Genomic DNA, 120,473 nt, shown 5'->3' with positions numbered 1-120,473 from the left:
GCCTGGCGCCTGAGCCTCTCCGGGACCTGGCCCGCCGCTCACCGGCGCAGGAGCGCGTCTTCCAGATCTTCAGCAGCAGGATGACGATGGCCGCCAGGTGGGACAGGTCCCCCGTCAGCCGGAAGATGTTCATGGCGGCCGGCGGTCGGCGGGGCGGCCCGGGGCTCTGCAGCTCAGGCAGCGGCGGCGGCGGCGGCCCCTGAGAGGAAGCGGCGAAGATGGCGAGAGCGGGCGCGACGTGGCCAGGGACGTGGCCGAACTGCCGGCGCGCGCGGGGCAGTCTGGGAGACTGGGGCCGCGGCCAGGCCCCGCCCCGGCCCCGCCCCTTAAAGGGGCCGCGCCCACAGCAGGCCCGGTCCGAAGCACCGGCTCCGGGACTCCCTCCCCAGAACCCCGATCCCTCGCCAACTTCCTCTTGCCGGTTTCCGTCTTCCCCTCGGGTGCCAGCTATTCCCTCTAATTTTTGAAATGACACTTCCTTGTGAGGGGTTCCCCCCCTCACTGATCTTAAAAGCTATGCAGGTTTACTGGATGAAAAAGTCTAAGAGGAAAGTAAACAATCCGCCACGGGTTCGCTCAAGATAAGGTAGTTATTGGGGGTGCCCGGGAAGATGCGGCTTCTGCTGGGGGTGGTTGAAGCTTTTGCCATTCTGGGGACTCTCTTTGAGAAAGAGACGGCAAAATTAGGTGCAAAAGTGAACATTTCTGTAGGATGAGAAAATAAATTACAAGCAGAACAAGGCTGACAAACTGGATTCGCTGCATGATTTGCGGAACCCAGTGCAAACTGAAAACGTGGGGTCCCGGGTTCAAAAGCGGGACCAAAAAGTGCTGGTTACAAGTGCCAAAATACAGAGTTTTCCCTTTTCTTTTGCAGTCTGTCTCGGGCTGTTTTCTGTTGCTAGTTTATGCTCTGAATAAGAAAAAGTCTTAAATTATGATCTAGAGTTTCACAGATTTTCTTTACATTGGTCCGTGTCAGTTTTGAGTGCAAACACCAGAACACGTAAGTCCAATGCTTAATCACTGAAAGAACCCAATTCCTATTTCAGGGCTTGTCCTAGAGCCGGCCAGGAGAGACGGACACAAGCTCGACACAGGCTTGACCCAGAAGATGGGAAGGATGAAGAAGGGGTTTCCCCAGGCACAGAGCAGGCCAGGGAGCACACCTTTGGGCATGTGGTTACTGGGCGAGCTAGTGCCATCGCGCATGTGAGCCAGGGTCTGCTCTAGATTCCACTGGAGTGTGCACGTGGGCCTGATGGCTGCAGGCTGGTTCCCTCTTCAGTCAGCTGATATTCCTGGAGCAGGGAGGTCAAGTCAGGCAGCTCCCCTTTCCATGCTCAGCCCATTGGTGGAGGGCAACCCTCAAGGGTATTGGAACCTCAATGCCAGGAGACATGAAGTGCCTGGATCAGGGGAGGGTGAAAGACTTGCCCCTGCCGAGTTGGCCCCTAAATGCTGGGATGGCCACAGGGGTGGAGAGTTCAACCAGACCCACTCCAACCCAGCCAGACCTACCCCATATCTGCACCCAGGCCCCTACCAAAATGGAGGATGGCAGCAGTCACTGTCAGGAGAGAGGAGGAGGCTGGGTGCCAGGGCACAGGGGAGCAGACAGCCTAGAACCCATCCTGAGGAGGTAAGGAGGAAGCAAGAGAGGAACCATGCAGGAGCCAAAGCTCCAAGCCCCCGCTGTATGTCCCACTGTCTCATTGGACCTCACCTGCAAAATACAAATTCAAAAACAAAATTATTAAGAATCTGAAGACGGTTAAGCCTTAATTGTAGGTCCCTTCTGTCCCTGTGAAACTTCATTGGTCGCTCACTCATGAACTTAGCCCTGCTGACAGATGCTGCAAACAGCACAAAATCCTGACAATATCACAATATTTTAATTAATGACCTTGTACAATTCTGTAATACCCTTTTACCTCCTTTTTTTAGTGTGTACTCTTTGGACACCTCTTCCTATGACAATGATTTTTATGTGTGTCTGTGTGTTGGGATTAAAACTTTAATAGTGCAGGGGCGCCTGGGTGGCACAGCGGTTAAGCGTCTGCCTTCGGCTCAGGGCATGATCCCGGCGTTATGGGATCGAGCCCCACATCAGGCTCCTCTGCTATGAGCCTGCTTCTTCCTCTCCCACTCCCCCTGCTTGTGTTCCCTCTCTCGCTGGCTGTCTCTATCTCTGTCAAATAAATAAATAAAATCTTAAAAAAAAAAAAACTTTAATAGTGCAGAACATTGTAATTTTTTTCTATTTTTGTATTAAGATATAATTGTCATATAGCATTATATCGGTTTCAGGTATATAACATAATAATATTCGATATTTGTGTATATTATGAAATTATCATTACAATAAGTCTAGTTAACATCCGTCACCATACAGAGTTACAATTTTTTTTCTCATGATGAGAACTTTGAAGATCTACTCGCTTAGCAGCTTTGAAAAATACAATACAGTATTGTCAACGATAATCACTGAGCTTTAAATATCATTCCCAGGACTTATTTATTTTATAATTGGAAATTTGTACCTTTTGACCCCCTTCACCTACTTCTCCCACTCCAGTCCACACAATAATTTTGAAATATTTTCTATAGAGAGAATAGAAAATGATCTTTTCTCCAGCATGATTGATTGAAAAATACTTCAGTCAATCAAAAATAGTTCAAATGATACTTTGGAAATGTTTCTTTCATCTTCCCAAATTGTCATGGGTAATATCATGGAAATTTTTAGGACTGTTGTCACATTTGGGAGAACCTCAAGTTATTTCAGGTAAAAGCTGCAAGATTTCGGGCCATTTCCACTTTTCCTGTTCAGGGACTTATGTGATACTTTTTGAACTAGTGATGCTAATTAACCAGCTTTGTTGGCACTTCTTGTTGTATTTCATGGTTTTGAAATATGTCCACAGATGACTTGATGCTTCACTTCAGAGGGGAGCTTATGAGAGACTATGGACTCTGGGAAACAAACTGAGGGCTTCAGAGGGGAGGGGGGTGGGGGATGGGCTAGCCCAGTGATGGGTATTAAGGAGGGCACATATTGCATTGAGCACTGGGTGTTATATGCCAACAATGAATCATGGAACACTACATCAAAAACTAATGATGTACTCTATGATGACTAACATATAATAAAAGGTTAAAAAAAAAAAAGAGGGGAGCTTAATCCCTCTCCCCTTGAATGTGGGCTTGATTTAGTGACTTGCTTCTAATAAATAGAATATGGCAGGGGGCCTGGGTGGCCCAGTCAGTTAAGCATCCGACTCTTGGTTTCAGCTCCGGTCATGGTCTCAGGATCCTGGGGTTGAGCTCCAGGCTCCGTGCTCAGCAGGTCTGCTTGGGATTCCCTCTCTCCCTGCCCCACCTTGCTCATGTGTGCACATGCTCTCTCTCACTCTCTCTCTCTCAAATAAATAGATGTTAAAAAAAAATAGAATACGGCAGAGGTGATATGACATCCCTTCCAAGACGAGGTCCTAAAAGGTGTTCTTTTGTCCTCCTTGTTCTCGCAGATCATTCACTCTGAGAGAAGCCAGCTGCGGGTCGTGAGGACATTTAAGCTGCTGTATGGGGAGAGTCACGTGGTAAGAAACCAAGTCTTCCTCTGAACAGCCAGCAAGGACATGGGGCCTTCTGCCAACAGCCTTGTGATTGAACCATCTTGGAAGCAGCATTCCAGCCCCAGCCCAGCCTTTGGATGAATGCAACTTCAGCTGACATCTTCACTGCACCGGTTGGGAAAATATAATTAAAAATAACAATCTCCTGGTTGCCTATTTGGCTCAGTCGGTAGAGCATGCAACTCTTGATCTCGGGGTTGTGAGTTCGAGCCCCACACTGGGTGTGGAGATAACTTAAAAAATAAAATCTTAAGATAAATAAATTAAATACATTAATAAAATCTCCTGTCAACCCAGTAAAAACTCTGCTCAAAATGTAGGAAAGAATGAAACAGTTTTATTATTGGATAAGTATCAAACCAAACTGTGGTGTGCATCACAGGTGGTCTGCTAAAGAAATTTCAAAGATGGAGAGAAACCTCACCCTTTGGTATAGCCGAGCAGATACAATCCGTTACACCCATGTAAGTTGTCTTTATCCAGAAGCAAAATGAAAATTTCTCATCTTTTTTTTTTTTTAAGTGGGCTCCACACTGGGCTTGAACTCACAACCCTGAGATCAAGACTTGAGCTGAGATGAAAAGCCAGTTGCTTAACTGGCTGAGCCACCCAGATGCCCCATCTCATATCTTTTCAACAAGCAGAAAGTTATAACTTGGAACTGGGCGCATAAGCTAAACTCCTACAGAGACAGGGAGACAAGATGCCATCCTCCTTGGTGTTCACATTTCAAAGAGGTGGCTCCACAGCCCCCAAGAAAAACTGTCCCAGGATGCACAACTGGCAAGAGATTTATTTAGCTTTTAAAAAGATTTACATACATCTGAAAGAGACAGAAAAGATTGGAGATTACAGGTTTTCTAAAGGAAATGCTGAAAGAAAAGGTATGTGTGTGTGTGTGGGGGGGTATCTTTCCCTTCTGGTACAGGGATTTAATCTTTTTTAGATTTTTATTTACCCAACCTCATGATATTTCCTGAGCCAGAGGCAGCCAGCTAAGTCAATCCCAAATACCTGGCCTTCCAAAACTGTGAGATAATGAATATTTGCTGTTTTAAGATACTAAGGTTTGGGGTGATTTGTTACCCAGCCACAGTTAACCAATATAGGAGTGATGCCTAAAACATGCTGCTTCATCCAAAGACACGAGATGTTTGAGTTCCACCAGGGTTCATGCCTCACACAGAGGTACAGAGGAATTGTGAACATTCTATTTCCCTGGACTTCCATAAAGACAAAAATGAGTCATGTGTCCATAACTGTATAAGCTGGATAATTGCGTCTATTCACACAGGAGGGAATTTCCATTTTGACACAGCGTTGTGGAGAACTCATTCCTCCACTTACCCTTTTACACTTTTGTTGGCTGGAAGGATTTTTTGCAGACGAGCTTCTGGCCCTCTACCCTCACAACTTGTTTCTCCCTCATAGAGATGCCCCCACCCCACCACCCTGCACCCCAGATCCCCTTTCAAGAAAGGGCCTGCTGCCCAGCTGTAGGAAGTGTGGTCAAGATCCAGCTGTTAGCATCTTCGGGGCTGGCCTCACCTGCAGAGAGCCACCTTACCCAAGGCCACCCCTTCCGTGGGGCAGCCCATATTGGCTTCTGTGACTGAGTGGGCTGGATGTAAAGGCTTGGCCAGTTCACCTAGAAGAGGGACATTCTAGCAGACTGCACTTAGTCCAAAACTCCCGTCATGTGGCCGGAACTTTGCTGGGCCTGTGTGACCATTTGCCTTCTCCACGCCCACTCCTGCTGCTTCTTCTTCTTTCCACAGGTATAGATTCCCTGCCATACCTCCCACTGTCTTAGCAGTGGCTGCTTCTGGAGAACCCATCCCATGACAGTTGGAACAGGGAGGGGTCCACGAAAGCAGGTGATTAGCTGTGGTCTTGGAGCTGGCTGGCAGTGGTTACCCCGTTGGTGGGTGGAGCACAGACAGCCCCTGGCAGAAGGTAGACATTCAATTATGAAAACTATACCTGGCAGCGGCTGGGAGGGTGTGTCAGTGGAAGAGAATACACTGGTGGGTACAATGTATCAGTCAGGTGAACTTCATGGAGGAAAGAGTAGGCACAAGGAGGACATGGGCTTGACTGGCGGCCCCTAAGTGCCACTGATACTTAACATTTATAGAAAGACAATGAAGAGGTGAAAACAAATTTAACAGTCCCTTGAAAAGCAGGCTAGAAAGCCAACAATGGCTGTATGCAAGAAAACCCCCCAGGCCCCTGCAGTGGGAGGTGGGAGTCAGGGCTCAAGCCCAAACCGTCACATTCCTGGGGCTGAACTTGAAAGAAACTTAGTGAACTTGCCCAACCAAGATGAGTCTGTCCTGGGGCCTTGCTTGAAAAAACCTGGAATCCAGATACATAGATTGGAGGTATTTGGGTGGAGGCTTCTAGCTGCCTGGGCTTCCCTGAAACTTTCAAGCCCGCAGCCACGCCACACTCCCCACCCTCCCCCAAGAGCTAGCACTCCCGGGAGCTGGAAGGCCACACAAAGGCCTCTCTACACCAGGCAACACGTGCTCCTCTCAGGACCAGTCCTGACATGTATGTGTCATGGCCTTGTCCCTACACCAAGGGAGTTGGTGCAGGTGTTTCTGGAAGCCATTCAGCCACGGGGACAGCTAGCAGTCACATAACTGCACATGGAGAGGATTGCGGGTCCCATACATATGTCACTGAACCTCAAGCAAACATATACCCAATGCAACCTCCCCTTAGCCAAACCCCAAAGGGCCTGTGGCCTCTCCAGGAACACTTAGAATGTGAGGGAAGGAGAGGTAGAGCAGAAACAGCAAGTTCAAATATTTCACTTTTGCAAAATTTGCAAAAGCATATGACCCTGTGAATGCAGTGTTAGAAGTGCCCCTGCCAGGGTCTTGGAAGCAGCCTGGGTAAGTGAGGGCCCCACAGCTTCACCTTCAGTCATTCCACAGTAAACAGACTGCCAGGGGACACTTCGTCCTGTTACTATTATTTTTTTTAAATATGTACCACATATATAACGTCCAAGTTGCATCTTGGTTGTAATAGTTTAAAACAGTTATAATCATTCTTTCTCATCATTAATTCTTTCTGAACACCACTGTTCCGTGGAACTTAAGCTTTTATTATTCCTCTTCTTTAACAGAAAGGAATGCATGCTCATTATGTGAAACTTGAAAATAGAAAAAGGTAAACGTAACGGGGAAAAAATCACCCGGTAAGTCCACAACTTAGAGATAATCGTAGTTAATGGAGACCTTGTCTGCTCCAGGGCAGAAGCTCAGAGAAGATGTGTTATTTGAGTGGTATGACAACACCCCAATTCCAAGGGAACGGCCAGAGTTGCAGAGTCTTGCCAACTGTGGGGTGGGGTGAGGGGTATCTAAACCATGTCTTGAATTGGGTGTTCCGCAAATATGGACTTGTTTGGGAAGCCTGGGGGGAAGCAAAGGGAGCCCGGCTCCAGAGAATCCTATGAGCCCCAAGAGGTTCCCTGTATGAGAAGAACGAGGAGGAAGAGGCTGCTACTAGAACGGCCTGCTTCTAGTCATCCTGGCAGGAAGATCTAGGTGGAAGGCCTGGGACAGCTGTACCACTGCAGCCTGTAATTGGGGTCCTAGCCATTTTGCTTTGTGGCTCTTTGATGTAGCAAAACCTTGTTGGGGGTTGGCAAGGTGAGTTCACCTTTCTCCTTCACCACAGAGTGCCGAGTGGTTGTGAGTCTGGGGGATGTGGTTGGAGACCCCTGCAGGCTCTGTCCCCTACCCCCCAGGTCCCAGGTGGAAGGGAGGGGGGACCGACTGGCAGCTGGGGTGGAGGGATTTCGGCAGATGGAGTCCCGGGCCGGGCAGGGCCTCAGAACTGGCAAGGTACTGGGGAGCGCGACCACCTGTGGTAACCCTCAATAACCACACCACCTGGTAGGCGTGTGCTCGTGCGCCCTCTTCTGCCTGGCTCTGGCATGGGCCTGACACTCACAGTAACCCATGGAATGAAGCAGAAGGGAGGCTGTTCTGGCTCGGGGCCTGGCCTTCAAGGGGACTGGCACTTTCCCTGTCTTCGCTCTTGGGAAATGTGTTTTTGGGAGCCCTGGGCAGCTCTCTGAGGACTCTGGCTACCCTGCTGGGGACGCCAGGCTATGGGGAGAGACCTACACAACATGGCTGAGCTGGAAGAAAGGTAAAATATTGTCAAAAACCAGAACAACAAAAGAGCAAGACTCCAGAGAAGAAAAGAAGACCTGGATCTAGAATCAGATGGGGAGGTTTGTGCGAATGGGTCTTGGCTCAGAAGGACACAGGAGAAAAAGCCTGTACGATATGGGAGAGGCTGAGGGTTGGACGCCTGCCTATAAAGTGGGTCCCACAAGAGATGGCACTCTCAGGAGTTACACCAGGGTGGAAAGCACAGAGGGTGAAGGGTTTCTCTCAGCCTTGGGTCTGGGTGAAGGGAGCAAAAACAAAGTCTCCCTGAGAATTCCTTTTTTTTTTTTTTTTTAAGATCTATTTATTTGAGAGAGAGAGAGAGAGGGAGGGAGGAGGGGCAGAGGGAGAGGGAGAGAGAGAATCTTGAAGCAGATTCCCCACTTATAGACCAATGTAGGCTCAATCCCAGGACCCTGTGACCGTGACCTGAGCTGAAAGCAAGCGTCGAACGCCCAGCTGACTGAGCCACTCAGGTGACCCTCCCTTGAGAATTCTTTTTTTTTTTTTTTAAAGATTTTTATCTACCTATTTGAGAGAGAGCAAACAAGCAAGCACAAGCAGGGGGAGGGGCAGAGGGAGAAGGAGAAGCAGGCTCCCCGCTGAGCAGGGAGCCCGGATGCAGGGCTCTTGATTTTGGCTCAGGTTGTGATCTCATGCGTCATGGCACCTAGCCCCTAGTTGGGCTCTGAGCTCGGTGGGGGGGATCTGCTTGAGATTCTCTTCCTCTGCCCTTTCCCCCACTCTTTCTCTCTCTCAAATGAATACATAAATCTTTTTTTTAAAGACATTTTCAGATACAAAAACCAAAAGAATTTACTACCCCCGACAGGCTCTCACTACAAAAAGTTCTAAAATAGGGGCGCCCGGCTGGATCAGTCAGAAGGGCATGTGACCCTTGAACTCAAGCCCCACATTGGATGTGGAGATAAATTAATGAGGAAAAACTTTTTTTAAAAAAAGGCTTAAGATATGCACTTGAGAAGAGTGAAAATGATCCCAAGAAGGAAGAAAGGATGACAATTGAGAAGAATGTGAAGATAAGAATTCTTCAGTGGTGAAAACTGGGAGACCCAGAATAACACAAGAGCCCAGCAGCCAGCCTTTCATTAGGCAAACTCTCTGCATCCAGGACACAATGGGCCCGATTGTTTCCCAGGATGGAGCTTTCCATTACGCCTGAGAAAAAACTGACAAAATTAAAAATATCTCCTATACCAGCGATCCCTTATGACTCAGTAGTTCCGCTCCCGAATCAGCATTGTATTAATTAGTGTCCACTTACACACCCTCTTCCAGAGACATCAGTTAGTCCTTAGTATTAGGAAAGGCTAAGCAAGGTTTTGGGATGACTTTCTCGAGCACGTGAGGAATGGCTCTTGATGCAGGTATAAATGTTCTCATTTATTTCTGGGAACTTTAGACAGCTTTTGGTAACTAAGTAGTGTGTTTTTTACAAGTAGTATGTATTTCAAATACTTCTACCAACTGGTAAGTGAAAATCTGAGACCAGTCTTAGTATTTTGGGTCACTCATTGGCAAGGATAATTTTTTCACTGATCCCCTATTTTCGGACCTCCTGGTTGCTTCTGATTTGGCCCACTCATTGGAAAGCATTGCAAAACAAATTGATTTGTATTGTAAGATACTGCCAACTGTATAAATATTTACATATAGCATACACCTATATATTTCAGTGATGGGACTAGGGTCCTGTCCAACCTATTCCTTTTTTTTGTTGTTGCTTTTGTTTTTTTGTGGTTGTTGCTGTTGTTGTTGTTGTTTGTAAGTGAAAAAAATTCAGAGCAAGCACACAAGCACTTTTCATCCTTAGCCTCCTGTCAGGCACTACAAAGTTAAACACTGAAAGCATCCAAATACTTTGAAAAAGCTGTCCTCTGTTCATCTCTCCTTCCATTTGGGGTATAGTGTGGGTGCCTTTTTTGGTATAGAGTCAGCTTTGTGAACTTTTTTTTTTTTGTAAAAAATTATAGCACCTTGGCTCATATAGACAGTAACACCTAAGAGAGTTATAATTTCTTTTGACTCTTCTGTAGACCTTATGAGATACAGTTTCAGCCTTAAGCAAGCATCATCCACACCTTATGTGCACATTTCAATTTGCTACATAATGTAATGATGTAAAATTATACTTCCTTTTCTCTTCTCATTTCTCTTTTTGCACGTACGTTTGGTGTGAAAATGCAAATCTCCGAATGAGAGTGAGGTGATGTCTGAGGTTTATTTCTGCATATTATCTATGAGTCCATGATATCCTCAGAAGAATGACGAATTATTTTCCGTGTGTGTATATACACATATATACATATAGGCCTCAACACACGCACACACACGCGTATACTTTTGAATAATATGAAATTATTTGGAGAGAACAACTTTCTGCAGATTCCTTCACCAGTGAGGATTAAATTAATGATTGCTGGGCAGCTGGGTGGCTCAGTCAGTTAAGCGTCTGCCTTCAGCTCAGCTCATGATGCTGGAGTCCTGGGATTGAGTCCTGCATCGGGTTCCCTGCTCAGCAGGGAGTCTGTTTCTCAGCCCTCCCCTGGCTCATGCTCTCTCTCTCTCAAATAAATGAATAAATTTTTTTAAAAAATACATTAATGATTGCTTAAAAACCCTTAACAATCCGAGGATAATTTCTCATGGATTAGAAGTAATGGCTGAGAACACTTAGAAATGGCAAATAGGTTGAGTGACATGTACCTTGTTCTTCTCTCTTTCTCTGCAGACTGGCCTCTGCTTCTCTAGTCCACCTGGCAAGTTACATCTCTTCTGTTCCAGAGAGCACCCATAATGAGCCTGAAATCTCTAGGTATTTTATTTCAGATCTTCTTGGGAGGGGTTCTGGTGGCTCAGCTTAGGCCAGGAGTCCATTCAAAGTCCAACACACTAGCCAAGTGGGCAAAGACATACTTTGGAAAATGGCCGGCAAGGGCCCATTGGGTTTATTGGGAGGAGGGGCATTGGATGGGGTCTGCACAGACAGCCAAGGGAGCCGCCCACCACACTCCATGGGTCAAGGGCAGGCTGTCTGGCTCCTGCGAAAACATTCCAGGCATCTTCTGGCTTCAGAAGTCAAGCCAGAAAGAAGGGTCACCTTCAGCCCAGTCTAAAGCTTGCTCTGATTCATTGCAGGCCCCAAGATCCACCTTCTCGAGAATGATCGATGGTATGATGTATATTTCCATCAGGGGAAAACCCATCTCCCAGAAAGGCAATCACGTGGAAGTTAGCATTAGCGCATCCCCCCAGTGTCCACAGTACTCATCAGTTCTGAGCGGCTGTGCAGTGGACATGGACAGGCCAGTCCAACCGGGTTGCCCCGGCCAGTGCTGCTCCTTCTCCTCCCCTCATCCGGGCTTCAAAAAACTCATTTCAGCCAAGATCATCTTGTTACATACAATTATTTTTTTTTTTACTTATGTCCTAAGCATTCTCCCACGACTTAACACCTCTTCCACATTCTAATCGCTATGTTCCATTCCAACACATGACTGTCGTGTATACTTTATTTCACAAATCCTTTGTTTTTGGACATCCTTGTTGGTTCGGATCAACTCCAGAAACAAACGGACAGCTGCGTGCTTCAACATCTATTTGCACTCCTGACTTTCTGTGGGGTGAATTTCTTAGTGACTGATATCACCCATTTCACCCATTTCACCAGATTGGGGGATACGATGACGCCATGGGGGTTTTTAACTGCTCAAACCACAATGCTTCTAAGATTGCTCTGGCTCAAACTGGTGGGAGTTCTGGTCTTTCTCCTCGGTTTTCCCTCCTCAAAGAGCTGTGCTACACGGCTGAACCTTGGCCTGGCTCCCGTGCTCTGAGCCCCCATTTCTGCCCACTGTTTGCGTCCCTGAACCAATTCCCTCCTGACACATTTAAGTTCTGCCAACACAACTAAGCCCCCCCCCCAGGGGTGTCTGCCCGCACCCAGCGGAGGAGGTAGGACCTCCAGGTTGATGCTCTCATCTCACACCAGGGCCTCTGTCCCTGTAGCCCTCGGGAAGCAGGGCCCAGCTCACCTCTCGCTCCTGGGGGGTCTCCAGCTCCACCCCAGCAGGCTCTCCCCTTCCACACCCTATAGTCCTTCCTGCCCATGAATGCGTGACAATGGGGGGCATCCATTTCCTTCTGTGGAAACCCCCACACTGTCCCCACATGGTCCAAGAACACACAATCGCTGTTATTCAATCTTGGCAACATCGGGAATCCAGTCAAACTCTCTTTAGAGATAATATTTCCCCCTCCCTTTCAAGACACTGTCAAGGTAAAGATGTACAACTAAACAGACCCTTTACCTCTTAGCCTGTGGAACCAGCATTTGGTTTCATGTAGCTCACGGTCTCCCCCCCCAGAACACTGTGCGGGTCCCACCTTCCTGCAAACGAAGGGCCCACCAGGTGAATTTCAGAATAAGGTAATCAGCATCTTTTCATCCAGAAACTGGAACTGCCAACTAGCCTCAAACACAGTTCCCTTGATAAAATTTAAAAACAAATCAAGTCCTTTGTTCTGGGGTACCCCACTGTACCCCAGGGCAGTGTGAATGTGCCAACTGGTGCGGATGCTCTATTTCAGGGGTTCTGCACTCACAGCTGGGCTCCATCTGGCTCACAGACATGTTTTCTTTGGCTGATAATTGATACTCTTCCTTATAGTTTTGCACTGGCTGCCAGCATTTCACCAGGACATTGTAAATTAAAAATCCAGATTTCTAGCTTCCCTTGAGAAAGGCTGAAGATCAGGCATCACAAGGCGTGCCTCCCCACAGGGAAGTCCCCCAGCTGGCTCCCTCTGCAGACAAGGCATCTGCTCCCTGGCGCCCCCATGCTCTCTCCCCCCTCCAGGTCAACTACCCTTCATCCCTGGCCTTGTGTTGTTTCCTTGCACCTGCCCAATCCTTTGTGTTTGCCTTGCTCGCGCGGCCTCTGTGGACTTTTACTTTGCAACACTTGTCTAAGTGCTTCGGATCCACGCGGCCAAACCATCTTACAGGAGGAAGGTAGTCATTTTCCTGAACAGCTTGGGAGCCCCGTATCTGGATGTGATTTCAGTTTGATTTAATGGGCAATGATTGAGCGCTCATTGTGCGCAAAGACTAGCAGCAGCCGGGGCAGAGGGAAATCAAGCTGACGACAGGGTTACTGATGTGCCTCGGCACCTGGTAGCCCGAGCCTGGGTGTGTGAGAATTTGCCAAGGGAGGGCAAACAGTGCCTGGTGTTGCTTCCATAAAGGTCAGTTAAGATAAGAACAACAAGTGTGACCCGTGGCTTCCTGTCAGGGAGATAGCAGGTTGAGGGGGATGATGGGAGAGAAAGGCAGATGGCCGAGCACTGAGAGGTGATGGGATGGTGGGGACGCAGAGGCAGGGAGAGTGGACCACAATTCTGAAAACTTGGCTCTGAAAGCAGGGTAGTGATAAGGCCCTGAGACACATATATATGACATATGTGTATATATATATTTGTAAAATTGTGTTGAGCAACACAAAGAAGATATTTCCACGCAGAAGATGGGCTTTCATGTAGACAGAGCTGAGTTTTTGATCCAGCAAGTCACAATCCTTCCTGAGTTTCATTTTTTATTTTTAAAAATGAGAGGACAAAAACCCATCTCAGAGGGTCACTGTGAACGTGAAATGAGCCGAAATTTGTAAAATGTTGGGCACACTACCTAGGAAACGTGTGATTAGGAAAGACGGCGTGTAATTCAGCTATGTTATTTGGGTAGTATCACTGAGAAATAAGTAAATTTCTGGGGTCTAAATGTTTGCATTCACAGCTTGTCACTTGGTGAGGAGTTGGCAGGTGGACATGGCGCACATATGGGCTCACATATAGGGCTTTATACCGACCCGGGCGTAGTATCACCATGAAATAGAACCCTAGAAAACCAAACCCAGAGAGGCTGATCCATAAGATGTTTGCACTCAGTATGGTGCCTGGCACATAGTAGGCAGTCAGAAAGTATTGGCCAACGCATTTATGAATGAAGAGCGCTCACTGAGAATGTGAAAAGGGTGAATACCCGTAACCATCTGTGGATGGGTGTCCTTAGTCAAATACTCTTAGTGTTGCAAGTGACAGAAACCCATTCAAACCAGCCTAACCCCAAAAAATTAAATTTTAAAAGTTTACAAATGGAGGCGAAATTTGTTGGCTCAGAGACTGACAAACCAGATGTCTGCTTCAGGCATGGTTGGATCCAGGGACAAAGAGATGTATGGAATGGTCTCCTCTCCTCTTCTTCCCTGCATTGGCTTTATACCCAGGCAGGTGTTCTCCACACGGTGGTCCTGGCAGCCCCACCCAGGGTTCCACCCTCTCTACATCCAACAATTCATCCAGAAGAGAGGGAGCCTCCCTTTCCAAATAGTGCCAACTTGAGTCTTAACTGGGCTCTGAGCCACCCAGCCAGAGTCACGAGACCATCCTTGTCTAATCAGCACTGCTCAGGGCCTGTGAGTAGGGGAGGGATAATTTCCCAAATGAAAAACAGGCGCTTTCCCCAGCAGAAGGGAGACTAACCAGCCTAGCCAGGTGCAGAGCACTGCTGTCCACTAGACGGAGTGGAGGCAGGGGACTAGGTAATGGGCGACTAGGTAAGAGAGAGGGGGAGGCATGCCACCAGGAGGACATGCGGAGATGGCAAACCAGAGCTGAGCTGGGTCCAGGCAGGACCGAGGCCACTGAGGATTTAAGGAGACTGGGATCTATACTAGGATGTCTGGCCAAATGGGCAGGTGGTAGACTGATTGTGAAAATGGCCCTGATTTTCCACCCATCCATGAATCCACACCCTCTGCAGTGTGACTTGGCATCATCTCTCACCAAGAGCGGAGCCCATTAGCCCGCCCCTAGAATCTGGGCTGGACTTTCCTATTGACAGGGGACTGTAGTGGAATGGTGCTGCACCAGATCTGAGGTCTGAGCTTAGATCCCAAGGAGTCTTCTCTGACTTTGCTTCTGTGACTTTGGTTCTCTTGGACCCCTGCCTCCACCATGGGAACCATCCTGGCTATCTGGCTGGAGGATGAGAGGCCACATGAAGCCATCCCAGCTGTCCCAGCCAAGGCCCCAGATGTGGGAGAGAGACCTGTATGACTAGCAAAGACACCTAGCAAGGGTGGGGAGGGGCGGAGGGAGAGGGAGAGAGAGAATCTGAAGCAGGCTCCATACCCAGCACGGAGCCCAACACGGGATTCGATCACTTGATCCTGAGATCATGACCTGAGCTGAAATCATGAGTCAGACGCTTAACCAACTGAGCCACCCAGGTGCCCCAAGTTTATAGGGTGGCTGTAAGTGGGGAACAAGGAAAGAACACGGCCTCAAAGAGCAGTCTGTGGGAGACTGCCAAGAACTGAACAGGTCCCATATACTGCCCAAGAGCAACATTAGCCATGTGATTGTAGGGAGAGAAAAAGAAGCCGAGAGACAGGTTTCAAGCCTATTGCAGACTTCTCTGGAAGAAAGTTAAAGAAAGAGACAACGGGAATCTACCTGATGCGGGAAATTGCCAATGGGAGCATGGCAAGGATGGAGGAAATTAACGCATCCTCCCCGCCCCACCACCCCTGCTCCCTGTCTCCTCTACTCCGACCTCACCAGGGCCTTCAGACATGCATGTGGAACAGCCTCTGGGATCCCAACTATGTCCCATTTTGTCATCCAGCCTGACGCCTGCTCTGCTCCTGTGACCGATTCCAGGGAACATCACCACGACCCAGCCAGGCAATCAGCCCCCGAGTCTGCTCACCCAGCACCTGAACATCTTTCCGTTCTCTCTGCCCCTACCTTGACCACACCATCACCATCCCATTCTCAGGTTCCCCAAACTAGACTTAAATTTGTCTGCTGGATAAAAACCTTCAGTTCTCCACTCTGACATAGCATGTCTTCCTAATGCAGTCCTCCCCTGCATCCCTGCCCGGCATCTGTCCTGCCTGCCCTGCTTCTGGGCTGTGGCCAACTGCAGGTTCTTCCAGCGTCCGAGACCCAGGCGAACTGCATGGGCCCCCAGGTCCCTACACCTGGGGATGTCCTTTCTCCCACTTTCTTCCAAGCAGCCCCAGGAGGCTGGGACTGGGTGGGGAACCTCAAGGCCTATTGTGCCCACTGGCATGGCATGTTCAAGGGCATCGGTCACCTTCTCCAGGCTCCAGAGTGCGTGTTCTGCAGGGGTGCCCTCCAGCCCACTGGGAGCAGGCTCCGAAAGGAGATTCTGATGTCCTTGCTTGGGGCAGAGCGTCCTCTGGCCAAGCTCAGAGGGGCAGACAGCAGATGCCGCCCCACGGTGGGGGCTGCTTCATAATCCATTTGCTGGTCTCAGCCCCTCCACCCCTCCCCGGGACCCTACCAGAGTCCTGAGGGGGTGCACAGCCAGCACCTGCTCCAAGGCCCAGAGTGAGATGGAGCAAAGCCAGGCCTCCCGGTGTGAGCACGTCTGTGGGCAGCCGAGGTTCACACTCCCTGGGGAGTTGGTGCCTCCTCTCTGCCCCATGCCCCCGGTGCTCATTTGGAGCCAGAGCCAGGGCCAAGGCCCACAGAGGGGAACACGTGGACCCTGTACCTTCCCGGTGCCCAGAGCCTGACGGCTGAGGTAGCTGGAGACCCGGGGAGGCCGGGCCCCATCTCCCACGCCCAGGCCGCTCTGCACTGCTCCAGGCCACTGGGACGGGCCTCAGGCAGGACGGGCTTTGCAGGTCACCAGGCCAGGGGTGAAACCATCCCTGAGCTGCGCAGGCCATCCCCAGCCTCCAGGTCACTGAGTGCTCGCTGGGAAGGAAGGGGCACATGAGGAGGGTCTGGTCAGCGGTTCCAGGAGCCTCTGACCCCTGCCCTCCCTGATCTTCTCCCCCCGCACCCCAGAGAGCCAGGGAAGAGAGCTGTCGGCCCTGTGGCGGTCACGTCACACTTGCTGGGGGCTCTTTCCCGATCTGGGCTTCATGGAGGCCCCTGCATTTGACCTCTGGAGGGACTTCTAAGAGGCCCCTTAGGCCTCCCATCATGGCTCACCTCGAACTTGCTCATGAACTCTGCGAAGATGCCGAAGAAGGCCTCGGAGGTGGTGGCTTTGGAGTCCTCACCAAAGAAGGCCAGCGCCCTCCCCAGCTCCTCCATGGCTTCGCGCTGCAGCCCGTCCAGGGCCCGCAGCACAGGCTGGGCCGTCTCTAGGAAGGACTGATCGGCCTCCATTAAGGAAACCGCCAGGCACACTCAGGTTCTCTAGCTGCCGGGTTCCCGCCTGCCCTGTGCCCTGTGCTTGGTCGGGAACCAGGCCGTGTCCAGAGGCTCCAATGCCTTGGCACACTGCCCTCTCAGCTACTCCCGAAGCCCACCGCAGCCCCAAGGCCATCCACTTGCCTTCTCTGTAGGACAACCCTCTCCCCACTCTGGGCTCTTCTCAGATGCCACGACCCCCTCCTCCTCCATCACCCACTTACAGTAGACTCCTGGCACTCTCTCAGTTTTGATCTCTCCTTTTTTTTTCCTGTGGCATTCGTCCCTAATTGTACTCAGTGGCAATGTGCCCCTCTCCTGACTGCCTTTGGACGGCCAAGGCCTGACAGGTCTCTCCCTGTATCTTGTGACCTAAGCCTGGGCTCTACTGCCCATGAGGACAGATGGGGCAAGGCTGAGGCTTTTGGACAGTCGGAAAAGCTCCTCTGCAGTTACAGAGACATGGTGTAAGTGCTTGGATTCTAAATCACCAGGATGTACCCTACACCGGGACCCCTGGGCCCGCCCACAGCAGCCTCTGCCCAGAATCTCTGCTGGGACACGGGGTCTGCGGTGGCTGCTGGAGTGATAGCCAGCTCTACCTGGCCACCCCAGGGTCCACCCTGGTGCTGGGACAGGCTGCTCACTGGATACCGTCATGACCACAGCAAACTTGTCCTCACTGGAGGGGGACATGCTCTGGCAAGCAGCCTGTATCTCACTGATGGTGCCATGGAGGTCAGCCAGGTCACTGGTCAGGGCCCGTTGGTTCACTGTAGGGAAGGGAATGGAACCTCATGAGCATGGACCTCCCAGTCCAGGACAGCAATGCCTCTGCTTCCACGCCCACTGCCCATCCACTCAGCCTACCTTTGGCAGCCAGGGGCACAGTGGGCAGGTCCTGAGCAAAACCCAGGAGTTCTGGAAAGTGCTGGCTCAGTGATTTGGCAAGGATGTGCAGGAAGGTGGACTTCCCATCCACAGTCTTAGTGGAGTTCAGCTGCAAGTGATGGCCAACATACATCCTCCTCAAGGAACCCATCAGATTCCTGATCCCACAGGTCTGGGTACTCTTGGTCCCACTTCTCCTGGCCTGTAGTGGCAATTTCTGGCCCTTGACACTCACCAGCTCTGAAGTAGCTAGTATTCCTCACTGTGAAGCTCTGCTGGGATGCCCGCAGGCCTCCCCAAGACATTCGGAGGTTCCCTGGCCCAGATCTTTGAGACAACCCCCCACCCTCTGCCCAGGAACCAGTCCCATATCCACCAGCTAGAGGAGGCCACCCGGTGTTCTGTCCTTGGGAGTGTGTCCTTGTCAGCAGATATAGCCCAAAATTTTCTGACCCCTGGGGGGCACCACTCACGTATCTTCCCTCTTGTGGTTTTCTGGAACTATCTTGGCCCATCTGTGCCTCAGACATCCTAAAACATTCATATCTACAAATGGAATTTTTCTTCTTCTCTTTTAAAACAAAGGTCCCAGAAACAGTGGGAAGCCTGGGTACTCCAGCTGTCCTTTCTCAGATCCTAGATCCTTTCAGGGGTAGAACAGCTTGACAGTGGTGGTGGTATTAAGGGCACAGAACCTACCAGGTGGGATTCCCTTCTTCCTGGAGTCTGCCCTCCCTGCCCCCCACACTCCCTTTTTCCAGATCCTGAGGCTTGGCTTGGAAAAGCCCCCCACCCCCAACCTTTGCTGCAGTTAGATCCTGGCCTGTGGGCAGCCAGTTTTTCTTCCTGGGGGAGGGGCCTTCCATGGTCACGATATTCTCTCCTCTCCTCTCCTCTGCCACAGCTTGGGTTGGGCCTGGCCTTCCCAGCCTTGATGGTAGAACAAGCTCGTCAATTACTGCCACCTGGTCCCCTCACCTCCGTCAGGAAGTTGATCTTGAACCCCGTGGTCTTGTTGGTTTTGGGCTGTCCGTCGTTGAGATAGTTGCCCATGGCCAACACGAACTGTGAAAAGGAAGGTGGGCAGGTCCTGCCCAGGTCCTCACCCCATCCCCCGGACCAGTATCAGGATGTGCCTGCAGACTGGAAGCCCCAGGGGGAAGGCAGGCAGGTGGGATGACCAGGGAGGGGGTGTGCCCTGACCTCCAGGATCTTGGCGAGCTTCCGGCTGTTCCTGAGCTCAAGGGAGGCCTGGCGCAAGCACTCCAGGCTACCCCGGATCTCCTCTGTCTTCTCTTGTAGGGTGGCCTGGAAGTGCAGGCTGCGCAAGCGGGTTTTGTATTCGGGAACCGATAGCATCTGTCACGAAGGCAAGGCCAGGATTCACCCGCCCCACCAGGAGACTCACCGCCCCACCACAGCCTGGGGTGGGGGTCATCTGGCTGCCCGGCATTCCCTCAAGAAAAATAAGCACAACCCCAACATCAGCACAAAAAATAAACACAATCCCATCTACCTTGGGCCCCAGGTGGGAACTGGCCGTGAAAGGTGTAGCACTGGGACTCAGAGGCGCGAGCGCAGTGGTGGTAGGGGAGAGGGACCCACGCAGCCCCGGTCACAACGAGAGCCCTGACGGAGGCGGCCGAGGCCCCTGGGCAGCACCCCCTGACCCCCCGCGCCGTCCCGGCCACAGCACCTGCAGGACGAACTGGTCGGGCTCGCTGAGGCGGCCGGGCGCCTCGCGGAAGGCCTGATAGCGCTGCTCCTCGTCGGCGTCGGGCGCGAAGAGCAGCAGCTGCGCCAGGTGCGCGGGCTCCAGGCGCCGGGGCTCCATACTCATGAGCATCTGCCGCAGCTCGGCCGGGCTCAGCTTCAGGTGAGCCAGCAGGATGGCTGCGGGCGGGGCGGCGAGGGTGAGCCCGGGGGCGGGGCCAGGCGGAGGGTGGGCGAGGCCCAGAAGTTCCCCGGGGCGAATGGGTGGAGCCTGGGAGGGGCAAGGGACTTAGGCGGAGCAGGAGCCGGCCCAGAGATGGAGAGGGTCCTTCCCTCGGCCGAATAAAGGTGAGGACGAGGTTCTCGAAGGGACAGACCTAGATAAGGGTGGGGTCTGGGGGCTGGTGCCAGAAATGAGCGAGGAGACCGCGAGAGGGAGAGTAGGGGATGGCTGGAGGCGTGGCCAGGACCCGGGAGCCTATTACATGTGGGGCGGGGCCAGCGAGGGGGCGGGGCCCATGAGGGTGGAGCCCAGGCCGACACCTGCGCCTGGGTGGGATCTACGACCCAAGAAGAGGCCTTCACCCAGCCAGTGTTCAGCCACCAAGGCCTAATGTGTCATCCACATAAGTGGATCTAAAGCTCTGTGGCCCAGACAGAGGGCCGCCTCCCGTCCCCCACAACCCCTGGGACTCCCCAACCCCTCACAGGTGTTGTAGGCCTTCTTGTGAGACAGGATCTCCACCACCTCTTTCTTCCTGAAGGGCTCAGGCCCAGGCACTGGCTCTGGAAGGGAAAATGCTTTAATGAGAGGAAGTGAGGCTGGTGGGAGGATCCAGGAGGGGTGTGCCACTCCCAACAGCCCAGACACCCCCTGACATAGCCTTAACTGAATCAGCCCCAGGTGTCCCCAGTCCCCCTCCTTCCTCAGTCTCCCACTCAGGGACTCTCCAGGCCGTTGTAACATACACAGCATGCGTGGTGCATGCCTCTCCCCCACCCTCGCTCCACTGGGCCCTTGGGGCTGAGCTGCCCAAGGAAGGGGAACCAACCATCTCTCCACCTTGCAGATGCTTCCTGGATGGACAGAGGCCTTTCTCTTCCACCCTGGAACCACCTTCTACACACAATATCCCTGGCTTCCTGGAGCCCCACCCGATGACTATAGGGAGATACTCAGAGAAGGGCGAGGGGACAGAGATCCTGGAAGGGACATCTACTCGGCTAGATACGGATGCCTCCTGATCCCCTTATTTGGGCTGTGTGACTTTGAGCAAACTACCTAGCTTCTCTGTGCTTTCTCATCAGGAAGTTACGGTGATCACAGTCCCTACCTCGTAGAATTGTCACAGGATAAATTTAGAAATGGGGGTGTCTGGCATTTGGTGAACATGCAATAAATACCAGCTACTATGATTAGCTACACTTTCAGATGGGAAAACTGAAGCTCTGAGAGGTTAAATCACTGGGGGACACAGGAAGTAAGTGGCAGTCAGTGCCTCCCTCTGGGACTTGAAGCCCTGGGATGCCACAGAAAGCAGCAGGTGGGCTTCCACAGACAGCCTGGTAAGGGGGTTCCCCCAGGGCCCTCAGGCCACTCACTAGCAGGTTTCTGGGTGCCAAAGTGGAGTTCCAAATCGAGGTATTTCACCATGTCGCTCAGCTTGTCATAGTCAGAATCTTCCCCCAGCTGCAAGGCAGGGGTGGGGGTGCGGGGGGCGGGGAGTTTCAGGGGGAGGAGGAACACTGGCAGCTGGACTGCCACCCCCCCACACACCCCCATCCGCTAAGAGCTGCCCTGGGAGCTACCGGGGGAGAGCCCTATCAGGGCCTGGGAGAAACTGGGGACCAGGAGAAACTGGGGACCAGGAGAGACTGGGGACCAGAAGAAACTGGGGACCAGGAGAGACTGGGGACCAGGAGAGACTGCAGGAGAAGCTGGATCATCCGAGTTAGGAGGTGGTGAGCTGCCTCTTCATGAGGTCAATAACGCACACACACCTGGAACACTCTCCAGGCAGGAGGCAGAATGTTGCACTGGAGCAGGGGGATAAAGGGACTGCAAAGGGGCTGCAGCCAACCACGGGGGCTTAAAGAGGTGGCTAAGAGGTCTGGCCCTGTCTTGAGGGGTCCTTTGCAGGGGGTGAGCTCACCAGAGCTGCCCTGGGCTTCCAATGCTGGGGGAATGGAAGCAGGGAAATGCCAGAGGCTAGAAACTGGACAGGGTCTTATCTTCATTGCTGCTGCCCAGGCCAGCCTCCCCTGGTGCAGGGCACCCCCAGGCCCCAGGTCACCTACCTGACCCCAGATGGTGCCTTCCGAGTTCTCCACCTGCTCCCACCGCAGGCGCTTGACGCTCATGTGGCTGGTCTCACTTCGGCGGTGACCCAGGCCCCGAGACAGCATGGGGGGTGCACAGGGCACTGGTGGGGGCAGGGGTGGCGGGAGGTGGAGTTTTTTTTTTTTTTTTTTTTTTTTTTTTTTTTTTTTTAGGCGGGGGGCTGAGCGGGGGTGGGGGGATGTGGTCGGAGATGGAGGAGTAGGTCAGGGAGCTGCCTTCCTCACTGCTGCTGATGCACTCACTAGCGCTGCTCCGCTCATTGGTCACAAAGCTTCCCTGGTCATCGTGGAAGCTCATCTGCCCAGGGCAGAGCAAGGTGAGGGAGGGTGGGATAGCCTGGGGCAGGGGGTGGGATAGCCTGGGGACAAGGATAGGATAGTCTGGCGGGTTAGCCCGAGGCTGTGGGTAGGATGGCCTGCCAAGTAGTCTGGGGGAAGGAATGGGGTAACCTGAGACAAGGAATATGGGGGAGCCTTGAGTGAGGGGTGTTATGCTGAGTCAAAGGGTGGGATCGCTTAGCCAGGGAGTGGGGTAGCCTGGGACAGATTCTAGGATGGACTGGGGCAGGAAGAGGAGTAGCCTGGGGCAGATCCCAAAGGCAACAGGGGTCTTGCAGGAGCCCAGGGATACTGTTCCCCTTACTGACCCCCATGTCACACCTGGGCCCCTGGCCTCCACATCTGCTGGCATGTGCTCACCTCCTCGTAATCATTCTCAGGGCTCAGGAAATCATCCACGACAGTGACCCGGGGGCCCAGCTGCTCACTCAGCACATCCAGGAAGCGGTCAGTATCCCGGCTTCGCACAGGACGGGAGAAGGTGAAGAGCTTCCTGTGGCTGGGCGGGCGGGCAGGGTCCGGGCTTGGGGGGCTGTCGGAGCGGATGGGCCCGGGGTCTGGCTGTGGGGAGGGCGCCCTGCTGCTGTCCAGGCTGGCGTAGGGGTGGGACTCAGAGCTGCTGGGGGAGGCCAGGCCCCCTGAACACAGTGGGTAGTAGCAGGGGGAGGGCAGGAGCCGCTCGCTGGGCCACGAGACGCTGGACAGGGTCCTGGGCCCTGGGGTGGGGGATCAAGTGTGAGGACCCTTCCTCAGTCAGTACCTGGGTTCCAGGTGCAGGCTGGAGGGGAGGGGCCTGGGGCAGGTTGGCTCTGTGTCCCTGGGCACCTTCCTTTCCCTCTCTGGACCCAGCACAAGAAGACCCTAGATGATCCTGCCTCCCCAGGCCCTTCTCCAAGGGAAATCAAAGGTCAGAGTAGGTGAGGGGGAATACTACTTTGCCCCAGGACAGGCCAGACCCCAGCACATCTTGGAAGGGACCTCAGGGGTCACACCTGGGACCAACTGAATACAACTGAAAGGGCAGAGGGGCCTTCTCCGGGCCCCAGATCAAGGATCACAAGGCACTTCCCACACCCAAAAGGCCCTTGGCTGACAGGAACGTTGCCCAGGGGTCCTGCCTTCTGAACTGCAGAGAAACCATCTTCCCAGTTGTGCCTTTCACAGAGCAATGCATAGACTTAATAGTTTATCCAACAGCTACATGTTAAGTTGGGGCTCCTTTGGGGGAGGACCTCTGCTTTTCTAAATCTGCAGCAGGGGTAAGGATCAGAGGGGGAACGGGATGCCTGTGATGACCCTGAGCTCGATGGACCTTTGCCATGCAGGCTGTGAGGTTCCCCACAACTCAGTCATGTGGTCATGGAGCAAAGGGGAGGCTCCAACGATGTGACCCAGATGGGGGCAATGCACAGACAGATAACGCAGAGGCCAGAGGCCAGTTCTGCTCTCAGGAACCAGGGCTGGCTGAGCCCCTACCTGCTGGGCCTGCCGGGCTGGGCACTGGTGGGGAGGCACGGGATCTGGACGTGGTCCCCACCTTCCCTTTGAAGCTGCTGTTCAGTCGGGACTCGAGCTCCGCATAGACGGCTGACATCTTCAGGGACAGGAGGCCAGGGTGAGTCCAGCCAACCGTCACCTCCCCCATGAGGCCAGGTCTGGGTGATGTGGGAGGCAGGGATCTGCCCCAGCCCCATGATCCCCCTATTCCCAGGAGCCACATGAACCACCAGGAGAGCAGCCAATGGGGTCTCACCATCTTAGGATTGGGGGTCTCGGGGAGAGATGTGCCATCGCCTGCCTGGCGCTCCCCTGGGATTAGAGGAAGAGGCATCTCGGGGCAGTCGCCAGGACCTGCCAGGGGAATTGGAGAGGGTGAAGTCCACCATGGAGAGGTCTAGTGACCCCTTCGAGCTCTAAGGCTTGGGTTCCAGCCCAGGCCCCATGCGCAGCCATGGAGAAAGAACCAGCAAGCCCTGTAGCTCCAGGCAAGCCATCACTCAGCCCTGCTCAACTGGTTCTCAGGGATCTCTCATCCCACCAACCCCATTCTGCAGGCGGGAAAACTGAGCACTGGTGGCACCCTCACACCCAGTCCCGCCTTTTGGTCCAGAGCCTCACCGCAACTGAGGCTGGCCTCCAGGCCCTGGGACCGGAGGCTGCGGCGGCACATGGATGAGGCCCTCAGGGAGCTCCGCCGTTGCAGCTCGGGCACCGGCTCGGGCTCAGGCTCGGGCTCCGGCTCCAGGTCCAGCTCGGGCTCCGGCTCTGCTGTGCAACATGAACAGGAGATGGGCCCCTTGTCCCCTCAGCCAGACAAAGGGCCTCCAAACACAGGAGGGGTGAAGGCAGCCGCTGTCTACACCAATCTGTGACCCAGGCTGTGCTTGGCATGTGGGCTGAGATGGAAGATTCCAGGTCTAGGCAGACATATGGACCATCTGTGGACCAGCCCATACTCTGATCGTCTTGCTAAAACCCTGGAGCCTCCCCCCAGCAAACTGTGGGTCCCTAGGACGAGAGCTAGTGGGCACCCGAGGGCCAGCACACAGGAGGTCTGTAGGCTGTGACAGCAGGTGCAGAGCACCTAGAACATGTGCACAGTGTTTGGCACACTTTCGATCCCTGTGGCCTAAATGGTGAAGTGCGGGGTTTTATGGGCATGCGGGACCCGCTGTAAGACATGTGCAGCAGGGGGAAGCTGAGGCCGCACATGGCCGGTGGGCCCTAGTGTGCCTCTGTGTGCATCAAGGTCCACCGGCCAGGCGCGACCTGCCTGTGTCCTTGCTCTCCAGCGCTATAAATGGCCACCACATGAATTTCTTGATCTGCGACACATTTCTTGGCGTGCAATGCACAGCCACTGAGGCCACTCCCATTTTGTCCGTGCGAAGGCTGGGATTCCGGGCAGATAGGTGGGGTGTCTAAAATCTAAGGTAATGTGGCAGATGCTACTTAAGCATCAAGCTGGGAAGGCACGTCTGTGGGGCCAAGTGTGCGACCAGCATGTGTCCACAGGCCAGGGGGGCGCATCTGTCTGTGGGAGACACCCAGGTCAGCTGTCATCCGAGAACAGGTGCCTGGCTCTTCACTGGGTGGGCTGGGCAGGGGGAGAGGCTGATTACCTGTCATGGCCGTGTAGCCCAGGAAACATGCAATTTTCTCCTGGCAGAGCTCCTGCTCCTCGTAAGTCAGCAGCTGGTAGATGAACTGCCAAAGAACTTGCTTGACAGGTGTGTCCAGCACAGGGTAGACGTCCACGATGAGGGTGTCAATGTTCCTGGGGGAGGGCGCAGGAGCAAGGGCTTCATGACTCAGGGCTCGCCATGGGGGGAGGGGGAGATGGACAAGGGGGCACTTCCAGGCCATAGAACCCACCCCTGCCAAGACAGAGAAGTGGGGAAGTTGGGAAGGCAGTCTCTGGCGATGGCGCCCCCCCCCATTCAAATCCTGGCTCTGCCACTTACCAGCCAAGTGACCTTTCTCAAATTACTTAATTCCCCTGTACCTCAGTTTCCTCTTCTGTAAAATGTGGATAAAAATAGCATCTACTTCGCTGTACAATGAAAACACAGAGTGTATTGGGTAAACCAACTCACCATAGCAGGGATTGGCAAATGATGGCCCGCAGCCCAAAATCTGGCCCACCTTCTGCTTTTGTAAAAAAAAAGTTTTATTGGAACACAGCCATGACTGTGTGCTTACATATTGTCTATGGCTGTTTTCGAGCTACAACGGCAGGGTTGAATCTTTTCTATGGAGACCATATGGCCCACAAAGCCTAAAATATTTATTGTGTGGTCCTTCGTAGAAATAGTTTGCTGATCCTTGCATTATATGGGAACATAAAACTGGATCCGGACATAACACGCCACATAAGGATGAACTGTAGGTGGATACAAAACAAAGTATGAAAAATACAATGGTAAAATTAATAGAAGACAGTGTGGGAGACTATCTTTTGGCCTAGGGTTAAGGAAAGAGTTCTTAAAATTTCAAACGCCAAAGCCATAAGGCCCAAAACGTACTGAATTTGATTTGACAAAATCAAGGATACCTGTTCAAAGAAGCCCAACTTGGACACGTTGATATTAGATATAAGAGAAGTAATAACAAGTAACAAATGGGAGAAGATGTTTACGATGTCGGAAATCAACAAGGATTCTGTCTCTAAAAAATACAAGAAACTCCTGCAAATCAACAGGAACAAAAAGCCCAGTAAAATGAAAATGGGCAAAGGGTCTCAGCCGGTAATCGATAGATAAAGAAACAGAAAACGCTAACAAGGACATTCAAAGATGTGTAAAACAGTCGTTTCAAAACCCCAGATAAAATAAGAAGATGTCACTTTACGCCTAAAAGACTAGCATGAGCGCAAGGCTGGATGGTGCCAAGTGTTGGTGAGGACGTGGAGATGAGGGAGCCCAGGTGCCCTGTAGGTGAGAGATGGCCGTGCTCTGGGGAGCAACTTGGGGCGACCTAGTGAAATTTAAGGAAACAAATACTTTAACAGCCAGCAACGCTATTCTTAGATATAAATTCCAAGTGAATCGTACACAGCACCACGGGGAAATGGGCACGATGATGTTCATCCCTGCTATTGCGATGGAGGAGAGTGGTGACAAGCGGTGTCTGTCACTGGCAGGTAAATAGATCAGACCCGGACCGTGGATCCACAGGAATCTGGCTGCAGTTGTAAACAACGTATTACGTTTACATAGAGCAACACAGACAGATTTAAACATGTAGCACTTGGTGAAAAACAAAGTCACACACAGACTGCGCACAGGATACCCACAATTGTGATGTGGCCCAAAAATACATCCCATGGGGGGCGCCTGGCTGGCTCCATTGGAAAAGCATGTGACTCTTGAGCTCAGGGTCATGAGTTCGAGTCCCACGTTGGGTGTAGAGATTATTTAGGTAAATAAAACTTTTAAAAAAGAATCCTTTTGAAACAGCAACGCCTACGCTTCAAGAACACGTCAAACAGAAGGACTCCTGTTAAACTCATCGGACTGGTGGCCTTGGGAAGGGGAGGGACACAGAAGAGGGGGTGGAGCTAAAAGGGAATGAACGAAAGATGGAAACAAGCCAAGTGTCCATCACAGACAAATGGACAGACAACATGCGGTCTATCCACACAATGGAATGTTATTTGGCCACGAGAAAGGGAAGAAGTAGATGCTATAACTTGGCCGAACATTGAAAACATGATGTTGTGTGAAAGGAGCCAGACATAACACTGTAGGATCCTGTTCATATGAAAGCCCAGAGTAGAGAAAGCCACGGAGACACTAAAGTAGACTCGTGGTTGTTGGGGGGGCAGGGGGGAAGGGGAGGAAGAGGAGGGGGTCATAGTGAAGAGGTGCGGGGGTTTCTTTTTGAGTGAAAATGTTCTAAAACTGAGTGTGGCGATGGATGCACAGATTTGTTAACTAAAGACCAGTGTGTTGCACACTTACATGAGGGAGTTGTGGGGCGTGTGAATTATACCTCAATAAAGCTGTTTAAACAAAAAAGAAAAGGATGAGGGGTTTGCACGGACAATGACAATGACCCTGTGGACCGAGAAGCATGACAGATGCAGGCTGCTGCCACTCAGGTACAGAAAGGAAGACACCAAACCAGCCCCAACAGGCCCGGCTGGCCGGGGGCAAACGCCCACAGGCTAGTCCTGTGACCCTTCCACAAACAACACCGCAGAGGTCACCGGCTCGCTTGACAGAGGCTGGGTCACGTGGCTAGAAGGGTTCAGAGTCAGGGTTTGTGGTCGGGCACCTTGACTGCCCACCACCCCGGGGCCCCTGGTACCAGCAGGTGCTTTCCGTGAGTATCTCCCAGGAGAAGCAGGCTCAGGAGGCATGGGCAGGGAGACCCGGATGGAGAGTCTGGGCAGGACTTGGGGCCCACCCCGGGCAGCCCCCACCACCACTCTGGGCCAGCCACCTGTGCTGGAAGAAGCTCTCCAGAGCCCGGCAGACCCCGTAGCGCTCAGGAGGCGTGAGTAGGTGCTCCAGCTGCTGGCTGAATGTCCTCCCCTGCACCCGGATGCTGGAGGGCAGGATCTCTGCCACCCATTGCAGGGAGGTGAGCGCCGAGGACGGGTTGGGGGAATCCAAGGAATCGGAGTCTGTTGGGGCCACAGGCAGGAGAGGCACAGGTGACCCAGCATCCCCGGGTCAGATGCGGTTGCTTTGGCAACTGGGAGACACACCTCCTGCCAGGAGCTGGGGACGGGGATGGAGGGACAGCCCCAGGCAGGGCCCTGAGGCCACCCCACTGGAATCTACAGCACCACCTGGGAAGGGGAGCTGCAGGTTTGGGGGGAAAGCAGAGTCCCCTGCAGACCTGTAAGTCCCACACATGGAGGCCCTGGCAGGGTCTCTGTGGGCCACTGCGCCAAGTGGCCGTGGGTGTCTCACCGCTGGCAAACGGGACAAGCCCCTCCTCCACCACCAGTGTGGGCATCGCGCCACTGCCTTGAAGCATGGACACCACCTTGTCATGGGAGCAGTTCCTGCCAAGGAGAGATGGCCCGGGAGGGCCTGACCAGCATGAGCAACGTCCACGACCACCCACCAGCTCTCCTTGTCCTGCCTGTGGAGGCCCCTTGGCAGTCCACAGCTAGGCCAGGACCAAAGCCAGGGCCCTGCCTCTCCTGCTCATTTATCTCCTCTGCAGGAGAAGCTCCAGGCCCAGGACAAGCTGGACACTTCTCAGGCAGAGGGGTTGTGCCCATGTCATCCCTAGACAGGGCTCTCCCTCAAGGGCAAGACACTCTTGGTCCATTTAATTCTGTGTCCCCTGGGCACCGGGCTGGCTCAGCTGGTAGAGCATGTGACTCTTGATCTTGGGGTTGTAAGTTCTAGCCCCACGTCAGGCATGTAGCGATTATTTAAAAATAGAATCTTAAAAACAAAAACAAAACAAGAACAAAAAACCCCTCTGAGTACCTTGCATGGAGCTGGGGTATTTTCTGGTTGGAAGGATGAACTGACATCTTGTCTAGTCTGAGGGAATAGATTCAAGAGTCCCCATAGGAAGAGGGGCAGACCCTGGGGACAAACTAGTCATAGGAGATCAGGACCAGAGCCTAGGTGTCTCAAGAGCCAGGAGTCCTGGAGGATGGTTTGTCACCAAGCTCTGATGTCCCCAATAGCCTCTGACCTCATGTCCAGTCCATTGAGGAAGAGGATCCGGTCGCCTGACTTGAGGGACGCATTGTCAGCCGGGCTCCCTAGAAGCAAGAAGAGAGCATGTGCTGGTCAGCTGGGCAGGGCTGAGCTCTGTGAACCCGTTTTACAGGTGCCAAATGGGATGAGTGGCAAAGGAGAGCCAAATTCAAGTCAGCAGATCCCACATTAGACCCAGCACTCCTTTGCTCTCAGCTGCTCTGAGCAGGAAGTGAGCCCCTGGGGGGGGTGGGAGGGTTTGGGGCTCAGTGTGGTCCGCTAGCAGCCCTGAGCTGTTGGAGAAGGAGGAAAAAATAAAGAAGGTCTTGGGAGCCTTATTTCCGCAGCATCCGTGCACCTGCTGAGAAGCCCGCTCCTACTGTTCTCTGCCCTGCACATAACGGTTCACATCGTAGATTCCTCTGTGCCTCTGTCATCAGGAGAACATGCACTTGCGTACAGGGAGGCAGCTTCCTCCTCCAGGCTGGGAAACATGGTGCATTAATCATGCTTGTTTCTCTCTACTTCCTGAGGCTTTGGCATCTTGGGGCGTTGCTGACCCTGGAAGCACTGCCCTTCTGCGGCTAACCAATGTCCACATGGTAAATAACTGGCTCCAAAGAGTGCCTCTTGTATGCAAACCAACCAATCCAGAGCCCACACCCAACGCCCTTCCCTATGGGGCTCTCATACCCTGGGCTTCGACTGTGCCCTGCCCTAATCTCCCAGGGCCAGGTACCTGCCGACTGACTGGGGACAGCTCCTGGGCCTCAGAGTGTGCTCCAGCCAATCCTATACCTGCTTAGCCTACCTTGCCCGATCCTTCCCTTACCCCGTGTGGTCCTGTGTGGTGTGGCCATGCCCCCTCCTTTTGGGAGCTGTGAGGGACAAACTCTTTTTCCAATGGCCATCGTCTGGGGACGAGGCTGGTAGTTTGCTCCTGTGGATGTAAGGTTTCTTTCCTTTTTGCCTCTTTTATCAGCTGTTCCTCTAAATTTGATTTGGAAGCAAGAGCGGGAAGTGACAAATGCCTAAAGAAAATGTACTCTCAGACTATGAGGCATTCTCTTGTGAGGCTGTAGGGACTGTCAGGGGAGGAAGAGGGATGCTCAGGAAAGACTTGCTGCGAAAGGGGAGTCCTTCCCCCAGGACTGAAGAGGGGGGCAGGGGAGAGGCGATGGTGGTGATGAATCCAACCTGGCCTGTCTGGAAGCTTGGGCCAGTCTGGGGTGGGAGGGCCAGAGGGGTTGTAGTCGGGGATTCAAAATCACTGGATCAGGAGTCAGGAGATCCCAGGTTCTGGTCCTTGCTTTGCCAGAGCCTCTAAAGGCCTCAGTTTCCCCACTTGTAAAAGCTCTCACTGAAGCATCCGTTTGGCTTCCTATGACAAGGAAGGCGTGGGGTTACCCGCCTGGAGTCTGGGTTGGGGAACGTAGAACATCTGGATCTTAAACATGGCCCCACGCAAAGTATCCCTGGCTGCACCCCACATGGGGGTGGTGGGAGGTGGCAGTCCTGGTGGTGGCAGAGTTGGGCGAGACAAAGAGGAGAAAGGACTCATTTCTAGAGGACCAGCCCTGGGCCTTTCCCCTACAACACTGTGTCAACAACTGATGCACAAATCCGAGAACTGCAACATGTCAGTCATCAGACTCGGTCTCAAAGGGATCCAGGGGCCAGAGTGATGAAGCAAAGGCGCTAAGGCACTTTCCTGGGGATCAGAAGATCCCACCCACAAATCCCTGCACTGGAGGTGTGAGATGAGGAAGGGCAGGAAGGACTCGGCATCAGCAGGGCCATCAATGGGGATGTGTCACCAGGAGCATCATCCGCAGGCGCTGGGAGGGTATCGGTGCAGGACAGAGAGAGCGGGTGACCCAGCCCTGGGGGTGATTACAGGGAGGGAGAGTTCAGTTAAGCACCAGGAGACATTTCTGCCCCCCAGAGAACTTCCACAATGGAATGGGCTGCCCCGGGAAGAAATGAGTTTCTCTCCACACTCCCCCCACCTGCCCTGGAGAGGCAGGAAGGATTTCTGCATGGAGAAGGCTCTGCTTTCTTCAAGATGTCACCGTTCCAGGAGCAAAAAGATGCAGGCTGGGTAGGGGTAGGACGAGACTCCAGATTGGGGGTAAGGGCCGGGATAGTGGGCAGAGGCCCTGAGGGCCTGGTGCCTCTCTGAGTCTAGCCTGCCCAGCAAATGCCAAGTTCACAGTGGGTACCCCATACAGGGCAGGTTGACTGGGTACAGCCTGGGCAGGCGTCAGGTGTTCTGGCTACCCCAGTGCCTGGGGCAGCACCCTCAGCCCTCCCTGTGGACGTAGGAAAGGTTTGGATGGAGAACTTGGCTCTCTTGGCTCAAAGGTGACCCTGAACTTGGCGGGGTTTGCCCCAACTCGGAAGGTCCCTCTGGGATACTTAGAGGACACGGGCTACATGAGGTTAGATCCTGGGGGCAGAAGCGGGGGTGGGGAAGATGGGCTACTTAGTATGGGCGTAAGAGAGTTCTTCACCCCATCCTGGACAACCCGCCCACCCCTCACCAGGCAGGACAGACTCGATCCAGACAGGCCCGTGACCACGCAGCGTGAAGCCGAAGCTCTTGTTGCCCTTGTAGACTCTGACTGTCCTGGGGAGAAAGAAGGGGCGGGGTGGGGGGCTGGCAGCGTGCCCTGCCCTGGGGAGAAGGAGGTTGGGGGGGCGTAGGCAGCCTTGCGCGGTGGCGGCTCGTCGGGGCGGCGCGGGGCGGCGCTGGCGCGAGTGGACACCAGGAGGCGCTCGGGCCGCTCCTCGCTGCGGCTCCGGCGCAGCCGCTGCGCACCCTGCGCCCGTCCGGCGCGGCACAGCTTGCCCAGCAGACCCTGCGACACCACCTCGTCGAAGCGCGCCCGGTGCTTCTTGGGGATGAAGATCCTGCCGGCGAGGACAGCAGAGTCGGGACGCGCCCCCAGACCGCGCCCCGGTCGTGCCAAACCGCGGCCTAAAAGCTCCTTCTCGCGGGCGCCGCCCTAGGCTCTCCCGCCCCAACACAGGGGTAATGGGAATCAGCAGCAGGCACCCCACTCTCCCGCTTGGTGCTGGGACTTGCGCCCCAACCGGCCTGGGCCACACCAGGACCACGGGGCCTGGCTCTCCACCTCGGGAAAGTCACAGACTGTCCGCATTACTCTGGCCTCGGGGGACCTCAGTGCCCCCAAAGCCCGTCCGTGAACCTGTGCCTCCTCCTGCCTCCGTCTTCCCATTTCTGGCCTCTCCCCTACGCCCTCATTTCATGCCCTTGCACCTGCCGGCCAAACCCCAGCCAGGCGTCCTCACCACCCATCTTCTTACCTGATTCCAGGTAGCTCTGCTGGAGGAAACTGGAGCCACAGACTGGCGGAGGTCAGACCTCCCCCAGACCCTCTTCACACTCCTGGCCTGCCTGCCTGCCTCTCTGGCCAGCCCTTTCTACAGCTGCGGCCTCAGAATTTGCCGGGACCGCCACATCCAGTCCTACCTCTTACACTCTTGCCCTGGCTGTTGTCCTTGCCTGGTATACTCTCTCTGCCTCCTAGGTACACGGGGTTCGACCTTCAACACCCAGGCTAGCCTTCCTTCAGTTCAGTCCTACATGCTTCAATAAGACCCTGCTGTCCATGACAGCCAGGCACTTGGGTTCAAAGCTGAAGGCACTGTGGTTCCTGCTCTCAGAGAAGCCACTTGGAAGTGGTGAGAGGCAGTGGGGAGGCTTGGGTGGACCCTGTGTGGGGTCTACACCCTGGGATGATTCCCTGGTACCTGGGGGTGTCTCCTTCAAGGCTGGAAGCTCTCTGAGGGCTAGGTTTGTAGCTTGGCTGGGAGCCACAGTGACCAGTCAGGGTTTGGCACAGGGGAGGGACTCAGTGACTCCGTAAACAAGGGGTCCACCAGCAGCACAGCCATCCCACCCAGTAATGGCAGCAGTTAACATCCTGCTGGACTCCCCTGTCCATTGCAGAGGATCCGGGGACTCAAAGAAGATCTGTAACTTTCCAGGGTGACACAGCTGGCCCTTGACACAGCTTGGACAGAAGGCTAGTCTCTGAGCCTCGGCCGAGGGCCTCTGACGTTCTGGTGGCTAATGCGGCCTCCCTGGCCACATCCCAACGTTCCCTTCCATGTTCTTTGTACCAGGAGCCACTGCCAAGGGCATGGTGGGGGAGGAGGGAGGAAGACGGGAATGGTGGCTCTGCAGCTGGAACACAACCCCTCTGAGGTCATCAGTGGCCCCCACTCTGTTCCCCGACCTCTATGGGTGGGATTAATCAGCCCAGGAAGGCAGAATAAGCTGCCTGGTGGGAAGGAAGGGATGTGGCTCTTCCAGGAGGAGGGTGCACCAGGGCTGCCCCCAGTGAGCTCTGCTCCAGGTCTAATGTTCCAGGTGACCAGGAGGCCAAGATGAAAGGCCTGCTCAACTCTTCCAGGAGCATTCTGGCCTGATGCTCATCCTTGCCCACCCACAGCGATTCCTGAAATTCTAGAGCCTCACCCTCATTCCCCAGATGGTCGCTCACGGTCTCCAGAGCCTGACACCTTCATATGCCTGGACTGCACATTCCCCATACCCTCCCAGACCCGCCACATGCCTCCGCCCAGGCAAAGGAGAGATGACAAGCCAGAAATTGTCCCCCTCACACTTTGAGCTCCAGCCCCAGGCTCCAGAAGGCCCTAGGTCCAGCCTGGGCGGGGGCCAGCTGTCCATCCCAGCTCCACCCTCCAGCAGCAATTAGAAAAGGCCTCCCCCACCCTCACTCCCCCTGCCCCCGGCCCCAAGGTGGTAACCATGGTGAGTCACCAACTGCACAGGTGGGAGAAGACTGGTGGCTTTTTCCCTGCTTGGTGTCCTTGGGGCTAAGCCAGAGGCCAAGGCCGTCTTGTGAGCCAGATGCCCTTCCTGGCTTGTGTTGGCCCTCCATGCAGCTCCGTCTGGCCAGGCACCCCAGCCCTGGGTCTGCTCTGAATCCGCTAACCCAGGAGAGCCAGGCGCAGTGGGGCTCTTGGACCACTGTGGCAGATCGCTGCTCCTCTGACCCTGACAGCATGCTGCCCCAGGACTTTCAGGTCCCTGCTACACCAGCAGGCTTCTCTGAGACCACAGGACTCTTCCCTGGCCACACAGTGACGTTTCAGTCAGTCAGTTCTGTTCCCTCTGCCTGGGGGATCAGGTGTAAATCCGTGTCCAGGTTCCTCCTAGGGGCTGTCCTAGGGTCCTTTCTCTCCACCACATTCCCTGCCTCTGCTCTCTGGCCAGTTCCCTCGACCTGCTCAATTGCAGGAAGGAAAGAGGGCCTTTCAGTCCCAACCCTTGGTCCCCCCTCAGACCCTCATCCCAGGGGCGCGTGCAGGTTTCAGGCATCCAACGCGGGGAACTTGCCCCCTTGTGCCGGGTGGGTGTCCACCTCAGTGCCCCAGCCCCACCCCTTCTCAGGCCGCCTGAGGCGGGTCCGCCGCGCTTAGGGCGCACAGTTCCCGGGGGCGCGGGGCGCGGTGGGGAAACTACCGAAAGTGACGAGAGAAGCCCTGGTCCTTCCCCATCTGGAGCCGGCGATGGCGGCTTGGCAGGTGCCGACAGGAAGGGGTGGCCGAGCCCGCGAGCAGAGCTAGGGCGCCGCGACTCCACGAGCCTCTGCCGGGCAAGCGCACTCGGCCCCTCCCGAGCCGGCCCAGCCCGCGGCCCCGCGCCCGCCCCCTCCGGGTGGCCCCGCCCCGCCCCGCCCCCACGGGGGACCCTTCAGCTAGCTCCGGGGGAACTGGGGCGGTTCGGGGCTGTCAACACTGCTTCCTCTCGGCTCCCTCCATCCATCAGTCTCTCCCCAGGTGTCTGGCCTCCAATCTCTCAGGCTGGGGCGCCCAGGCCCCCTGCACCGTGGCGAGTCCTCGGCCCCTGGCTACAGCGAGACTGAACCTCACTGTTCCGAAGAAGCCCTGACTTTCTTTTGTAGAACACGGGAAGGCTTTCCGGAGGGCGTGGCCTTTGCGCTACGTTTCAGGGAGTGGGTCGGTGAGGGGAAGCCCCTCTCACCTACCTAGGGGGTAGCGCTAATCAAGAAGAGGTTAGAGAAGGAGGCCTTGAATGCCACTGCCAGCCGCTGAGTGTGAACTCGGGGGGGGGGGCGTCTAAGGATTTAAGGAGAGGAGGAGTGACCCCAGAGGTTTTGGTGCACCAGGGGAGTGGGTGAGGCTGGGGGGGGGGAACAGGGAAGGTGTAGGGTGGGACAAGTGGCTAGATTCTAGAAACACAGAGGAAGGAGACGGTATAAGATCTGGTGAGTGAGTGGAAATGAAGAGGGGCAGCCGGGCTGGACAACTCCCAAATGAGGGGGGCCAGAGGGCCTGCTACTGGAAGCCAGAGCAGGAGCAGACCCCAGGGAACCCAGTGCATTGTCATTTCTCAGTGAACCAGTCCCACTTGCCTGTGGGAAAGGGCACATAGTACCAGGGAGACAGCCCAGGGGCTGAGCAGCGGCTCCTTGGGGGACATCAGCACAAGGCTCTCTCCTCACCAGGAGTTGGCCACTACCCAGACAGACAGGAGGCGCAGAGGCAGAAAACCCTGGGACCCTCCCTCTGTCTCAGTCACTGGGACAAAGGGGCATCTTACATGGTTCTGCCCATAGCTTCCAGCAGCTGGTCAGACCGGGTGCTCAGTTGAGACCACGCTGCCCAATGCACCTCAGCCCCAGTTCCTAGCCCCAGCGAGGCCACCGCACTCCCATGATCAACCAGGGCTGCTTTTCTCCCCGGCAGCAGCAGCAAGCCAGAGCGGGCACACAGGCCACATCCTCCCAAGCCTTGTCCTCAGCCCTGCCAGGGAGAGGAATGCCTGAAAACCTCTATAGTGAATATGGCTCCCCGACATCTGCAGAGCCACAGCCGTCCCATCATGACAGAGCCATTTGGGTAGTTTGGTTCTGGGTGCAATGGCCCAGCATCCAGAACCAGGCCAGCCCAAAGCCTCTGAAGACTGTCCACCTCGCTGTTGGCAGAAGAGATGCGAGCGTGGAGCAAATGCTCATGACTGAATCTGGACAGAGGCAGAAATGCACACACAGCTTTGGGGGCCAGTGTCCTTGTCATCCCTTGTCCCTGTCTGTCCACACCGCATGGTACCCCTCTGTCCCAGCGCCCCAGCACACAGGGAAGGCATCAGATGGGGATAGCGGCTGGTGCATCAGACAGCCCCAGACAACAGGGGGCGGGGGTCAAGCAACAGCTGGCCTTTGCTGAAGGGCCCACTCCCGCATGAGGGGAGGCTATGAAAGGCAGATCACTCGGGGGCAGAAGCTCTCAGTTGGGGATTTTGCCCTCCAGGGGACATCTGCACTATCTGGAGACAGTTTGTGGTCACAAAATGACAATTGGGATGGGGAGTGTGCAACCGGCATCTAGCGGGTGGAGGCCAGAGACGCTACAACATACAGGCCAGCCCCCAACCACAGAGGATTATCGGGCCCCAAATGTCAAAGGTGCCGTGGTTGAGAAACCTGCTCTAGGGGGAAAGAGACCTTCCCTAGGGGAAGCCCACATTAACTGAGCACATACTATGTCCCACAGTTTCATAGAGTTCTCCCGATCACTTTGATTACAGTGTCTCCAACATTTGTCATTAAAGCAGAGGAGGACGGAGGGGGCACAGGGGTTCCCTCACACCCTCCCCCAGATTCTCAGCTCATCTCTTTTCTGCTTCCAGTTGGGAGGGTTCATTTCTGTGATTTCCTACCAAGAACCCTGCTGGGAACATGAAAGGATGACCAACCCTGTTTTACAGACAGACTGTACAGGTCAATGAACCTGCTCAAGGTTGCACAGCCTGTGAGTGCAGCTGGGGGGTCCAAGCTGGGTCTGTGGAGATTCCAGACCACAGCTTCCTCCAGCACTGCCCCTGTGCTTCCTTCTCCCACCCGCCGGCCCCTCCCTCTCCTTCCAGATTTCCTGAAACACAGCAGAAAACTGGCTGCCTTTGCTTTCCTGCTCCCTCCTAACTGCGTCACACTTCCCAAGCTGCCTGGCCTGGCCCTGTCCTAATTAGAAAGTCATTTTATCACTTCATCAAACTGGGATCCCTTTGGGGATAGACCCAAATTAGGCTCTGAGCTGCACGGTGAACTGCCGTTGTGGAGGAAGATGGGACCCTTTGCTTCCATTACCACCACTGACCCAAATCCTACACTCACGGCAGCACTGTCCAAGAGAGCTTTCTTCCACGATGGACATGCTCTAAATGTGCATGAGCCTGCACGGCGGCCACGAGTCATATGTGGCTAGTGAGATTGAGAAGGTGAATTTCAAATTTTATTTAATATGCATTAAATTTAATTTTAAAAAGCCACATGTGGCTACTCTGCTTCATGGTCTCACTGCTCCTCCTCCTTTCTCCCCAAGTCTTGATTTGGCCACTGGGACCCCCTCTTGGAGGTCACACAGTGACTTGGGTGGGTTCTAGCCTCTGCCAAGCTCACACACACAGGCACACGCATGCACACACATGCACACACACAGCTTCACCTACCCTTTGCGCTCACTCTCTCACGTAAACCCTGTCTCTCCTCAATGGGGCATCCTAAGGCCACAGGTGTCGCTCTTTGCGGCCACCTATCCTAGGCAAGGTGGTTCACAGCCCGCTACTGTTGGGTACTCAGTGTTGGGTACGGAGTGGCACCACTCTGGCCATGGCAGCGTCCACTTCTGTGGCTAGATGCCTGGCCCTGATGAACTTTTCTTGGGGACTCTTTCCACCCCCATAGGACATCCTGCCAGAATCTGAGGGTCACTGAGCCACAGCAGTGGCACCTGCTGCCTCCTCCAGGGAGCTTACCCTGATTGCCCCCCTGCTGAGTTAGCCCTGGGCTGCTGGCACTCAGCCCTCAGAATCACAGATGACTGTCTCTGTGACTCCTCCATGCCCCCTGAGAGCTCTCCCCTAGAAGTTTCTACATGGGGATCGCTACTGCCACCCTGGAACCCAGCATGTGGGCCACCAGAGCCTGGGGGTGGGGGTGGGGAGATATAGGGTAAGGAGGTGGGGACTGAGGTGGCTGAAGCCAGGCTGCCAAGGTACCCCTCTTCCTGCAGAGCCCAGCTGGGCGCTGCCCCCTCCTCCAGCATCCTCCCCAATTTTCCTGTCGCACTTGACTCACACTGACAATAGAGGCTGCTGTTTCATCGTCCCCAGCAGCGCCCCAGGGATGCTGCGGGGACCGGGCATCCCTAGGTGTCCAGGGTTCCCACTTCCCAGGCTCTAAATCGAGTGCGCCCAAGGGGGCGCCTCCCCCACCCTGGCTCTTCCTGACCCGCTGCCGGCGGTCACTTGGGGACGAACTGCAGACGGGAAAGCAGGCGTGGGGAAGCAGACAGGCTGCTCGGGGAGGCAGAGGCAACACAGACGGAAGCCAGGGCAGCTCCAAAGGGAGATGAGGGGGACCAAGAGGGCCCCCAGCTGAGTCCGGCTGCTAGCAGCCTTGTAACACGCGCGTGCCAACTTCCCAGGGGACAGCCAGCCGCCGACGCCCCTGGCCCAGCCCTGGTAGTGACGGGTGGGGTGGGGGGCTGCCCATCCATCATCTCCCCAGGGAGCCCTCAGCACCAGCGCATCATCTCCACCGCAAATTAGGCTGTAGAAATAACTTTTTTTTTTTCCTCTCTGGATTTTCCTAGCAAGGGGCAGACCCCTAACTCACCCCAGGCAGCTCATGGTGGCCTCTTTCGGTGGCCTTCTGTGCTCCGCTGCAGAACCGAGCCGCTGCGCCCGCCTGGGCTTGGGGGGGTGGTGGCCAGCCCCGTCCCTGACATTGGCCAGGCCCAGAGGGAGGGGCAGGCTGCGGGGTGAATGGCAGCAAGGGGAGGGGGTGGGCTGAGCCCAGGAAGGGGGAGGGGGAAGCAGTCGCAGGCCCTGGAGGCAGGGCGGGGAGAGAAAGGCGCCCCCCCTGCAGGATCCCGACAGGGAAGACATCACTTAACCCCAGCGGGGGCCTGATCAAAGCTGTGCTGTGCAGGGCAGTGATGCCCTGGCAGGAAAGCGGGTATGGGGGGGGCTCGGGAGATTCGGGGGCCACTCCACGTGTAAACCCATTTGGAATTTTTTTCCCTAAAGGATACACTTACAGGGTCCAAAGCTGAGCAGAAGAACAGAAAGTGCACAGCTGATGGATTCACGGTCCTGTGACAGCCATGCATTTGCTGTGTGACTTTGGGACCAGCCTCTTAACCCCTCTGAGCCTCAGTTGCCTCTGAGAAATGGGGATAGTAATAGCGCTGGGATGATTCAGCCATACAGTGTTCCTCTGGGGCTCTGGCGAGGTCCTTACAGCTGGCATCATCAAAGGGCAGAGAGCACACACTGTTTCTAGCATGGGGATGTCCTTTCTGCAGGAGGTGGGTGCTCTCTGAAGCCTGTCCCAGCCCAGCATCTAGCAGCCCTTCCGTTCTCACTCACAGGGATGCCCTGGCATCCAGCTGAGCCAACAGCCACCCTTCCCAGGGTCGGCCTTCGGGGTCGCTGGCCCACCCTGGGAGTGGGTCGATGTTGGGGCCCAGTCCAGTAGCAGGATGCACAGCTGCAGTGCCTGGGGTGGTGGTGGGAGAGTGGGCACCTCTGAGCGAGACACACCCTGCCTGCCCCTTCCTCCCCCAAGCAAGGTACCTGAGGTTGTCCAGGAGTGGCGCGCGGGCCTCGCGGGGCAGCTCCAGGGTGAGCACCCACACCAGGTCATCGACCCGCTGCTCGGCCGCAAACTGCTTCAGTGCAGCGAACACCCGTTCCTTGGCAGTCGGCTGGTCCCCCAAGATCTCATCCACCTGCGAGGAAGGGTCTGGTGAATGACCACAGGGACCAGAGCAGAACACTGCTCACTTCCCTCCCTTCCTCCCTCAGTTTACCTCCATGGGACAGCTGACAGGGGAGCACCGCCTGAGCTCTGCGGTGAGCTCTCTACCCAGATCACGTCATTTCCAGCCTCACAGCAGACAGACAAGAGGACACGGCTAATATCTTCATTTACATCTAAGCACGGAGGCTGGTGTAGGTGGGGTGACCTGTTTAAGGCCACGGGGTCAGGACTCACACTCAGAGACAGCCCTTCTATTGAGTATTATAAGGATCAAAGGAGTCAATACAAGATCTTTACAAAGTTCCAGGCACTCAGTAATTGCTAGTTACTATTATTGTAACACTACACTCCTTTCCACCACACTGTTCACTGAGAGATCCCACAGAGAACATTCTGACTCCAGAGAAAAGCCCTGGAGTGTGTGCCTAGCCCTGAATTTGGACTCCCTCAGTGCTCCCTTGGGACTTATGTTTTCTTCTGCTGGGTGTACAAACCAGCTGATACTAGTCAAGGTACATCTACTCATAGGAGTCCATGCAGCCGCAGGAAAGGGGCGTGCAAATAGGCACCATGTTTCTGGAGGCCGGCTTTGGTAAGTGTGCCCAGAGCCTAAAAATGCACCCGTCGTTTTACCCAATGATCTAGAAATGTATCCTGGATATATCCTGAAAGACAGGATGATACACAATGATATTTGAGTGAAGGGGCTCACCTCTGCATTGTTCATAATACGGAGACATTGAAAGTAATATAGGTATTTGATAATATGGAATAAATCATTTTAGCACATCCATTTGTCGTCCTGGCTATTTGGCTAAAAAAGGAGGAAACCCCAGACTTCAAGGGAGGCGGGACCCTGGCAGTTATGTCGTAGCCTTGGGCAGTTGGAGGCTCTGGTCCACGGTCCACTCTTGAAAAAATGATGCAGAAATGAGGGGACAGCAGAGCTTGTGGTGGCCAAGCCCCACAGTGCACCCTGAGCAGACTCTTCCTGACGGGGTGATGCAGGACAGCTGGGCTCCAGGTTGCCGATCCTGTCCTGGTTCTAAGGCTGGATCTCCAGCACGGATTCTACAAACTGTTCCTCCCACAAATCCCTTTCCTGCCTAAATTAGCAGAGTCAATGTCTGCTGTTTGAGAGCCAAGCTCAGCTTGATACTCTCGTACCGAATATCATTGATTCTGGGGTGAGCATTTTTTCATATTCTAACATCTCCGAAATCAGGATGTATCTTACGGCTAGCTACCATTCCTGTGCCTGTGTATGGATGTGGCCGTAGGTGTTCACATTGTCACTTCCACTGACTTACGTGCATTGCTGGTACCAAATATGTTCAAATAAGTCTAAAAGTCCTCCTCTAATAACTGCTAATTTAAGTGACAAGGAGGTGATAAGGAAGCATGTGTCATGGGTTAATTGCCAGGGGCATTTCTCTTTTTGTGGTAAAAAAAATGGGGTGTCTTGTAATTGACAGTGTTTTCAATCTGATGCAATGTGGTACTTTTTGGCCAGAAAGAATGATGCTGTAGATCTTTATTTAAAACCATGAGGAGCCAGGGTCCCTGGGGGGCTCAGTTGGTGAAGCATCTGCCTTCAGCTCAGGTCATGATCCCAGGGTCCTGGAATGAGCCCCGCATCGGGCTCCCTGCTCAGCAGGGAATCTGCTTCTCCCTCTGCCTCTCGCAGACCCCCCCACCCCGGCTTGTGCTCTCTCTCTCACTCACTCTCTCTTTCTCAAATAAATAAATAAAATCTTAAAAAAAAAAAAACCCATGAGGGGCGCCTGGATGGCTCAGTCGGTTGAGTGTCTGACTCTTGACTTAGCTCAGGCTGTGATTTCAGGGTCCTAGGATCGAGCCCCGCGCTGGGCTCCGTGCTCAGCGAGGAGTCTGCCTGAGGATTCTCTCCCTCTGCCCCTCCCCCTCCTCTCTCTAAAATAAATAAATCTTAAATAAGAAATAAAACCATGAAATGGAGAGTGATGGTTAAGGGTGTGGGGGTTCTTTTTGGGGTTACTTGCATGTTTTGAAATTGATCATGGTGATGGTTGCACAAATCTGTGAATATACCCAAAACCACTGGATTGTAGACTTTAAATGAGTAGGTGGTATGATATGTGAATCTATCTCAATAAAGCTGTTATAAAATACACAGAAAAATGCAATAAACAGGCAAGTGAGAAAAACAGTTTACAAATGGAATACACAGTGTTATATTTTTAGACATATATGATTACACATACATCTCTGAATTGGAAATATGCACTAAGTTTTATATAATTTAGATTTTTTAAAAATAAGTCAACGGTTTCCATTTTTTCTATAGTGTTGATACGATGTATACAGTCAGGAAAAGGAAGGCTCTTTTTTTCCCCTTTATTTTTTACTGTAGTAAAAATGTACGTAACATACAATTTACCATTGTAACCATTTTAACGTGTACAATTCAGTGGCATTAAGTACAGTGTCACAGTGGGGTGTAACCATCACCACTATCCAGTTCCAGAATATTTTCATACCCTGCCCCAAATGAAAACTCTGTACCCACAAAGTACTCACTCCCCACTCCCCTCTTCCCCAGCCCCTGGCAACCCCTAATCTGTTTTCTGTCTCCATGGATTTGCTCATGCTGGCTACTTCTTGTGAAGGGAATCATACAGTATGTGGCTTTTGTGTCTGAAATTGTTACTCTTCGTTCATGCAGCAGTTAAGCGTTGTCTGTGCATGCTCTATGAGAGTCCTCCCTTGGTAGTAAGGAGTCTGCCCTGTGTCTGGACACCGATGCCCTGAGCTGACCCTGAAGCTGAGGTGGGAGGATGGGTGGCGGGGTGTGTAGGTTTGCCGTACCTCTCTCTCAGGGGAGGGTGGGCGCAAACCCAGCCAGAGCTAGGGCTGTTCAGTACCACCTTCCATCCACCCCCCATGTCCGCAGACAGCATCCTTCCCCACCACTCTCCACTGTCAGAGGATGAAGAGCTCCCCCCTTCCCGGCCAAGGCAGCCCTCCAGTCCAAAGACACCCCACTGCCCACCTGTCTCCACCTTCTCTTCCTCTACCTACTTGTCATTCAAAAATCACCTCCTCAGGGATCCCTCCTGACCACCCCAGACAAGTGGCCCCCATCTCTCTCTCTCTCATCTCCCTGTTTATTTCTTCACTTCCTTGACCATGATCCCCAGATAGCTTGTTTATAGACTTGTCCACTTCCTCGCTGGCTTCTTCCCCCACAGACACCTGCTGTATGGGAGCAGCTTCCCTGCCCATCCTCATCACAGGTCCATCATCAATGATGGCGAAACGCATGGACTTCAGTGTCTCTACTGCCTCCTTCCCTTCAGCTTATATAAATGTTTGAGTCTCTCCCAACCTATAAATACATGAGTACATAAAGTCCTTCTTACCCTGCAACCCGAGCATCCTCTTAATTTTCCTGGCCCAGAGTGGTCTACACTTGCTATTTCTATACAACTACCCTGACCCACTGCAGTGCGCCCCTACTGGCAGCGCTCTGTGGCAATTCTCTGGGCAAAGACCCCAAATGGTGACTTCTGGACCTTCATCTTCAGCCCAGAGCTTGCTCCAGAGCTGCACGTCCAACTCCCTCCTAGATAGATAGGGGATTAAGGCCGGCTTTTCAGACGTGGTGACAGAAGCTGGCAGCTCTGGGGGGTCTCATGCCTGAGTCCCAGCACGTGCACCCCGCAAAGTCTGTGTTGCTGTCTGTCTCCTCCACCTGTTATGACCTGACATGACGGCCTGAGACCCAGACCTGAGGTCTTGCTCCTGCTCAGCCCCAAGCACAGGGCTTGACACATAGTAGGCCCTCAGTGGATGTTTATGGAGCTGTACCCTAGAGCCACAGATGGCCAGCTGTCCTCTCTCTGCTTTTCCTGCAGCTCCCCTGCTGACCTCGGTTTCCCTGGCAGTGAGTAGAGCAGGCAGCAGCACCAGCACCCCCTCCTCATGCACCCACTGTGCCGAGGAAGGTTAGTGGTTTTGCAATCAAAGTCAGCGGCAGCCTCAATTCAAAGGAGAACATGGCTAGCTGGAAAGACGTTTTATATAAGAAAGAGGAAAAAATAGTTCCTCCCCCCCGGGGCCTGTGCCACAGTGCGGTTTTGGTGTCAGCTCTTACCCAGATGCTCTCAACCTACATCGAAGCGTGAGGTGCCATCACGGGACACTAATGGATTTTCGATTAAATATCAGAATCTTCAAGGAGGAAAAACTGGAGCAAGGGAGAGTGCCTGTGAGAACCCGGGAGCTAACTGTCTGAAAGCCCTTGATTGTTCTGAGGCAGTCTCTTACGGGGATTTGCTCTCGGTGTTTGGGGGTGCTTGGTGAGCTCGAACCAGAACCCACAGCTCCTACTCCCCAACGCCGGAACACACATCCTGGCTGGCCCGGGCAGCGGGTCACCTCCCTGGCCCTGCCTTGCGGCCAGGTCTGCAATCCACCCTGCCCTTCTGGGGGCTCTGACCGTGCCCCCTTCTATCTCTCCAGGGGTCCGATGGAGTCTGGGACAGGCCTTTGGTTCTGCGCCAGTCTTCTGGAATTACAGCAGACATTACCAGTTGCTGCGGTCTGAATGGTGGTGCCCCCACCATTCATATGTTGCAAACCTACTGTCCAATGTGATGGTATTAGGAGGTGGGGCCTTTGGGAGGGATGAGGTCATGAGGGTGGGGTCCTTGTGAATGGGATCGGTGCCCTTATGAAAGAGAGCCCAGAGAGCTCCCAGCTCCCTCCCTCCCGTGAGGACATGAGAGGTCTGCCACCCAGCAGAGAGCCCTCGCTCCACCATGTTGGCGCCCTGATCTTGGACGTCTGGGCTCCAGAGCTGTGGTTTCCAAGCTGTCAGTGTGGTATTCTGTCACAGCCAGGACGGACTGAGCCGCTTGTGCTCATCAATATCGCTAGTTCCCCTCTTTCTCCCCGGGCGCACAGAAGACGGCATTCCCCGGCGGCCTTTGGGAGCAGAGATGTGACCAGTTCCTGCCAACGAGCACCGGCTGCAGGGGCAGCGCTCTGCTCCCTCTCCGAAGTCCTTAAGAGCCGCGGGGCACATTCCCGCACTCTCCCCCTCCTCTATAGAAACTCCTGAGGCTGCACTTGGAGATGTCGAGGCCTCGTGCAGAGGTCAGCCAGCCTGGAGAGTCACCTGCACTTTCAGAGGACTTTGTGGGGATGGAGAACAAACCTGTGGGGAGTGCCAAGGCCCCAAGATGTTTGATGTTTGTTGTAACAGCAGAGCCGGTTCTGGGGATAGAAAGGAAGCTGAATCTTCTGAGGGGCTGGACGCTGGTGACCTAGGGAGGCCAGAGCCGCGTCGCATGTGCATGTGTGAGCGACTGCATACACTTGGCTACAGAGGCCGACCTGCTTAGGGCCAGGGGCTGAAAGGCTCAAGCTGGGGTCCTGCCCAGACAAGGGTCATGCCAGGGTACATGGCAGAGGTGAGGCTCCTGAGGGGTTCAGTTTAGAAGGAGGGAGGACTGGACCACACTTGGGCCCTGGAGAAGGCCAGGCAAATGGAGATCTGATACCTGGGCAGTGGGCTGGGAGCCGGTTCTCTCATAGCAGGGCTTCCACCTCTCTGCCCCCCAACACCTCATGGCCACGTTCTGCCACGAGGATGAATGAGCAGTGCCCTTTCCATGGAGGACAAGGGAGGGTGTCTGTGAACTCAAGTGTCCCAGTCATCAAACTGAGTTTCCAAGATGTTGGGCTCGGCACCCACATCTGAAGGCCCTGGAGGACAGGTACATGAGGGTGGAGAGAGTATATCCAGTATCACAAAGTTCACAAACAGGCAAAAGCCATCTATAACACGCAAGTCAAAATAGCAGCTACCTCTTATGGGGGCGGACAGAGAAAGGAGCACGTGGGAACTATCCGGTGTGAAGGAATCATTCCGTTTTCGACACTCTCATTATCTATATTCTGTTGATCTGCGTTTTGATCAGGCCGGTGATTACAAGGCTGTGTGCAAATCCAGTGCGCTCTACACTTAATGTACTTTACTGTACACTGTGTGCCTGTGTGCCTCAACAAAGGAGCAAAGCAACCCCCACACAGAATCACAAAATTAGGCACAGGGCCTTGAAGCTCGCATGTCATTATACTTCTGGTAAATATGTCCCTAGACTCCTCAGCTCCAGCCCCACACCAGGCCCCAGAAAGGCCTACGCCACCACCAGGGGACCCTGCCAACCACGCCCCAGCCCTTGCTTGTCCTACCTTGCGGCTGAACTCCTGGGCCTTGCGCCTGCGTTCCCGGTGCACGGCCTCGGGGCGCTTGCGGTGGGCCAGGTGCAGCAGCTCGCGGCCCAGGGAAAGGCCTCGGCCAGGGCGAGGGGGCCGCAGCGCTGGGGTCAGGGATGAGCCACCGGGTCCCGCACCTGGGTGGCCATCTGGGCCCGGGAGCACGCCGAGGCTGGGAGGCACGCGAGGGCAGCGCCGGGCCAGGCGCACGAGGCGCTCACGGCTCAGGCCACCCACGGCCAGCCCCTCCACCTCCAGGATCTGGTCCCCCGGCCGCAGACCCCCGGCGTGTGCGCTGCTCCCTTCTGTCACCTCCAGGACGAAGCAGGGGCCCAAGCCGCCCAGCCGGAAGCCGAAGTCTTCAGGCCAGCCCTGGTTGGTGGCTGGCATGGCAGCCCGGGCGGTGCAGCTGGAGAGGGAGAGAGACCGCACAGTGGATTCATGAATCTGAGGCCCTGTCCGTAGCGCTGCAGGCTACTTAAAGACCCAGGAGATGCGCCAGTCTGGGCCTCCGCTTCTCTCTGCTTCCAGGGGGAGGATTAGTTCTTAAGATAGTATCTCAGCTCCTCGATCCCGCTGTGCCTGAAATTCACCGACTTCCATGTGACAAAAGGACATCGCAGTGACATGCGTTCACAAATTCCTACTGACTTTGGCAGGTATTTGCCCATTGAGTTGTATGACTCTCCCTTTTGACTTCCTTGGGGAAGCATGGTATGACTGATTTGGTCTCTGGGCTCCTGGCTCTAGGACAGGCTCAGGGGGAGAGGGTCCCTCTGTCCTCCAACAGAGGCCAGATTGTGTGGGCTGGTGAGGTGGGCAAGAGACACAAATGTGAACATTAACAAGGGGAGACATCACTAAAACGGAGTCAGGAGGCCAGAAGGGGGAGCCATACCACTCTCCCTCAATTAGAGCAAGGATTATCTATTACAAAGCCCCAGAGAAGAACCATCAAACAGAAAAGATTCATGGATTGCAAGTACAACAGGAAAATATGTGCATTGCCTCTCCTACAAGAAAAGGACCACCCCTGCAATTCAGCCAATGAGCAACCGTGGTCACCCCCATCTCTTGCTTTTCTCCAACGGACTTTTGTTCAAAATCACCCCTCCCAGCTTCCTTGTTCTTCTCTATAAAGTTCCTCTCCTTTGTTTGTTGGACTAGCCTATGATTTTTACCATAGTTTGCTTGTCCTGAATTGCTCTTCTCGACCATTCCTGGGTTAACCCATTTTTCCTTGAAAAATAACTTTTATTTTTAAGGTTAGCAAACACAGCCTGGGGAGGTGAGGGTGACTGTCCTGGATGAAACAATCTATGTGTGTTTCTGTAGGTCTCTTTAGAGCAGGGATTGCTTACAGCCCATGGACAGCCTCCGAAATTGTAAGCAGTGTGTGGTGTGAGGGCTCCGTTTTCCAGGGAAGAGTCCTCAGTTCTGAGGACTTCTTGACTCTGGCTTTGGAGAACATCTGAGGGCAGGATTTGGAGGCCCTCCACAGATGTGTGGAGCTCCCTAGCATGGGGTCATCTGCACGTGGCTCCCTCTCCCAAGACACCCGAACACGTCTTAGCGGCTGGACAGTCGGGACGAGGAGGAGACCCAGGATTGCAGCAGTATCGTGCACTAGGAAGAACCAGGGACACTTAAGGGACAGTGAGAATCAGTATCACCAGGCCACCAGAGGACAGCGTGAGCACTCCTCACCTGGGTGTGGTGGAGGCTGTCACACCCCAGGCTGGCCGGCTGACTCCCGAGCCCATCCCAGGGGACCTGTTCCTCCTCTGCCAGTGGCCATGCTGCCATGGGGCCTCAAAGACACTTACTCTGTGGCTTGGCGGCAGCGCTGGACTCCTGGGTGCACTAGGCCCAGATGGGGTGGGAGCATCACCACATCTTAGAGGAGCCTGAGGTCAGTTCTTGCACCATGAGAGAAGTAGTCAGCTCCTCCATAATCATAGAGGGGCTGGCTGGCAGTCTGAATTTGGGGCTGGGGCCCATGTTACCCCTTCATGGGCACAGCTGTGGCAAGGCTGCCTCTCAGAGACCAGAGCAGGCAATGCCTAGCACTCTACACCCAGCCTGTGGAGCCCACAGAGCTAAAGGGGCTGCTAGCACTCGGACTCCGCTGAGCTTCTGCACCATGTCAAGCCCTCCCATGTGTCCCCAGCCCTGCAGAGTGACTCAAGCCCCCTCCCACCCACCCCAAGCTCCTGGTGTGGGCCCCTCTCTGCTCTCTCACACTCACCTAGAAACAGGAATCCAGGCTCCTGACAGGGCTGATGGACTATCTCAGGGCATGAGAGGGAGGCATCCCAGGGCCTCCTATCCCAGAATATTGGGGGGCGAAAAACCCTGCGCTCCCAGGTTTGCTTACCTTCCTCACTGGCGAGTTCAGTGGTTGCAGGGACAGAGTGCAGGGCTTGTGGAATACCTGGGGACATGAGCTTGTTGCCAGCCCTCTGCTGCTCAGGGCCTTGGCGTCAGTTACTGATGCGCCCGAGGTGACAGCTGGAGTTTCTAAGGCAAAGTGATCCCTCTGAGTAACCTGAGAAGGCCCCAGTTACCAGGCAGACCAGCAGGATGGCTGGACAGCTTGGCCAGGGCCCAGAGTGGCTGGCCCCTGCTGCGTGGTCCTGGGGGGCAAGCAATGATGCTCAGAAGGGAGTGAGGGCTGGCTGGAGCTGAGCCATGGGCTGGGTCCATCCACGAAGTCATGGAGCTTGGCAGGTGGGTCGAGAGGGTTCCTCCAGGCTGTTTTGAGGTGAGGGGGTGTCCCTCAGTCCAGCGATGGCACAGGGGACTGATGAGACTCAGCAGGGCATGGGGACCCGGTCTCCACAGGAAATATCACTTCCAGAGCCCCAACAGTCAGATTGATCATCAGAAGAAGGGGAGATCCAGCCCAGGAGAAAAGGTTTGGATGGGCAAAAAAAATGCTCACCTAAGTAACTTTGGAAGTGAGTGGAGTCTGTAAAACTAAAGGCAAATGGAACCACACAGGCACTGTCCTCTAGCTGGGGCAGCTGTTTCTCACGGGGTGCAGGGTAACAATTCTGAAATCACACACATGTACGCTGGGATTGAATAGTTAAGTAAACGGACTGTGGGGGCCTGGTTTCTCTCTGTGGGAATGGGAGGTTACAGACAAGCAAAGGGAAAGCTAGAATAATCCATGCGGTACTGGATTAGAGTTGGGGACGGCAGTATGAACTCATGCTTAGCTTACTATAGCAGCAGATGGACACATAGAGAAATAGTTACGGATCTGTGTGTATACTACATAGCTTAATACATGAACCTATGTCTGCTTATTCGGTCAGCGAGAGGGCGCGGAAGCAAGGCACCCCAGCAGTGACGAGCACATCTAGTGCCAGATCTTGGCTTCTAATATCATTCCAGTAAAAGGAGCCCGGGATCCTTAGAGAAATCACTGAGTCTGGGCCTGGATCAGGAAGCACACAAGTTGAGCCCAGAGTGTCTTCTAGTGCCAGAGAGAACATGAGGGCTAAACACGCACGCGTGTACACACACACTCGCGTGCGTGCACCCACGTACGACTGGGCTTGTCAAAGGGACACACGAGCAAATTGAGAGATTTCTTTGGCCGAAGATGGAACAATTTGAGCAAGAAAATAAACAACATAGTACTGGATTATAACCCAAAGAATAAAATAAATATCCATGAGTCTATATTGATGTAAACAAATGGTTGAATAAATAGAAGAGACATATCTCCCATGCAGAAGAATTCCAAATAATTTATAACCTTCCCCCCTTTAAGTGTGGGCTGCACATAGTGACTTCCTTCCAACGAGGACAGAACGAAGAGGTGGGGGTCACAGTACTTTACGGGGGAGAAACTGACAAACACAACCTCACACAGGTGATCAAGGCTGACGGCAATGGGGAGAAATCAGGCTGATGGCACGTGCCCCTTAACTGATGTGATGAGAATGGCACTTTGTTTCTGGGAACTTCTTCCCCTAAACCCACAACCAGTCCGACTATGAGGAAGATAGACATCAGGCACTTAAATTGAGAGACATTCTAAAATTATGGGGTTTGTCAAAGGGACACAGGAGCCAACTGAAAGGACTCCCAGGGGCTAGTGCTGGAACAATTTGAGCAACAAAGTCAATAACATAGTGTTGGATTGTAACCCAAATAAAATGAATATCCACTAGTCCGGACTGATACAACAGAACATAACTGACTCTTCAAAACGGCCAAGGTCATCGAAAACAAGAATGTCTGAGAGACTGTCACAAGCTGGAGGGGCCTAAGGAGACCTGATGACTAGATGCAGTGTGGGATCCTAGGGCAGAGAAAGGACATTAGGTAAAACTTGAGGAATCAGAACTAACTAATGATAATGGACCAACATTAGCTCATTAGTTTTGACAAATGTACCATCGTAACGTCAGACGCCAGCAATAGGAGACACTGGGTGTGGGGCAACAGGGAGCTACCAACCCAGCTTTTCTGCACACCCGACACTATTCTAAAATTAAATTTTTATTACTAAGACCCAGGATATGGGAGCTGGAGTCCCCCCAGATGAATGGGACAATATTCATTTTTTTTCTTTTGAGAGAGAGAGAGAGAGAGAGAGAGAGAGAGAGGGAGAGAGGTGGGGAGGGGCAGAGGGAGAGAGAGAGAATCTTAAGCAGGATCCATGCCTCACTCAGAGCCCGACTTGGGGCTCAATCCCATGACTGAGACCATGACCTGAGCCAAAATCAAGAGTTGGATGCTTAATCGACTGAGCCACCAAGGCGTCCCCGGGCAATACTCTTACAGGTCTTACAGGTCATGAGGATTGAGGTGGATGTTTTCTAGAATCTGCTTACCCAAAGGTGCTCCAAGTTACTCTGTGTGTGTGTGTGTGTGTGTGTGTGTGTGTGTGTGTGTGAGAGAGAGAGAGAGAGACAGAGAGACAGAGAGACAGAGAGACAGAGAGATGTCAGTATATGTTCTCTAGTCTCATTTACCTTAAAAACTCTGCTAGGGAGAGTACAGTATATCCTCTTTGGGAGAAAACCTCCAAAACTGTGAGTGACACAGTGTCCCCAGAGTATGGTCAAAGACTGACTGATGCTGGAATAAAATATATCTTTGAGCGCAGCTCCAAATGCTGTAATTGTTGTGCTGCGTGGTAATTATGCATAAACTGTGATAGTCACACAGGTGGCTTTACCTGGCACACTCTTTTGTCTTCTTCTTTTTTTTTTTTTTAAGTAGGCTCCATGCCGAGTGTGGAGCCCAACAAGGGGCTTGAACTCATGACCCTGACACCAAGACCTGAGTTGAGACCAAGTGTTGGACGCTTAACCGACTGAGCCATCCAGGCGCCCCCCTTTTGTCTTCTTGACTAACAAACTGGTGTTTCTCTAGATGGTAAAAAATGGCATCATCTTACCTGCTGATGGGAATGTAATGGTAAAACCATTATGGAATACTGCTTGATGGTGTCTTAAAAAGCCCAAAGTGGGGCGCCTGGCTGGTTGAGTTGGTAGAACACTTGGCTCTTAATCACAGGGTTGTGAGTTCGAACCCCACGTTGGGCATAGAACCTACTTTTTTTTTTTTTTTTAAAGATTTTATTTATTTATTCGACAGACATAGAGACAGCCAGTGAGAGAGGGAACACAAGCAGGGGGAGTGGGAAAGGAAGAAGCAGGCTCATAGTGGAGGAGCCTGATGTGGGGTTCGATCCCATAACGCCGGGATCACTCCCTGAGCCGAAGGCAGACCCTTAACCGCTGTGCCACCCAGGCGCCCCAGAACCTACTTTTTAAAAAGGCACTAAATGTACGCTTACCATGCAACCCAGCCATCCCACTCCTAGGTATTAATTTTCCCAAGAGAAATGACAGTGTATGTCCACGTAAAGACTTGAACGTGAATGTGCATAGCAGCAGTATTCACAATAGCCCCCAACTGGAAACAATTTTTACATCGATCTATTGGCAAATGGATAAACAGACTGTGGTATATCTATGCAATGGAATGCTACTCTATACTAATAAGAGATGAATTACTGATACACATAACATGAGTGAACTTCAAAACCATTATGCTAAATGATAGAAGCTGGTAACAAAAGGCTCTATGAATCCATTTACATTAAATTCTATAACATGGAAACTGATCTATAACATCAGAAAGCAGATCAGTGATTTCTGGGGCCAAGGTAGAGGCAAGGGTAAACTGCAAAGGACCTTGTGAAAACTTGTACACTTTATATGTATACAGTTGGTTGTATATACCTCGATAAGTTTGACTTTTATTTTATTTTATGTTATTTTTAAGATTTATTTATTTATTTGACAGAGATAGAGACAGCCAGTGAGAGAGGGAACACAAGCTGGGAGAGTGGGAGAGGAAGAAGCAGGCTCATAGCAGAGGAGCCTGATGTGGGGCTCGATCCCACAACGCTGGGATCACGCCCTGAGCCAAAGGCAGACGCTTAACCACTGTGCCACCCAGGTGCCCCAACTTTTATTTTATTTTTAAATATTTTATTTATTTATTTGAGAGAGAGAGAGTGAGCATGGGGTGGGAGAGGGGCAGAAGGAGAAGAGAATCTCAAGCAGACTCCATGCAGCGCACAGCCTGACACAGGGCTCAATCCCAGGACCCTGAGATCATGACCTGAGCCGAAACCAAGAATCAGATACTTAAAGGACTGTGCCACCCAGGTGCCCCTAATGTTGACTTTTGAAACCTAAATTACTTGAGGGGTATACTCCTAAATCCTGTAATTTAAAGGGGATGGGGAAAATGACACACTGAGCCAGACCCAATCATAGGCTGGCAATTTTCATATATTTGTTAATCTCATTTGCTTGCCATGCTCTCGTAACAAAGTCAGAATGGTTACCGCCAGTTTAGAGAGGAGAAGATAGAGCTTCAGAGAAATGAAGGTACTTGTCCCGAGTCACACCGGCTTCTCAGCGGCTAAGGCAGGCTTTGACCCTCCCCAGCCTCCACCCTCTGTCAGCCCTTGAGAAGGGCTGGACCTTGCCATTGCCAGCCTGGCAATCCCAGGACCCTGGCATTGACCAGGACAATACAATCCAGCCTGGATCCTTGCTCCATGCTTCACGTTTTGCCTTCTTTAAGGCTTTTCCTAGGATTAACCAAAAGGCTCAAAATGTGCCCTGGTATTTCCCACCCCAGTCTCAGAAGGTCGAGCCAAGCTGTGGGTTTCCTTGGGGGGGCGGGAAGGGGTGTCCACAGGTTTGGGGAAAGGGACCCCTGGAGACGTTTGGGCGGGTGTTGCTGAGAAGGGCTGGTGTCCATTACTCCCCACTTTATTGTACAAGCCAAACTCAAACACCAGCCAATCCTATGGACGCTACCTTCTACTTTCAAATTATAACCAGAACCCACCTGCTTCTCTCCGCTGCCACTGCCATCACCTTGGTCCAAGCCGCCATCATCCCTCTCCTGGACTGGTCTCCCAGCCTCCTCACTGGTCTTCCTTTGTCCCCTGCAGTCAACATAGAATCCAGAATGATCTGGTCAATCCAAAGTCAGATCCTGTTACTCCTCTGCTCAAAACCCTACCCATCACTTAAGTTCTCACCATGGCCCGCAGGACCCCACCCAGTCAGGCCTCTTGCACCTCTCTGATTTCTTGCACAGACCTCAGGGCCTTTGCACTAGCTCTTCCCTCCACCTAGAATCTGTCCCCACCTCCCGAATCTGTTCAGATGTCTCCTTCCACTCTATTTCTCCTCCCTTCCCTGCTCTCTGCTTCTTCCTAGCACTTCTCACCATCCACATGCCATGTGCCTTGCTCATTTATCTTGTTTCATGTCTGCCCCCGCACATTAGAATGCAAGCCTCAGGAGGGAAGAGATTTCTGTTTTGATCATTGCTGTACCTATAGTACCTAGAACAGTAATTGGCGCATAGTGAGTGCTCAATATTTGTAAAAGGAGTGAATACATTAATAAACCTTACCCTGGGGTCCCAGCCCTCTAACAGAAGGAAGTGCATTCTCCTCCCACGGCTGCCCTACATGATCTTTTTTTTTTTTTAAGATTTATTTGTTTATTTGAGGGGGGCAGGGAGGGGCAGAGGGAGAAGGAGAGGGGAAGTGGACTCCCCGCTCAGTGTGGAGCCCAACACGGGGCTCGATCTCACGACCCTGAGATCATGACCTGAGCCAAAACTAAATGCTTAACTGACTGAGTCTCCCAGGTGCCCCCGTCCTAAGTGATCTTATGGGAATCTCAAGAAAGGCCCCCAGTGTGGAGCGTGGTATGAATTATGTGATTATTATTATATTCACTATTATGATGTCCTCCTGGGAATTCGGTTGTGTTCCCAAAAGTACAGACCACCTTTTAAAACATAAGCTTTTATTTTGCAGTAGTTTTAGATTCATGGAAAGATTTCAGAAACAGTACAGAGTTTTCATACACCCCACATCCAATGTCCCTCACTGCTGACATCTTACGTTACTACGGTACCTCTGTCACGATTAATGAACTAACACTGATCCATTATTATTAACTAATTCAGAGTTTCTTACTTTTCCCCTAATGTCCTTTCTCTGTCCCAAGACCCAATCTAGGATGCCATGTAGTTATCATGTTTTCCTACGCTCCTCTAATCTGCGGCAGTTTCCTTGGTTTTGATTACCTGGACAGGTTTTTTTTTTTCTTAATAGGTTTTAACAAATTTATTAAATACGATCTTTAGTACTTTTCTTGTTCTTCTTGTTCTCCTCCTCTTTCTTCTCTCTCTCTCTCTCTTTCAATGGACAGTTTTCGGGAGTATTGGTTAGCTATTTCATAGAATGCTTATGCCTGATATTTTTCTCATAGTTAGACTGGTTATAGTTTGGGGGAGGAAAACCACAGAGGCAAAATGCCATTCTGGGGGCACCTGGCTGGCTCTGTCGGTTAAGTGTCCAACTCTTGATTCGGCTCAGGTCATGATCTCAGGGTTGTGGGATTGAGCCCTGCATCAGGCTTTGCACTCAGTGTGGAGTCTGATTGTGGTTCTCTCTCTGCCCTCTCCCCCCTCCCAACCCCGTGCTCTCTCTCCCTCTCTCTCTAAAATAAATAAATCACAACACATCAGTGGCACAGGCTATCACCATGATTTACGTGCTGTTAACCCTGCCTGAGTTTGGGTTTGTTAGTTTCTCCGTTATCAAGTACTCTGTCCCCCACCCCTTCATACTGTCTTTGTTGGAAGGAAGTCATTGTGTGCTGTCCACACTTAAGAAGGTAGAGCTATGTTCCATAAATGAGTGAAATCATATGATAATTGTCTTTCTCTGCTTGACTTATTTCACTTAGCATAATCTCCTCCAGTCCCGTCCACGTTGCTGCAAATGTTGTGTAATCGTTCTTTCTGATGGTTGAGTAATATTCCATTGTATATATGGACCACATCTTCTTAATCCAGTCATCTGTTGAAGGGCATCTTGGCTCCTTCCATGATTTAGCTATTGTGGACAATGCTGCTATGAACATTGGGGTGCATATGGTTTCACTCATTTATGGAATATAAGAAATAGGAAGATCGGTAGGAGAAGGAAGGGAAGAATGAAGGGGGGGTAAAGAGAAGGGGGAATGAACCATGAGAGACTGTGGACTCTGGGAAACAAACTGAGGGCTTCAGAGGGGAGGGGGTGGGGGAATGGGATAGGTCGGTGATGGGTATTAAGGAGGGCGCATATTGCATGGTGCACTGGGTGTTATATGCAAGTAATGAATCATGGAACATTGCATTAAGAACTGGGGATGTACTGTATGGTGACTAATATAACAAAATAAATATTATTAAAAAATAAATGTATTGTTGGATTCAAAAAAAAAAAAGAAGAAGGTAGAGCTATGTTCTACATAAATTATTTGGAATCCTTCTACATGGGAGATATGTCTCTTCTCCCCTCTGTATTCGATCATTTATTTATGTCGGTATGGACTCATGGATATTTAATTTACACTTAGGTTTATCATCTAGTACTACGTTATTTAGTTTGTTGCTCAAATTGTTCCATCTTTGGCAAGTGGAGTCTTTTTTAGTTCACTCCTATGTCCCTTTCGCAAATCTCCATTGCTCCGTGTGTGGTATGTATACATAGGTGTTTTACAAGAGGCACTACAACTTGGTCCAGACTCATTCCAGCACTATATCAGCCATTTCTCCAAGATGCTTTGATTTATTTTGTGGGGGGAATAATATTCGAAACTAAGATCTGGGCAACGGATGTGTTCATTGTTGCTGCGATGTCCCTGCTTCTTGGCCGGCTGGCTGACGACAAGCAGACACATGCCCGTCTAGCCATGTGGTCTCCATCCACTCCCGAATTAATTCAGGTCAGCGCCCTTTCACCTCGTCCTCCTCACTGAGGCTACCTTAGACCTTTGCAATACGGTTAGATTCTTTTGGTCATGTTCTTTCATCTTAGGATGCCCCAATTTCCTAGGAGATTTTTAATTTGCATCCATTGAGGGTGACTCTAACTGCCCATGGATCCTGACACGTGGGTGATGGCATGTATCCGCCATTACTGTGTCACCGCTCCTGTGGCTCATCCACTCAAGCCCCCTGCTCCCCATCCTCTGGCAACCACCAATCTCTTCGCTATCTCTATAGTTTGGCCTCTTCCGGATTGTCCCACAAATGGAATCATACAATACGTAGCCTACTGGCTTTTTTTCACTTAGCAATATTCATCCATGTTTTTGTGTCTTGATAGCTCGTTCCTTTTTTCCTTTTCCTTTCTTTTTCCTTTCTTTTTTTTCTCTTTCTTTCTTTCTTTCTTTCTTTTGTTCTTTCTTTCTTTCTTTTTTTGGTATCATTCCATTGTATGGATGTACCACAATTTCTTTATCCATTCACCTATTAAAGGACATATTGGTTGCTTCTAGTTTTGGGCAATTACGAATAAATCGCTGACAGTATTTTAGTGCAGACATAACTTTCCAATCAGTTGGGTAAATACATAGTACAACTGTTCTATCATGGTGGTGAGACAAAGTTTAGCTTCCTCAAACTGTCGAACGGGCTCCAAAGTGGCTGCACCATTTTGCATCCTGCCAGCGATGAACGAAGAGTCCCTGCTGCTCCACACCATGGTAGGTAATTGGTGTTGTAAAGGTTATTTGGGATTTTAGTGTGTATGTAGTGGTATCTCGTTGATGTTTGCATTGTTATTTTCCCTAATGTTAAATGACGTTGAGCCTCTTCTCATATGCTTATTTGCCATTTGTACATCTTCTTTGGTGAGGCATCTGTAAAGATATTTCATCTTTTAAAATTTTGTTTGTAATTGTTGAGTTTTCAGAGGTGTTTTTAAGTGTGTATTTTGGATATAAGTCCTTTACCTGATGTGTGATTTACAAATATTTTCTCCCAGGAGATAACTTGTATTTTCATTCTCTTAACAGTGCTATTCACAGAGCAAGGTTTTTCAATTTAATAAAGTCCTGTTTATTAGATTTGGGTGGGGGATATGCTTTTGGTGTTGTATCTAGAATCTCATCACCAAACCCAAGGTGGTATAGATTTTTTTCCCAATTTTTTTTCTTCTAGAAAATTCTGGATGGGGCACCTGGGTGGCTCAGTCGTTGCGTGTCTGCCTTCGGCTCAGGGCATGATCCCAGAGTCCTGGGATCGAGCCCCACATCAGGCTCCTCTGCTATGAGCCTGCTTCTTCCTCTCCCACTCCCCCTGCTGTGTTCCCTCTCTCGCTGGCTGTCTCTATCTCTGTCAAATAAATAAATAAAATCTTAAAAAAGAAAGAAAGAAAGAAAGAAAATTCTGGAAAACATCCAGTCCCACCCTGGTGCCCTGTGAAGACTCTGTTGTAGTTGATCTGACGCCTCCATGAGAACAGGCTTTTTCTCCCCCCTTAAATAATCCACAGAAATATGACTGTGAACACCACAGAATGCATCCTGATTGTTAGGGGCTGACTTTGCCCCCTCGAGTCCATAAGTTGAATTCCTAATCCCCAGAACCTCAAAATGGGACTGTATCCCCTTTCAAGGGGTGATGGAGTAAAAATGAGACTGTTAGGGTGGGGCCTAACCCAACATGGCTGCTTCCCCTATGAGAGGAGGGAATTTGAACATAAGGAAACACCAAGGGCTGTGCATTCACTCAGGAAAGTGAGTGAATGTGAGAACACAGAGAGAAGGTGGCCATCTATAAGCCTCAGGAGAAACCAATCCTGCCAACACCTGATCCCAGACTTCCCACCTCCAGAACGAAGAGAAAATACATTTCTATTGTTTAAGCCACCTGGTCTATCGTGTTTTATTATGCTAGCCCCAGCAAACTAATGCATTGCCACAGTGAAATTTTATCAGAGTATGGCTCAAAGATTCTTTCATTCAGGATGTGTTGAGAGCTGGGTAAGTGGCCTTGGCCAAAGAGAGCCAGGGAGAGTGGAAAGGGATTGATTGAGAAAACCCAGACAGAAGTTTAAAACTGGCTGGTGTCCTTTTTCTGTGCCAAGTCCTCCTGACACATCCAACTACTCTGGACTGAGTAGGCAGAGTCCAAACTGGGCATTAACGTCTTGCAGTCATGTCATGTCCTACTCCCCAAAGCCTCTGAGTATATCTACATGGTGTCCTCAGGTGACAAAGGCAGGGGGGTAGGTGACTGCCTGCTGGAGGGATGGAGGGGTTGGTCCAGATGATTGTCCATACCCATGACAGGAGAACTGAAGTTGACCAATGACATAATGGTATTTTGAGGTCATTTTGATGAGTGCCGTGGGGCCCGGCTATGGCTTTCATCAACAACTTGGGTAGTGTATTAGTTAAGGTAATAAATGCTAGCTGCTTTAACAAACACCCTCCAATCTCAGTGGTTAACATAATAAAATTCCATTTATCACCTACATCACAGTCCAGCACGGGCTGGATGGCTCTCCTGAGTTGGGGGGAGGACTTCCTCCAGGAAGAGACGGGGTTCTTGATCCTTCCATCCTGCACTGACATCTTAAATACGTGGTCGCTTCTCCAGAGGTCACTGCAGAAGGGGAACAGATTGCCAGAGGATTGTGCAAGAATATTTTAAAGGCCTGGTCTCGAAGTGACCTACATTTCTTCTGCCCACTTTTTCAATACCCAGAACGAACTTCAAAGGAGCCTGAGATGTATAGTCTTCCCGTGTGCCCAGGAAAAGAAGGTACTGTGGCAAACACCTGATGTTCTCTCTACCACAGAGTAGGACACGAATTTTCCTACCCGGCCTGCAAATGTTGGGATGCTGGGGAAGATGGTGGGTGGAGACTCAGCCCCCACTGTCAGGGATGATGTTGGTTGTGACAATCATTTCAACTGAACAGGACAGGGGCTTTCCCGACCATGGGTCTGGTGTGAATTAAGGAGGGGGCTTGTTGGGAGCACTCTTTGAGGAGGAGGGTGGCATGACGAGCAGCATTTGGGACAGTAAATCCCACTGCCATGCCATGGGAAGTGTTAGCAGTACAATGGTGACGAACAAAGCATCTGCCATGTCCAGATCTAGGCAGGCCTGACTCTTGCTCAGCCCTCGACACAGGTCTTGGGCCTGAAGCTGCAATGCAGGGCTGGTCTGTGAGCCACCTGCTAGCGGGATCCCCTCCCAGCACCTGCTTCCACAACAGAAGTGAGATCAGCCCATGGAGCACCTCATCTTTCTTATGTTCATTTCCCTTTTGTCCTGTTTCCCCTCTACTCACATTAAGGTTATTTTATCTTGTTTTGTGTGTAAACCATCTCCAGTCCTGCCTGGAAGACAACAGGGACATGTAAATAAATGGGGTGGGGAATAGTCTGTGATATGGAGAAGCTGCTCTTCTCATTCCTTTTATCCACTGCTCTTCCCCCAGTCATCAAGGTATTTGGTGGGGGAAAGGGGTTGTGGAAGGGCAGGTGGGGGGAAGAGATTGAGCCCTAAAAGAGCCACCTTTCTATTTTTCAACCTCTTCAATAGACTTCATTCTGTCTTTTGAAAGACAAATATCTGAAAGTCAAACTAGTTTTTTGGTGTCAAGTTGGGGGTTTGGGGAAGGAAAAAATATTATTGCAATAGCTTATGGTTTACACTATAAACTATAGAGTGGGACTGCTTGCACTGGGACTAAGAGCTTCTTGCATACCCAAAAGAAGAGTCTGAGCTGTGCAAGGAGGGGAGACTTATGAGGGAGGCTTGGAGGAGCACACTTGCTGTCCCACTGGAACCTGGCTCACTGGAGCCAAGCTAGGTCCAGTCATGGGAAAACAAAGAAGGATGCATTCAACACAGTGTGAACTCCTATCAACTCCACAAGCTCCCCTCCTGGGGCCCCATCCCGCTCTTGGGGGCACCATCAGAGTCAGGGGGATTAATGCTAGCTGGTTTAACAACGACCTCACTGTTTGTATGTGCGACAAACTGTGTCTCCCAGACGCCTCTCCCTCTGGTCCCCTTGCTTCAGACTAATGTTCAGAACCACTTCTGACACTGCAGGCTCAGGGGTCCCCCTGCTCCAGGCTGCACTTTGTAAGCTGCTAATCCCGCGAATTCTGGAGCTTCTGGTCGGTGATCCGCCATCTGTAACAGGCTCTGAAGACGAGTTGCCCTGGTGGCTCGCTGACCCAGAGGAGCCATCAGAAGCTGGTGGACTGGTTCACTGTCATTACTGATGGCAGGATGAGGGGTTCTCCAGGGACATTTCATGGAGCCTGTGGCATGCTCGTTCCAGGTCCCTCCTTGGGCCTCCCCTGTTCCAGCCTCCCTCAAGAGATTAACAAACACTTCCTCTATTTGGCTTCCACGGTGGTCTCTTTTTTCCTGGTTTTCCAGCTGGGTTGACCACCCTAACTTGGCCTCCTTTGCCAGCTCCTCCTTTGCTTCTGGACCGTGATATTGGAGCCTCTGCCTCTTCTCTCTTTACACCTTTTTGCTTATCCTAAGGAACTGCATCCGTTCTGGGTGACCTTGCAGCACTAGTGACTGCAGTTTTGTGGCTAAAATTTCCTCCCCCTCCCTTTGAATATACATTTCTTTGAATCTACACCAGGAGATGGCTGCCAGGAAGGAATTTTATTAATAGATTTGCCTTTGCATCTGGGAAACGAAGGACATCCTACCACACACTCCTGCTGTGTCCTAAGCAGCTCGTGTTTTCATGGTGGCACTTTTCATTCATTCTGGGCTTCATCTAGTTTGGGGAGACGCTTTTGATATATTCCTATCATTCCAGATACAACAACTTATTAGATGCCCACTTACGGAGTGCCTACCCAGCAATCATGTCCCTTTCTAGTATTACCAGGTCTGCATCTGGAATCTTCCTCTCCCCTGAGCAGCAGCTCCTGGCTGGGGAGACAATGAGCCCGCTGGAAGGTTTGGTAGGGCATTTATTTTTTTATTTTTATTTTTAAAGATTTTATTTATTTATTTATTTGACAGAGATAGAGACAGCCAGCGAGAGAGGGAACACAAGCAGGGGAAGTGGGAGAGGAAGAAGCAGGCTCCCAGTGGAGCAGGGAGCCCGACGCAGGGCTCGATCCCAGGACCCTGGGATCATGCCCTGAGCCGAAGGCAGACGCTTAATGACTGAGCCACCCAGACGCCCCTTGGCAGGGCATTTAACTCACCAAATGGTGCACTCCATTCTCCTGGCCCCGTCACTGGCTCAGGAGGGAGCCCATGACTCAAGTCAGACAGAGTGAATTTCAGCACTCCTACTGGGAATACCAGGGTAAACCCTCCCATTCTCTTCTCATTGGAAGTGAACGTGGAAGCATGAAGCCCCAGGGGTGCCTGGCAGCCATCCCACCACCAGGAGGAAAGCCGGTCTGGGGAATGAGGCTGATGCTTGGGTGACAGAGCGAGGAACAAACAGAACCTCTGTCTTTGATGATGCCAGTGAGCTTCTGATTCAAACCATTTCTGAAGCCTGCCCCATCTCTGCACATGACAGTGGCAGAGGCCAGGAAGTCTCCTTTGTCATTTGATCCAGTTTGAGGTGGGCTTGCTATTACTTGCAACATAAAGAACTTTGATACCTCAGACCTCTTGTGCCAGAAATACTTCCCATTTTGTTCTTCTGTATAGATCCTGTTTGTTAACTGTGATACTAGTGGCCAAAATTGATCGAATGCGTTTTACATGACTGCATTATTTCATTCAGTCTTCACGACAACCCTTTGAGGTAGATTCTGTTATGTGATGAGGAAACTGAGACTCAGAGAGGTTAAGTAACTGGCCTAAAACCATACAGGTAGAAGAGATGGATCCTGGACTGGAACTCAGGAAGCCTGATTCCTGAGCTCATACTCTTAACCCCTGCACGACTTTCCATCCGATATTCTCGGTCTGAATTTCTTCCTGGAATGACATTCATGTCTGTGCCTCACAGAATCCAGTGTCAGTCCCAATTCACTTGGTGTCCAGAGTGAGTCTGCGACACTAACTGATGTAGGCAGGCTGGATCCGAGGACCCAGGGGAGGTCCTGCAGGACCAGCCAAGAGGGTCCTGGGCTTCATGCAGGATAGAAATCAAATGCAGGCCGGGAGGAAGTGAGAGCAGAGTTTACTGAAGATAGAGAGAGAGCAGATACAGACAGAGCGTCTGGGACACTTGGAATGGAAAAGCAGCATGAGTCTCATCTTTACTTGCAGCCTGGGGTGTTTACTGAGGGTGGTGGTCTGGCACACGTGTCCTCTCAGGCATCCAGGAACAGATCAAAACAAGGATGAGCGCTCAGGTGTCCTCCAAAAGTCACTTCTGCCCTGGAGTTAGGGGTCTTGGGGTCAAGGGTCTGGAGTCAGCAGTCTTGGAAAATGTACAGGATGGCCTCGCCTGGTCACTCCTTAGGTGTTGTCTATTGTGCTGGAAGACTCCAAAGATACAAGGAACTCCTTCACCTTTATAAGAAGGACATACATCGTCGGTACTATAAGCCATGTGTAGGGCAGGAGTGCAGCTCCTAGCAAGCATAGAAGCAGGAAAAGGGACAAAAAAGCACTTTTCTTCAGTTTCTCTGTCTCATTACCATGAAGTGCCATTCATTTCTTCCCCGCAGCTCTGAGACAGCGTTCACAATATTGTCCCTTGTCCTTCTCTACCCTCTTTTTTTCTTTTTTAAGATTTTATTTATTTATTTGACAGAGAGAGCGAGAGAGCACAAGCAGGGGTATCAGGAGAACAGTAGAGGGAGAGGGAGAAGCAGGCTCCCCACTGAGCAGGGAACCTGATGCAGGGCTTGATCCCAGGACCCTGAGATCATGACCTGAGCCGAAGGCAGACACTTAGCCATCTGAGCTACCCAGGTGCCCCTCTCTATCCTCTTTCTGTGTGACTTAGGAATAAAACAAGTGAACACAAACTGTATACTTTATATGGAGGGACCATCCCTCATCAGCCCACCTGTAATTTCTTGCTTGTCTGCCTTTTCTCCAGGTTGTCAGGTGGTTTCTCTTTTCTGAAAATGTCTCAGAGGTTGTCCTGAGACAATTCAGCCCCAACTCAATGTCCAGGGCTGGATACTCCTTTGGCTCAGCACTGCTAGCGGAGGGATGGCCAGATTCTAATCGTGAGACTAATTCTTGGTTTCAACCAAGGCAGAAAACTAGAATCTCCATTGAGAGGCATTAAGACGGTGGCTGGAGAAAAGATGCCCAGATTTAGCAAATGAAAAATACAAGACACCCAGTGAAATTTGAATTTTAGATAAACAAGAGATAATTTTTGAGTAGAAGTATGCTTATCTCCTCTTTCGAGAGACACTACAGCTGACAGTGAACTGCAGTATTGGTGATCAGAGTTACAGAGCATTTGGATGAGGCAAGCTGAGCAGTGTACCAGGTCAAGACCAGTTCAGAAGTGATCGGGAAATGGAGGTTCTGGCCTTGCCCTGCCCAAACCCCTTTGACATGGTAGCTGAATGCAGTTGCTTTAAGGGGCAGCAATCAAGGCAGCAAAGGCCAAGTGGAAATTCCAAAGGATAAGCTACCCTTTGCTCCAAGCTGGCCAGTGGTGCAACACATGGCCCCCGGAACTGGCCGGAGGACTCTGACTTGATGATGTCCAGGATACCAATTGCCTCTGGGTAGATTTCATCCTTTTTCTTACATGCATGCAACACATTTTTATTGAGCATCTATTATAAGCTAGGCACTAAAATAGTTGCTACTGATACAATAGTAAGCAAATACGGGGCGCCTGGGTGGCACGGCAGTTAAGTGTTTGCCTTCAGCTCAGGGCGTGGTCCGTTATGGGATCGAGCCCCACATCAGGCTCCTCTGCTATGAGCCTGCTTCTTCCTCTCCCACTCCCCCTGCTGTGTTCCCTCTCTCGCTGGCTGTCTCTATCTCTATCTAATAAATAAATAAAAATAAAAAAAAACAATAGTAAGCAAATACAGACCCGATTCTTGCCTTCCCACAAAAATGCTTGTGTTATCTCCCTTTTAAAACTGTTCTTTTTTCCTCCATTGTAAAACTCCTCCTGACTAAGAAATCACAGACTACAAACAAGCCTCCTGGGCTATTTGTCTGTTGCAAGGGAAGCTATGAAGTCCTGTATCCCATTTCCAAAGTATAGCTTCAGTCATTCCCTTGGGGACAGGAGATCATGGTATAAAAGGTGGGTGATCCTGTCAACCGATCTTGCAGTAGGTAAAAAGCTGATAGCACAGGTCCAGTTTCAGGGGCTGACAGGAGGGTTTAGGGACGTTCCAAGGAGAAATTCTTTGCCACGTGTTTCACAGGCGATACCATCCTTCCTATTGCATTTGAATTCAATGTTTGATCATAGGTTTAGTAGTGTTTTCTTCTATGCTATTTATAAAATGTAAGTGTCAAGGTTCATGTTTGGAGGCTTTGAAGGACAGAGGGAAAGAGTAAAATGCCGGGAACACATGAGTTTCAGGAACTGACAAACCCCTGAGAGATTTATCCTGAGAGAGTAATGCAACTGCAAAAAAATAAAAGCTTTGAATATGTTACTTGTGAAGCTATCTACAATATTATAAAGTAGGAAATCATACAAATGTCCAACAATAATATTGAGCTCATTATATTGCATTCCTGGATAATGATTAAAATTGTCTAGATAGAGGAAAAGCACTTATGATAAACTGGAGCAAAATTCAAAAATTGTCTAGATTCTATGATGATATCTATGTAAACATTGAAACAAATATATAATTCATGTTTTTATGCTTATAGAAATGCAGAATAATAAAGTAGCACTTAAGATAGTAAAATTTAGCCTTTTCTTTTGCTGTTATTTATATATTTCTATAAAGTGTAAAAGGAGTTTAAAAAGAAAAATATAGGGGCGTCTGGGTGGCACAGCGGTTAAGCGTCTGCCTTCGGCTCAGGGCGTGATCCTGGCGTTATGGGTTCGAGCCCCACATCAGGCTCCTCTGCTATGAGCCTGCTTCTTCCTCTCCCACTCCCCCTGTTTGTGTTCCCTCTCTCGCTGGCTGTCTCTATCTCTGTCAAATAAATAAATAAAATCTTTAAAAAAAAAAAAGAAAAAGAAAAATATAAGGTGGGGGAAGAAGAGCTGAGTGACTACATGTTTTGGTTAGGATTAGGTCTAATACTTGAAGTTGCAAGTTACAGAAGATGTAACTCCACATGGTTTTAAAAAATAAAGAGGACTGGGTCTCTGGGTGTCTCAGTCAGTTAAGCATCTAACTCTTTTTTTTTTTTTAAGATTTTTTATTTTATTTGTTTGACAGAGAGACAGCCAGCCAGAGAGGGAACACAAGCAGGGGGAGAGGAAGAGGAAGGGAGGGGGAGTGGGGCTCGATCCCACAACGCCGGGATCACGCTCTGAACTGAAGGCAGACGCTTAATGACTGCGCTACCCAGGTGCCCCTAAGCATCCCACTCTTGAGTTCAGCTCAGGTCATGATCTCAGGATCCTGGGAACGAGCTCTGTATCAGGCTCTGTGCTTGGTACAGAGTCTGCGTGGGATTCTCTGCCCCCCCCCCGCCGCCACTCCCCCTGCTTGTGCATGCCCTCTCTCTCTCTCCCTCTCAAATAAATAAATAAAATGTTAAAAAAATAAAGGGGACTTTTGGCTCACCTGTGAAGTCCAGAGGTGGTATAAGCTTCAGGTACAGTTTGCTCAGGGCTCTGACTTCATTTCTCTGTGCTTCTCTCAGGTCTGCCCTCTCCTTACGTAGGCTTCATCCTTGGACTGGCTTTCCTCCTAGTGCCAAGCGAAAAGAAGTGAAGTTACAGCCTCCTCTTTAATATCTTTATTCAATCTAGAGGAGAGGAGGCACCATTGAATGGGAATCCTAGCTTCGTTCTCATTGGGTCCCTCACATTCCAGACGCTGGCTTTTGTTTTGAAAAATTATTGTGATTGGGGCCCCTGGGTGGCTCAGTCGTTAAGCAGCTGCCTTCGGCTCAGGGCGTGGTCCTGGAGTTCTGGGATCGAGCCCCACATCAGGCTCCTCTGCTGGGAGCCTGCTTCTTCCTCTCCCACTCCCCCTGCTTGTGTTCCCTCTCACTGGCTGTCTCTCTCTCTGTCAAATAAATAAATAAAATCTTTAAAAAAAAAGAAAAATTATTGTGATAAGGAAGGAGAGGATTATCCTGATTGGCTGATACCACTTAAGTTCTACCCCTAGAGCTCGGGGTAGTTCCAGCCTACCCTAAGAGCAGGTAGGGAGGTGTGTGGCTTTCTTGTTGAGTAGGAAACCTGTGTCCATTGAACCATGTATGTGCACAAGAGTGTCATGAAAAACTGGAATGTGAGTCAGAAGGCAGTTGTGCCTTGGCTACATACTTTAAGTGTCCCCCCCTCCTTCCCTTCTGAAATGGTCTCAGCCATCACAGGGAGAAATTCCAGGTGAATTAAAGATAAAAGTATAAATCAACTAGAAAATTATTTTCTAGAGGATATATTTATGAATTTGTGTGTATCTGTGTTTGTGCAATTTTGGAGTAAAGAATACCTTTTTTTTCTTTTAAAGATTTTATTTATTTATTTGACAGAGAGACAGTCAATGAGAGAGGGAACACAGCAGGGGGAGTGTGAGAGGAAGAAGCAGGCTGCTAGCGGAGGAGCCTGATGTGGGGCTCGATCCCAGAACGCTGGGATCGTGCCCTGAGCTGAAGGCAGACGCCTAACGACTGCGCCCCCCAGGCGCCCCCCAAAAATACCTTTTTAAATAAGATTTTTTTTAAAAGCCACAAAAGAAAAGGCTGATAAATGTATTTCAGAATTTAAAATCTCTGTATGACAAAGACACCATGAGCCAAGTTAACAGATATGTGATATATAGAAGAAAATATCTGGTATTCATGTCAGAGACAAGAGATTAATATTCAGAATGTGACAGAGAATATCTATTTCTTCTTTTAGTAATAACAACCTACCAAGTGTTAGCTGAACACAGGGCAACACAGCCAGAGGCTACATTTCCCGGCTCCCCTTTGGCCATGTGACTAAGTTCCTGTCTGTGGGATCTGAGCAGAAAAAGCTAAGTACAACCTACAAGTTCCATTTTTAAGGGTAAACAGCTTTTCTTTTCTTTCCTTCTCTCCCCTTTCTCAGGGGCTCGAAGGTGGTGACCTTGGGGCAAGGACACCACCCTAGTGCCGTGGCCCCAAACTGTGCACAGAGTGCCCTGGGGCCCCACAGTGAACTGGGAGGGGTGCTGTGGGGTATCATAACAGTTTGAGGAAATGAAACTACATCTGTGTCCTACATGGCATGACAGCTGAACTAGTTCACGTTTTCAGCGTTAGATCACTAAGTTCCTCATAGCACATCTTTGAGAAGATGGATTTAGAAAGCAATTGCCACTGGAATATCTATGGTGAGCAAGAAATGAGAATGGTGGTTTCCAATCTGATTGTAAAGTTTGATAAATCCAGGGGTGCTAAGTTGTTAGGGCATAAATATTTATGAAGTTGTTCAGAGCTCATTATTTAATAGATGGGATTGTTATTCTTTTGGCCAAGGAGCTCTGCGAAAAAATTTCTAGGACACTTAAGGGTGCTGTGTACACAGAAAGTCTGAGAATTTGTGCCTAGTGATGGAGAACAAGATAGGAAGAATCTGGGTCCTCGTGTGATCTTGTGGATCTCCTCGAACAGAACTGCCTACCACAGCTGGACTACCACCTACTCTGGACTATAGACTTCTTTCCTATCAAAGCCATAGTGTTTGGGAGTCTCTCTGTTACAACAGCATACAGACATTGTAGGTGTCCTGCCTATATCCCCATAGCCCACCGAAGAGGTCACCTGTAGATGGTTCCTGTACATGGTGATGGTTTCCTGACTCTCTGAGAGAGTGGGGCTGGGCTGGCCTCTGTGTGGGCAGGCCAGAAAGACGAGGGAGTTACTGCCCCAGGAGTGGTTGGGTGAAGACCCCTGCTGCTTTGTCCCTCAGTGGAACAATTCTGAGGCATAGTCTATGGAGCTTCTCAGAAGATCCCCGGTGAGACTGAGCCCCAGGTGCCCACGTCTACTCATCAACATATGCTTTCTTGGCTTTCTACTCTTCTCTCACTTTCCCAATCCCTCACCATGTTTCCTGGGAATATCTCCAAAAACAAGCTACTAATATCAAATCCTTGTCTTGGAGTTTGCTTTTTTGGGGGGGGGTACCTAAACTAAGAGAAATGGCTAGCCTATACCTTAACAAATACATAATATATGTAAATAAATGCTGCAAAGCAACAAGAAAATGGTAAACAACTCAAATAAAAATGGCAGATGGTAACTGTAAGCAACACACAATAGAGGAAAGATAATTGCCCAATAAACACATAAGAGGTTCATCACTAGGAACTGGCCAGTGGTAATTAAGATAGCCCAGCACAGTAACTGAGAACACCAACTGATTCTTAGTCCAACAGTCTGAGTTTGTTCATGGCTCTAATACTTTCTAGAACTATGTCCCTAGGAAAATTATTTAACTTCTCTGTGCCTCTATTTCTTCATCTATAAAAGTGATATAATAATACTAATAATGATATTTCTCTCACTGAGTTCCTATAAAAATTAAATGAAAAATACTTAAAAAAAATTTAAGTGCTTAGAACACTACTTGGAACACTGGTATCACTAGGTAAATGTTTGTGGTTTTTTTTTTTAAGATTTTATTTATTTATTTGACAGAGAGAGACAGCCAGCGAGAGAGGGAACACAAGCAGGGGGAGTGGGAGAGGAAGAAGTAGGCTCCCAGAGGAGGAGCCTGACGTGGGGCTCGATCCCAGAACGCCAGGATCACGCCCTGAGCTGAGGGCAGATGCTTAACGACTGAGCCACCCAGGCGCCCCATAGGTAAATGTTTGTTAAGCAAATAAATAAAACGTCATTTCATCCATCAGAATAGTAAATATTAAAGGAACTGATCTATTAACTGTTGGCAAGGGTCTGGAGAGACGGACTCTCTCAGACATTTGTGGCTGAAGAGCAATTTAATAGCATTTATTAAAATTAAAATGCCTATCTGTTCTTTGGCCTGGGAATTCTACTTCGTGGGGCTGCCCTGGAAAAATACCCCTACTTGTGTGTGATGAATCTCATTAGGTATTTCCACTGCAGCATTGTTTGTAACAGCAAAAACTGAAATGAACCAAAATGTTGAGTAATAGAACAGTTACATTGCAAACTGGTGGCCCTTGGGCTAAATTTGTCCAGCAGGTATGTTCTGCTTAGTCTGAACAGTGTTTTAAAATCCTGGATTAGTTGCCAACATTACAAAAATTAGATTTATGTTATAAAAATCCAGATTTTCAAATACTCTTAAAACACTGGAATTCAAAGGGTGCCTGGGTGGCTCAGTTGGTAGAACATCCCACTCTTGGTTTCAGCTCAGGTCATGATCTCAGGGTCCTGGGATCAGCCCCACTTTGGGCTCTGTCCTCAGCTTGACGTATGCTTAAGATTCTCTCTCTCCGGGGCGCCTGGGTGGCACAGCGGTTAAGCGTCTGCCTTCGGCTCAGGGCGTGATCCTGGCGTTATGGGATCGAGCCCCACATCAGGCTCTTCCGCTATGAGCCTGCTTCTTCCTCTCCCATCCCCCTGCTTCTGTTCCCTCTCTCGCTGGCTGTCTCTATCTCTGTCGAATAAATAAATAAAATCTTAAAAAAAAAATAAAAATTAAAATTAAAAAAAAAAGATTCTCTCTCTCCCTCTGCCTCTCCCCTCACTCGCTTGCTCGCTCTTTCTCTGTCTCTAAAATAAATAACTAAAATCTTAAAAAAAAAACACTGGAATTCAAATTAACAATCCTGTGGTCTGCATAAATAGCTATTTCTGCTCACAACAGGGCACATCTACTCCACGTTGTCACTTTACTTACTACTTGCAGAGCCCCTGTAGGCAGGAGAATGTGGGGCCCTGGCAGATGAGTTGTGGCTCAGCTATGTAATGAAATGTCTATAACAAGATAAATAGAACATAGTAGATACGCATGTGGAAAGACCACTAAGACTGAAAAAAAAAACCAAAAAAGGAAGATAGGGGACCATTATATGTGATGCCATTTCTGTAAACAACAACAAATTATATATTTGCATATATACACAAGAATGTAAACTATACAGTTCAGGAATTTTTCTATTTTATTGCCATATTCCCAGTGCCTAGAGTAGTGCCTGGCATATACTGGGTACTCAATATAAATCTATTGAATAAATATTTATGAATAAATGTATAAAAGAATTTTGGGAGGACGCATACTAAATAAATGATTAATTTTGTCAAGGGACTGGGATTTGGGGGCGGTATTCAAGGAACTGTTTTGTATAACTTGATTTTTTTTTACAAGAACATATTGCTGTATTACTTGTGTACACTTAAAAAAATTAAAGACAACCCTGCACAAAGTACCCTAGGTGATCAAACCCAGATTCAAAGTTAAGTCTCAACTGAAACCATCCCGAGAAAAATGAATGGGGATAAAAATAAAGTTCTGCATTTAGGAGCCAAAAAAAGTAACCCAAAATACTTAACCACTAGCTCAGAATTAATCAGCAGGGTGATGAGTCATTTGAAGACAGTGGATATGGGATGAGGTTCCAGCCCACTCTGGGTATGGAATGAGGTTCCATCCATAACCACAGTCTTCCCTGGTGGCATCACAGTTTCTGATTTGCGGCTTTTGTTTGTTCAATTCTGTGTCCACGAGTTCATGAAGGTTTTGCACACCCTGTACCAGAAGGCGCCCAGCTTGTAAGTTTCTTAAAAAAGGAAAAAGAAAAGGAATCAAGAAGCTGGGGTCGGTCGCAAAGAGAAAAAGAGAAGAGCTTGAAAGCCAGTGTTTTGGAGATCAGACGGTTCCCCTCAAAGGGAGGACGAGCCTGACAGATTTTCAGAAGCATCAAGAATAGACCGGTCTCTGCGGATTCAGAGGCATTCGGAGCAAAGGAACACCCCACAGGGGACGTCTCAATGCTATGTTTGGAAGCAGCTCTTCTCACCCCAGGTCCAACTATCATTGAACAGCCTTCCTTCTTATCCTCCAGGTTTGGAGTCAAGCAATTGTCACTGCTCCCGGAGGCAGGATGTTCAGAGCTGTTCCGAGACAGCAGGAGCAAAGACACTGGGACGGGTCGGACAAAACCCAACGGTGTGGTTAGCAGAAAGCAAAGCAAGTCCTGCCCATCGCGAAGACTCGGTATAGGAGCCCCTACGTGTGCCCGCCATGGGCCAGCCGCGGTCCCCGCTTGGCCGGGTCAACCCAAGCTGCCAGGCGGCTCGGCCCGCTTCACAACGCCCGCACTGACTTGGGACGGTCTTTTCGTAAGCTTTTCTGGTAATAGTGCTCCAAAGCTCGATTGTCGGCCCTCAGACCCGACCACCCCTTCTGAAAGGGCCAAGGAGCCCAGCTAGGAACGCCGCCCACAGTGCGAACTCCGACGCGAGCCCCGCCCCCAGCTGCCGCCCACCGCCCGCACTTCCGCCGGAAGCGGGTCTGACTGCCGGCGTCGCGTGTAACGTCACAGGCCCGCCGGAAGTCTAAAGAAGCGCCCTGAAGGCGCTACCTCGGTGTCGCTGGCGGTTGGCCGATCCTGGCGGTAAGGCCGCCTCCGAGGGTCCCTTTTTTTGACACCCAACTGGCCAAGGGGTGTCTGTTTCCTTGTCTGATTCGCCCTTCCACCTTGTGTGTGTGTGGTTGCAGTCCCACCTCCACCCCGCCAGGTGCTCAGGCACCCACCGTGTCCCCTCTGCGCCTCTGCACCCCGGCCCCCAGGGAAAGTTCCGGCCAGGCCCACCGGTCGGGACCCTCGGACAGTGTCGCCTCAGATAAGCCTTTCTGTCCGGTGGCCAGCGTGGACACCTCAGGGACTAGGGATAGGAACCGGAATCCAAGGCTCCTGGCTTCATCTTCCCAGTTAGCTTTTCCTCCCGAAATCCCGTAACCCTTTTCACCTCGTGGGATCTCAGCATCCCCCAACTTTCAGATTATTTCCCACAATTTATACCGCCGCTGACTCCCAACCTGTTTTATTGTGTGAGTGTTTTATCGATGTCTCTGCAGCCAGATCCAGCCTTCTAGAAGAACCATGCCTCCTGCAGCTTTGGGTGCTGCCTGTTGTGCCAGGCACACGCCGCTGCACAAGAGGAGATGCCGTTTGAATTCTCCGTGAATGTTGGGAGGAGGAATGCCCGAGCTGCCGGTAGAAAGTTAACCAAACGAGAAATATGTAGGTTGGGGACCCTGAATCACCTCGTGAGAATTGCTGCTGTTTGTTTCCTCGGTCTTATCTTGTGAATAGTTTGTAGTTCGGTTATCTCAATTGGATGTCCGGCCCGGAGTCATATCTGCTAAGGCCAAAAGTAACCGTTTCCAGTTAATGCAGGCCTGTGTGTTGACTCTGGTCCCCGTGGATGATCCACGATTGTTGTGGGAGTGAGTCCCCAACTGCCTCTGGGGGATGCTTGTTCAGTAGCATTGTCAGCAGATGCTTTTGGGTACATTCCATATCAATATCTACGTGGGTTTATATTTAAGTAAGTACAAAGATGATTTGTTGCTGGTGGGAGGAAAGGGGTATGCATTTTGCATTTTTCCCCTCATTTTATTTTGGAATTTGCAGGCAGAAGATGCCCTAAATAAATCACAGTGGTTTGATTAGGAAACTGTTGAAGGAGAGAGAACTCAGGACCATCTGGGAGGCCTCAGTGCAGAGCAGTCTGTGCATAAGGGATGATAAATTCTGTTTGGGGAGTCGTTTACAGAGTTGATGTCTGAGAATATGGAATATATCCCTCAGTAGTAGTCACACTCTTTCTGTTTCTTTGTAGCCCCAGCATGGACTTCTTGGTTCTCTTCTTGTTCTACGTGACTTTGGTGCTGATTGGTATTGTTACGATATGCATCTGCTCAAAAACCCATTATCGGAAGGGCCTGGTCAGAGGGGGAGCACAGGTAATGATGGTGCTTGGAGAGCACTGGGATTTGACTACCACCAGTCTAAAAGGCTCATCAGTTCCCTGACAGAACAAAAACACACCATTTTTATTTGTTTACTTCTTTCATTTATGGTATTTTCATTTTGGTATATTCAAAGTCTCTGTTTTTTGTTACTGTTGAAAGTAATCTTGTGATGTTGCCTTGAGAGAAGATAACATTCTCAAGGTTGGCTATTTTTATTTGAATTTGATGCTTGTAATTGGGCCTGGATGTGAGCACTGTCTGCCTGGAGGGGCCTGATGGGTGGAACTGAGGGCTGTATGACTAAGGAGCTGAGCATCAGGTGGCCCAGACTCCTTCAGGGGTCAAAGTGAACAAAGTTGAGGTCAGCAGCCTTTGGGAAGGGGTTGACTTGGGAGTGACCTGTGCTAATGCCCAGTGATTGCAGATGGACTCTGGAACCTAGGATTGAGCCCAAGGCAGGGAAAGGAGTGGAGTTCACATTACCTAATCCAGCCCTCTGCTCTCCTCTGTTTGCCTGAAGACCCTAACGTGGTGCTTTTTTTGGAGTTAGGGTGAAGAGGAAGGAGCTGGCATCAAAGGAAGACCAGCTGAGGGAAGCCTGCATTTTATTCTGTCTTAAATCTCCTCTCTGCCCATGTACAGAAACGCAAATCCCCAGTATCGCCAGCTGAAAGCGAAGCATCTAATTTGTTTGGGAGTGGGGGGAATGAGAAATGACATTGAATCTTTCTCTTCTGTTTTAGATAATTTCCTATATAATTCCAGAATGCCTTCAGAGAGCTATGCTAAAATTGCTTCATTACCTCTTCCATACACGGTATTTATATTTCAGAGTTTAAATACTATCTTCTTTTCGGGGCATCTGGGTGGCTCAGTTGGCTGTCTGATTCTTGGTTTTGGCTCAGGTCGTGATCTCAGGGTCCTGAGATTGAGCCCCAAGTCAGGCCCCTTGCTGGGCATGGGGCTTGCTTAAGATTCGCTCTCTCCCTCTCCTTCTGCCCCTCCCCCTGCTCATGCACACTCTCAATAAGTAAAATCTCAAGAAAAATGATAAAAAAATAAATATTATCTTTTTTTTTTTTTTTTAAAGATTTGTTTTTTATTTATTTGACAGAGATAGAGACAGCCAGCTAGACAGGGAACACAAGCAGGGGGAGTGGGAGAGGAAGAAGCAGGCTCATAGCTGAAGAGCCTGATGTGGGGCTCGATCCCAGAACGCTGGGATCACGCCCTGAGCCGAAGGCAGACGCTTAACCGCTGTGCCACCCAGGCGCCCCCTTATTTTCTGTTTTGATTATTAATTGTTGCTTGTTCCCTACCTTCAGGATGCTCCGTTTCCAGCCGTAGTTTGGAGGATACTCTGCTTGTAAATAACCTGACTTTTATTTCTGGAGTTTTCGCAGAAATATTTAACGAATGGCAATATTACGTGCATTTGTATAAAAAGAGATATATCCTGATACCTCAATCCCCAATAAAGATAATTGGGGTGCCTGGGTGGCTCAGTTGGTTGAGCTATCCAGCTCTTGATTTCAGTTCAGGTCATGATCTTGGGGTCGTGGGATCGAGCCCCGCTTTGAGCTCCTGTCTCAGTGTGGAGTCTGCTTGAGAGTCTCTCTCTCCCTCTGCCCCTCCCCCTGCTCCCGAACACACGTGCGCCCACTCTCCCTCTCTCTCTCTCTCTGAATAATTAATACCCTAAAAAAAAAAGTTAATAGATAACATCTATTGAGTACTGAGTATTGCAAGGCACAGTGAGAACTCACATCATCTCTTATGTAATTCTTGCTATTATCTCAAGCCCAAAGGAAGTGGTTGGCCCTGAGTTAACTTTGGTATGACTTCTTCATGGAGAAGGCCCTGTGAACAAACCACGTGCCCTTTTCCTTTCAGAAACTACACCTTCGTTCTCCTGCACCTCATCTTGCAAGGGATGGTTTACAGTGAATACACCTGGGAAATATTTGGCTACTGTCAGGAGCTGGAGTTCTCCTTGCATTACCTTCTTCTGCCCTACCTGCTGCTGATCGGAAACCTGGTGTTTTTCACACTTAGCTGTGTGAGCAACCCTGGTAAGTTGAGGCTCTCAGTGCGGAGATTGGCGACACCTCAGCCGTCCGTCTTACAGAGCCACAGACTAGTGATCCCTCTGGGGACTTTGTAAAAGATGTGTTATGTAGTGTTTCCTTCATTTTCTCGTTGTGATTTTTCTAATTTTATTTTTTTCTTCTCTGACCCGTGGGTTACTTAGAACTGCTTAAAATTTTCTATCAACTTTTTAAGTTTATTTTTGGGTACTTTCACTAATACTGGTTATATAGAGTGTTTGTGGTCTCTGTGGCACTGTTTCTTTAAAAAATTTTATTGATGTTTGCATCATGCCCAGTTATGTGTTGTTTTTCTAAGTGATCTGTGTGGGTTTGAAAGAGTATATTTTCTGGTTCTTGGGTGTAGACGGCATGTGAGTCCATTAAATCAAGTTCGTTAATTATGTTCAGATCTTTAATATTCATACTAATTTTTTTTGTTTGATAAATTACTGAGAGAGGTATGTTATCTCATTCTGATGTCAATTTGAGGTTTCTCCTTGCAGTCAGTTTTGGCTTTACTTATTTTAAAGCTATTGTATATGTGCGTATGTAAAATAGTTATATATATATTTGTATTATATGCATTCAAGTTTATAATTGATACTCTTTTCCTTGAATCTTTTTTCAAAATATAATGAGCCTCTTTGTCACTCGTAATGCTCTTTGCTCTCAGTTCTCTTTTGTCTGATGTTAATATTATTATACTTTTTTTTTTTTTTAAGAGGGAGAGAGGGGTGGGGAAGAAGGGGCAGAGGAAGAGGGAGAGGAAGAATCTTAAGCAGGCTCCGTGCCCAGCAAAGAGCTCAATGCAGAGCTCGATCCCACGACCCTGAGATCATGACCTGAACTGAAATTAGTTGGATGCTTAACCAACTGAGCCACCGATTCCCCTTACCCTTTTTTTTTTTTTGATTGATGTTTGCATGGTATCTTTTTTCCATGCCTTTAGTTTTAAGCTTTTCTGTCCTTGAAGCATGAACTGTCCATCAGCTGCCGAATAGGTAACTGTGAGGTGCCTATTCAGTGGAACAGTATTCGGCAATAGGAAGGAACGAAGGAGTGATATGTGCTAGAACATAGAGGAACCTTGGAAAACTATGCTAAGTGAAAGAAGGCCGATACAAAAGACCACAAGTTGTATGATTCCATTTATATGAAATATCCAAACAAGGGAAATGCATGGAGACAGAAAATAGATTAGTGATTGCCAAGGGCTGGGATTCGAGAGTAATGGGGGGTGACTGCTAAGGGCTTTGTTTCTGAAGTGATAAAAATGTTCTTTTTTTTTTTTTTTAATTTTATTTATTTATTTGACAGAGATAGAGACAGCCAGCGAGAGAGGGAACACAAGCAGGGGAGTGGGAGAGGAAGAAGCAGGCTCATAGCAGAAGAGCCTGATGTGGGGCTCGAATCCCATAACGCCGGGATCACGCCCTGAGCCGAAGGCAGACGCTTAACCGCTGTGCCACCCAGGCGCCCCTGAAGTGATAAAAATGTTCTAAAAGTGACTGCAGTGTTAGTTGCATAACTCTGCAAGGTACTAGAAACTATTGAATTGTGCACTTTAAACGGGTGAATTGGGCTTATGAATTGTATCTCAATAAAGCTGTTTATTTTCAAATGAGTTATTTAGAACATTGAATATACAAGTTTTAGTTGCACTTTGTCAGGACATGTTTTGTGAACGTTAGATTGCTCGAAACCGACACTTGTGCTTATGTTTTTCAGGTACCATAACAAAAGCAAACGAGTTATTGTTTCTTCAAGCTTATGAATTCGACGAAGTGATGTTCTCAAAGAATAGGAAGTGCTCGACTTGCAATTTAAGGAAACCGGCACGATCCAAGCACTGCAGTAAGTTTGGCTTTGGTTCCTCCAGCTCTGCCCTTGCACAGCAGACACGTGGGCCTGGTCGGTAAGGAAATGTTACAGAAATCTAGCAGCAGGGCCATTTGTCTGCCAGACATGGGGCAGCCACCGCTCATAGAGGTGGTGGTTTCTTACAAAAGACTGGAGGTGAACTCCTCTTTTTTTTTTTTTTTTTTTAAGATTTTATTTATTTGTTAGAGAGAGAGAACGGGTCAGGGGAGGGGCAGAAGGAGAGGGCGAAGCAGGCTCCCCTCTGAGCAGGGAGCCTGACACAGGGCTTGATCCCAGGACCCTGAGATCATGACCTGACCCGAAAGCAGACGCTTAACCGACTGAGCCCCCTGGCGCCCCTGGAGGTGAGGCTCTTAATGTTCTTGTGTAGTGGGCAACTCAGCCCTGGGCATAACAGCCCTTCCTTTGCCACGTGGCAGGCCATGTTGCCCAACAGGAATTTCTGTGGGCTGTTGTGTTTGCAGATTTCAGTCGTGGTAGAGCCTATTCTTCTGAGGAATAGCCAAGATTCTAGGCTAGTGCTGTCCAACCAAAATATAATGTGAGCCACATATGTGATTTAAATTTTCTAGTAGCCACATTACAAAAGCAAAATGAGGGAACATTAAATTTAATGATATATTGTATTTAACCTAACATATCTAAAATATCATTTTAATGTGTAGTCAATGTAAAAATCATTCATGAATAGTTTATATTCTCTTTTTCATACTAAGTCTTTGAAATCTGGTATATATTTTCCATTTACAGCACATCTCAATGGAGACACTAAATTTTCCTTGGAAAAACTTGATCTGTGTTTAGATTTCATAAAATTTGCCGTTGGAAGAGCAGACTCACATACCCAAGTTATTCCAAAAGTTCTTAATAACTGAATCAGTACCAAAAGAATCATTTTTCTTTAATCCACAAAACGGTTCATCTTTGTCAGAAGAATTGATTTGACTTTAAAGCATCAGTTTTTAAATTGTCCAAATTAAGTAAATTTACTTAGTCTTCTGTCATCTCAGTATTGCTCACATAGAACTTAAAGGAGCATTGCAAAAATTGAAAAACTACCCTAAATTTATCAATATCAACAGAGTATTCTTTCAGATTTTTCTTGTAGCCACATTTCAGGTGTTTAATACCCACCTGTGGCTCGTGGCCCCTGTACTGGACACTGCGGTTCTAATAGCTCGGTGATAGCGGCTGCCATTTCTTCTAGCTCATACTGCCAGTAGTTTGTAAAAATCTCCATAGATGTGCTCGGTCTCATTGTTTCATCAAGGGCTAACTGAGGGCTGTGACTTTCCCCTTTATGCGCAGGTGTATGTAACAGGTGTGTGCACCGTTTTGACCATCACTGTGTTTGGGTGAACAACTGTATCGGGGCCTGGAACGCCAAGTACTTCCTCCTCTACCTCTTGACGTTGACGGCCTCAGCTGCCACCATGGCCGTTGTGAGCACTGTGTTTCTGGTCCAGTTGGTGATGTTGTCAGACTTGTATCTGGAGACTTACATTGATGACCTTGGACACTTCCAGGTTATTGACATTGTCTTTCTTATTCAGGTAATTAATATTCAGGTAATTATGTTGTAGGATGTATGTTTCTGACTTTAGGTTTCTTTCTTTTTCTTTTTTTTTTTTTTTTTAAGATTTTATTTATTTATTTGACAGAGAGAGACAGCCAGCGAGAGAGGGAACACAAGCAGGGGGAGTGGGAGAGGAAGAGGCAGGCTCCCAGCGGAGGAGCCCAATGTGGGGCTCGATCCCAGGACTCCGGGATCATGCCCTGAGCCGAAGGCAGACACTTAATGACTGAGCCACCCAGGCGTCCCTGATTCTAAGTTTCAAAATTGAAAGAAGGACATTTTCCTACTCAAAAGAGAAGCCATTCCTTTTTTAAAGATTAATATATAATTTTTAAATTTTTAATTATTTAAGATTTTATTTATTTGAGAGAAAGAGAGCGTGCACATGCACATGTGCGGACAAGGAGAGGGGCAGAGGCAGAGAGAATCTCAAGCAGACTTCCCACTGTGCGTGGAGCCCGATGCAGGGCTCAGTCTCACAACCCTGAGATCATGACTTGAGCTGAAATCAAGAGTCAAATGCTTAACTGACTGAGCCAACCAGGCACCCCAATATTTAATTTTTTTCATTGATATACAATACACATACCATAAAATTCATCCTTTTTAAGTTTATTTTTTTTAATAATCTCTATACTCAATGTGGGGCTTAAACTCATGACTTCAAGATCAAGAGTCACATGTTCTTCCTACTGAGCCAACCAGGTGCCCCTAAAATTCATCCTTCTAAAGTGTACAGGCTAGTGGTTCAGAGTTGTGTAACCTCCACCACTATCTAATTTCAGAAAATTTCATCACCCCAAAAGTAAACTCTTATATCAGCAGTCATTCCCCATTCCCCTCTTTCCTGGTGACCACTAATCTGCCTTCTGTCTTTTATGGATTTGGCTTTTCTGGGCATTTCACATAAGCGGAAGTGTGCAATCCGTGGCCTTTTGGACTGGCTTCTTTTTCTTAGCATAATGTGTTCAAGGTTCATCTGTGTTATAGCATGAATCAGTATTTCACTCCTTTTCGTGGCTGAATAATATTCCATTGTGGTCCATCCGGACCACATTTTATTCATTCATCACTTAATGAACATTTGAGTGTTTTCACTTTTTATTTTTGAGTAAGGCTACTATGAACATCCGTGTACAAGTTTTTGTGTGGATATAGGTTTTCATTGCTCTTGAGTCATACCCAGGAGTAGAATTGCTAGGTCATATGGTGACTGTATTTGTAATCATTTGAGGAGCTGCCAGATTGTTTCCCAAAGCATCTTCGCCATTCCCTCCAGCTGTGTATGAAGGTTCCAGCTTCACACATCCTCACTGAACACTTGTTATTATCAGTCTTTTTGATCAAAGTCATCCTAATGGATGTGAAGTGGTGCCTTATTGTGGTTTGAGTTGCATTTCCCTGATGACTTCATGACACTGAGCATCTTTTTGTGTGCTTTTTGGCCATTTATATGTCTTCTTTGGAGAAGAAGATTTAGAGGAGAAGCTCATTTTTCATTTGATTGTCTTTTCTTCTTGTGTTGTAAGAATTCTTTGTATAGTCTGGACACTTGACCCTTCTCAGATGTAGAATTTGCAAGTATTTTCTCCCATTCTGTGGGTTGTCTTTTCATTTTTTGGATAGCTTTCTTTGAAACATAAACGTTCCATATTTTGATTTTATTTTTTCTTTTGTTGCTTATGCTTTGGTGCCATATGTAAGAATCCATTGCCTAATCCAAGGTCATGAAGATTTACACTTAAATACTCTTCTAAGTGTTTCTATAGATTTAGCTGTTACATTTAGGTCTTTGATCCTTTTTGAGTCAATTTTTGTATGTGCTGTACTGTTGGGCTCTAACTTGATACTTTTAGTATGTGGATGCCCAGATGTCCCAGCATCTTTTGTTGAAAAGACCCTTTGTTTATTGAGTTGTTTTGGCACCCTTGTCAAAAATTAATTTACAATAATGTAGAGTTCTTTTAAAAACTCATCTGATGACTAAAAGATTTCTACTGCATTTATAGAAAGTAGCTTATGAGCAGTCACTATTTTAGGTAACTGCGTACTTCTTCTTAAGTGTTCCTTTGTTTTCAAAGAAAATAAAATGCCATGACCAAGTGGGATGTAGTCCATGAATGCAAGGTTGGTTCAATATTAGGAAATTGATTAATATTTTACACAGCATTATTAAATATAAAGGAACAATGACATGTTTAATTTTCTAGATGCTGAAAAGCATTTCACAGAATTCAACACCCATTCTAATAAAAACACTCAGAAAATAGGAATGGAAGGATACTGTGTTACTATGTTAAAATACATAGTCTTAAAGCCAGTATTTTCTTAAAATTTATTTTGAAATAGTTATAGTTTTACAGGAGATTACAAAGAAATACACAGGAAGCCTATGAGCTCTTAAGCCCCTCCCCCCATGCCAGCATCCCTGTACCACCACAGCACAAGGCCAAAACCAAGCAATTGACATTGGCACAGTCCCCAGAGCTAATTCAGATTTCACCAGTTACATATGTGTTTATTTGTTTTGTGTTTGTGTAGCTCTGTGCAATTTGTCACATGTGCAGCCGTGTACAACCACCACTACAGTCAACATGCTCTATTATCTGTCACCACACATTCCCTCCTGTTACCCCTCACAGCCACAGCTTCCTCCCCCACATCCCTAATGCCTGGCACCACTATTCCCTTCTCCATCTCTGTTATTATGTTATTTCATATTGTTACAAAAATGGAATCATACAGTATCTTTTTGAGGTTGGTTTCTTCACTCGCTGCAATTTCCTTGAGATCCATGTGAGTGGTTGCATGGATCTAGGGTTCCTTCCCTTTTTTACTGCTGTATAGTATTCCACACTTTGTTTAACCACTCTTTGAGGGACCCTACTAAAGGCTGTATTGAACATTCCTGTTTTCAAGTTCCTGTGTGATGATCTGTCTTCACCATGATCGTTGGGGTGATGATGAGTCCATTTTAGGTCTTGGAGAGGACGGCCATACTCTTTCCAGAGTGGTGGTACCATTGCACATCCTCACCTGTGATGGAAGAGGAACTGGTTTCTCTGCATCCTTTGTCAACACTTAATGTTTTCAGTATTTTTCATTTTAGCCATTCCGGTAGGTGTGTAGCGATAACCTTGTCGTTTCAACCTTGAGTAGTTTTTACTCTTAAAATTTTTCCAGTTATGGGGCGCTGGGGTGGCACTTGGGTGCTTTGGTTAAGCATCTGACTCTTTTTTTTTTTTTTAAAGATTTTATTTATTTATTTGACAGAGATAGAGACAGCCAGCGAGAGAGGGAACACAAGCAGGGGGAGTGGGAGAGGAAGAAGCAGGCTCGCAGCAGAGGAGCCTGATGTGGGGCTCGATCCCATAACGCCGGGATCACGCCCTGAGCCGAAGGCAGACGCTTAACCGCTGTGCCACCCAGGCGCCCCTAAGCATCTGACTCTTGATTTCCACTCAGGTTGTGATCTTGGGGTTGTGGGATCGAGCCCCATGTTGGGCTCATAAGTTGGAGACATCATGTTGCTTTGCCCCTAAATACTTGAGCATGCATTTTTAAAGAATGTCAGCCTTCTACATAACTACAATTATGTTATCTTACCGAAGAAAAGTAATAACAAATCTATGTAATAAATATAGAATATGTATAAATATATAATAAATCTAGTCCATATTCAAATTTCCCCACTGTTTCTCTCTTTTTTTTTTCATTTTTTTCAAATGTATCTTTTATAGCTTTTTTACCTCCTTGAACCAGAAGCCACCTCAATGTTAGCCATTGCATTTGAATGTTCTATCTTTTTAGTCTCTCTGTCTAAAATAATGCCCCCACTTATTTTCATGAAATTGACATTTAGCAGTTTAGTTAGTTGTCTTTAGAATGTCCCTTGTTCTAAATTTGCCTTTTTCCTACTTCTGTCAACTGATTTCCCCCTATTCCTGCATATTAATGTGAACTGGAAGTTCTTTCTAGAGCCCTGACTAGATCCAAGTTAAACATTTTTGGCAAGAATGCTTCCTAGGTAGGGATGTGTATTTCATGTTGTTTCCCAACAGTTGCAACATAGGACCAGTGATACCCAGCTCTCTTCATGGGTGAAGTGCATTTTCCCCTTTGCAGTGTATATGGTTTTGTTTTTGTACTTAGGACTTTATGTAGGATAGAGTCTAAAAAATACTTACTGGATCAGAGATTATTGACATTTATAAAACTCTTGGTTTTAATATATATTTTCGGATTGCTTTTTAAAACCTGTGCCTAGAGCGATTTGTCAGTGTTCGTTTCGTTGAGTCAGGGCAGGCAGTGAGGATGTCCGGTGGCAGCAGGTGCTTATAGTTTGGTAGGAAAATATGGTGTTTCCTTTTTAAAAAGTATATTTCTTTCATTACTTTTGATTACTTTTCTTGTTTGTCAGTCATTTGTAGATCTTTTATGAATTATGTCCTTTAACTGTTTACCTGTTTGATACTAGAATTACTTTTGATTAGAGATCATATAGTAATGACAGTTCATTCTTATATTTGTTTTCTATTTGTGTATCTTTTTTTGTATAAAAAAATTTAGACAGCCTCTCATCAAATGTACCTTTTCTTTGTAACTTCAGTTAGAAAATCTTCCCTGTCAAGAGAGGCATCTACTTTTGTCTTACTCCTGACTTTCAAAAATATTGAACTGTTGGGGTGCCTGGGTGGCTCAGTCATTTAGGCATCTGCCTTCCGCTCAGGTCATGATCCCAGGGTCCTGGGATGGAGTCCTGCATCCAGTTCCCTGCTCAGCAGGGAGTCTGCGTCTCCCTCCCTCTCTGCCCCCCTCCATCGTGCTCGCTCTCTCTCTCTCAAATAAATAAGTAAAATATTTTTTAAAATGACCTTTCAGAATTCATTTTATTATAAAAAAATAACATAAAAATTCAAGCAATCCGGAAGTGTCTAAAATGAAAAGGTGGAGAAGCAGGGGAAGTGGGCATAGGTGGTCAAGGCACAAAGTCACAGTTGAAAGATGAATAAGTCTTGGGGAGGTTATGTACAACCTGGGGACTGTAGTTAACAATGCTGTGTTGTATACTTGACAGTTGCTAAGAGTGGGTTCTAAAAGTTCTAACCACAAAAAAACATTGTAACTATGTGTGGCGATGGGTGCATTAACTAAGCTTGTGATCATTTGCTGTATGTCATGTTCTGCACCTTAAACTTTCACAATGTCCTGTCAGTTATATCTCAGTAAAGCTGGGGGGAGAAGCATAAAATTGAAAACATCTTTAGAAAAAAACGAAAAGAAAACTGGGAGCTCTACCCCTCCCCTCCCAACAGCTTCACTCCCCAGAGGCAACTACTTCTGTAGTTTGGCGTGTACATTTCAGGCTTTTTCCTGTGTGTGTTTATATAGTCACAGGCCTTCATTGAGTCTGTTTTTGTTTTTACACAAATAACGATCCCACTGTTATCCTCGCCTCTTGTCTTTCCCATCCAGCAATATTTTATCAATGTCTTTTCCAAATCAGTACATAGAAATTGACCCTATTTTTACTGGTTCCTTATTATTTCAGAGTGTGACTATCCCAGAGTTTTACTCTTCCTCATGGATGGACTTTTGACATGTTTCTTTTAGGAAGAGGGGCGGTTAAAATCAGTATAGTGAATACTCTTAAACATGCATTTCTGTGGTCTTCTGTTTTGTTGAGAGAGAGACTGATCTCCTGTCCATCTGGACTTTATTTCGATGCATGAGCTAAGATATATGTATTTATGTCTTTGTTTTACAGCTAACTGGCAAAGCACCACCTCCTGAGTCTCCTTTCCCTTTTGCTTCAATGTACACATTTCGTTTATCTCACCTGAAACTCTTGTACATACTTGGGTTTCCTCCCGGGCTGTTTGTCAGGGCCGTTTATGGTTTTGTGTTCAGGCGGTCAGATGCGTGTGGACGTGGGTGAGCTGGGTGGGCAGCTCGCGCGTGTTTGTGGACCGGGCCGGGGCTGGCGGGTGCTGACCCTCCCTTGTGTCCTAGCCTGGCTGCCTAACGCACTTTCTTCTTCACCCCCAGTACCTGTTCCTGACCTTCCCAAGGATCGTCTTCATGCTGGGCTTTGTCGCCATGCTGAGCTTCCTCCTGGGGGGCTACCTGTGCTTCACTTTGTACCTGGCTTCCACCAACCAGACCACTAACGAGTGGTACAGAGGTGACCGAACCTGGTGCCAGCATTGCCCCCACGCGGCCCGGCCCCCATCAGCAGAGCCCCAGGTCCACCGGAACATTCACTCCCGTGGGCTTTGGAGCAACCTTGGAGAGATCTTCCTACCTGCCACTGCACATTATGAGAGAAAGAAGAACTAAGAATGGGAAGTGTTACTGCCACTTAAATATAGTATACATTTATTTATACATATAGGTACTTACTTTCTAAGTGTTGGTGTGGTGTTTTTTGGTTTTGGGTGTCTTTTTTCTGGCTTTTGCATGTTTAAAAATCGGCTTTCAGTGGTTAAGGAAGGGAAGAGAAGCTAGTGTTTACTGAGTGCCGAATCCTTGCAGCTGCCAGGCTAGATCCCGTGGTAGAAATCCCCCTTGCTCATCCTCTGTTCCCTCAGCCTGTTGGAGCGAGTATATCTGAAGTCCTGGTGCCAAGGGCATCAAAGATGACTTCTCAGAGATTCCAGCTAACCGTGGTCTCCCACTCTAGACTCTAGGCTTCCAACGGGAGGGGACTTGACTGTGTCCCCTGATGTGCAGGAGAGTTTCAGTGAGGTGGGGCTGTGCCTGGCTGCACCCTCTTTGATGCCCTTTCCATCTCTCCCAGGGAAAGGCCTTGGCTTTTCATCTCCTTGATCATGCCCAGCTCCCTCACCCAGGCCTTCCCTTGTGCCTGCATGGGCCTTTTACACAGGCCCAGTCTTGTACTTGTGGTCCCCTGCCTGCCCTGCACTGGCCTCTTGTGGTCATATCCAAGTCTTTTTTGCCCTATTTTAAAAATTCCAAACTAACACCCGAGCCCCACCCCACCACTGCCCCGTTAGTTCAGTGCAAAGAGATGGATGTAGAAGAGATTCATAGAAAGTGCTGAGAGTTTTTAGGAGGGGAGAGTTTTCAGAAGCGGGATCCCTACGATTCCCATGGCCACCCGCACTGGAGGGGATTGGGGAATAGAGGGACCTGGGACAAGAACTTGGAGGCCGAGGGTCTGGAGGCATCATTTGTCACTGCAGCCCCAAGAGTTCCAGACGAGATAACAATCTTTGACATGGCCTGTCGAGGCCTGAGCGAGGGCCCTGCACCACCAAGCCTGTGTTACAGGTGGAAAAGCGCGGTGAAATCAATTGATAGACTTCTAGCGCCGCTCAAAGGAAGCAGGGGGAGCTTCTCGTCCTGCGCACGGGCGAAGGGAGCGCAAAGGCCAATGAGCGTTCAGTGGTGGGCGCGGCAGCCCAGCTCTGCCGCTGTGGACGCGCTCGGCCCCAGGTCCGAGGGCGGTCGTAGGGTCCGGGGGCGGAGCCTGGGGGCGGGGCGTACCTCCCTCTGCGCGGGCGGGCCGAGCCGCCAGGTGGCGCCCTCTCGAGAGCCGGCCCTCGCCGCGGCCTCCGCTTGGCCCCTGTGGGCCGCCGTCGCCGCGCTTCGCGTTCTGCNGTTCGCGGCCCCTTTGTCTCGGCGGCGGCGGGCGCGCCCGCGGGGCCCGGGGCGGAAGTCCCGACGCGCTCCGGGCGCCCCGGGCCGCAGCGGCCGCACCATGAGCGACATCCGCCACTCGCTGCTGCGCCGTGACGCGCTGAGCGCAGCCAAGGAGGTGCTGTACCACCTGGACATCTACTTCAGCAGCCAGCTGCAGAGTGCGCCGCTGCCCATCGTGGACAAGGGCCCCGTGGAGCTGCTCGAGGAGTTCGTGTTCCAGGTGCCCAAGGAGCGAGGCGCGCAGCCCAAGGTGCGGCGAGCGGCCGGGATGCCCGCGTCCGCGAGAAGGAAACTCCCGCTCCTTTTCCGCCCCTCGCGGTGACAAGCCTTTGCCAACCACAGAGCCTCTTCCCACCAGCGGCTCCGTTCTCGCCCTTGGCCGAGCTCCTTCGCAGCAGCCCCAGTCCACCTGCTCGGGCTTCCTGAGCATTGCTCAGCTGTGTGCCTGTTTGCCGGGGGTGCGACCGCCCGGTCTCAGTGGTGCTGCAGGAAGAGACGTTAAAGGGCTGTACCCGAGTCTCAGACCTCTGTGGGTCATCATCCCGAGTGCCCCAGGATCATGGAGAATTCTGTATAGTGACATTTACTGGGATTAGCAGAGTTCTTCCCTCTGGGACCCGGGCTTTAGAGGGGTGAACAGTTCCCTGGGGGAAAATTGGATATTTCCTGTTTTCTTACCGTATGGATTAATGTGCACGTTAAAGCTAAATTTCTTATCGCTTCTCTTGGATTTATTTTACAGAGGTTGAATTCACTTCAGGAGCTCCAACTTCTTGAAATCATGTGCAATTATTTCCAGGAGCAAACCAAGGACTCTGTCCGGCAGATTATTTTCTCATCCCTTTTTAGCCCCCAAGGGAACAAGGCTGATGACAGCCGGATGAGCTTGTTGGGAAAACTGGTCTCCATGGCAGTGGCTGTGTGTCGAATCCCAGTGTTGGAGTGTGCAGCCTCCTGGCTCCAGGTACTTCTCTAGAAATAGCCTTCTGAGGGTCTCTGAAGAGGAGTTTAGTGTCAGGAATTTTCCCTTAATTGGATTTCGGGAGAGACCTTTTTTATGTGTTACCTCCTTGATGTCACTACCCTGTATGCTAATACCCTACACCTACATTTAGATACAGGTAGTAACCATTCCTGACAAAACCATAGTTTGAAGTGGTAAATACATTTTAAATGAAAAAAAAAAGAGTTTTCATTTCCAGAACAAGCAAAAAATCATTTTCCTTAGCTGAAAATGATAAGGTAGTATTTTGAAAACAGCTATGCGTGATGCAGCCTCAAAGATAGGATTTTTTTTTTTTAAAGATCATTGTAAGTCAAATGATACAGTTAGGTCTGTAAGCATGTGAATTGTTTTGCATTGTTCCAGGGTGACATTACAAAGATCCGTGGCTCTTTTAATGGATGTGGACATAAGAGCCTTATAGAATAGTGCTTTTAAATATCAGTATCAGTAGCTTTTGTGTTAGATGATATTTTGAAAGATTCACTTTGTTTCGTTTTTTTGTTACTCAGAGCCTTTCAAAAATGGATAACCCACTTAGAGTAATTGTTAACTCAGAATTCAGATTAACATGATTCTCAGCTAAGCTAACAGAATTTACCATGTTCAGTTTCACAAACCTGCTTTATTCTCAAGTACTCGAAGCCTTTGGTGTTGGGTTTGTTTCCCCGATTTGTGTGTAGATGTTTTCCTTAAAATTAGTTTATCCTCAAAATTTGGCTAGAAAAAAAATACACTGTTCTCTCTGGTACAAGGTAAGTCTCAGTGGAATCTGCACCTTAATTCTCATCAGTCTGATTTCTGGGGCATCTGAATTGATCATGTGTGTTGAATTTAATGTCACAATTACCTCTGTCCTTTGATCGCCTAGTGAAGTGAAGCTTAGCATCTTGGAATTCATCATGTAGTTTCCCATTTCTCTCTCCTGACGCTGTTGTGCCGGCTTTTTGGCAAAACGAAAGCGGATGTCAGTGACGGGAGAGGCTCTTAGTGGTTCGAGTTGGGATTGCCACACCAGGCTGAGGGGCTGCAGCTTCCTGCTAGGGGTGGCGGGGATGGCTGGTTTGAGGTTTGGGGGCAGATTTCATCCTGAGGGAACAATCTATCCTGCTGTGTCCTTGCAGTTCTTCCACGCCCCACCACCACCCCCCGTAGGCCACGTTGGGGCCCTGGAGCTGGAGCACCCTGAGCAGCTGTTGAATGTGGCCTCTGAGTGGGAAGGAAGAAGGCAGGGGAGGGTGGCGATGTAGGACCTGAAAGTATCGTGGAAACCTGTAAGGGCAGGATTGTGAGAGAAAGTAAGGAAGCCGTGCTCTAGAATCCCAGGAGCGTTCACAAACTCTCCGCAAGCTCTTTAAAGTGGTAGCAACCACTCATTTCTACCTTTGGAGTCTCACCTGCAGGGTCACAGAAGTTGTCATTTTGTCACCTGAAGTCAGAAGTTACCTTTCCTAAGCGAACTTCAGAGCCGGAGTCCGCAGGCCTTTTATGTCAAGGGCAAGACAGTTAATACTTCAGGTTCTGCGGATCATACAGTCCGTCGCAAGCAGTTACCTCTGCCCTTGCAGTGTAGGGAGCAGCCTTACACAGTAATCAGACAGCTGAGCAGATGCACGTATCAGTAGAAGTTGACTTGCAGAAAACGGGTGGCAGGATAGATTGGGCCTGTGGGCTTTCGTTTGCCTGGGCCCTGGTTCAAAGTGAGCTCTGAACATCTTTTTCCCCTCTTGGAAGCAGTGCTGCCAGCCCTGGTGGTCCCCACCATACGTCCGTCATTGTTGTCCACTAGCTCACGACGCCTGTAGTTACATGGACTGTGGCTTCTTTGCAGAGGACGCCTGTGGTCTACTGTGTGAGGTTAGCCAGGGCCCTGGTGGATGACTACTGCTGCCTGGTACCAGGATCCGTGCAGACGCTGAAGCAGACACTCAGTGCCAGCCCTCGCTTCTGCTGCCAGCTCGTAACCTCCGTCACTGCGCTCTATGACCTGTCATCAGGTAAACTTGGAACACGTTGTGGCTGTTAAAGAGGCTCAGACGCTTGCCACTTTCATCTCCACCAAACACCCAGGCGAAAGGCCCAGTGGATGCTTTGGCCTTTTTCTTTTTTCCCTCTGAAATATGTGTTTTCTTTTAGGCTGAAAGTGAAAGGAAGGGACCACCTGAACTTCTGGAATTTGCCAGCAGGGAGCTTTCCTTAGTGACTCCCACTTGCCTGACTCAGGGATGGCCCAAGTGGCGGACACAGCCTGAAAATGCTGGCGTCTGATGTCTGGGGAAGACGTGGCTTTCTCCCCAGACGTGAATTGCTTTTTTTTTTTTTTTTTAATCCCTCACTTTTTATTTTGGAAAATATCAAAACTTCAGGAAAAGTGGCGAGACTTATAAGTTGTGAGACTCTCCTCTAGGTTCACCACCTGTTAACACTGCCATGTTCTCTCTGTCCTTCCTGTCTTCCTCTCCCCCGTCACACACACACTCCGAAGTATTTGGTTTTCCTGAACTTTTGAGAGTTTGTTATCAGCGTCACGTACCAAGTACTTAAGCACGTATGTCTCCCCCAAGAACAAGAGCATTCCCTTACATAATCGTGATACCATTATCACACCTAAGTAACTAAGTATCGAGGGAATTCTGTTGTTTCTTATATAGCCTATATTCAGATTTCCCTAATTGTCTCAATAATGTGTTTTATAGCCTTTTTTCTCCCCCACTTTGAAGGGTCTGAAGAGGGGCACCTGGGTGGCTCGGTTGGTTGGGTGTCTGCCTTCAGGTCAGGTCATGATCTCAGGGTCCTGGGATCGAGCCCCACGTCGGGCTCCCTGCTCAGTGGGGAGCCTGCTTCTCCCTTTCGCTCTCCCTCTGCCTGCTGCTCCCGCTGCTTGGGCGTGTGTGTGTGCACGTGCGCGCGCGCTCTCTCTCTTTCTCTCTGTCAAATAAATGAATAAGAGCTTTAAAAAAAAAAAATTGAAGGGTCTGGAGAGTTCAGGATCCCATCGGGGATCATACATTATATGTAGCTGTCATGTCACTTCGGTCTTTTAAAATCTTCAACAGATGTAGCATTTTAAAAAAATCTCTTAGGACATTGATGTTTTTTGAAGAGCTCGGGCCTGTTGTTCTGCAGAATATCCCTCCATTTAGATTTATCTGATTGTTTTCTTATGCAAGACTCAAGTTAAACATTTTTGTCAACAGTCCTGTCTAGGCGTGTCCTGGGCATATTGCGCCAGGAGGGACACATGTCGCTTCTACCGTGGTGACATTTTTGAGGCTTTCTTCAGAAGATGCCAGGCGAAGTTCTCAGGGCAGCCAGTAGATGGCATTTGACTTCAGCTGGGACAAGCCCATGTCCCCTGTCCCCGTCCAGCATCAGAGGCTTCTGGTCAGATCATTTTATGCAGGCTCCGATTAAAGAAAACCAGTACAGGTTGACCAGCTCTGGTTGAATTAGAGCAGAAGTCTCAGACCCACGCTCACCAGGCTCTGCGGCCTACTCACCTCCCCCAGGATGGGTTCCAAGGACCATGGATTGACAAGGCTTTATGGAGCAGTATGTCCTTTCACCTCTGTGTCTTTGTGTGAGCCCCACAGCCCGTGCGGGCCCTGGGCAAGGGGCTCTGGCCCTGGATTTCCACGTGGGGAAGTTTCAGGCCTCACCATGGTGAGCATTTTTTCTTCAGAGCCAGACTCAAAGCCTGCTCTTCTGTTTCAGGTTCCTCCTCCTTTGCCCTTGGCTCCTGCCGTTCTGAGGGACAGATAGGCTCTTACTCTGCTCTGATAGCTAAACCAGCAGCTGGAGAGCCTTCAGCAACATTTCCGTTTGTGTTCAGTCCAGCAGCATCGTGATTATATTCGATTCTCTTTTTTTTTTTCTTCGATTCTCCTTTTATTTGTACTTTTTTCTCCGTGCCGTTCGATTTTTTTAGTTCTCTTAGGAAAGTTTGTGTGGACAGAGTATGAGCACTGAAGTGCGTGTTATAGTCATATGTACTTTCAAGCCGTTTCTGTCTCAGTGTGTCCCCGGGGGCTGGGAGCCAGTGTTGTGAGCGGTGGGTGCCTTGCTGCTAGAGTGGGCTTCTCCCTAGTGCTCTCCTGCAAAGGCTTCCTCAGAGCGGCTCCTAGCTGGGAGCAGTCGTCAGGCCCTCCGTTTGCCCGTAGGAAAGGTTTTGTTAAACCCATTGCACAGCATCACAGTGGCTTTTCCATGCCATCAGTTATTCCAGACCAACAAGGACGGATTTTGCCCTCAACACTGGGAACAGAGTAGACGGGGTGCAAAAGGCGGTGATGTTCAGAGAATATCACCAGCATTCTAGAATGGGTATGAGACGTGGTATTTTTCTCTTAAGCCACTTTGCCGTGTGCTGTGGCAATGACTGTTCTGCAACCACTTTTTGGAGGTATGATCGACATACCAAAAGCTGTGCATCTTTAACGTGTCCAGCTTGGTGAGTTTGGAGCTGGGGAGGTCACCAGGCACCTGGTGGGGGCTCTAGGAGTGGAGCTGGAGTCCACAGGATGGTGCCCGATGCTGCTCTTGGGAGCTTCTGGTGACAGGAGAGCATTCCTGGGGAGTCTGTGCTTGCAACATGCTGGACGGAAGTGGCTCACCTCGGGAGACAGAATGTGCTCTTGCCCGAGTGGTGCAGGGAACTTGGGGCTTTGAGGAGGACGCTCACGGAGGTGACTTGCTCAAGCACACACGCTAGCTGTACACCCAGGCCTCTGCTGAGATGGGGGGGGCCGGAGGGGGTGGCGTGCTGGACGCGCGGGAATGAGACACATTCCTCAGACACCTCATGGGGGCTCGAGGGGCCAGACTCAGGGTCCCCTACCATTTATTTTGCCAAGTGAAGATCACGGATGACAGCGGCTGCCTCCTGTTGTCCTCGTTTATCACAGAAGAGTAGGGCACCGTCAAACACCCAATCAGGAAGTAGGCGCCACGTCTCTGGAGAAAGGAGCCTCTGGCCACACATGTCTCACTCACCCCACACTCCTGTCTCGTGCTTGGTTCTGGCCTCAGCATCCTGGAAGGGGCCCTATCATCCTTAGCTGCCCATGAGCTGCGGGCTGCACAGCCCCGGAGACAGGAAGCCGGGGACCTCTCCCATGCTTGAGACAACTTCAGGGCGTTGTGTGCCAGTCCCAGGGTGGGCAGTGCAGCCGAGTGGTTAAGAGCCAGGCCCTCTGGGGCCACATCTGGGCCTACCCCACACTTTTCATGATCCTGGGGAGGTGACTTAATATCACTGTGCCTCCTTCCGATAACAGGTGGGTTGTTGGAGGAGTGAGTTGATCTGTGTAAAGACTTTAGACCAGTGCCTGGCACATAGTAAACCCAAAATAAACATCAACGTTTGTTTTTATTGTGCTCTGTCCAGGCCGTAGAATGTGCCAGGTCTCCAGGGTCACAGGCGGTCAGGCTGTGCTTAGACAAAGATTCCAGATCTGGGGCTGAGATGGCTTTTGGCAGCCAAATGACCACTGACCGCACCCTGAGCTGCTCTGTGAAGGCCACTGTAGCTGTCACTGGGCCACAGAGGAGACACCAGCAGAGGGACAGACCCTACTGGCTGGGAAGGACTGAGGTGTGGTGGCAATTTGGGACCTAAAGAGTGTGGGAATTTATTTAAATTGACCCGTGGGATGAACTTCAAGGCGTGGTGGCATTCCAGGGAATTGTTTATTTAATTAGTAAGTTTTTGAGCCCTACTGTGGACAGACAGTCCTGGCTCTGGGGAGAGTCACTGAGTAGGAGTCCCAGCCGTCACGGAGGGGATGTTCCCGGAAAGGGGAGAGAAAACAGACCAGCAGAGCATGTAGTCTGAATGTCAGGTGCCAAGCACTGCGCCCGTAGGGGTCCCATCTCCCTACCATCCCCTTACGTCACTGGGGCTGCAGACACATCTGACTTAAAGCGTCTTTGTTGGCAGATGACCTCATCCCACCGTTGGACTTGCTTGAGATGATCGTCAGCTGGATTTTCGAGGACCCGAGGTTGATTCTCATCACTTTTTTAAATACTCCGATTGCAGCCAATCTCCCAATAGGATTTTTAGAGCTCACCCCGCTCACGGGATTGATCCGCTGGTGTGTGAAGGCCCCTTTGGCTTACAAGAGGAAGAAGAAGCCCTCCCTGTCTAATGGCCACGTCACTACCAAAGTTACAAAGGACTCAGGAGGGATGGACAGAGACTCCCACCTCTTGTACTCGAAACTCCACCTCAGCGTCCTTCAGGTCCTCATGATGCTCCAGGTGCACCTAACCGAGAAGAACCTGTACGGGCGCCTGGGGCTCATCCTGTTCGACCACATGGTCCCGCTGGTCGAGGAGATCAACAGGTTGGCGGATGAACTGAACCCCCTCAACGCCTCCCAGGAGATCGAGCTCGCTCTGGACCGGCTGGCGCAGGCTCTGCAGGTGGCCATGGCCTCCGGGGCGCTGCTGTGCACGAGAGGTGGGTGACTCCCGGGGTGGGGCTGCCACCACCCGAAGGAAAGCAGGGAGTCGTGGACGAATAACTCTTCTCTGCTCTTCTACGACCTCTCTCCTCTTAGCACAGGGGACCAGGGTGAAGTCGCAGAGCGGACCCGGGTAGAGTACCGGCCATGATGTCTGTGCATCTCCTGGCCACTTTGCCCAGGACCGGGGACTCCTCAAGAGCGAGGATGGCCCCTCACCATCTTTCCTCGTGTAGGATCTTTTCTTTTCCTGCAGTCCTTTTTTCATTGAGGTATAAGTTACATACACCACAGTGCACAGGTCCAAGTGCATGAAGCATCCCCAGCACCTGTTTCTGGGCCCGTGGTTCTCCTGCACTTCTGTGCTGGAACGCTCCCGGTGTCTAATAGCACCTGTGCTGGGTTGACAACTGGACTGTGGCCCGAGGCAGCGGTCACTGTGATGTGCTTCCCACTTGGTGCCTCGGGCGGCTGATCTGCTCAGCGAGAGCCCTGCTTCTGGGCCCTTTCCCAGCCGCCTGACAAGTGGCCAATAGGCCTGCCCCCTTTCCTGAGCCACGTATTCTGTTTGGGGCCTAGTTGTTAAAGCGAGAATTGAAGGAAGAGAGAGCACAGTTTCTAAGGGACGCTAGGAAAATGTAGTTAAGACACTATTGCTTTCTTGCCAGCATCTTTGAAAAGAACTCAGTGAACATTTCACCTTGTTGTCTCCAGTCTGTTCCTTACTATGCATCTCCTTGATTTCAGATGACCTGAGAACCTTGTGCTCCAGGCTGCCCCATAATAAGTAAGTGCTCTCGAAGACTCTGGGCTGGGCTGGGGGAGAGGGGCTGGGGGTGGACCCCTTGTCCTGGTGTCCTTGGGGAGGGTTGGGCTGCAGGGTCTCGAGCTTCTGTATGTCAGGAGCCCCCTCAGGACCTGATGGTAAGTGGGGGATAGGACAGCATGACCCACATGAGAGAAGGCCCAAGTGGAGAGTAAATTGAAGAGGTGTGGCCATCTTGCCTGGGAGTCCGGGGAAGAAACCAGAGGGCTCAGAGTCATTGACCACTCGCTAAATTAGCGTACATGGTTCATGGTGACTTCCGACGTTCGTGCACACACATTGTGGTGACAGTGTGAGTGGCACAGCCCTTTGGGAAATCCTGCAGAGCTTCGGCCCTAGGGCACAGCGTGTCGGTGAGCCTTTGTCGATGGGGGGCAGCACTGAGTGGGTTCTGAGCATGAGTCTCACCGGTTTTCCGTGATGCTTCGGCAATTACTTCGCCTGCCTCTGAACCTCGGTTTCCTCCCTGATAGAGCTGGGGGAAGAATTCACCCGTGTCAGAGGGTCATAGTGAGGATTAAATGAGGTGCTGTTTGTAAATTCCCAGCCTGGTCCCTGGCACGCGGGACTCTGTCCATAAATGGTGCTTATTGTCATCATTTGGGGGAAGCAGTGTGAGTAGTGGTGAAGAGCAGGGCTGTGTGGTCCCATGGCTCCTGGGGAAATGTCCCGGCTGGCTGCTTGCTCTCCGTACGACCTGCCTCGCGTCCCCCTGCCTCTCCTGCCCCCCCCCCGCAGAATTTCTGTGAGGATTCGAGTAAAAACGGCAGAAAGCACTTAGAACGGTACTTGGGGTGCAGCAAGTATCTGAGAAATATTAGCTGCTGTTCCGCTTACTACTCTTCCCATCACATAGGAATGGCACTTAATCTCATTAATTTCAGGGACTCTGAGAAGTAAAAGCTGTGTGTTTCAGGCAAATGCAGTATCATCAGTAGCGAAAAAGCAGAAGCAACCTCATGGCCCCAAAGCATGGGGATACTTAGTAAATTAGGAGTGATACATGAGAAGGACAGAAATTATGTATCCACCCAAAATAGTAATTGTGGCAACTAAGGTAGGAAGCGTTTGTCTTGGAGGGCAGAACTCCCTCCCAGTCTGCACAGGGACGGAAAACAACGGAGTGAAGTTGGCAGGATTACTAACATTCTCCTTCCTTCAGAGGCTCACGTTGGCCTTTATCGGGGACAGAGGGGCTGGGGCTCCAGTGCTGGTGTTGGCCAGCGGCACGGACAGAGGGTGAGCCAGCCCGCCAGGCCCCCCTGCACTGTGGGCGCTCACAGCTGCCGGGCCCGGCGAGTCTGGGCGCGTGTGGCAGGCTGATAACACACATCACCCGAGGCCGGAGGAGCGGCCAGATGCCAGCTCACGGGCTGACAGCGAGAGTAGCTGCGGCCAAGAATTGTGCTGCTGTGTGGTTGGGGGTCTCGGCGCCAGGCTCGGCAGTGGGAGGGCAGCTTCGGTCAGGTGTCTGGAGAGCGCTGGCTCCTGGGGGAGCAGAACGGTCCCACTTGACATACTCTGTCAGCAGAACGGACAGCTTGTCCAGAGCGCCACGTGTCCCTCAGGAGCCCACACTGTTCCTTTCTTTTCTTTTCTTTTTTTCTTTTCCCCCCCTGGGCTCTAGGAAAATTCCCTGGTATCTGAGGACATCTTTAGCATAAGTTGGCATTTTTCTGCTCCCCTTGCAGTAATCTCTCTGTACTATTTCCCTTCTTGGTGCACAGCTGTTATTTAACGTGTGGAGTTTCAGGGCATTAGAGCAATGATAGGGGCTAAATCCTTTCTCATCTTAGCATTATGACCAAGGGTCCCCATTGGAATCCCAGTGGAACTTTCTCACAGCCTGTGTTGGGTCCTGTCCTGCTGACACATGCGTCCCAAAACCCAGCCCCCCAGGGGCAGCCTGGCAGCGACACAGGGAAAGACGGGAACGGGGAGTCACTTGGAAAACTTCTTTGACCTCTGATAGTCTTTTCCATTAATTGTCTTTCCAAATAGACTGGAAACTTCTTGAAACCCCTTTTATCTCTGACAGGGTATGCGTATTCAACCAAACATATGACTTAAATTTTACTTCTGTAATACCCTCTTTAGATTTATTTCTATGTTTGCTTATTTTGAGTGACTCTCTCACCCCGAATTATAAAAGTGGTAATAACTTAAATGAAAAGGGCTCCGAAGAGCTCCAGGCCCCTAGAAGGCACCAGCTCTCTTCGTGCCTCTGGTTTACTTTCCGAGCCCCTCCTGTGGGCTCTGAGCACCAGACTTTATCCTCGGGGGGATGGGAGGGGGTGAGGGTCAGTCTGCAGAAGACTTAGCCCCCACTCTCAGAGCTCCAAGTAGGTGGCTGACAGTAGCCAGGGCAAAGTGGCCTGGGGTTGTTCCTGGACCAAGCAGGACCCTGTGCAGGGAAGGTGTGGCCTCGTGGGACGGGGAAGTCCTCAGGGTGAATGATGGGCATGAACCGGACCTGGCAGGCAGACTTGGTGATGTGGAGAGACCAGCTTAGACACTGGGGTGTGGCTGGAGAGCACGAGCAAAGCCAGTCTGTCTGCAGGGCGGAAAGGGGAGAGGCAGGGCTGGGAAAGGAGGCCTCTGTGGTGAAGAGGAGAGGGCCCAAGAAGTTTCTCCAGTTAGGGCGTGATTGAGTGTTTGGGGTTGACTGCAGGATGTGGGCCTGCTAAGGCCTGGGAAGCTCGTGGTGGTGGGAAAATTAGGAATCTTTGCTGATCTCGCTGGGAGGGCATGTGGGGTTGGTGAGGATGGGACCAATCAGAGGAAACTCTTCAGGGAGTTTCAGAAGGACCAATATTGGAAACTGAAGGGGATTCCAGGAGGGAGGCTGAGGTCATGGATGTCCTGAGCCACAGAGAGGAGAGCACAGGCCCGAGGAGGCGCATGGCACCCAGGGCTTGGGGTGGTCGTGGGTGGAAGGGAGTTGGCAAAGGAGTGATGGGGTCCTCCTGCGGAGACCCTGGGTGTGATGCGTAGGGCTGGAGTGTGGGTACAGTAGGCTCTCACCCCAGAAGTGAAGGAGCCAGTAAGCAGGAGTGTTGGGAGCTCTGCAGAGAGGGAGGGGGAGGGGTGGCCCCTAAAGGTGGGTAAGGGCTGGGTCCAGGCCTGGGCCATCCCGAGTGTAGGGCCTATACCATGCTCATGTCAGAGTCTCCGAAAGGCCTGTTTTCATGTGGCTGTGCTTGGAATTCATTTGGAACTCAGTCATTACGAGTGACGTTGAGAACACTGTGGCCTGCTATCCTGCTTGCTGTGGTGCCTTGGTCATAACCTTCTTAAGTGTAGATAATGGGGGCTGAACTAGATGTGGGGGTTCCCAGGCCACAGATGCTGAGCCTGTGCCTAGAGCTTCGCGGACTCTAAGCCTTGGTGCTGACCCCCCTCCGCGATCCTGTCCCTGCCCTGCCTTGGGCACCTGCCCTGTAGTTTCCTCAGTTCTCTCCCCCTGAACTGTCTGCCTGGAGGATCCTGCTTTTCCTACTGCCGGCCCCTCCTCTGTCTCAGTCCTGCCACCTCCAGGTCACCTCCTGCTGCTCCACCCCCACCCCCCACCCCAGCCACAAGCCACCCCCGTCTGCTGCGAGTTGACAGATTTCCCCCTCTGGAAACCTCCGTGTTCTATGTCTGCATCCTGTGCCTTTCCCGGTGCATGTGTGAGGCCACAGCGTCCCCAGGACTGCTCTCCCTTCCCGGGGGTGCTGCGTCCACAAGGGGACAGGCCAGCCCAGCCGCCGTGTGCCTAACCCTTGTCCTTGTATTCGCAGCCTGCTCCAGCTGGTGATCTCGGGCCCTGTGCAGCAGGCGCCACACGCGGCACTGCCCCCCGGCTTCTACCCTCACATCCACACGCCCCCGCTGGGCTACGGGGCCGTGCCGGCCCACCCCGCCGCCCACCCTGCCCTGCCCACGCACCCGGGGCACACGTTCATGTCGGGCATGACGTTCCCGTTCAGGCCCATCCGCTAGGCCGGCCTCAGTGCCGCCGAGGGGCAGTGCGCCATCCGCCGGGCCGGAGGAAGCCTTCCAGAGAAGGGGGGAGCCACCCCATCGAAGAGGACCTTTTGGGGGCAGCCGGGAGCCCCTCGTCCCCGGGAGGACTGCCTTGGTGTGGAAGTTGCGCGGTGTCGCAGTCTGGGGGGCCTCCCGCCGAGTCACGTTTGCAGAAGCCCAGATGGGACGCATGAAAGGAAGGATGGACAGCGCCTGCGGAGCCATGTGGGTGTCCTGCCAAGACGCGGATTCCATGAGCCCGTGTCTGTGTGTTGTTTCAGACGCGCGAGGAGCCCGTGCTGTCCCGAGCACGGCTGTGATGAGCAGCATTTGCAAGTCCCTTTGGCGTCTCTGCACGTGAATGTGACAGGCGCCCGCCACCCGGTGTCCCTGAGAGCTCTGTGAGCTCGAAGCCGGGCCCGGCGCGGGCAGGGCAGGGAACTGGGCAGGGGGTTGTGTGAGGACCGCCAGTCCCCGCCCAGGAGCTCCTCTATTTTATTGGGGTCTAAATTTTCCTTTCATATGTTCAAATAAATTTTTTCTAAACAGTTTTATAGACTTTATGGACTGTTTTAAAAACATAGTCAATATGAGTGGCAGTGGTTTCCTTGTGGGTCTGCAGTGATGGGGTAAGGAGTTTGAATACAGTGTTAGGCACCCTATTAACAGACACACTGCCGACGGCGGGGGTCTGCTTTCCTCTGTTTTTTTGGCTCCACATGATGGAAGCTATCTGCCTGGAGTTCTCATTTACTAGTTTTGGGAAAGAAAGATGCCGGTAACAGTGACATTGAGCTCCCCTGGGCTAGAAGTGAGGCATGAGAGACACATCCAACAGTGAGCAATAAAGGGCCAAGATGAACTTGTAGGGATGAAATTGAACCTTGTGGTTTGTCTACCCTTCTGTTCCTGGCCAAACGCCATGACCCAGGAGACCAGACCAAACCAGCCTGCCCAATGAATTCACATGTGTGTGTTTCCTTTTTTTTAAGTTGGGGGTTCAGGGCATCCCTCAAGATAAGGAGCATGAGCCCATGCAGCTGCCGTGTAGGGGTCACCCTTGGTCAGAAAGGGTCCCGACGACCTGGGCTTTCTCAGCCACACAAGCCCTTGGCTTTCTTTGGGCCCCCGCAGGGCTCAGCCGGGTTCCCAGAGCTGCAGTGGGTGGGGAGGAACCAGCCTGCAAGTGAGCCTCTTAGGAATCTGGTTTTAAATTGCTTTTGAGAGCCATGCACTAGAAAGGAAATTGCCCTTTCTTTGACTTTGATTTCATTATTCTTGGCTGATTGTGTTTCCTGTTTATGTGTTTATCTGCTGAGGTCAGATCAGGAAAGTAAGAAAGTAAAGTAAGTAAGGAAGTAAGAAAGTAAAAGTAAATACCTGCTTCTCTGTCTTGGTGGGATACACCCGTGAAACTAAGGAGATGAGCGCTTGCTGGTGCTTGGTGGGCGACTCTGGTGCCAAGTGTTTCTGAAAAGCATGGCAAAGAAGCTCTCCCATCGCTGTGTTGTTAGAGGATGTCTGTGAGCACGGCTCCGTCCCAGAAGGAGCCTTCCACCCAATTTCCAGGGACTAGTTAGTTATGGCTTCGCTCCTCTCAGACCCAAGGTGGTTTTTGCCATGAATGACTGGGTGAACAAACAAGGGGAGGGGAGGAGTGCGGTGGGGAGGGGAGGAAGGGAAGGAGGGAGGAAGGAAGGAAGGAAAAATGTAGGTGTATGTGAATTGTTTACATTTTTACCAATTCTTGCAATTCTCTTGCAAGAATGATATTTCCTGTTTACTAACTGTGTGCCAGGGTCTTGCTAATGAGTATTTTACATACATTAAAAATCTGTATATGAGAAAATATGTGCAGAGTATAAAACGAAGTATATCCATATAGAATGTACCCAAAACTACAAATTAATCAAAAGACATCCCAACAAAAAAATGAGGGAAGAACACGAACAGATAGTGTTCATAGAAAATACAAACAACTGAGGCGCCTGGGTGGCTCGGTCGTTAAGCATCTGCCTTGGGCTCAGGGCGTGATCCCAGGGTCCTGGGATCGAGCCCCACATCAGGCTCTTCTGCTATGAGCCTGCTTCTTCCTCTCCCACTACCCCTGCCTGTGTTCCCTCTCTCACTGGCTGTCTCTCTCTCTGTCAAATAAATAAATAAAATCTTTATTTTTTTTCCTGTTTTGTTTTTTTTAATTTTTTGATATAAAGTTCGATGATTGATTAGTTGCATATAACACCCAGTGCACCATGCAATATGTGCCTTCCTTACTACCCATCACCAGCCTATCCCATTCCCCCACCCCGCTCCCCTCTGAAGCCCTCAGTTTGTTAAAAAAAAGAAAAGAAAATACAAACAACCAATTTTAAAAAAAAATTCTAAAACTGGTAACCAGGGAAACACAAATTAAAAAGAGATACAAATTAAAAAGAGATGCCATGATTTCCATTTACCCATCAGATTGGCAGAATAGAAAGTAGCTAATTGTCTGAAGAAACAGTGCTCACACTGTTTGTGTGGACAACTGGTTTAGCCACTCTGGAGAAATGAAGAAGTAAAATGGCCCCATGGCCCAGCAATTCCATAACCCAAAAGGGGCGTTCAAGGACGTTCGTGGCTGTATTGTTTGTTTTTGAAGTAACGGTTTTATGGAGAGCGATTTCACTCGCCCAATTCACTCATTTCAAGCGCACGATTTGGTGGTTGCCGTATATTTACCGAGTCATGCAAACATCACCACCGTCTATTTTAGAACATTTCGCCATCCCCCAACAGAAATCCAGCACCCACTAGTACCCTCTCCCCGTCCCCTCTGCAGCCCCCGGCAACCAATCTACTTTGCGTCTCTCTGGATTTGCCCGTTCTGAACGTCTCATGTAAATGCAGTCATTCGGACGTGGTCTTCTGTGACCCGCTTCTTTCACTCAGCGTCATGTGTGCAGGGTTCGGCCATGGTGTAGCATGAATCAGCACTTTGTTACCTTTTACAGCCAAATACTACCCCGCTGTATGGCTCTGTCACATTTGTTCGTCCATGCATTGGTTGATGGACACTTGAATGCTTTGGCTCATGTGAACGTTTCTGCTATGAACATTTATGTACAAGGTTTTGTGTGGGCTACGTTTTCAGTGTTCTCGGACACACACACACACACACACACACACGCACACACACCTATAGAAATGCTGAGTATAGTTTTTTTGTTTTTAATAAGGAAAATCCGGAAACTGCTTGAATAGCCTCAGCAGAGGACTGGCCAACTAGGAGATGTAAATTCAGACATCTTTAGAGACCAGGCAGGTGTGGTCAATGGGTGAAGCTTCCAGAATTAGACACCAGGGGGTACCGAGGACTGTGCCAAACTGGGGAACTCCTAGGGGTGATTATTGCCATATCTGGGCACCCGGGCCAAGGTGAATGTTGCCAGAACTTCTGAGTATTTAAGAGAAGATGGAAATCAGTTTTTTACGATATATTTTCCTAATTTGAAAACCTCTCTTGGAAAGTGATCTATGACGTTAGAAGTCAGGATGGTTGGTGGTGGAAGGTAGGTGTGGCCACAAGAGGCTTCGCAGGTGTCAGTTGTGTGTCCTGGAAGTGGGGTGATGACCAAAGGAGACCTAGCCCTATCTGTATTGTTTCAAAGTTCAATTTTGTTTTAGGTTTTTTAGTTAAAAGAACCATTCCGAGTTATAATAAAAGGCCACCAGACTTGAATTAGCCCCTGACGACTGTAAGAGAAGCCCACTTTCGGCAGATCTGCTTGCCAATATTGCCCACGTTTTACTTTTTTACAAAGACAGTGTGTTCTTGTTACTTGTCTAATTAAAAGTTAATTTTTAAAAAATGCACAGTAGAACTTCTATCTCTGGTCGTGACGGGCCAGATCTCTCAGACCCGCCTTTCTGCTTTCACTAAAAATGCTGGATAAAATACAGAAATATCTTCAAGTATGGAAGAGCCAACAGGTTGTAAAGAACTTCCAGGTCAGAGGCTAGAGGGGCAGCAACCACGGGGCAGCTAAGGTGCACCAAGGCCCTTTGCCCTGAGGGTCTCAGGGGTTAAGGGCTGAAGGTAAGGGTCTACTAGGAGACCCCCTCTCTGTTTTGCTATGTCAAGGGCTAACATATAGCCTCGGGACAAACAGGAGACTGCAAGGAAGTTGCTTTGGCACCAGGCAGAACGTGGGGGGGAAATGAAAGGAAATACTTGTTCCTGAAAAGCGAGGGACAGGGACCAGAACTCAGCCGAGCACGGCGATTGGCTGAAGATAAACACCCCAACCCAGTGAACCCTAAGGAACCCAACTCCAAGACTTCAGAACTACTGGAAAGAGAATCTCCCTTTCCAGCTGAGGCTGGGGGATAAGTCTGCAGTTGCTGGGGTGGAGAGTGCTGTCACGGAGGAGCTGAGGAATGAAGAGATTCCGAGTCCGGATGATGTCTGAGCCCTGGATCTTGACGTGCCTGGGGATGGTTTCTATATCCTGGGCTTTAATTCATTCATTCATTCATTTTATTTTTATATATCCCAGGCTTTTGAATTGTAAGTCAAAGATGCTTCCCAACCTTTTTTCCCCCCAAACTGGTTTAAGGTGATTTTCTCTCACCTGCAACTGAAAGAGTCTTGATTAATTCACAAATACATACATCTGTGTATTTTTATTTTTTTATTTATTTTTTATTTTTTAATTTGACAGAGATAGAGACAGCCAGCAAGAGAGGGAACACAAGCAGGGGGAGTGGGAGAGGAAGAAGCAGGCTCATAGCAGAAGAGCCTGATGTGGGGCTCGATCCCAGAAGGCCGGGATCATGCCCTGAGCCGAAGGCAGATGCTTAACCGCTGTGCCACCCAGGCGCCCCAATCTGTGTATTTTTATAGGCGATATCTGCAGGACTGTGCCCTTAGCTGTTAAGAGTGGCTGTATCTGGGGGTTGGGATTTTAGAAGACGTAGATTTTCTAAATTATAGAGTCATGCGGTCTGATGGTAACTTGTAGCCACATGTGACTCTTGAGTGTTCGAAGCGTGGCTAGGCTGAATGAAGACGTGCTGTACATTGTACGTGAAGAAGACATATTTAAAAAAAAAAGAAAGTAAATTTGTGGTTAATTCTTAAAATTAATTAGATATTGATACTATTCTGGATATATTGAGTCAAATAAAATATACTACCAAAATTAATTTCACCTGTAACTGTTTACTCTTCTAAATGTAGCTACTAAGATTCCTTAAATTATGTTTATGGCAGAAATACGGCATCATATTTCTGTTAGCGCTGGTATAGAGTGCACGTGAAAGCCGACTTATAAATATTTGTTGAATGAGTATGATGTTTAAAATGTTTGCAGCATGCAGTATTAACTTTGTAATCAGATAAACCAAAACTTGGAAATGTTTGCCTTAACTGCAGAGGGCTGGGAATGAGTCTGATTTGGGGAAGGGGTGGGGGGGTCAAGTGCATGGGCTTTGGAATTCCACGGACCATTCCCTTTGTGTCCTTGGGCAAGTTAATTCAACCCTCTGAGCGCTGGTTTCTTCAGGCACAGAATGGAATTAAACACATTTTCGGCCATACATGTAGCTTGACTAAGGTGTCTGAAAGGAGAACCTTTGGCCTCTGTGCTCCTCTGTCTTGTGCTACCACCAAGTTCGAAGGTTCGAGCACTTTCCGCCTACCTTTGCGGAGTGGAGGTTGCTAGCTGTCCACCAGATCCACTCTCTCGTCCTACCATATGAGATGGTGGCTGAACCCATCGCTAGATTCCTTTCCCCAACCTCCCTTGTACGTCATCTCTCAACCTTGGGCAGTATGGATTGGACAGCTGAACCACTCGGAATTTTCCTAGGAATTTAGTTATGCTGGCCAAGAAAATGCACCTCTCATAACTTCCGCTGTGGGGAGCGTAGCTGACTCACAGTCCCAGCGGCTGCCTCTCAGGATCCTGCAACAAAGTTGTGGCTTCTGCAGACTGCTCCCAGCCAAGGAGGAGCATGCTGGGGATACCAGCGTAGGTCCATTCTTGCAGGACAGAGAATGCCTCTAATTTGAGTCATGGGCTCCCCGTCACCCTGGCGAGACTGTCAGAGCTGCACTGAGGCTCTGAGGTCTGAGGCTCTTCCTACCCAACCCCCCATCCTTCCCCCTCTACACAGGTGTCAGGCCCATCCTGGCACCTGCTTCTAAGGAGACTTGAACTCATCGCATTAGGACTGGACTTTAGTGTCGCTGCATGTAGCTGAAACCTAGGAATTGTGCGGTGGCCTTCTCTCTGATGTGTGAGTCCCAGTGTCGAATCCATGTTGTCCAAGCTTGTGTTGTCACAAGGATCAGCTGGCTGCTTGTTGAAAATGAGCATCAGAACCTTCTTATTCAAGAGGCCTGGGGAGCGTGTCTGGGAATCTGTTCTTTTAACAAGTGCCCCAGGTGATGCCTATAATCAAGTCATTTTAAGAAAGACTTGGCTCAGGGGCGCCTGGGTGGTACAGCGGTTAAGCGTCTGCCTTCAACTCAGGGCGTGATCCCGGCGTTCTGGGATCGAGCCCCACATCAGGCTCCTCCGCTATGAGCCTGCTTCTTCCTCTCCCACTCCCCCTGCTTGTGTTCCCTCTCTCGCTGGCTGTCTCTATCTCTGTCGAATAAATAAATAAAATCTTTAAAAAAAAAAAAAAAAGAAAGACTTGGCTCAGTAATCATCATAACTGCCCAATACACCAGAAATAATGGAGGAGAAAAAAATGGGATGTGACTTGAACAAAGAAACTAGCCTCAAGCCTTCCTTTTAGACAGAGACCCTGGGGGAGAGCCCCAGGCCACCCCACAACAGGTACTTGGTGTCACCAGAGACTTGGTTTTGCAGGTAGGGATAGTTTGGTAAATGACAGGACCAGCAGACCTCATGGACATCATTTTACTGATGCACGTGCTTGGCGGTGGAGGGGGTTCCTTGGTCGGCTGGTTCTCACTGGGATCACTTGTCCAGTACCTTCAAGATTCCCCGAGGGACCCTCATCTCTGAATTGTTGCATTAATTTTCTTTACTGAGGTCAAATCCACAGAACATAAAACTCACTGTTTTTTTTTAAAGTGTGTGCGATTCAGTGGTTTTTAGAATACTCATCACATTACGCAACCATCACAGTTATCCAATTCCAGAACATTTCAGTCGCTCCAGAAAGAAACCCTGTACCTTTTGTTCTCCCCTTCCCATCCCTTGACAAGTTATAGACGTGCCTATTGTACATATTTCATATACATGAAATCATATAATATGTGATCTTTTTTTAAAGATTTTATTTATTTATTTATTTGACAGAGAGAGAGAACACAAGCAGGTGGAGTAACAGGCAGAGGGAGAGGGAGAAGCAGACTCCCCACTGAGCCAGGAACTAGATGTGGGGCTCGATCCCAGGACCCTGGAATCATGACCTGAGCCGAAGGCAGTTGCTTAACCAACTGAGCCACCCAGGCGCCCTATATGTGGTCTTTTGTGACTGGCTTTTTTCACTTAGTATTATGTTTTTCAAGGGTCATCCATGTTGTGGTATCTATCAGTGCTTCGTTTATGTTTATGGCTGAATAATACTCCATTTTGTAAATAGACCGCATTACTTCACTTATGTTTATGGCTGAATAATATTCCATTGTGTGGATAGACTGCATTTTGTGTATCTGTTCATCATTTGATGCACATTTAGGTGGTTTACACTTTTTTGGCTATTATGACTAGTGCTCCTCTGAACATTTGTGTACATGTGTTTGTTGGAACACCTGTTTTCAATTCTTATGGATAGACATGTAGGAGTGAAATTGCTGGGTCATACGGTAACTCTATGTTTTTCTAAGGAACTGCCATCTAGGAATAAATTTAGCTAAGGAAGTGAAAGACTTGTACACTGAACATTATGAAAGTTGTTGAAAGAAATTAAAGAAGACCTAAGTAAGTAGGAAAACATCCCATGACTTAATATTGTCAGGATGGCAATCCTCTCCAAATTGATTTACATATTCAATGCACTACCCATCGAAATTCCAACTGCCTTTTTTTTTTTATAGAAATTAACAAACCGATCCTAAAATTTACATAGAATTACAAGGAAGCCCAGATACTCAAAACAATCTTGGGGGTGGGAACGACATTGGAAGACTCACAATTCCTAACTTTAAAACTTACTACAAAGCTACAGAAATAAAAACGGCATGGTAGTGGTAAAGAAACAGACATAAGAGACCAATGGAACAGAGTAGGAGTTCAGAAATAGACCCATATATCTATGGTCAATTATTTTTCAGCAAGGGTGTCAAGACCATTCAACAGGAAAAGAATAGTCTTTTCAACAAATGGTGCCAGGACAAATGGATCTTAGCATGCAGAAGAATGAACTTGGACCCCTATCTCATACCTCAAAATGGAGTGAAGACCTAAATGTGTGTATTGGGGCACACCTTCAACATTCTGCCAGGCAGTTAACTACTCTGCCTTAGCTTTCACTTCCTGCTTGCCTACAGACAGGGTTAGTTGAAAGCTTAGAACCTTTTCAGTTCTTTCCTGAGCATAGGCATGGCCCCAGGCATGCCCATGGTCTTCTAGATTTCTAGAAATATGTCAGAGCTTCTCAAAGTCCTGATTCTTCCAAAGTATCTCATTCTCAAGCTTTTCTTATTTCTCAAGCTCTTTCCTCCTCAGGTTTTTAGTTAGTCTGTTGTTTGCCCCAACTATTATCCATTGCCTCCAGCAACCACTAAACATTTTCCTATAAATATTTTTGATAAATGCCCCTCAGTAACAGCTTCAGTGGTGGGAAAGTTCCAAGGAAAGAAAAAACAAGCCTTTTGAGTGGATCTTCCAAAGAGCCATCAGGCAGATCAGCAAGAACATTTCTTTGCAAATTAAGTATGTTCCGCTCTCCCTTTGGCACTAGTACCAGGAATTCAGCTGTTCTTTTCTTTTTTTTTTTTAAGTTTTTATTTTTATTTAAGTAATCTCTACACCCAACATGGGACTTCAGCTCACAACCCTGAGATCAAAAGTCGCATGCTCTTCCTCTGAGCCAGCCAGGTGCCCCTCAGCTGTTATTTTCAAGAATACTGCTCAACCAGGGAGCAGAGAATGGGATAGGATAAGGTAAAATGCCACAAAGCTTGCTGCTCTTACCAAGACCAGACATTTTTCTTTTTTATAAGCACTTCTTGGGTTATTGCAAGCTTTTAGTTTCTAGAGTTTCAAAAAAGGTTGATTCTTACAGTTCTTGCCAATTTTTTATTGCTTTTGTAAAGGAGCTGACTTTTGGATGGGAAGGGGAGAGGAGAGATACAGGGTTTCTTTCTGGGGCAATAGAAATACAATTCTTTAGTATTCCGTGTTGAATTTATCCTTTGATGTTTTGGTGAGATCTCAGCTTTTTGTTTTTGTTTTTGTTTTTGTTTTTTTGCATTTTTAAAATAGTTTCTCTAGGGACTGTAATTACATGTGCCTAATTTATCACAGTCTACTCAGAGTTAGGATTTTAACAGTTCAAGTAAAGTGTACAAACCTTACAATTTTACCGCCCCCTTGTGTTATCGTTATCATATGTATTACATCTACACACATTGAAAGTCTTGCTGGGTAATGTTATAATTTTTACTTCAACATTATCTATATTTTAAAGAACTTAAGAGGAGAAAATTAATCTATTATATTTATTCATGTATTTATCATTTCTGTTGCTCTTTCTACATTCCTAGAGTCCCAAACTTCCCTCTGGTATCATTTCTCTTCTGCCTGAAGAACTTTCTTTAGCATATCTTTTAGAGCAGGTCTGCTAGTGATTAATTCTCTTAATTTTCTTTCATTTGAGAATGGCTTTCTATCACTTTCCTCCCTGAAAGATATTTTTGCTGGACATAGAATCCTGGTTTGATATTTCTTCTATTTAAGCACTTTAAAAAGGTTGTTCCACTGTTGGAGTGCCTGGCTGACTCAGTCAGTGGAGTATGCAACTCTTGATCTTGGGGTTATAAGTTCGAGCCCCATGTTGGGTGTAGGGCTTACTTAGAAATAAAATCTTTAAAAATGTATTGTTCCACTGTCTTGTGGCCTCCATAATTTCTGATGAGAAATTCAGTTATTTGAATTGTTATCCCTCTCTTTGTAACGTGAAGTTTTTCTCTGGCTGCTTTCAAGACTTTTCCCCCTTATCTTTGGTTTTCATCAGTTTGACTATGATGTGTTTGGTTGTTTGGTTTTTTGTTCTTGTTTTTTTTTTTTATCTTATTCTTTTGGGGGTTTTCTGACATTCTTAAATTTGTAAATTTAAGACTTTACCCAAATTTAGGATGTCTTTCGTCATTATTTCTTCAAATATTTTCTCTGCACCAGTCTCTTTCTCCTCTCCATTAGGGTCTCATGACAGTCATGTTAGACCTTTTGATGCTCCGTAGGTCACTGAGGCTCTTTATTTTTTCAGTCCTTTTCACCCTGTGATTTCTATTTATGTGTCCTCAACATTACTGACTCTTTCATTTGTCATCTCCATTCTGTTATTGAGCCCTCTCAATGATGTGGTTTTGTTTTCTTTTTTGTTTGTTTTATTTTCTTTTGTTTGTGTTTTTTTGTTTGAAGTTCTAAAGTCTTTTTTACACAGTTTATATTTATCTGCTGAAAACAAGTTCCATTCATTTCAAGCATGTTTACTTTTACCTCATGGAGGTTAGTTATAATTGCATTAGAGTCTTTGATAATTTCGACACCTGGGTCATCTCGGGGTTGGTATATGTTGATTGTCTCTTCCCTCATGAATTGGCCGTATTTTCCTGGTTCTCAGTATGTTGAGTAATTTTGGATTGTGTGCTATACATTTGCAATCCTGCTTTGTTTTGTTTTTTTTTTCTTTTCTTTTTGAGACTCTGGGTCCTGTTACATTCTCTGGAGAATATTGGAATGTTGCTTTTTTTGTTTGGTTAAAACAGGTGGTCAACGTGGTCAAGACCACAAATTCTCTTTCCTTCTGTGTTCAGTGGTTCCCATGTCAGTTCAGTTTTCAGAGACTTTGCTGCATGTCTGAGTGTGCCCCGTGGACGCACTGGTGTGATGGGTGTTCGTTGATACGTAGCAGCTGGGGAACCCAGTCTCAAGCTTCCTTCCCTTCAGAGTTTCCTCCACACTCCCTGACTCCCAGGTCCCCTTTTCCAGATTCCTCTGACCAGGAAGATGAGATTCTCTAGGAACTTCAGCCCTCCCCCGCCCCCGTAGGCACAGTTCTGTGTGACTGGGCTTCCTCTGGGGTGAAGTAATGAGAGAAAAGACAGAAGGAAGCAAATGACAGGGATCCTCTCATTCTTCACACAGCAGGGACCCTTTATCCTCAGCCCTCTATCCAGAAATGTGGGTCCTCTCTCAGGATGTTAGGTGCCCATGCCCCCAACCCCTCCCCCACCATAACAATGAGGTTCCACAAATGGCCCTGGGCTCAGGGTAGGACTGGGGAGAAGAAGAAGAAAAATGTGGAGATTCTCCACCCCCTCTCCTGCTCACAGGGACAACTGTCCCGGTCTTCTGGCCATAAACACTAGTTTCTCTTGAAGGTTTTACTGTCTCCACCTGCTATGCACGTCCCTAATTCAACTGGCCTCCGCCCAAGGCCAGGAGATAAAGGCGATAAACAAACAGAAAGCCACGTCTGCTGTACTGGCTTCTCGTGTGTTCTGACTTTCCCAATCTGCCTACTACTATTTACTTTTCATAGCCTTTAGGTCATTGCATTTTGGGTTTTTCCAGTTTTCAGTTGTAATCAGCAGATGAAGGAGATGAGTCCCCTTTTATCTCCTTAGAAACCTTTCCCACAGATGCCATTTGCTCCTTCCTCAGGCCTGGGGATTATCTGAGAGGCAGAGAACTAATCCCAGATCCGTATGCACCAGGCTTGGGGTTTTTATGGCCATACGATCTTATGAAACCTAGGTCGATTGCTAATTAATGTCATGTCGGGAGACATAATTGTACATTGGCCGTAGCCACAGGGTTCCGCAGGCTGGGCCGCTCTTGAGGTCCCAATACCCCCTTGATTGCCTGTTGCCTTGATGACCCAGCTTGGTGTGGATTGATTGACTGCTGAGTCCTGAATCCACTCTCTAGTGGCCTTGACCTAGGGTCTGGGTGGGGAACCCCAGGCTGGGGATGGGATGGCAAAAGCTCATAGTGGATGTCAAGATGCACTCTCCAGATACTCCTCCCCCCTTCGGGGTTGAAGGATGTGTCCCCCTGAGCTGCTGTGTATGTTGCTGCCAGACAGCCCCTAGCTACTAGCCATCTGCAGACTTGAATTTGCTAAAGGGCAACACCTTGCCCCAGGTCACACCCCCGCCCTGGGCGATCCTGTCTCTAATGACTGATGCAGGTTCACAAAGACCTGGCTCTCATGCCCCCAGCTTGTGACAACTCTGAAAACCCTCTTAGCTTCAGAGGTCCCCACTGGGTTGCCGGTGGCCTTCCCCGAGACGCCACAACAGTCTCGAGTCTCCTCCACCTGGTCCTGCTTCCTCCCCTTCTCCCGTCCTGTTCCCAGCCCTCTGTAATGAGGCTGTGGCAGGCCTTCTGCCAAATCTCCACCCCAGAGTCAGCATCCTAGCAAACCAAACCTGCAACAGAGCCTTTCTCTGCCACCAGGCCTACCTAGGCTGTGTCCTCGGCGATGAATGCAACGCTGCGGTCCAGGCACGGGTGACAGGTCACAGCAGCCAGCATGGAGGCCTGGCTCAAGCTGCGGTTCTCCAGAACCAGGAAGGTCAGCTTACACACACTAGGTATTTTCTTTCTGGGCTGCCCACTGGTTTCGTAGACGTAGCCACTGATTTGAGCATCAGACCATTGCCTGAGAACCGATTTCCATACCACCCACACAATACCTAATGTAGGAAGCATCCCCGCTTTGCTTCTGGAAATTTCGTGCTGCCTCCTGGCCACGGCCTGTAGAATATCCTTCCATCCCTGCTCAGACTAGGAAGTTCGTTTCCATGGCCTGGAGGCACCATGCCTGGCTGATAAGGAGCTTTTCTAGTGATCCTGTCGCCAGCCCATTTCTCAAATCAAGGGTGAGTCCTCTGAGCCCCTTTGGGAGAGGTAGTAGGGGGGGATCTGGGGCAGGGACAGAATGTGTTCCAGCCCCAAAATCTCCATATGCTGTCGTCAGTCCAGGCCAAGGGCAGTGCCCCTAGGCACAGAGCTATATTTGGTTCAGGTGGGCATGGCTCCCCTGGAAACTGTGGCACCACAGCCTGGGGGCAAACCAGCAGAAAAACACAGGCTCCCATCATCACTTAATCCTCCCGTTCAGCCTGAGCCAAGAAGCCACACTGTGCTCCTTGTGGATGAGTTTCCTCACGGTTCCTTCCCCTCCTACCGTCCCTGCTCCCCATTGATATGACTCAAGTTCTAGCCCCTCAGGACTTTGTTTGGAAATAGGGTCATTGCAGATGTCATTGGTTAAGATGAGGTCATTAGGATGGGCCCCAATCCAATATGACAGGGGGTACTTGGACACAGGCACGCACAGGGAGAACACCTGTTGAGTGACGATGAAGACAGAGATCGGGGTGATGCTTCTGCAAGCCAAGAAATGCCACAGATTGACGGGAGCACCAGAAGCTGGGAGAGAGACAAGGAGCAGACCCTCCCTCACAGCCTCAGAAGGAATCAACCCCTCCAACACCCTGAACACCTCTGGAACTGTCCAACACTCATTTCCGTGGTGTCCGCCCTGTGTGTGGTACGTTGTCATGGCAACCCCAGGAAGCTCGAACAGAGTCCAAGTGGAGCTCCCTTCTGGTGACCCAGAAATCGACCTGAGACTCAGATCTCGGGCTGTGGCTACCAGTGCGTTGCGATGCTCTCAGAGCAGCCCCACAAAGGCCTCCAGTTCAATCTGGGCCTCAGGAAAGGAATGCTGAGATCTTACTGGGAGGGAATTAATGCTGTTAGATGGACCCATCCAAAGCTATGGTTCTGGCATCCCTGTTCCCTTCAGGTGATCCTCCAGGGCCTCAATGTCGGAGGACCCATGGTCTCAGGCGGCCCTCGCTGGCATCCGGATGAGTTGTTTTAACAGAACACGCTGGCCCTGAACACACGTGGGAGTCTCCTTGCCTTGTCCTCATCTTGGCCCAATAGCCAGTTTCAAATCCCACATTTTTCTGGGGTATCTGGGCCTGAATGCCACTTCTAGTACCAATTTCTGTGTTTGTGAGGGTTCTCTGTTTGCAGAGACCAACCTTGAGTGAATTCGGCAGGAAAAAGGGTTTTCGTGGAAGCAGGCAAGGGCCCATCAGAGGAAGGGTGGGGACCGGAGCTCTGGGATTCTCAGCAATGGGAACTCAGGGGGAGACTCTCTCTGTGTAAGACACCTCCGTGGGCGCATTCCACCCAGTCAACTTTGGGTCCAGTGAGCCTCTTCTCCAGATCCCCGGGAGAGGAAGAGAATGATGTGCCCATCTCGGGTCAGATGCCGCACCTTTGTAGAGGAGAGGTGAAGCTTGGATTATTATCCTGAGTTGTCTTTGCGACATTAGTAGGTGTAAAAAGCACCCCCAGTCTGATTATTTTATTAATTCATTCAACAAATACTTACAGAGTGCCTACTGTAGTAGGTACTCGGGAAACAAGGGTGACCAACCTAGACCAACTCCTTGTCCTTGCAGGTGGCAGTCGTGGGAGGGAGGCAGACCCCAATCAGATTGTAAAATCGGAATCAAGCAAGTGCTATGGGTTCCTATGCTCTGAGAGAGAACACTGGGCGTTTGACCTGAGGAAGCAAGGCCTGACATTTGCCCCCCTGGCCCACCTCTATGCATGCCCTAGACGCTTTCCAGGCCATCTGTACTTCTCCCCAGCCTGTCATTCTTCCCTGGATCATATTCCAAACCTCCTCCATCATCCCCAGTGGAAAGATGAAACTTCCTGCAGCTCCAAGCCACCATCAGGGCACAAGTCCGTCACACTCCTCTCCCCAGTAGGGCCCCCACTCCTGGCCCATGTCTGTCCCTCTCTGTCTCTATTGTTCACTGTCTCTTGTCTGTCTCTCTCAGCAAGGAAAAATCAAAAGCACAAGACTTTAGAAAGTGGAACACAGATGAACTGGTGGATCTGACTTAGCAGAGTAGAGAAAGTTTTAAACTAAACTATCAGAGGGGGAAGACAACAAGAAACAACCCAGTTTCCCCCCAGAAAGCCTGCAGAATGAAAGGCTCCCAGTGTGGATGAAAACTGAAAGACTGCTACAAAGTGTCACAAGGGGCCAGTGGGTCCGCACACCTTCCCTCCCACTTCGCATCTACTCTGGCAAAAGCCTGGTACCAAACAGGCTCTGACTTTGGGAACACTGGGCAGAGTCAGAGGCAGGGAGAATTCTTCTTGAAACCATGGGGTTTAGTGAAATCTGCTTTCCAAAATGTGAGAACTCTCTTCCCAGTCTTTTTACTCACCATTTGGCTTCTAGAATGCTCAGGGCCAATTTACTTCCCCAGGCAGGGGATCAAACGTGTCCTTTCTAGAGAAACTGAGTGGCCCGAGAGAAAATACTACCAAATGTCGGAGGACACCCCTCCGCACAGCACAGTCCCTCTCTTGCTCGTAGAACAACTCACTCCACACACGTCACCGGACAGCCCAGCATCACCCGGCATCGTAGGACATCCTCTGGCAGGAGAAATGAAGCAAGAACTGTTTTAAAATAAAAAATTAACTAGAGCAAACAATGATGATAGAGGAAGCAGAAACAAAGTTAACTGTCTTCAGTGAGACAGGAGCAAACATTGCAATCATGCCACAAGAGCACGTATAAGAAAAAAACCGAGTCTGAGAATAAGAAAGCTCTGGAAATTAAAGACAGGCTTGCAGAAACGAAAGCAGAAAGTTTAGAGGACAGTGATGAGAAACTCTTCTAGCAAGTGTAACCAAGAGGGGCGCCTGGGTGTCCCCATCATTTGGGCATCAGACTCTTGATTTCTGCTCAGGACATGATCTCAGGGTCGTGGGATTTAGACCCGCGTTGGGCTCCTTGCTCAGCGTGGAGTCAGCTTGTCCTCCTCGCTCTGCTCCTCTCCTTGCTCTTTCTCTCTCTGTCTCAAATAAATGAATAAGTAAATAAATAACATCTTTTTTAAAAAAGGAAAGTGTAACCAAGAGATTAAGTGATAAAAATGAAAGAGAAAGTACAATGACATTAGAGGATCAGAACAGAAGGTCCAACACCCGAATAATCAAAATCCCAGGAAAGCAGAAAAGAGAAAATGGAAGGGGGCACTATCAAATAACTGAAATTCATTTCTCAGAACAGAAAAGCATGAGTCTCCTGATTGAAGTGGCTGCCTGCATATCTGTCGTCGTGGAACCTCAGAATACAGGTTAAAAAAAAAAAAAGATTTACAAGCTTCCAGAGAGAAAAATACCAGCCACACAGAGAGGATCTGGTATCAAAATGGCACAGGACATCCTTCATAGCCACACTGGGGGCCAAAAGACAATGAAAGGATGTCTTTAAAATCAGAGGAGAAAACATTGGCATTCTAGAATTCGTGCTCAGTCATATGTAAGAATAAAAACTTTTTTTAAAAGATTTTATTTATTTATTTGAGAGAGGGAGAGAGCACAAGCAGGGGGAGGGGCAGAGGCAGAGGGAGAAGCAGACTCCCCACTGAGCGGGGAGTCCAACGTGGGGCTCGATCTTGGGACTCTGGAATCATGGCTTGAGCCAAAGGCAGACACATTTTAACCGACTGAGCCATCCAGGTGCCCTGAAAAAAAACTTTTTAGACGTGACGGCTCCCTGGATTTTATTTGCCATATACTCTTTCTCAGGAAGACCACTAAAGAGTGTGCCCCCCAGAAGGAAGGTCGGGATGATCAACGTCAGTGGCACAGCATTCCCATCCGTGCCTTAGCTCGTAAATGTCTGCAGTTCCCACCCTGGCAGGAGGCTGGCTCTCCAGAGGCACAAATGTACCGGCTCTTTGCCTGTTGCCTCTTGACTCAATCCCTATCCTTCCATATGCTCAATTGCGGGAGGCTGGAAGATGGGAAATGATATTTCCCTGGGCTCCCTTGCCAGCTGGCCTCTGGCTAGATTTGGCTAGATTCTGCTAATGGGAAGCACCAAGGGGGGATCAGAAGTCAGGATGGAAGCAAAGACCTTTCCTGTTTCTGGCAGAGCCATCACTGGCTGGAGAGTCTGAGCTGGTTGCTTCTTGCTCACATACCCCAGTTCCAACAGTTTTGCCTACCCCTGCCTCGTTGATACAGCAAATGTGTCTCTCTGTAATACCATTTTCTCCTCTCGCCCCTCTAGCCCTAGAGGTCCTAATCTCTGGGTAGTCCCATTGTCCCCTGTGCTCCAGCCCTTTTAACATGGGACCATTTTCCCGTATTAAATGTTCTCTTAATTACTTATACATTCTGGTGTTTTCCTGACTGCACGGACAGCTCAAGCTGATGTTCCACTGTCTTCTGGTTGCTCCATTGGGAGCACATGGCCTCCAAGGCCACACCACAGAGGCATGAGAGGAAGGTGGCCCACCAGCTCTTAAGTGCTTTGGCTTAGACATAGGCCAGGTCACTTCCCTTCATAGTCCCCTGGCCAAATTAATCACTGAACCCCCGTTGAACTGCATGTAAGACTTGGAAATGTAGGGGAACGCTTGGAATATTTGGTGAGTGCTAAGTGTCTCTATTAGGACTTACGAAGGAGAGAGACGCGGTGTGAGGAAACAGATTAATGCACGAGAGAGATCAAGAGACACAGAGTCCCAGATGATGACATCAGACTCCCAGGCCGACAGAGCACTCCCGAGGGCAAACTGCCCAATTTGGATCCAAAGGCAGGCTCCAGAAGGGATCTCTGGAAACAAAATGAAACAAATAGATTTTCTGACACGTTTGACCAGGTGGAAATTTGGGTTCACGGGCATGTAGAGAGCCAAAGGAGGATGCAGAGAGACTTTTCAGGAGATTCTAAGACTGAATCAAAGCAAATTTTAAAAAGAAAAAAGAGAAAGAGGAGGAGGAGAGATTAATTCTAGGAAGAACTAATACAAATCCTTTTACTGGGCTCCACAGTGAAAAATATCTACAGAGATGTACTTATGGGAACAGTACGTATGGATCGACCCCTGACTGTGATAAAACTGTGGAGAGGTGTGGTCCCGTCCTGCACTTCTGCAGCTGACCACAGAGATGGCACAGACTCCACGAGATAAGGGCATCACTTATCTGTCCTCATGGTAGACACCAGCTGCAAGTTTGGGAGTCCCCAGGCCCCTGGCACTTCTGACCAACTGGCCACAAATTCACGGATTCCTTTGACCTACTCAGGTCAGATCACTAACTAGATGAACTCACAGAATTCAAGTGCAATTCAAGTACGATTACAGTTTTACCACAAAAGCTACAAAACAGGACCAACAATGGTCCCTGAAGAGCTCTAAGGTCTAGGAAGAGTCCTGAATGTAGAGCTTCCATGTCTTCTTTCTGGACACAGAGAGTCTATCACCAACCAGGAACCTCACCCGAATCTTGGTGCCCGTAGTTTTTATTGGTGTTTCATTGCGTAGGCGTGATCGATCAAATCACTGGCCATATGACTGACCTCCATGGTTGGGTTGATATCACCCAGCTTAGAGCCCCAGCCCTGTAATGACAGGGTTGGTCTTTCTGGTATGACCAGCTCCCATCCTGAAGCTAATCCAGCCCCCTCACCCCCTGAATAACAAAGACATTCCTATCACTGGAGAAATTCCAAGGGTATAGACGCTCTATCCCAGGACACTAGATAAAGACCAGACAGATTATTGTAGGGAGGAAGGAGACATATGTATGTGTGGCTTAAAGGGTTAAATCTGCATCTTCCAGAGTGGGATGTCCGTAGATACTACCTAAAATGGAAAGACCAAATAATAGCATTATAAATATATTATTTAGAAACATGGCAAAAAAGATACCAGAAGAAACAGGAGGGGACTCAGAAGTGAGGAGAGATTTTTGTTGTTTCTTAAGCCTCGTAGAACAATTTGACTTATTCGATTCAGTAGTGTATAGCCTGGACCAAAAAATTAAAGGGAGAGGGTCTCCTGGGTGGCTTAGTCAGTTGAGCGTCTGACACTTGATTTCAGCTCAGGTCATGATGTTAGTTAGCATCGTGAGATCGAGTCCCACATCGGGATTCTCTCTGTCCCTCTCCCTTTGCCCCTCCCCATCCCCTCTGCTCGCTCTCGCTCTTTCTTAAAAAAAAAAAAAAATTAAAGGGAGAAAGAGGAAGAAAAGGAGTGGCTGTCGTTTGTGAGGTGCTCAGTCATGGTCATGGACAGGAGAGATAGCCTTCAGGATAGAACAGTTAATTTGGGAAGACACAATGATGTAAATAAAGGTGAGCAACATACCTGCAAAGGAGTCCAGAAGAGGCAGACCGAGAGGAAGGGGGAACCAAGGGTGGTCCTTCTTATGGACCGCCAGAGAACTGTCCAAAGCTGCCTAGCGGTGGACTAGCATGAGATTGAGTGACGTGGAGGTCACTAGTGACATTGGAGGGAGCTGTTTGGTGGAGTGATGGGGCCGAGGCCAAGTTGGAGAAAGGGAAGGAGGAAGGAGAGACAGGTAGACTGAGACTTGGACAGAACTGCTATGGGGCTTCTTTCCAGGAAGTTTGGCCACCGAGGGCAGCAGAGAGAAGGGGTTGCATGTTTTTAAGATGGGAGAGCCGGGAATGAGCAAATGCTCTTGGAAAGAAGCCAGCTGAGAGAGCGCTGAAAGATTCAAGGAGTGAGTGGGTCCTCTGGATCCTCTGGGCGTGAGGTCTCCCTGGAGGAAAGAGGAGGCAGAGACAGCTCTGCTCCCAGCCCTCCCAGGGGAGGGAAGGTGCACGTCTGGCGGCGGGGCGGGGCGGGGGGGGGGATGCTCACTAATCCTTAAAGTCCTGGCTAGAGGAGTGCTGTCCCTATTCCACAGATGCAAGGGAATAATCTGCCTCATGACCCAACTGTAAGAGGCCATTGCAAATCTAGATTTTTCTGCCTCCAAAGCTAGGCTCTTGCTGCATTTGTCCCTCTGATAAGGCAGGGGAGGTCCTTGGCCATCTGGAGCTTCTAGTCTGGGGGTGAAGCTGCCAGCCAGAGTGCAAGCTTTTCAGAGGGCTCGAGGAGAGGTCCTAAACTCCACAGGCTGTGGGGCCAGGAAGTATCCAAAAAGGTAATAAGGAGGGGCGGCCAGGCCAGGATGGAGATGGTAAGGAGAGAAGAGAACTATGACCGCTCTAGGGCTGTGGCCGCCTCCAGTGAGTCATGCCCATACACTAGCCCAGGAACAGCTCTCCAAAGCCAGGTCTTTGGATTTTTCAAGAGAATTGGAGTAACCCTATTTTAACGGTGACTCTCCAGGTTTGGACAGTGCAGCAAAGTGATGGAATATCAGGATGGTCAGGTAAGTCCTCCCTGAGGAGGAGACCCCTGATCCAGGCAGAGGTCAGCTTGGCCTGTTCAGGGAGGCCTCTGCACATCGCTCCTGCGGTGGGGGCCTGGGGAGGGCAGAGGTTGGGGGCTGCGGGGAGGGGCCTGACCCACGGGCCTTGCTCACAGAGGAAGCGAGTCGGGTTTACCCTTAAGTTAACGAGGGTGGCTCCCACGGCCGCATCTGGTCCTTTGGGGTCCCAGCCTACTGTCCAAGGGCGCACAAACTCCACCCCCCCATCCCTGCCTTCACCATTCCAGGCTCCAGGAGGAGGGGTTCGAGGGGCAGAGGGGGGCGTGGAGTTTGTGCGCCCTTGGACAGTAGGCCTCTTTTGGGTCCGCTGGGCGGGGCGCGGATTGGGGCCTCCTCATTAGGTGAGTGTCCTCTAATAGAGTGCTAATGAACCACAACTTGGGCCGGGCCAGGGGCGCCCCGAAGCTGCACCA

General features: G+C 49.8%; 4 protein-coding genes and 2 long non-coding RNA genes across 9 annotated transcripts in view; 4 read left to right on the top strand and 2 right to left on the bottom strand.

Annotated features, from left to right (window-relative positions):
* Positions 1 to 280, bottom strand: part of KDELR2 (KDEL endoplasmic reticulum protein retention receptor 2) — an 18,027-nt gene extending 17,747 nt beyond the window's left edge. The window contains exon 1 of one of the 2 annotated variants that reach the window (XM_034669783.1): positions 43 to 280. In XM_034669783.1, the coding sequence (XP_034525674.1) occupies positions 43 to 133 (91 nt within the window). In that variant the 5' untranslated portion in view covers positions 134 to 280. The remainder of the gene's footprint in view (positions 1 to 42) is intronic. The other variant, XM_034669782.1, reaches the window with a different exon arrangement.
* A 117-nt stretch (positions 281 to 397) lies between these two features.
* On the top strand, positions 398 to 11,683 carry LOC117804119. The gene is made up of 6 exons (XR_004628338.1): positions 398 to 586; positions 3,531 to 3,602; positions 5,417 to 5,515; positions 6,778 to 6,849; positions 10,587 to 10,670; positions 10,994 to 11,683. It is a non-coding gene; the product is annotated as an uncharacterized LOC117804119 (long non-coding RNA).
* A 4,821-nt stretch (positions 11,684 to 16,504) lies between these two features.
* On the bottom strand, positions 16,505 to 72,437 carry GRID2IP (Grid2 interacting protein). Its single transcript, XM_034669784.1, is given in 26 exon segments — positions 16,505 to 16,645; positions 16,886 to 17,050; positions 17,744 to 17,862; positions 17,960 to 18,089; positions 18,959 to 19,045; positions 19,184 to 19,339; positions 19,677 to 19,873; positions 20,402 to 20,479; positions 21,296 to 21,383; positions 21,992 to 22,139; positions 22,141 to 22,331; positions 22,733 to 23,088; positions 23,849 to 23,966; positions 24,126 to 24,223; positions 24,491 to 24,640; positions 25,495 to 25,649; positions 28,319 to 28,502; positions 28,795 to 28,889; positions 29,540 to 29,609; positions 32,088 to 32,173; positions 32,209 to 32,457; positions 40,202 to 40,356; positions 46,629 to 47,061; positions 54,051 to 54,150; positions 66,716 to 66,841; positions 71,613 to 72,437. Coding segments are annotated over 24 exon segments (3,630 nt in total). The 5' UTR covers positions 54,101 to 54,150; positions 66,716 to 66,841; positions 71,613 to 72,437; the 3' UTR covers positions 16,505 to 16,573.
* LOC117804120 lies at positions 19,972 to 24,104 on the top strand. The gene is made up of 3 exons (XR_004628339.1): positions 19,972 to 20,041; positions 22,753 to 22,853; positions 23,923 to 24,104. It is a non-coding gene; the product is annotated as an uncharacterized LOC117804120 (long non-coding RNA).
* A 141-nt stretch (positions 72,438 to 72,578) lies between the features above and the next one.
* ZDHHC4 (zinc finger DHHC-type palmitoyltransferase 4) lies at positions 72,579 to 85,996 on the top strand. Of its 3 annotated transcripts, none has more exons than XM_019796673.2 (8): positions 72,579 to 72,676; positions 73,141 to 73,306; positions 73,908 to 74,031; positions 74,784 to 74,857; positions 75,934 to 76,112; positions 77,859 to 77,984; positions 79,320 to 79,537; positions 85,636 to 85,996. In XM_019796673.2, exons 3-8 carry the CDS (start codon positions 73,915 to 73,917, stop codon positions 85,924 to 85,926), a joined length of 1,005 nt encoding a protein of 334 aa, XP_019652232.1. In that variant the 5' UTR covers positions 72,579 to 72,676; positions 73,141 to 73,306; positions 73,908 to 73,914; the 3' UTR covers positions 85,927 to 85,996. The 3 variants fall into 3 exon arrangements, with proteins under 3 accessions (XP_019652232.1, XP_011219626.1, XP_034525672.1); XM_011221324.3 differs by having other exon boundaries at positions 72,581 to 72,676; positions 79,320 to 79,564; XM_034669781.1 differs by lacking the exons at positions 72,579 to 72,676; positions 73,141 to 73,306 and adding an exon at positions 72,740 to 73,113 and having other exon boundaries at positions 79,320 to 79,564.
* A 1,220-nt stretch (positions 85,997 to 87,216) lies between these two features.
* On the top strand, positions 87,217 to 100,108 carry C10H7orf26 (chromosome 10 C7orf26 homolog). The gene is made up of 6 exons (XM_002916467.4): positions 87,217 to 87,502; positions 87,995 to 88,216; positions 90,087 to 90,252; positions 94,194 to 94,718; positions 95,470 to 95,509; positions 99,331 to 100,108. Exons 1-6 carry the CDS (start codon positions 87,311 to 87,313, stop codon positions 99,530 to 99,532), a joined length of 1,347 nt encoding a protein of 448 aa, XP_002916513.1. The 5' UTR covers positions 87,217 to 87,310; the 3' UTR covers positions 99,533 to 100,108.
* Positions 100,109 to 120,473: the final 20,365 nt, after the last annotated feature.

This window comes from Ailuropoda melanoleuca, chromosome 10 (assembly GCF_002007445.2).
Source record: "Ailuropoda melanoleuca isolate Jingjing chromosome 10, ASM200744v2, whole genome shotgun sequence".
NCBI classification, from domain to species: Eukaryota; Metazoa; Chordata; class Mammalia; order Carnivora; family Ursidae; genus Ailuropoda; species Ailuropoda melanoleuca.
This window is presented reverse-complemented; position numbering and strand designations above follow the sequence as displayed.

Excerpts from the sequence above, each read along its gene's own strand:
- C10H7orf26 (XM_002916467.4), top strand. The coding sequence starts at position 87,311 with ATGAGCGACATCCGCCACTCGCTGCTGCGCCGTGACGCGCTGAGCGCA. Across the intron at positions 87,503-87,994 it reads AGCGAGGCGCGCAGCCCAAG|AGGTTGAATTCACTTCAGGA; the intron begins GTGCGGCGAGCG and ends TTTATTTTACAG. Across the intron at positions 95,510-99,330 it reads TCCAGGCTGCCCCATAATAA|CCTGCTCCAGCTGGTGATCT; the intron begins GTAAGTGCTCTC and ends TTGTATTCGCAG.
- ZDHHC4 (XM_011221324.3), top strand. The coding sequence starts at position 73,915 with ATGGACTTCTTGGTTCTCTTCTTGTTCTACGTGACTTTGGTGCTGATT. Across the intron at positions 74,032-74,783 it reads TGGTCAGAGGGGGAGCACAG|ATAATTTCCTATATAATTCC; the intron begins GTAATGATGGTG and ends CTTCTGTTTTAG. Across the intron at positions 77,985-79,319 it reads GGCACGATCCAAGCACTGCA|GTGTATGTAACAGGTGTGTG; the intron begins GTAAGTTTGGCT and ends CTTTATGCGCAG.